At 43.0% G+C, this 144,179-nt stretch overlaps 5 protein-coding genes across 18 annotated transcripts in view; 2 read left to right on the plus strand and 3 right to left on the minus strand.

The window, feature by feature from the left end:
• LOC129829826 (calmodulin-binding transcription activator 1-like) overlaps positions 1-9,420 on the plus strand; it is a 120,566-nt gene extending 111,146 nt beyond the window's left edge. For 5 of the 9 annotated variants that reach the window (XM_055891760.1, XM_055891762.1, XM_055891764.1 and 2 more), the window contains 2 exons: positions 392-422; positions 2,875-9,420. In XM_055891760.1, coding sequence (XP_055747735.1) covers positions 392-422; positions 2,875-2,907 — 64 coding nt within the window. In that variant the 3' untranslated portion in view covers positions 2,908-9,420. Of the gene's footprint in view, positions 1-391; positions 446-2,874 lie in introns of all 9 variants that reach the window. The other 4 variants (XM_055891761.1, XM_055891763.1, XM_055891765.1 and 1 more) reach the window with 2 other exon arrangements.
• Positions 9,421-24,304: 14,884 nt separating this feature from the next.
• On the minus strand, positions 24,305-34,582 carry LOC129829922 (prepro-urotensin II-beta-like). The gene is made up of 4 exons (XM_055891939.1): positions 34,456-34,582; positions 25,045-25,170; positions 24,910-24,953; positions 24,305-24,789 (listed from the first exon to the last, which is right to left on the minus strand). The coding sequence occupies exons 1-4, from the start codon at positions 34,580-34,582 to the stop codon at positions 24,676-24,678; spliced, it is 411 nt and encodes a 136-aa protein (XP_055747914.1). The 3' UTR covers positions 24,305-24,675.
• Positions 34,583-41,390: 6,808 nt separating this feature from the next.
• LOC129829828 (coiled-coil domain-containing protein 50-like) lies at positions 41,391-82,207 on the plus strand. 2 transcript variants are annotated; one of them, XM_055891770.1, is made up of 13 exons: positions 41,391-41,853; positions 42,859-42,971; positions 59,868-59,930; positions 60,033-60,168; positions 60,442-60,535; positions 72,555-72,633; positions 73,843-75,261; positions 77,280-77,398; positions 77,643-77,726; positions 78,861-78,995; positions 79,117-79,208; positions 80,092-80,192; positions 80,284-82,207. In XM_055891770.1, the coding sequence occupies exons 2-13, from the start codon at positions 42,923-42,925 to the stop codon at positions 80,427-80,429; spliced, it is 2,517 nt and encodes an 838-aa protein (XP_055747745.1). In that variant the 5' UTR covers positions 41,391-41,853; positions 42,859-42,922; the 3' UTR covers positions 80,430-82,207. The 2 variants fall into 2 exon arrangements, with proteins under 2 accessions (XP_055747745.1, XP_055747746.1); XM_055891771.1 differs by lacking the exon at positions 73,843-75,261 and having other exon boundaries at positions 41,405-41,853.
• Positions 82,208-83,861: 1,654 nt separating this feature from the next.
• On the minus strand, positions 83,862-88,460 carry LOC129829829 (tumor necrosis factor receptor superfamily member 5-like). Its single transcript, XM_055891772.1, has 7 exons — positions 88,044-88,460; positions 87,273-87,392; positions 87,004-87,147; positions 86,747-86,819; positions 86,414-86,535; positions 86,175-86,330; positions 83,862-85,993 (listed from the first exon to the last, which is right to left on the minus strand). Exons 1-7 carry the CDS (start codon positions 88,183-88,185, stop codon positions 85,881-85,883), a joined length of 870 nt encoding a protein of 289 aa, XP_055747747.1. The 5' UTR covers positions 88,186-88,460; the 3' UTR covers positions 83,862-85,880.
• A 12,255-nt stretch (positions 88,461-100,715) lies between these two features.
• The window catches only part of LOC129829830 (segment polarity protein dishevelled homolog DVL-1-like), a 77,912-nt gene continuing 34,448 nt past the window's right edge, over positions 100,716-144,179 (minus strand). The window contains exons 5-16 of one of the 5 annotated variants that reach the window (XM_055891775.1): positions 143,639-143,777; positions 143,476-143,520; positions 143,198-143,291; positions 143,016-143,085; positions 126,499-126,638; positions 125,642-125,718; positions 125,143-125,210; positions 124,773-124,850; positions 124,486-124,620; positions 123,945-124,112; positions 123,451-123,669; positions 119,255-123,167 (exon numbers count right to left, since the gene is read on the minus strand). In XM_055891775.1, coding sequence (XP_055747750.1) covers positions 123,157-123,167; positions 123,451-123,669; positions 123,945-124,112; positions 124,486-124,620; positions 124,773-124,850; positions 125,143-125,210; positions 125,642-125,718; positions 126,499-126,638; positions 143,016-143,085; positions 143,198-143,291; positions 143,476-143,520; positions 143,639-143,777 — 1,244 coding nt within the window. In that variant the 3' untranslated portion in view covers positions 119,255-123,156. Of the gene's footprint in view, positions 102,770-119,254; positions 123,168-123,450; positions 123,670-123,944; positions 124,113-124,485; positions 124,621-124,772; positions 124,851-125,109; positions 125,211-125,641; positions 125,719-126,498; positions 126,639-143,015; positions 143,086-143,197; positions 143,292-143,475; positions 143,521-143,638; positions 143,778-144,179 lie in introns of those variants that run through there. The other 4 variants (XM_055891773.1, XM_055891778.1, XM_055891777.1 and 1 more) reach the window with 4 other exon arrangements.

A 144,179-nucleotide genomic window follows, 5' to 3' on the forward strand; every position in this document is an offset into this window, starting at 1 on the left:
TTTTCCTCGCCCCCCTACTCTCTTTTCCTTTCCCCCCTACTCTCTTTTCCTCGCCCCCCTACTCTCTTTTCCTCGCCCCCCTACTCTCTTTTCCTTTCCCCCCTACTCTCTTTTCCTCGCCCCCCTACTCTCTTTTCCTCGCCCCCCTACTCTCTTTTCCTTTCCCCCCTACTCTCTTTTCCTCGCCCCCCTACTCTCTTTTCCTCGCCCCCCTACTCTCTTTTCCTCGCCCCCCTAACCTCCTCTCCTCGCCCCCCTACTCTCTTTTCCTCGCCCCCCTAACCTCCTCTCCTCGCACCCCTACTCTCTTCTCCTCGTCCCCCCCTTCCTTTCCTCACAGTTCCTACTTGTGCTAATAGCTGTCTGGTATTGTTTTGCTGTTTATGCGAAGCCCCTTGATGGACCATAGACTGTTCAAGCGGGTGAGTGCAGCCTCAGCAACTCAGTTCGTGCTTCTCTCTCTTCCCTGTCCACACTGTATGTCTCTGCCTCTCTATCTCTCTCTCTCTAACAATAGTTTTATCTGCTGAGTCGTTGCCTTCATCCACTCTTTCTCTCTCCCTCTTTTTCCTCTATCTTTCGCTTTTTCTCCATCCATCTCTCTCTTCCTCTCTCTCTCTCGCTGTCCTCCTCCCTCTATCTTGTCCATCACTGTTGCTTGATGCCTGCTTGCATGAAGGCTGCCTACTGGAGCCACAGGTGGACTGACTGAGAAGCTCAAACTCAGATCAAATGTAACTTTACTCTTATTAAACTAACTAACCACTGCTTATGAATGACTATGTCACCGTAACACTTAACAGGCACCTCTTTCTCCCCTCTGGAAATGACTTTTATTTTCATTATTATATGTTTTGTTTTGTGTGGTTATGAAGATGCCTATTCACATCATGTTTACTATGTTGCATGACTGGTGACACCTCTATGGGCCTTGCTCTTTAAAATGTACCCCCAGGCATGCTATGGGACGGATGTTCTCTCTCAAACAGCTGCGCCCCACATGACACAGTAGAGGGGGTTATGACCCCCCTGGGTTTTGTTTACTGAAAATGTCAAAGCTCCTCTAGGCATTTCATTGGGAGCCCTCACTAGTTCAGGGCTGCTTCAAATACACATGCATCATCACTGAAAATATGATAGAAATTCCTCATGGGTACAAACTTTGTGTCTGTCTGACTACTCTTCCAGAAAGACTTTGGGCATATTGACAAAAATACCCATATGACAGTTATCATCAGCCTCATCATCTGTATGAATCACAGACACTGTAGTTAATCTTCTGAGAAAATGGTGCCTTTTGAATGTATAATTTTACATTTAAGTAATTTAGCAGACACTCATATCCATATAGTTTTTGCCTAAAGTTACCATCTGTGTTATGTAATCATACCAAATGTAACATACCATACTAAATGGAGTGTCTCAGATTTACATACATAATAATAGGAAATGCTCTGAGACCAGGTTGGGGTATGTTATACTGTAGAATATGGGTCACTGTGCTCCGAGAGCAGTTGAGGTAGATATTGTACTATAAAGATGTGATAGCATGCATGTTTGTTATGATCTGGGTTCCAGTGATGTGATAGCACATGCAGGTCATAGTCAAACTAGCAGTACAACACAAACAATGGGAAGTCCCTCTACCTCCAGGGAGTTAGAACAGCAGGAGGTGTACCAGTAATGGATTCACACCTCAGGGGAACAACATCTCAGACTGAGAGGAAGAGGAAATGGCACAGTGAAAAACACTAAACCTACATACACAGCACTGTGGGGGCTCACCACTAAGCTCAGTGATACCAGGTGAAGGCCATTGGGGTTATATACATGTATAAACTCATGTCAAATGGACTGCATTGTCCACAAATTGTCCACTCATTGTCCACTCGTCCTGTTTACCTATGAGGAAAAAAGCTCTCTCAGAAGCAGTATAGAGACCGAAGGGAGTCAGAGAATATACACCAATCTCAGTGTTGTGGTCAGTAGTACAATTACCACAGGGTGTGTCTATTGATTATGGTATGGAACAGTCATTGGCTAGTGACTTACAGTCAGATCTATTGAGTCTATTGTACATGCTGGGGTATAATGTCGTGTTTGGCTCTGGCTCAGTTTGGACATGGTTCACAAGTGGAATGCCAAGGTAATGTCACTTCCCAATACAAATGCAATACAAGTTTGGTTAGACTATTGTAGTCTTAATACATTTTCACCTCTTTCACAAATTGAATGCCTTCAATTTTCAGTTGTGTTTGTACTTCATCATTTAGTGATAGACGCAATAATACATTCCACTGATGAAATTAATTGACACACAATTCTTGAGTAATATAGTCATTTATTTGGTGCATAGCAATATTCCAAATACAAACCAATTAGTAAATCTCTGCCTACCTTGAGGGTCTCTTTCAGCCCAACAAATATTTGGTGGACTTGTCAAGGGACTCCTGTTTCCTCTCCTGAGATTAGTTTTGGAAAGTTTAATTATCAAGAGACCTTTTTCCAATCACATTATATTCTCAAGAGTTTAAAAGTAAATCCAACTGCTTTAAGAACCATTCTCAAGTTTCAAAGTTAGTTGACCTATTAGAATATCAAGTACTGAAAGAATGGGTTCAGTGAGCCATAAGACGTAGTGATTTAACAGAATCATTTAGACTAGATGAGATCCAGTTAAAATAAAGATTTATCAATGTTTTCTTTCCAAATCAGCACCAGGTCCCGTTGACAAGGGCTATGTCGATCTTCATCTCTCTGTCTCTCTCGGGAATGGTTTGAGACAGAGTACAGAATCATCCTGTGAGAGGTGATCTGTGTTGGCGGTCATAGACCCCTGTTTAAATGACTTTTGTCTCTCTGTCTGTGTTTCAGAGTGAACGAATTGAAAAGGGCCAAGGAACATGAGAACCTTCAGAAAAGCCCCCTCACAATGTGACATCACTCTCCTCCTGACTCTTCCTGTTTTCTTTGTCCCTTTATACCCAAGACATTTTACAAGAGAAGAAGAAAAAAAAACAGTTCAGTGAAAACACTGCGATTATTATTACTACTACTACGGCAGCGTGGCCGACTCTACTTCTACTTCTAACAACAGCATTTTTCACGTTTATCTTTTCCCTCTGACATTGTTTATGTTGGAGAGTGTAGAATTATAAACTAAGGGGAAGAAGCTGTGGGGGGCAGAACATTTGCTTCATGGCATTTTTTGCACTTTTTCATGGATTGTTTTGTCTTTTTGGGAGTATCGGAGTATAAGTTTAAGACGGTAAAGGAAGAGGAATGCTGGACATGTCTGAAACGGTCCCTGTGGATCAAAGGAAGAGGATAAGACGCCAAGGATGGAGGCAGATGCCGGCCAGAACATAAGGAAACATGACAGAAGCAGAAACATATTTGGGACTTGGCTCTAATTGTATTTCATATTTTTTTAAGTGACTGATTATTCCATTTGAAGAAGAAAAAAATGTAACTTAATGAACCAAAAAATCTCGGTAATACATTGATCCATTTGCACACATACACTCCCTGTCGACAGTTAGATGAATACATTCAGTATGGTAACTCAAAATAGATCAAAATTCCCCTTCCTGTTACGCTGTGCTCTACCCCGCCAGTCAGTCCAAAGGGGTGGGGTTACATATGAATGTAGGAGGGGTGTGAGCAGAAATGGGTGGGGCTTATTAAAACAATGGCTTATTTTGTAATCTAGGTTTGGAGGGGTTATGTACTGTAAGGCAAGGGATAGGGGGATTCAATGGAATTACAATTCTTCTTATTTTTTTATATTATTATTTTATTCTCTTTTCTATTCCTCTTTGCTTGAATCTGTTTTGTGCTCATGCCCATGACCGATTTACAACTGACTTGTCTCTTCAAAATTCTGTGTTGTCGATTTGATCAAATATGCATGCCTATGGGTGAAGTCTTCACCTGCGTGCTGGAAGTTAGGTCTGTATTCTCTGAATTTCAATGTTTTGCTTTTGTCTTCATGTTCAAATGTAACTGAGTGGCCCATGTACCAACCTATTCTCCCAAGAGTCATACCCTCTAGTTCCTGAGATTATACCTACATCGTCCTCATCTTTTCTTTTTCTGTTGCCTTATTTAATTTATTTTCTCAGTATTCTAAAAAGAAAGAAAACTTGCCTCTTTTGTGTTGTAATGATTACAGTCATGAAGGTTATTGTTGTTCTTTTTAAATGAACTTCAGGGCCTGTGAGGGCTTTTGAGGGGAAGATCACATACATTGCCTTGACGTCTTAGAGATTCTTTGAGGGGTCCCTAAGCTAGTCCCAAAATAGGGGTTAGACAAATCCATATTTTTGACAATTGAGCAGTTTCTGTATATAAAGAAGGCTGAAGGTAGGGAAAAACATTTACCCAAAGGGGATTGTATTTTAGAAATATATTATTTTATTCATTAAAAAGGGGTCAAAAACAGGTATGAGACAAAAACAGAATATTTGTATAGTTTTGTTTGAATGCCTAAGAAGTATGGTTGTATTGTTTGTATATAGTGTAAATACCTGGGATAAAAATGAGCTATGTGCATGAAAAACATGAACAAAGGTTTAAAAAAAACTAAACAAAAGCAGTAGTGGCTATGCTCTGTAAAATTATTAAAAGTATTTCACTATAAGAGTATTTTATTTTATTTTGATTGTTCTTGGGAAAAACATTTTGCGAAAGCATGACATTATTGCAAATGCTAAAAACTTTTAAAAAAGATCATGTATTTAGAGTTAGGAGAAATCTGCAAAATTATCTTAAGACAAGTATGTTTATGTTTACATTTTTGTTTTGGGCTACCAAGAATCTTTTGCCAATGGTGCCAAGTAATGTGAATGCTATATTGCTTAGCAAGAGAATGAAGTTAATCTTAGCAGAACAGATAATCATACAATGAAATAGACACTAGCATTAAAGACCACAAGGTCCCATCCCAACTGGCAGAGGATCACAGATAGAGGTACACATTGCAGAGGGAGAAATATTTCTACAGCAACTTTTAAGTCTCTCATTTCTCTTCTGTTATCACACGTCAGAACAACCCAAGCTTTTTTGCCATCATCACAAAATACACAGGGATCACTCGTCAGTAACATTTTAAGTGCAAAAAAGCCTACTGTATGAGAAAGAGGGATTGTGTTGTCAGTATGCATGTTTGTATGGATTGTGTTCATATAAAGATTGTAAATGGCAGCCTTGTCCATGTGAATCTCAGCCCTGTTGTTTTTATTTTTTATAATTGAGGTTGATTTAACATTTGTTTAATAGGTAGCCTAGTGGTTAGATCGTTGGGCCAGTAACCAAAAGGTTGCTAGATCGAATCCCCGAGCAGACAAGGTAAAAATCTGTCGTTCTGCCCCTGAACAAGGCAGTTAACCCACTGTTCCTAGGCCGTTATTGTAAATAATAATTTGTTCTTAACTGACTTGCCTAGTTCAATAAAAATAAAATATATATTAAATCATCATTTATTTAATAGGACAACACACAGGTGATGAAATCATCGAGCTTTGATTATTAAATCATTGAGCTTTTATTATTAAATCATTGAGCTTTGATTATTAAATCATTGAGCTTTGATTATTAAATCATTGAGCTTTGATTATTAAATCATTGAGCTTTGGACCGAGTTTGGGAAACCCTAAAATAGACTAGATCAACGTATCAAACTGCTGACACAAGACAATACTTTTTTCTAAGTTTGGGCTGGAAGTGTAACTTGACTAAGGCTGTCAGGGTCTGGACAGACCAGAATTATTCTTTGTCAAAATGTAATGTGGCCACAGTGAACGAGGTACATGTGTAGCATCTCTCAACTGGTATTCTTTGTAAAAGTAAATTGGTAATTTACTTACAGGAGGAACACTTGTTTAAACAATCTAAGGTGCTAAAAGAACACAATTAAACAGTGATGGGGTTATAGTGAAACATATAAACTATTATGGATCAGCATAGCCAAGTCAATGAGCAAAAGTGAGGAATGCTACAAGATGCACCAGTGTCATTATAGCAACTTCTGAAGAAGAATATGCCTGGCTCATAATGGCATATGTGAGGACCGTGTTTGAAAGATTATGAAATGTGAGTGGTGGGAACAGAAACATTGAACCAGTTGATTTGATCTGTGAGTCGATGATATATACTATACAACAGTCTGCTGGTTTTTGCAGTTCTGCTGAAATATATTATATTCATATCAAAACAACCAGGTGGCGTATTCTCCATTCCAGTAATGACGTTCATTATTCAAACAAGGTGTGAATGCCATTGGACAATTATGTTTTGTTGTTTCAATTGCTGAATTTCGTCTCAGACCCTGTGATCTGTTCTGTTTTTATTATTATATACTGCTGGGTTTATTTCTCTGTATGTTTGTGTTTATTTCACAGAGACTTGATATGTAAACCTATTTTCAGAGTGTTTATGTAGAAAGTGCCTAATCATATCCCGATTGATCGCACAAAGCCAATGTCAGGAAGCATGCAATGTACTGTACCTAGGGAGAAAAACATGGCTTTGGAGAGAAAAAGATCACCTGAATCCATCATTCTTTAGGACTACTGTATATCAAGTATAATACCATATATCAATCCAAAAACCATCACTAAATTCAGTCAGGTGACAGTGTTCCCTTAACCAACCCAGTATCACCACAGAATGCATTCCGTCTTGTCAACATTCTAAGCATTTTTATTTTCTATTGGAACTGCCTGTTGAAACCATGAGAATTCCATTCCATAACTTTTGTGGTTTTATTGCCTTGCATTCATCATTCAGATAGTGGTAAGAATGCCAGCTAATGCACTGCTGTGGCAATATGGGACGGTTTTATTATGCTTGCATGGGTAAAATAGTTAACTGGGTGACTGAACTGCACCCAAAGCATGCTTATTTTTCTAAAATCAGTAGTCAGATAGACTTGTAAAAGACTTACTGTTCTGTAAAGCGAAGAACGTTTGTATGACGTGTCACAGAACTCTGAAAGATGGAGGGCCGTTGATTGGAAGGCAGAGGAGAATCCTAAAAATACAAACTATGATCAATCTGCAGTATTTACTGACCATGTTTCTTGGGGTAGCATGAGGGAAAGTTTTTCTAGAAGCAAGTTTTTTAGAATTAATTTATTCATTTGGATCTAAAAAATAGTGTGCTCCCAACCCAACAGTATACCGCAAGTCTTTTACTAGGCAACAACACACACACACACGCGCAGGCGACAGTACACTGTACTGCACACATCCAGATATGTCAGGGCATAGTCAGTCTCACTTGTACACAGTTCAGCAGATGGAGCTCATCATGTGTTATTTTCCTAGCCTGCTCCTAGTCCTAGAGAACAGCTCACCTCCCTTCTGTATTTTACTCAGGGTGCCAAAATGGGGAGGAGGAAGTGGAGCAGGACATTGATGGTGATTCAGTGTAGAGAGAGGGCACACTATTGAAATAGGACACAGAGCTTTCTGGGTAAAACAGGCAAATTACTACTGATCCTGGATACATTATTGGTATCCATTTCCTCTCAAGTAAGTAAGGTGAGCTGAGGAGAGACGTAATGGCACGATATCAGAACTAGGGGATACAAGTAATTGTAGTGTAGATAATTATAATTAGGACAAGCTTATCACAATTGACCGAATGGTCAATTGTTTCTGTCTTGGCTACAGCTCTGACAAATGAATTTGTAGGCATTATGGGACACTAGGGCTTAAAGTCTTGTGTAAATGCTTACCTTTCTTTTATAGACTATGCTTAGGAGTCTAGTAACACTTTAACCTTTGACCTCCTCTGGCTTGATGGTTCTCATTAAAACAAGGATTTGCTGTGTGAATCTATGATTATGTCATAACATCACACACAGCTTCAAATAGTCTATAAAGCTATTCTCAGTTATACAACATTTCATCTCAGTTAAGATATGGATGATGACATGATGTAAAATGTGAAAGAGATCTTTCTGAGACGTACGTTGGGGTAGTTAAAGATGAGGTCTTCCTGAGACGTACGTTGGGGTAGTTGAAGATGAGGTCTTCCTGAGACGTACGTTGGGGTAGTTGAAGATGAGGTCTTCCTGAGACGTACGTTGGGGTAGTTGAAGATGAGGTCTTCCTGCGACGTACGTTGGGGTAGTTGAAGATGAGGTCTTCCTGAGACGTACGTTGGGGTAGTTGAAGATGAGGTCTTCCTGAGACGTACGTTGGGGTAGTTGAAGATGAGGTCTTCCTGAGACGTACATTGGGGTAGTTGAAGATGAGGTCTTCCTGAGACGTACGTTGGGGTAGTTGAAGATGAGGTCTTCCTGAGACGTACGTTGAGGTAGTTGAAGATGAGGTCTTCCTGAGACGTACGTTGGGGTAGTTGAAGATGAGGTCTTCCTGAGACGTACGTTGGGGTAGTTGAAGATGAGGTCTTCCTGAGACGTACGTTGAGGTAGTTGAAGATGAGGTCTTCCTGAGACGTACGTTGGGGTAGTTGAAGATGAGGTCTTCCTGAGACGTACGTTGGGGTAGTTGAAGATGAGGTCTTCCTGAGACGTACGTTGAGGTAGTTGAAGATGACCAGATCTTAGAGGGACGGTTTCAGAAAAAGCCCTTCAGGTATGGCCATCTTCTGGATGGTATGACAGGTTAGCTATAACAGGCACTTCATATGGATTTTATTACCTTCATTACACTCTACTAATTGACTTGAGGGACTGGACGGTATTTCCTCCTCTTCCTTTGTCAATGCACTCAAACTACTGAAAGGTAGGCACATCAAGACAACAGAGCAGAAACCATCTCACAACCTTTTCCACTTATGGACACAGAGCAATAAGCATTATTTTGTGGAGACCTATAGACCTAGTGAAGATAAAAATGATTGGACACATGTAGTCGACGTACTCTTATGCAAATGCCAGTATTGCAAGACAAGCATTCAGTAGTTTATGGACAGCAATTGTATGGCCCCTTTACCGAACTGCACGTTTTCATCAATTCCAAACCAAGAAGAAAAAAATGGCCCTGCTTTAATACAAAGTCGTGGGTCCTTGACACTTTGCATGTGAACTAGTGTTAGAGCTATTTTCCTCTCCTCTTTAACTGTCTTTCTCTCGGTCTTTCCCTGTTATGTGACCCTCTCTTTCTTTCCTTCCCCTATTATTTCACCCACTCCTTATTTTCGTTTCCCCTAATGTGTTTTGCTTTCTCTCCTTTTTCTTCCCCCTATTTCTTGTTTGTAAGTTTTAATTTTGTAATTGTGCATGTACAAGCGTCACTGACTCAATGGATATGTTTTCAAAAAAGCTGCTGAAGCCATGCAAAACGTTTTGAAATGCCCTTAAAATATGGAAGATGTTTTCTGAATGCTTTATATTCTTTCTGCTGTAAAATAATAAAATAATAAAAAAATGAAGAAAACTCTAACAAAGTGTGATTTTGCCTCCTTTTTCTTCTACTGTATCATCCAGTGCATCAATGCCTGTACTATAGCCACATTTTGTTATAATAACCCACAGCCAATCAGCTGCCTACCAGCTGCTCTATATTAACGCTGTATAGTTTTAGTGCTATAAGTTCAAATTGTACATGCACTGTTGTAAGTTTATAAAAATGTGATTTATTTCAACTTTATTTAACCAGGTAGGCTAGTTGAGAACAAGTTCTCACTTACAACTGCGACCTGGCCAAGATAAAGCAAAGCAGTGCGACACAAACAACAACACAGAGTTACACATGGAATATCCAAACATACAGTCAATAATACAATAGAAAAGTCTATATACAATGTGTGCAAATGCAGTAGGACAAGGGAGGTAAGGCAATAAGTAGGCCATAGTGGCAAAATAATTACAATATAGCAATTAAACACTGGAGTGATTAAATAAGATATATAACATATAACAAAGGAGCAAAATAAATAAAATATATAACAGTATGGGGATGAGGTAGTTGGATGGGCTATTTATGTCATGTTCCTGACCTATTGTTCCTTTTTCTGTTATTTATTTAGTTGGTCAGGGCGTGAGTTGGGGTGGGTTGTCTTTGTGTGTTTTGTCTAGTCTAGGGGTGTTGTATGTGTATGGGGTAGAGAAGAGTGAGGTTGTCTAGTTATGTCTATGGCTAGACGGTCGTTTGTTGTTTTGTTAGTTTATATATAGTGTTCGTTTTGTGTTTTCTCTCTCTTCTCAATAAAAGAAGATGTATTTTGCACACGCTGCGCCTTGGTCCAATCTCTCTCAAGAAGACGATCGTGACAATTTACAGATGAGCTATGTACAGGTGCAGTGAACTGTGAGCTGCTCTGACAGCTGGTGCTTAAAGCTAGTGAGGGAGATATGAGTCTCCAGCTTCAGGGATTTTTGCAGTTCGTTCCAGTCGTTTGCAGCAGAGAACTGTAAGGAAAGGCGGCCGAAGGAGGAATTGGCTTTGGCGATGACCAGCGAAATATACCTGCTGGAGCACGTGCTACGGGTGGGTGCTGTTATGGTGACTAGTGAGCTGAGGTAAGGCGAGGCTTTACCTAGCAAAGACTTATAGATGACCTGGATCCAGTGAGTTTGGCGACGAATATGAAGCGAGGGCCAGCCAACGAGAGCATACAGGTTGCAGTGGTGGGTAGTATATGGGGCTTTGGTGACAAAACGGATGGCACTGTGATAGACTGCATCCAATTCACTGAGTAGAGTGTTGGAGGCTATTTTATAGATGACATCACCGAAGTCGAGGATCGGTAGGATGGTCAGTTTTACGAGGGTATGTTTGGCAGCATGAGTGAAGGATGCTTTGTTGCGAAATAGGAAGCCGATTCTAGATTTAATTTTGGATTGGACATGCTTAATGTGAGTGTGGAAGGAGAGTTTACAGTCTAGCCAGACATCTAGGTATTTGTAGTTGTCCACATATTCTAAGTCACCATCCAGAGTTGTGATGCTGGACGGGCGGGCAAGTGTGGGCAGCGATCGGTTGAAGAGTATGCATTTAGTTTTACTTGCATTTAAGAGCAGTTGGAGGCCAAGGAAGGAGAGTTGTATGGCATTGACGCTCATCTGGAGGTTATTTAACACAGTGTCCAAAGAAGGGCCAGAAGTATACAGAATGGTGTCGTCTGCTTAGAGGTGGATCAGAGAATCAAGAGCAACATCATTGATGTAAACAGAGAAAAGAGTCGGCCCGAGGGTTGAACCCTGTGGCACCCCCATAGAGACTGCCAGAGGTCTGGACAACAGGCCCTCCGATTTTACACATTGAACTCTGTCTGAAAAGTAGTTGGTGAACCAGGCGAGGGAGTCATTTGAGAAACCAAGGCTGTTGAGTCTGCCAATAAGAATGTGGTGATTGACAGAGTCGAAAGCCTTGGCTAGGTCGACGAATACAGCTGCACAGTATTGTCTCTTATCGATGGAGGTTATGATATCGTTTAGGACCTTGAGCGTTGCTGAGGTACACCCATGACCAGCTCGGAAACCAGATTGCATACGGAGAAGTTACGGTGGGATTCAAAATGGTCGGTGATCTGTTTGTTAACTTGGCTTTCGAATACCTTAGAAAGGCAGGGTAGGATAGATATAGGTCTATAGCAGTTTTTGTCTAGAGTGTCTCCCCCTTTGAAGAGGGGGATGACCACAGCAGCTTTCTAAACTTTGGGGATCTCAGATGATACGAAAGAGAGGTTGAACAATTTTGGTGGATCATTTTAGAAAGAGAGGGTCCAGATTGTCTAGCCCGGCTGATTTGTAGGGGTCCAGATTTTGCAGTTCTTTCAGAACATCAGCTATCTGGATTTGGGTGAAGGATAAATGGGGGAGGCTTGGGCAAGTTGCTGTGGGGGGTGCAGGGCTGTTGACCGGGGTAAGGGTAGCCAGGTGGAAAGCATTGCCAGCCGTAGAAAAATGCTTATTGAAATTCTCAATTATCGCGGATAAATCGGTGGTGACAGTGTTTCCTAGCCTCAATGCAGTGGGCAGCTGGGAGGAGGTGCTCTTATTCTCCATGGACTTTAGTGTCCGAGAACTTTTTGGAGTTTGTGCTACAGGTTGCAAATTTCTGTTTGAAAAAGCTAGCCTTTGCTTTCCTAACGGCCTGTGTATATTGGTTCCTAATTTCCCTGAAAAGTTGCATATTGCAGGGGCTATTCGATGCTAATGCAGTATGCCACAGGAAGTTTTTGTGCTCGTCAAGAGCAGTCAGGTCTGGAGTGAACCAAGGGCTATGTCTGTTCCTGGCTCCCCATTTTTGGAATGGGGCATGCTTATTTAAGATGGCGAGGAAAGCACTTTTAAAGAATAACCAGGCATCCTCTACTGATGTAATGAGGTCAATATCCTTCCAGGATACCCGGGCCAGGTCGATTAGAAAGGCCTGCTCGCTGAAGTGTTTTAGGGAGCGTTTGACAGTGATGAGGGGTGGTCGTTTGACCGCAGACCCATTACGGACGCAAGCAATGAGGCAGTGATCACTGAGATCCTGGTTGAAGACAGCAGAGGTGTATTTGGAGGGCAGGCTGGTTAGGATGATATCTATGAGGGTGCCCGTGTTTACGTATTTGGGGTTGTACCTGGTAGGTTCATTGAAAATTTGTGTGAGATTGAGGGCATCAAGCTTAGATGATTGAAGGATGGCAGGGGTGTTAAGCATGTCCCAGTTTAGGTCACCTAACAGCACAAGCTCTGAAGATAGATGGCAATCAATTCACATATATTGGGTAATATCATTAATAATGCAATTCCGGCTATCTGATACTCACTTTACACCCATTAAGGGCATTATCCTATTTAGTAGAGTTGAATTTGGCAATAAAAACGCCTGTGTTATTCTAACTCAAAGGGCATCGCTGTTGACAAAGCATCCTCACAGACACGGTTACCTCAGATACTGCCCAGCCCAGGCAGTAAAGCTAGTCATTGGATCAAAGCTGAGTGGACTAACTGATCCAGAGGTCCAACTTAATGTAATTCTAAATTCTGAGCCACTGGTGTAGTACAGTCATATCATAGTCACAGTCAATGTGTCTCAGTGAGTTAGGATACACAAAGAACACATTTCCAATACACACATGAGTATTAATACACGCTAGTAATGTGTGAAATAGGATAAATATAAGCGCCCACCAAATTATTATTATAATCAATGTCACTACTGATGACTGCAGTTCTTCAGTGCGGGATGAAGAAGGAGAATAGCTGGGTCGTTCCACCAACTCGGTACCTTTTGAGATGTGTAACTTGGGGGGAAAAATGTAATTTCCACAAATTGTAACATTCTGTCGTAAAGAGCACATGTTCAACTTAATAAAAAACATGTTTTCCATCTCAAAAATACTATAGCAAGTGACTATTAAGAGCCAATAATAGTTGACCGTAACAGGGTTGACCGTAACAGGGTTGACGATTTCATCTTGTAACAGGGTTGACCGTAACAGGGTTGACCGTAACAGGGTTGACGATTTCATCTTGTAACAGGGTTGACCGTAACAGGGTTGACGATTTCATCTTGTAACAGGGGAAATGGATACTTGTCGTGTGCAACAAGGAGGGGCAATTGAATGCAAGCTTCACAAAAGAACATTGTTAAAACATTTCTAGCCTCTCTATCAATGGTTAACACTCAGTTTTCCACCACAAAACACCAGAACATTGTTAAAACTTTTCTATCCTTTCTATCAATGGTTAACATGCAGTGGCCTAGGGCACTGCATCGCAGTGCTAGCTGCGCCACCAGAGTCTCTGGGTTCGCGCCCAGGCTCTGTCGCAGCCGGCCGCAACCGGGAGGTCCGTGGGGCGACGCACAATTGGCATAGCGTCGTCCGGGTTAGGGAGGGTTTGGCCGGTAGGGATATCCTTGTCTCAGTATGTAAAAAAATGTAATAAAAATGTAAAATGTAATAATGTAATAAAATGTATGCACTCTACTGTAAGTCGCTCTGGATAAGAGCGTCTGCTAAATGACTAAAATGTAAAGGTAAATGTTAACACTCAGTTTTCCACCACAAAACACCAGAACATTGTTAAAACATTTCTAGCCTCTCTATCAATGGTTAACACTCAGTTTTCCACCACAAAACACCAGAACATTTTCAAAAAGAGTAGAACTAGCTCACCTGCTTCTACACTATGATTTGACTATTAGATGTTTATTTTGAAAAACATTTTTTAAAGGAATAGTTTCACCATATTAAAACAAGAGTTTAGTTCATGTAACAGGGGTGACCTTAAAATAAGGGACAGGTATTTTTTTAACCTTAAAATGAATCACTAATCACATGAAATAAATAATACCATTCAGAAATAACTTTGTCAAAGAAACAAAATATCTAGGGCTTTACAATGAGGGTGCACGGAGGGACATGTAAAAATCCTGAATTCAGATTTATTGAATTCTCCATGTGGTCTTTATTAAAGGGCACTTCATTGAATATAACAGGTTTTTAAAATTCTATATTGGTGCACAATTTCTACTTATAATATCAAAGGGTCGCACAAGGCACAACTTTCGTGGAATGGCCTCCTTGTGTGTGTGTGTGTGTGTTTCTTCTTTTTGTCTGCTGTAGATTCATGGGGGATGCGGCAGTGTCACATCAGCAGAGCAGTGAGGGGCTGAGAGATCACTTGCCTGGGGGTTATCAAATCAAAATGTATTCTTCATGCACACAGTTTACAGCAGTTATAAACAACGTAGTGAAATGCTTACTTGCAAGCTCCCTCAACAATGCAGTACCAATATTCAATATGATCAAAAGGTTATGATGCAGGACAGTGGTTTAGTGTGGAGACGACCCAGAAGCATCAGGGATTGGTCAGGGCAGAATCAGGGGGAGACTATAAAACAAATGTTGGTGTACCGAGGCTTCACTCAACTTCCGTGGAACGCTGTACTGCAACATAATCAGCAACACACCGGTGACTCAGAAGGTGGGACTTTATTGGGTTCTTATATCTACTGAATGTATTTGAAAGTAATGGTTTAGATTGTACTTAATTCCCAGATCTTAGGTTGGCTAGAAGGCCTATAGGGAATACCTTTTAACCTATACGTTGTAGTGAGGATTAAGGATTTGAGATGGTCCTCTGTGTGTCATAGGAGAGATGATGAAGCTGGGAATACTGACACTTTTGTTGCTGTCTCTCTGGATATGTGATTGCAAGTCGTTGCAGACCGATTCAGACACTCTGATTGAGGTGAGACTGAGCTTATCCTGACTCAAATCTTGTTAATGAACACGGATTACATTAACCATAAACTTGCTGGCTCAAGTCATGGGACAACGGTGGTTAAACTATATAAACTGCTTCATTGAATAGATTATCGTCTCTAGCTAGCTTGTGTAAACATGTTTCCTAGGCAAGGAACTTCTGACCCACAGTGTCATTTGATGTTTTCTTCCCTTCCTCGCTCTCTCCCTCCCTTCTCTACTCCCTCCTTCCCTTCTCTACTCCCTCCCTTCCTTCTCTACTCCCTCCCTCCCTTCTCTACTCTCTCCCTCCCTTCTCTACTCCCTCCCTCCCTTCTCTACTCCCTCCCTCCCTTCTCTACTCCCTCCCTCCCTTCTCTACTCCCTCCCTTCTCTACTCCCTCCCTCCCTTCTCTACTCTCTCCCTCCCTTCTCTACTCCCTCCCTCCCTCCGGTAGCTTTTGGAGCTCCTCCAGTCAGTGGGTTATCGGGTGCCAGGAGGTGAAGAGGGGCCCATGCTGGAGACAACCAGAGAGGATGCAGCATGGCCCAGTGCTGAGCTGGAGAAGAGAGATCTCCCAAGGATGGGTGCCTCTATGTACAACAGACCTTACGCTGAACAAGGCAGCAGCAGGTCAGAAAGACAAACACAACAACATTTAGAAATATTATTACTGTAGTATTATGTAATGTGCACTTCTAAGTGGTCAATATAAGGATAATTCATTTTCATACACCATGTATATTAAAATGTTCAATCTTAATTACTGTTGATGACTCTCTCTGTTTCTCTGTTCCTCTCTTTCTCACTTCCTCCTAACTCTCTCTCCTCACTCTCTCTCTCCTAACTCTCTCTCCTTCTAACTCTCTCTCTCCTAACTCTCTCTCTCCTAACTCTCTCCTTCTAACTCTCTGTCTCCTAACTCTCTGTCTCCTAACTCTCTCTCTCCTAACTCTCTCCTTCTAACTCTCTCTATCCTTCTCTCTCTCTCTCCTAACTCTCTCTCTCCTTCTAACTCTATCTCTCCTTCTAACTCTCTCTCTCTCTCCTTCAAACTCACTCTCCTAACTCTCACTCTCTCCTTCTAACTCTCTCTCTCTCGATCTCCTTCTAACTCTCTCGCTCTCTCCTTCTAACTCTCTCTCTCCTTCTAACTCTCTCCTAACTCTCTCTCTCCTAACTCTCTTTCTCTCCTTCTAACTCTCTCTCTCTCCTAACTCTCTCTCCTCACTCTCTCTCTCCTAACTCGATCTCTCCTTCTAACTCTCTCTCTCTTCTGACTCTCTCTCTCCTTCTAACTCTCTCTCCCCTAACTCTCTCCTTCTAACTCTCTCTATCCTTCTCTCTCTCCTAACTCTCTCTCTCTCCTTCTAACTCTCTCTATCCTTCTAACTCTCCCTATCTCTCCTTCTAACTCACTCTCCTAACTCTCACTCTCTCCTTCTAACTCTCTCTCTCTCTCGCTCTCCTTCTAACTCTCTCTCTCCTTCTAACTCTCCCTATCTCTCCTTCTAACTCACTCTCCTAACTCTCTCTCTCTCCTTCTAACTCTCTCTCTCTCCTAACTCGCTCTCTCCTTCTAACTCTCTCTCTCCTAACTCTCTCTCTCCTTCTACCTCTCTCTCTCTCCTAACTCTCTCTCCTCACTCTCTCTCTCCTAACTCGCTCTCTCCTTCTAACTCTCTCTCTCTCCTAAATCTCTCTCCTTCTAACTCTCTCTCTCTCTCTCTCCTAACTCTCTCTCTCCCAACTCTCTCCTTCTAACTCTCTCTCACTCTCTCCTAACTCTCTCTCCTTCTAACTTTCTCTCTCCTTGTAACTCTCTCTCTCTCCTAACTCTCTCTCCTTTTAACGCTCTCTCTTTCCTTCTAACTCTCTCTCTCTTAACTCTCTCTCCTTCTAACTCTCTCTTCTAACTCTCTCTCTTTCCTTCTAACTCTCTCTCTTCTAACTCACTCTCTCCTAACTCTCTCTCTCCTTCTAACTCTCTCTTTTCTTCTAACTCTCTCTCTTCTCTCTCTCTCCTAACTCTTTCTCTCCTTCTAACTCTCTCTTTCCTTCTAACTCTCTCCCTCTTTCTTTCTAACTCTCTCTCCCCTAACTCTCTCCTTCTAACTCTCTCTATCCTTCTCTCTCTCCTAACTCTCTCTCTCCTTCTAACTCTCTCTCTCCTTCTAACTCTCCCTATCTCTCCTTCTAACTCACTCTCCTAACTCTCACTCTCTCCTTCTAACTCTCTCTCTCTCTCGCTCTCCTTCTAACTCTCACGCTCTCTCCTTCTAACTCTCTCTCTCCTTCTAACTCTCTCCTAACTCTCTCTCTCTCCTTCTAACTCTCTCTCTCCTAACTCTCTCTCCTCACTCTCTCTCTCTCCTAACTCGCTCTCTCCTTCTAACTCTCTCTCTCCTAACTCTCTCTCTCCTTCTAACTCTCTCTCTCTCCTAACTCTCTCTCTCTCCTAATTCTCTCTCCTCACTCTCTCTCTCCTAACTCGCTCTCTCCTTCTAACTCTCTCTCTCCTTCTAACTCTCTCTCTCTCTCCTAACTCTCTCTCTCCCAACTCTCTCCTTCTAACTCTCTCTCACTCTCTCCTAACTCTCTCTCCTTCTAACTTTCTCTCTCCTTGTAACTCTCTCTCTCTCCCAACTCTCTCTCCTTCTAACGCTCTCTCTTTCCTTCTAACTCTCTCTCTCTCTCTTAACTCTCTCTCCTTCTAACTCTCTCTTCTAACTCTCTCTCTTTCCTTCTAACTCTCTCTCCTCTAACTCTCTCTCTCCTAACTCTCTCTCTCCTTCTAACTCTCTCTTTTCTTCTAACTCTCTCTCTTCTCTCTCTCCTAACTCTTTCTCTCCTTCTAACTCTCTCTTTCCTTCTAACTCTCTCTCTCTCTTAACTCTCTCTCCTTCTAATTCTCTTTCACTCCTAACTCTCTCTCTCCCCTTCTAACTCTCTCTCTCTCTCTCTCCTTCTAACTCTCTCCCTCTCTCTTTCTAACTCTCTATCTCTCCTAGCTCTTTCTCCTTCTAACTCTCTCTCTCTCTCTCTCCTTCTAACTCTCTCTCTCCTTCTAACTCTCTCCTTTTAACTCTCTCTCTCCTAACTCTCTCTCCTTCTAACTCTCTCTCTCTCCTAACTCTCTCTCTCTCTCTCCTTCTAACTCTCTCTCTCCTCCTAACTCTCTCTCTCCCCTTCTAACTCTCTCTCTCTCTGTCCTTCTAACTCTCTCTCTCTCTCTCCTTCTAACTCTCTATCTCTCCTAGCTGTCTCTCCTTCTAACTCTCTCTCTCCTTCTAACTCTCTCTCTCCTTCTAACTCTCTCCTTTTAACTCTCTCTCTCCTAACTCTCTCTCTCCTAACTCTCTCTCTCTCTCCTTCTAACTCTCTCTCTCTCCTTCTAACTCTCTCTCTCTCCTAACTATCTCTCTCTCCTTCTAACTCTCTCTCTCCTAACTCTCTCTCTCCTTCTAACTCTCTCTCTCCTAACTCTCTCTCTCCTTCTAACTCTCTCTCCGAACTCTCTCTCTCTCTCTCCTAACTCTCTCTCCTTCTAACTCTCTCTCTCCTTCTAACTCTCTCTCACTCTCTCCTAACTCTCTCTCCTTCTAACTTTCTCTCTCCTTGTAACTCTCTCTCCTAACTCTCTCTCCTTCTAACGCTCTCTCTTTCCTTCTAACTCTCTCTCTCTCTTAACTCTCCCTCCTAACTCTCTCTTCTAACTCTCTCTCTTTCCTTCTAACTCTCTCTCTTCTAACTCTCTCTCTCCTAACTCTCTCTCTCCTTCTAACTCTCTCTTTTCTTCTAACTCTCTTTCTTCTCTCTCTCTCCTAACTCTTTCTCTCCTTCTAACTCTCTCTTTCCTTCTAACTCTCTCTCTCTTAACTCTCTCTCCTTCTAATTCTCTTTCACTCCTAACTCTCTCTCTCCCCTTCTAACTCTCTCTCTCTCTCCTTCTAACTCTCTCCCTCTCTCTTTCTAACTCTCTATCTCTCCTAGCTCTCTCTCCTTCTAACTCTCTCTCTCTCTCTCTCCTTCTAACTCTCTCTCTCCTTCTAACTCTCTCCTTTTAACTCTCTCTCTCCTAACTCTCTCTCCTTCTAACTCTCTCTCTCTCCTAACTCTCTCTCTCTCTCTCCTTCTAACTCTCTCTCTCCTCCTAACTCTCTCTCTCCCCTTCTAACTCTCTCTCTCTCTGTCCTTCTAACTCTCTCTCTCTCTCTCCTTCTAACTCTCTATCTCTCCTAGCTGTCTCTCCTTCTAACTCTCTCTCTCCTTCTAACTCTCTCTCTCCTTCTAACTCTCTCCTTTTAACTCTCTCTCTCCTAACTATCTCTCCTTCTAACTCTCTCTCTCCTAACTCTCTCTCTCTCTCCTTCTAACTCTCTCTCTCTCCTTCTAACTCTCTCTCTCTCCTAACTATCTCTCTCTCCTTCTAACTCTCTCTCTCCTAACTCTCTCTCTCCTTCTAACTCTCTCTCTCCTAACTCTCTCTCTCCTTCTAACTCTCCCTATCTCTCCTTCTAACTCACTCTCCTAACTCTCTCTCTCTCCTTCTAACTCTCTCTCTCTCCTAACTCGCTCTCTCCTTCTAACTCTCTCTCTCCTAACTCTCTCTCTCCTTCTACCTCTCTCTCTCTCCTAACTCTCTCTCCTCACTCTCTCTCTCCTAACTCGCTCTCTCCTTCTAACTCTCTCTCTCTCCTAAATCTCTCTCCTTCTAACTCTCTCTCTCTCTCTCTCCTAACTCTCTCTCTCCCAACTCTCTCCTTCTAACTCTCTCTCACTCTCTCCTAACTCTCTCTCCTTCTAACTTTCTCTCTCCTTGTAACTCTCTCTCTCTCCTAACTCTCTCTCCTTTTAACGCTCTCTCTTTCCTTCTAACTCTCTCTCTCTTAACTCTCTCTCCTTCTAACTCTCTCTTCTAACTCTCTCTCTTTCCTTCTAACTCTCTCTCTTCTAACTCACTCTCTCCTAACTCTCTCTCTCCTTCTAACTCTCTCTTTTCTTCTAACTCTCTCTCTTCTCTCTCTCTCCTAACTCTTTCTCTCCTTCTAACTCTCTCTTTCCTTCTAACTCTCTCCCTCTTTCTTTCTAACTCTCTCTCCCCTAACTCTCTCCTTCTAACTCTCTCTATCCTTCTCTCTCTCCTAACTCTCTCTCTCCTTCTAACTCTCTCTCTCCTTCTAACTCTCCCTATCTCTCCTTCTAACTCACTCTCCTAACTCTCACTCTCTCCTTCTAACTCTCTCTCTCTCTCGCTCTCCTTCTAACTCTCACGCTCTCTCCTTCTAACTCTCTCTCTCCTTCTAACTCTCTCCTAACTCTCTCTCTCTCCTTCTAACTCTCTCTCTCCTAACTCTCTCTCCTCACTCTCTCTCTCTCCTAACTCGCTCTCTCCTTCTAACTCTCTCTCTCCTAACTCTCTCTCTCCTTCTAACTCTCTCTCTCTCCTAACTCTCTCTCTCTCCTAATTCTCTCTCCTCACTCTCTCTCTCCTAACTCGCTCTCTCCTTCTAACTCTCTCTCTCCTTCTAACTCTCTCTCTCTCTCCTAACTCTCTCTCTCCCAACTCTCTCCTTCTAACTCTCTCTCACTCTCTCCTAACTCTCTCTCCTTCTAACTTTCTCTCTCCTTGTAACTCTCTCTCTCTCCCAACTCTCTCTCCTTCTAACGCTCTCTCTTTCCTTCTAACTCTCTCTCTCTCTCTTAACTCTCTCTCCTTCTAACTCTCTCTTCTAACTCTCTCTCTTTCCTTCTAACTCTCTCTCCTCTAACTCTCTCTCTCCTAACTCTCTCTCTCCTTCTAACTCTCTCTTTTCTTCTAACTCTCTCTCTTCTCTCTCTCCTAACTCTTTCTCTCCTTCTAACTCTCTCTTTCCTTCTAACTCTCTCTCTCTCTTAACTCTCTCTCCTTCTAATTCTCTTTCACTCCTAACTCTCTCTCTCCCCTTCTAACTCTCTCTCTCTCTCTCTCCTTCTAACTCTCTCCCTCTCTCTTTCTAACTCTCTATCTCTCCTAGCTCTTTCTCCTTCTAACTCTCTCTCTCTCTCTCTCCTTCTAACTCTCTCTCTCCTTCTAACTCTCTCCTTTTAACTCTCTCTCTCCTAACTCTCTCTCCTTCTAACTCTCTCTCTCTCCTAACTCTCTCTCTCTCTCTCCTTCTAACTCTCTCTCTCCTCCTAACTCTCTCTCTCCCCTTCTAACTCTCTCTCTCTCTGTCCTTCTAACTCTCTCTCTCTCTCTCCTTCTAACTCTCTATCTCTCCTAGCTGTCTCTCCTTCTAACTCTCTCTCTCCTTCTAACTCTCTCTCTCCTTCTAACTCTCTCCTTTTAACTCTCTCTCTCCTAACTCTCTCTCTCCTAACTCTCTCTCTCTCTCCTTCTAACTCTCTCTCTCTCCTTCTAACTCTCTCTCTCTCCTAACTATCTCTCTCTCCTTCTAACTCTCTCTCTCCTAACTCTCTCTCTCCTTCTAACTCTCTCTCTCCTAACTCTCTCTCTCCTTCTAACTCTCTCTCCGAACTCTCTCTCTCTCTCTCCTAACTCTCTCTCCTTCTAACTCTCTCTCTCCTTCTAACTCTCTCTCACTCTCTCCTAACTCTCTCTCCTTCTAACTTTCTCTCTCCTTGTAACTCTCTCTCCTAACTCTCTCTCCTTCTAACGCTCTCTCTTTCCTTCTAACTCTCTCTCTCTCTTAACTCTCCCTCCTAACTCTCTCTTCTAACTCTCTCTCTTTCCTTCTAACTCTCTCTCTTCTAACTCTCTCTCTCCTAACTCTCTCTCTCCTTCTAACTCTCTCTTTTCTTCTAACTCTCTTTCTTCTCTCTCTCTCCTAACTCTTTCTCTCCTTCTAACTCTCTCTTTCCTTCTAACTCTCTCTCTCTTAACTCTCTCTCCTTCTAATTCTCTTTCACTCCTAACTCTCTCTCTCCCCTTCTAACTCTCTCTCTCTCTCCTTCTAACTCTCTCCCTCTCTCTTTCTAACTCTCTATCTCTCCTAGCTCTCTCTCCTTCTAACTCTCTCTCTCTCTCTCTCCTTCTAACTCTCTCTCTCCTTCTAACTCTCTCCTTTTAACTCTCTCTCTCCTAACTCTCTCTCCTTCTAACTCTCTCTCTCTCCTAACTCTCTCTCTCTCTCTCCTTCTAACTCTCTCTCTCCTCCTAACTCTCTCTCTCCCCTTCTAACTCTCTCTCTCTCTGTCCTTCTAACTCTCTCTCTCTCTCTCCTTCTAACTCTCTATCTCTCCTAGCTGTCTCTCCTTCTAACTCTCTCTCTCCTTCTAACTCTCTCTCTCCTTCTAACTCTCTCCTTTTAACTCTCTCTCTCCTAACTATCTCTCCTTCTAACTCTCTCTCTCCTAACTCTCTCTCTCTCTCCTTCTAACTCTCTCTCTCTCCTTCTAACTCTCTCTCTCTCCTAACTATCTCTCTCTCCTTCTAACTCTCTCTCTCCTAACTCTCTCTCTCCTTCTAACTCTCTCTCTCCTAACTCTCTCTCTCCTTCTAACTCTCTCTCCGAACTCTCTCTCTCTCTCTCCTAACTCTCTCTCCTTCTAACTCTCTCTCTCCTTCTAACTCTCTCTCTCCTTCTAACTCTCTCTCTCTCTCCTAACTCTCTCTCTTTCCTTCTAACTCTCTCCTTCTAACTCTCTCTATCTCCTAACTCTCTCTCCTTCTAACTCTCTCCTTCTAACTCTCTCTCTCTTCTAACTCTCTCTCCTAACCCTCTCTCTCTCTCCTTCTAACTCTCTATTTCTCTCCTTCTAACTCTCTCCCTCTTCTAACACTCTCTCTCTCCTAACTCCCTCTCTCTCCTTCTAACTCTCTCTCTCTCTCCCTAACTCTATCTCTCCTTCTAACTTTCTCCTTCTATCTCTCTCTCTCCTATCTCGCTCTCTCTCTCTCTTCTAACTCTCTCTCTCTCCTAACTCTCTCTCTCCTTCTAACTCTCTCTCTCTCTCCTTCTAACTGACTCTCTCATAACTCTCTCTCTCCTAACTCTCTCTATCTCCTTATAACTCCCTCTTCCCTTCTAACTCTCCTAACTCTCTCTCTCTCCTTCTAACTCTCTCTCTCCTAACTCTCTCACTCCCTAACTCTCTCTCTCCTTCTAACTTTCTCCTTCTATCTCTCTCTCTCTCTCCTTCTAACTCTCTCTCTCTCTATTCTAACTCTCTCTCTCCTAACTTGCTCTCTCTAATTCTAACTCTCTCTCTCCTTCTAACTCCCGCTTTCCTTCTAACTCTCCTAACTCTCTCTCTCTCCTAACTCTCTCTCTCTCCTTCTAACTCTCTTTCTCTCTCTTCTAACTCTGTTTTTCTCTCCTAACTCTCTCTCTCTCCTTCTAACTCTCTCTCCTTCTAACTCTCTCCTTTTAACTCTCGCTCTCTCTCCTAACTCTCTCTCCGTCTAACTCTCTCTTTCCTTCTAACTCTCTCTCTCCTAACTCTCTCTCTCTCCTAACTCTCTCTCTCCCTAACTCTCTCTCCTTCTAACTCTCTCCTAACTCTCTCTCTCTCTTTCTAACTCTCTCTCCTTCTAACTCTCTCTCTCCTTCTAAGTCTCTCTTTCTCTCTCTCTCTCCTAACTCTCTCCTAACTCTCTCTCTCCTAACTCTCTCCTAACTCTCACTCTCTCTCCTAACTCTCTCTCTCTCCTAACTCTCTCTCTCTCCTTCAAACTCTCATATTCTCTCTCGCTCACAATCTCTCTTTCTCACACAATCTCTCTCTCCTCTCCCTCCCTTCTTCCCTTCACCGCTCTACTTCTCGTTGTCCAGAAGGTCTAATACAAAGTATCCGCCTGCTTTTCCAATGGAGCGGATGAATCGTGTCCGGGGTTGATGGACTGTCTTACAAAACAATGAGATTATACCACAGTATCATTTTCTGACTAATCGGATCTGCCAAATGTCTGCTTCTCAGACCTACAGTGAACAGTACGACTCCTTTGCATGTCTTCTACAATGAATCACATCCCCTTATGACTCAAATAAAGACTGTGGGCATTATATTATGTTCTTCATGTGGTCTTTTTGCTTGAAGAGATGTCAATGTTTATTTTATCACAGACTGCATAAATGCATTTGGTAGTTCAATGAGTAATTTCCCAGGGACCAGACATCCAACGGAGAGCTTTTCCAAGTAGAAGATTTTATTTGTATTTAATATACAGCACAGCCATTTAGTTCTTCATGCAGGTCACGTTTGCTCAGTAACATCAAACAGTGAACATTTTAAACACACAGGTGGGACAGGGATAAAAACAAAATAGTCTGCAAACATACTGTAACATATATCAACCTGTGTGATATCCATTCAGTCCATCCCTGTCTGTGTGTAGTGTCCTTATGTGTGTGTGTTTTCCTGTGTGTGAATGTACATTATGCATGCATGTACATATGTGCGCATCTGTATGCTTTGTTGTGTGCAAGAGAGGGGTTGTGTCTCAGTACAAGCCACATCTCTTCATCATAATGCATGGTGTGAATGTATTTCTCTATGGACGGTTGACTGGGTTAGACACAGTACTTCCAGAAGCACTCTGAGGCACCTCTTCTTTTCCTAGACTGCTTCCTGATGCCAAAGAAGCGGCTGAAGGTGTTGAGGTGACTCTGTTTCTCCAGCCACTCCTGAAACAGAGAACAATTACCGCTGTAGTAGTTCATGCTTCATGAAACCGCTACTCCCAAAACAAAATGTGATAGGAGCTTAATATATGCTCCTTATCATCTTTCAGTTTAAAAACTCACATCTTTCTTCATCTGTCTTTCCAGTAGTCCAGCTACACTGAGACCTAAGAGAGACGAAGGGTGAGAGAGAATGTTGTGATACTTCTCTTGGTGTAACTGTTTAGACACAATACCAACTAGTTTGTGTGATCTCACCGTCTCTGATGAGATCTCCAGACAGTAGGGATGAGTATCTGAGTCCAGGGCCAGCTTGGGGAAGATACGTCTGCTCAGAGAAAGACAGCTCGTCTGGACTACCTGCTCCTCCATCCTCCACGGATACTGAACACAGTCAAAACACAGTCAACACTTACAATTGTGTTTATCTTAATCCAACCATGGGGATTCATGAGAAATAACTTAAGTAGCAGCTACACTTTGATGGTGTAAAGTGTATGGAACATTGTCACCATAATCAAACCGCATATTACACATTCAATATTAACACTGCTTCAGTTCTCAGACACAATCACACGTTGACAGATCAACTAGGTCTCAAAGAAATTATACCAGAACAGAAGGTCAAATCAGATTTGCCCAGGTGTTTAAAATGCCCTGCTCATCTGTGGAGGGGGACCAGGTGGAGAGACAAGGGCAGAGAATTTACTGTTAATTTGATGAATTAATTAACCTGCTACGTGACTTCACTTACATCAAATGAACCGACTGAATGCGTGACTTACAGGCTTTATGGAATAGCATTTATCTCCCTCACCTCGGCTACCCATCCAAACACATGACTCCCTGGTCACTGTACAATGTGATTTTGTTGATTTAAAAAATGCATTGAAAGCAGTTAGTTGGGCATTATATCCTGTAGCCTAATAGGTCATACACCCTACATGAGGATGGAGGTGTTTATGAATATTAGTCAGTGTTACTCCTCTGGAGCAGGTGTCATGTCTCACGTTGGATTATTTGGACTATTCGTCAGTTGCATTGGGGCTGATGTAAAAATGTATGCATACTGTTCTTATATTAAATCACATAACACATGTAACATTATCCCTGATATCAATTTTGATATTCATCCTACAATACAATGTTGGGACTGAAATGGTCAATTAATACAGCAGAAGGAAATGAGAATGGAAGTTATGGAGATCCAGGTAACTGACAAAATAAAGGATACACCAACATACATTGTCTTAATGGGGCGGTGGGCCACCATGAGCCAGAACAGCTTCAATGCATCTTGGCATAGATTCTACAAGTGTCTGGAACTCTATTGGAGAGATGTGACACTATCGTGATATGGTGACTGAGATGGCCATTACATTTGAGTCATTTAGCAGATGCTCTTATCCAGATTGACTTACAGTCAGTGCTTTCATCTACAGATATCAAGGTGGGACAACCACATATCACAGGCATAGTAAGTACACTTTTCCTCAATAAAGTAGCTATGAGCAAAATGGTTCAGGATTATTTTGATTATTTATTTTGGGGAGGGCGCATATGGTTTACATTATTTTCATGCTCATCAAACCATTCAGTGACCACTCGTGCCCTGTGGATGAGGGCATTGTCATCCTATGGGGGCAACATGGTCGCCAAAATAATGGTCAGAGTAATGGCCTTCCCAGCATTTTTATGCATGCCCCTGAGCATGATGGGATATTAATTGCCTAATTAACTCAGGAACCACACCTGTGTGGAGCACCTGCTTTCAATACACTTTGTATCCCTCATTTACCTAAGTATTTCCATTATTTTGCAGTTACCTGTCTATAAAGTATTTATTTACGGCTCCAGAAGGCCCCTTGGCCCAGATGGCATTTGAAGTCAGTTTAAGCCAGTGTAGGATTTGCCATGGGTCATTAATTGATTCTCAAACTGCTCAATGGCCAAGCTTGTTCTAGCAAGACGTTATATTTGTGAATTTCACTTTTGCCTAGCCCTGCAATAAATCCTCCTATTTCTATTTATTATGGATCCTAAATAGGCCAAGACACAGGCAGACGTAGTCATTGGCTGAGACGCTAGAGAGACAGACGGGGTGTGTTCATAGAAGGTAACATTTTGCAACAAAAGTACGTCACCATTTGCAATTGTTTATTTAATTAACAGAGGTCTCTGACGTCAGGGCCATGGCCTCTGGTATGATAATGGTATGATAATGGTATGATAATGGTATGATAATGAAGGTGGCGCAAGCGGCCGGTGACATTTACTTTTTTACAACTCATAGACTGTTTTAGTCAAGGGCCATCTGATTAATTTCATTTTTTTGGCGGTTTAAAGAGCATGTTTTAATAAAGTATTTAGTTGAAATTGAAATGATTTGTGCTAAGGACTCCAACAGAGCTGATTTAAAAGAGATTTAGAAGAGAAATATATGAATGTATAGGGTATAGCATTTATAAAGGAGCACAACTCAATAATCAGAGGTGGCTGATGGTGTGAGAGACAGCGGGAGGGAAGGATGAGAAGAAGTGTCACACCTCCAAAATAATTTTTTACAATTATTTTCGATCAGGATATGGCACATTATCTGGCAGGATTCAAATGGAGCTAAGTATTATGTTTGTTTTTATTTTTGTATCTATAAAGAATGCACATTCATGTATATTTGATGCATATAACTATCTGCTCGTTCCTAAACAGTTCACCCTAAATGTATGGGTGTAGCTGACTTTTGACCTTGTGTGTGCCACACACAACTCACGCCAGAGACAGAAGAGAAAGTGAGACACCCCACTCGCTGTTTTCTTTCTTCAAGGAAAGTTAATGAACTAAGTAGACCAGACCCAGCTGCTATTGCATTGGTGTCTACACACCCAGTGGTAAACAGCCTTGGTGAAATATCTTCATTTATCTACCATCTTCGCTCATGCCGCTGGCTTGTTGTCACCCATGTCATCCCATGGCCACAGCTTGTTGTTTTTAAATGGCACCAGCAGATGGCAGAAAATGCCTAGTAATTCAAATACCCATATAACTTAATTGTATTAAAATATAAATGTTATTTTAAACTTGTTGAAAAGTTTTTAAAATATACAATTTGAAAGTTTTTTTGACAAGTTTCAAGTATCGGATGTACTGTAGGCTACAGGATACACACACAAACACGTTTTTATTAGTCTATGTAGGATACATATGTAGCACTACTGCCTATGGGGGGTGATTCATGCCAGAATTAAGCCTTGTGATGCTACTGATACCTCTCACCAAGTCACTTAACGTCTTCCTAGCGTCATAAAATAATGCCATGAATTAACATGGACTGTCAAAGTTTGTTTCTAAGGCGTCAAACTGCCCACGCGTTCACGTCACGTGACACGTACACGTCATGTAGACTTTTTGTTCAAGTTGCGTAATGTGTCACTGTCACGTCACATAGTTATCTGAGTTTGCATGTAAGAGTATTATGAATGATCTTAAAAACGTCTACATGTGTTACGTGTTAGTTTAAGTGTCTGTTTAGTTCATCAATTTCATTTGTTGATTTAGCTAAAATAGGACTGTCACCTCAATGCAAAACTTATTAGGCTAGTTGATATTGCAGCCACCATTACTGTGTAGATATGCCTATTTCTCGCATCAATACGAACACAACGGCTTCTTGGTAGCCTAGTGTTTCGAGCGTTGGGCTAGTAACCGAAAGGTTGCTAGGTCAAAGCTACAAGATTAACTTTTTTTGTCATTTTGCCTGAGCAAGGCAGTTAACCCACTGTTCCCCGGGTGACTAATACGTGGATTTCGATTAAGGCAGCCCCTTACACCTCTCTGATTCAGAGGGGTTGGGTTAAATACGGAAGACACATTTCAGTTGAATAACTCACTAGGTATACCCCTTTCCTTTTCTTTGTTGGAGGTAGCCTAGGGCTGCGGTCCAAACACTTAAAAGACAAACCCTATCCCCTCAGCCCTCAAATTAAGTGGACGCATCATGACGTCTAACGAGTATATACTTACAGGGCAAGACGAACGAATGATTTTTAAATGGACCACCCTTGGCCTGAAATTCATCACTGGTTCATCCCATGATGATTGTGTTTTCAGCCACCAGTAGCTTGTGGGTGCTTTATATGCGCTACAGTCAATTATGAATGCATGTATACTTATATTAAATATATAATTGTTAATATACTCCTACTGTATGATAGCTAGAAAATTAATTAGCTAACCAACGTTAGCCTGCCTAGCTGGAACTTCTGAAGGAAGATGTTTATTTCTACATTATCCAGAAGATAACCAAACAAAAACATATTTACTTTTTACGTAGTAGCAAAATTTCTAACTTATTTGCATTCGTTTTTACTTACACTTGTATGTTGACTTCTCCATTGATGTTGTTTTTAAATTTACGCTGACTTTTCTTAGCGGATGTACAATCGTCACAATTTGAATTATGGGGAGTTTCAGGCCCCGGAATGAACATAATTGTACACTCGCAAAGCCGGTTAAAATGAGGTCTGAGGGGATTACGTTACAAACTTCTCTAGCTTGGCTAATCATTTGGACCACCCTCCAAGATGGCGACGGGGAATCCCCAAAAGGCATAAAACGAGGGTGTGTCTTTTAAGTGTTTGGACCGCAATCTAGGTCTCTAGCGGTGCATTCAAAACTCAGAAGTCAGCAATCTCTGACTTCCGACTTCAGTGCGTTCAAGACAACTGGGAACTCTGGGGGGAAAAATGAACCCAGACTGGGATTTTTGTTTTGAACAGTTATCCAACTCGGAATCTCTGGCATCTTTCTTTGACCTGAAAATCACTGATGTCATGATTTGACCTTGTTTTCCCCCCACTTCCCAGTTTACCGGATTAACAGACACAATCAGTCACCATGCAATCCTTCGTCTATACATTTCTGTGGAGATGTGTTGTGGTTAAAGGCAGGGTTCGAATTGAGTGGGTATGTGAGGATACAGGCCTTGTTACAGAGACTTGCAAAAAGCATATGCAACCACTTGTTTGCTTAGCCATAGGAAAAGCAACAGTCCAGATTTTATAAAGCAATCTAGGCTATAACAATAATAAACTACACGATTATTTCCGCAGTCTACTAGGCTATCGAAGGTCTTGCGCAGCCTAAACATCACAGGAAAATGTGGATGGTTTATTAAATGTTCTGCAATGTAGAGCTATGCCTAATGCAAAATACCCAAAAATTAGAATCGGTATTGTAACAATTCCAGTGGTGGAAACAAGAGTCAGGTGCAGAGAGCAGGAATCTCTTTAAAAAAAAAAAGTGGAATTTTATTTCCTTGACGTAATCACCTATAAACCGGTGACGCCCCACTAAACACTGGGCGCGTAAAGAGAAAATGTCCAAAGTCAATAGAGTAACAAAATCCACAAAATACACACCACAAACACGAAACAGAAAAACAAGCCCGCACAAAAGGGAGCGGGCAAACTGGGTTTAAATAACCCCTAATCTAAACACACAACAGGTGAAACAAATTAGACAAACTAAAAGGATAACAGAAAAGGGGATCGGTGGCAGCTAGTAGACCGGAGACGACGACCGCCGAGCGCCGCCCGAACGGGAAGAGGCACCATCCTCGGCGGGACTCGTAACAGTACCCCCCTCCCGACGCGCGGCTCCCGCAGCGCGCCGACTCCGGCCTCGAGGACGACCCGGAGGACGAGGAGCAGGGCGCTCCGGATGGAGGCGGTGAAAATCCCTCAACAGGGACGGATCCAAGATGTCCCCCACCGGTACCCAGCATCTCTCCTCCGGACCGTACCCCTCCCAGTCCACGAGGTACTGCAGGCCCCTCACCCGGCGTCTTGAGTCCAGAATGGCTCTGATCCTATACGCCGGGGACCCCTCGATGTCGAGAGGGGGAGGAGGGACCTCCGGTACCTCACCTTCCTGCAGGGGACCAGCTACCACCGGCCTGAGGAGAGACACATGAAACGAGGGGTTAATACGATAGTAAGAGGGAAGTTGTAACCTATAACACACCTCGTTTATCCTCCTCAGGACTTTAAATGGCCCCACACACTGCGGCCCCAGCTTCCGGCAGGGCAGGCGGAGGGGCAGGTTTCGGGCCGAGAGCCAGACCCTGTCCCCTGGTGCAAACACAGGGGCCTCACTGCGGTGGCGGTCAGCGCTCCTCTTCTGCCGTTCACTGGCCTGCTTAAGAGAGTCCTGGACCGCTCGCCAGGTCTCTCTAGAGCGCTGTACCCATTCCTCCACCGCAGGAGCCTCAGTCTGGCTCTGGTGCCACGGAGCCAGGACCGGCTGGTACCCCAGTACACACTCGAAGGGCGACATGTTCGTAGATGAGTGGCGGAGTGAGTTCTGGGCCAACTCCGCCCACGGGACGTACCTCGCCCATTCTCCTGGCCGGTCCTGGCAATACGACCTCAGAAACCTACCCACCTCCTGGTTCACTCTCTCCACCTGCCCATTACTTTCGGGGTGATACCCAGAGGTAAGGCTGACCGAGACCCCCAGACGCTCCATAAACGCCCTCCATACCCGGGACGTGAACTGGGGACCTCGATCAGATACGATATCCTCCGGCACCCCATAATGCCGGAAGACGTGGGTAAATAGAGCCTCCGCAGTCTGTAGGGCCGTAGGGAGACCAGGCAATGGGAGGAGACGACAGGACTTAGAGAACCGATCCACAACGACCAAAATGGTAGTGTTCCCCTGAGACGGAGGAAGATCCGTCAAAAAATCTACTGATAGATGAGACCATGGCCGTTGTGGAACCGGAAGGGGTTGTAACTTCCCCCTTGGTAGGTGCCTAGGAGCCTTACTCTGAGCGCATACCGAGCAGGAGGAGACATAGAGTCTCACGTCCTTAGCCAAGGTGGGCCACCAGTATTTCCCTCTAAGACCACGCACTGTCCTCTCCACCCCCGGATGACCCGAAGCAGGTATTGAGTGAGCCCACCGAATCAATCGATCACGAACACCAAGCGGTACGTACCTACGGCCAGTCGGACACTGGGACGGCGCAGGTTCTACCCTCAACGCCCGCTCGATGTCCGCGTCCACCTCCCATACCACCGGAGCCACCAGACATGAGGCGGGAAGGATGGGAGTCGGATCGATGGGCCGGTCATCCGTGTCATAGAGACGAGACAGCGCGTCGGCCTTTGTGTTGAGGGAACCTGGTCGGTAAGAGATCGTAAATCTAAAACGAGTAAAAAACATGGCCCACCTCGCCTGACGCGGATTCAATCTCCTCGCCTCTCGGATATACTCCAGATTGCGATGGTCAGTCCAGATGAGAAAAGGGTACTTAGCCCCCTCAAGCCAGTGTCTCCACACCTTCAGGGCTTTTACCATAGCTAGTAACTCCCTGTCCCCCACATCATAGTTCCGCTCCGCCGGACTCAACTTCTTAGAAAAGAAAGCACAGGGACGGAGCTTCGGTGGCGTGCCCGAGCGCTGTGATAGCACGGCTCCAACACCAGCCTCGGACGCATCCACCTCCACTATGAACGCTAATGAAGGGTCCGGATGTGCCAACACGGGAGCCTCAGTGAAACGTGCCTTCAACTGGTTAAAAGCTCTCTCAGCCTCGGCCGACCACTGTAGACGCACCGGCCCTCCCTTTAGCAGTGAGGTAATGGGGGCCGCCACTTGGCCAAAACCCCGGATAAACCTCCGGTAGTAATTGGCAAACCCTAAAAACCGCTGCACCTCCTTTACCGTGGTTGGAGTCGGCCAATTACGCACGGCGTTAACGCGATCACACTCCATAACCACCCCTGACATGGAAATGCGATAACCCAGGAAGGAAACGGCTTGTTTGGAAAACACACATTTCTCAGCCTTGACGTATAGGTCATGCTCCAGCAGCCTCCCAAGAACCCTGCGCACCAGGGAAACATGCGCGGCGCGTGTAGCAGAATAGATCAGGATGTCATCAATATACACTACCACACCCTGCCCGTGCATGTCCCTGAGAATCTCATCTACAAAGGATTGGAAAACGGCTGGAGCATTCTTTAACCCATACGGCATGACGAGGTACTCATAGTGGCCTGATGTGGTACTAAACGCTGTTTTCCACTCGTCTCCCTCCCGAATACGCACCAAATTATACGCGCTCCTAAGATCCAGTTTTGTGAAAAAACGTGCTCCGTGGAATGATTCCACCGCCGTAGCGATGAGAGGTAGCGGATAACTAAATCCCACTGTGATTGAATTTAGACCTCGATAATCAATGCACGGACGCAGACCTCCCTCCTTCTTTCTCACAAAAAAGAAACTCGAGGAGACGGGTGACATGGAGGGCCGAATGAACCCCTGTCTCAGAGCTTCCGTGACATATGTCTCCATAGCCAACGTCTCCTCCTGTGACAAGGGGTACACATGACTCCTGGGAAGTGCAGCGTTCACCTGGAGGTTTATCACACAATCCCACCGTCGATGAGGTGGTAATTTAGTCGCTTTCTTTTTACTAAAAGCGATAGCCAAATCGGCATATTCTGGGGGAATGCGCACAGTGGAAACCTGGTCTGGACTCTCCACCGAGGTGGCACCGATGGAAACTCCCACACACCTACCTGAACACTCCTCTGACCACCCCTGAAGAGCTCCCTGTCTCCAGGAAATGAGGGGATTGTGAATGGCTAGCCAAGGAACCCCCAACACCACTGGAAACCCAGGTGAATCAATAAGGTAGAAACTAATCTGCTCCCTATGATTCCCCTGTGTTACCATGTCCAGCGGAATCGTGGCCTCCCTGATCAGCCCTGACCCTAGTGGTCGGCTATCTAAGGAGTGCACAGGGAAAGGAGGGTCTATCTGCACCAACGGAATACCCAACTTACGGGCTAGACCGCGATCCATAAAACTCCCAGCTGCGCCTGAGTCTACGAGCGCCTTATGCTGGAGAGAAGGGAAAAACGCAGGGAAAAAAATAACCAAAAACATGTGACCGACAGGAAGCTCTGGGTGAGTCTTGTGCCTACTCACCTGGGGTGATCGAGGAGTATTCCGCCTGCCATCTCCACTCCCAGAGGCGCTCCTCCAACACCGGTCTGAAGTGTGTCCTCTCCTGCCACAATAGGTGCAAGAGAAGCCACCTCCTCTGGCCCCCCTAGATGCAGCCCCTCCCAACTCCATCGGGGTTGAAGCGGGAGGACTGGGAGGTGGAACGGACAGGACCCCCTCTGAACGCCCGCGGGCAGCTAGCAGGTTGTCCAGTCGTATAGACATGTCAATTAACTCATCGAGAGAGAGCGTAGTGTCTCGACAAGCTAGCTCCCGACGGACGTCCTCCCGAAGGCTACATCTATAATGGTCCATCAGGGCCCTGTCATTCCACCCCGCGCCAGCAGCCAAGGTCCGGAACTCCAAAGCGAAGTCTTGCGCACTCCTCGTCTCCTGTCTGAGGTGGAACAGTCTCTCACCCACCGCTCGGCCCTCCTGAGGGTGGTCAAATACGGCCCGAAAGCGGCGAGTGAACTCTGGGTAGTTGTCTCGAACCGAGTCTGGGCCGTTCCAGACCGCATTAGCCCATTCCAGGGCTCTACCCGTCAGACAGGAGATGAGGAGGCTAACACTCTCCTCTCCAGAGGGAGTCGGACGAACAGTGGCCAAGTAGAGCTCCAACTGGAGCAAAAACCCCTGGCACCCAGCCACCGCTCCATCGTACTCCCTTGGGAGCGCAAGAGGCAATGCACCCGAACCTGATGCTGACGTTGATGGGGAAGGTTGCGCCGTCTGGGAAGGAGCTGGGGTTGTAGTCGGGATACCACTCCTCTCCCATCGTTCCATCCTCTCCATCATCATGTCCATTGCCGTCCCTATCCGATGGAGAACGGCGGTGTGATGCTGGACACGCTCCTCCATCGATGGGAGAGGGGTGGTTGCTGCTTCTGCTGACTCCATTATTCTTGGTGCGGGCTTCTGTAACAATTCCAGTGGTGGAAACAAGAGTCAGGTGCAGAGAGCAGGAATCTCTTTCAAAAAAAAAAGTGGAATTTTATTTCCTTGACGTAATCACCTATAAACCGGTGACGCCCCACTAAACACTGGGCGCGTAAAGAGAAAATGTCCAAAGTCAATAGAGTAACAAAATCCACAAAATACACACCACAAACACGAAACAGAAAAACAAGCCCGCACAAAAGGGAGCGGGCAAACTGGGTTTAAATAACCCCTAATCTAAACACACAACAGGTGAAACAAATTAGACAAACTAAAAGGATAACAGAAAAGGGGATCGGTGGCAGCTAGTAGACCGGAGACGATGACCGCCGAGCGCCGCCCGAACGGGAAGAGGCACCATCCTCGGCGGGACTCGTAACAGGTATGAGTCTATGCATCAACCAAACATTTTAACAGATAAAAACATGTATTATTCAGGAGAATCCCATTGAATCAGGCTATTCATTTCAGTGCAGTTGCGTTCTTACGCATATCCTTAGACTAAACGGAACCTGATGAAGCCTGAACATTTAAGCTGTTAGTCATTGATTTAGTCCACAATTGCCTACAGATTTGATACACATGAAGACCTATATTTAATCTGGAATTGACAAACAAAAGCCTGACTAGGATCACGACTTTCCCCCACGTCATATTTATTACCAATTAGGCTAAATATATTCCTACTAATTTGCATGGGCTAACTATTGTGATTAATGTTATTTACCATCTTCTGCTTTTTATGAATAAACAGGCATCAGGGTAAACATAATATCATTTCAATGCCCCCCCACACACATATTAATGTTACTTACCTTACAGATCACAAAGTGAACTAATTTCCACCCCATTCATATGCAAATACATTTGATTCATACACTGGCTTGTCTGGCTGGCATGTTTTCATTTTAAACAGGCATTCCCTTATCGACACTGAAAACATTTTCATCCTCAATTATGATTTAAAAACAAATCTCATTAGTACCCCCTTGTGGTTGAATATATATCTATTGTTGTGGTTGAATATATATCTATTGTTGTGGTTGAATATATATCTATTGTTGTGGTTGAATATATATCTATTGTATGTCTTATGATACAATTAATAATGTTGTACTAACAAATACCATCAAGGGATGTGTTACAATTTACAATAACAAACACCTTGTGAAACAGCTGTGAAAACCAATTTGGCAATATTTTAGATTTAAATACATAACCATTGATATTCTTTTGCTATATGTGTGTCAATTTTTTCAGATTTATTGTACACTCACATGGCAATCATAGACTGAAATACAGAATTCTGGTGTCTAGAATAGAGAGGAGGTGGGTCTTGTGTGGATGGGAGGTTCTGCAATGTCCAGGCGCTGCTGCCCTCTTTGTTCTGAGTGTTTGCTGTGCTCGTGTTTTTAGCTAATCTGTGTATCTCACATGATGTGCCCAGTATGATAGTTGTCTTGCTCTTTCTTAGCAGATAATGACAACTTGACAATAACAGTAGCTGTAGATGATGTAATGAAAAGTTGGAGGGTGGTTGGTAATGGAGGACATCAGGTGGATCCATGTCTGGGTGTTGGGCAGAACCCCTAGGTCCTGGAGAACAGGAGCACAGTAAAGGGAACAGGGTAGGAGACGTAAACAAGCAAACACACAGGTTAAATGATTATCAGGTAGGGAAAAATACAGTTATTGAATTATTTAATTAAAATGTTTGATTAGACATGGATTAATGTTAATGGAAGACAGAAAATAAAGGATACCTATCTAATGTTTGATGTCAGTGGGGTTGGTAAGGGATGGTCCTTGGGAAAGGTAGAGGTGAGTTGTGAGAAACTCCAGGGTGGTGTCATGACCACTGGAGTCATACACCTTAGCAGTACCTACCTGGAAGTGGCGGTTACTTAACGTGACCCAGTGGTTAGCCTTGAGATTGACTATTTGGAGAAACCCCTGGGCCAGTGTTGGTACTGCTGACAGCATGGCGATGCCATCCACCACGAGGCAGCAACTGCAAATAGTTATCTGAGATTTTTTATATTCCCCTTAACGGATGTTGACCCCAGCTAGGAGTGAAAGAGCACCAAGCTTTCCCGGGTCTCGCCTTCCGTTCGTCCTTCTTCCAAGCCAAGTCATTCGCCTAGATGTCGAAGTACTTTGTCCCCTTGATTCTTCTCAGGTGGCTCCCCTTTTTCTCATGCGCTCTGTCCATGTTCAGTCTCACCTTTACTGATAATGGAAATAAATGCAATTATATTTAATATTATTACATATGCATATCTTATATCTCTTGGAAGGCCAGAAAATAAATTAACAGCAGACAATTTTTACCTGGTCAAAAACTTCCACATCCTTCTCAGTCCGTGCCTGAAGGGGGTCTTTGAAGGAGTTCTAATCTGGTTTGACAACTTCCACCACATCAGGTGGAGCATCAGTGACCTCAAAGTACGTTATACAAAAACAGCAAAAGAAAAACACTAAGTCAATCAAAAAAAGTATACTACAGTATATGCAATAATGTTATATACAATTGTATTGTTTACATCAGTTAACTGCTGCAGCTCCCCTCCATATAGCAGGTGATAGAGTGAATATTCTGGAGGCCTGGACACTGCTGTGTTGTGTGCAAAGATAATTACCTTCAGATTGTCTTTCCACCATTCTTGGAACCCGTCCAGGTACTTGCCCATGGCAGTCCCTTTGGTCCGTTCCTCCAAACGTGGAGTCACCATACAGTACATCTACACATTATATATATATATATTAGATAGGTATCCTTTATTTTCTGTCTTCCATTAACATTAATCCATGTCTAATCAAACATTTTAATTAAATAATTATATATATACCTTTCCCAAGGACCATCCCTTGTCCTATCAGTGTCCATTTCGAAAAAAAACTAAATTACTGGATGCCTATGTGAAACAATGCTACAACCATTACATTAAGCTGACGTTGACTAAAACCAACTAGGCTAGAGATAACTACTATAGCGCTTAGCCAAGCAAACTTTGGTTAGCATCAAGCTAGCAAACTGTTAAACGCTAATTTCATACAAATATTAACACTAACACATTTTTTCGTAACATCACATATTTACATATATTCCCTAAAGTAAACTGTGCCTTTGTTCATAGAAAATAAAACAAATTGGCTCTAAAACTTTGAAAAAAAGCACAGAAAGTTTGGACGCCATGTTAAAAAATACAATTTAAAATAATAAAAAGTAACACAATAACATAACAATAACGAGGCTATATACAGGGGGCATTCAAGATAACATGCAACATAGCACCACCACCTTTGAAGGTTTTCAACCTCTGCTCAGACTTAAATCACAGTGTTCCAAGAACCTCCACCAGGGGTGACTGTAGTATCCTCAAACGGACAAAAAGGAGACACAAGAGGCCCCCCACTCATTTTAGATCCCAAGTGGTTTTTATTTTCATATTGTATGGTCTCACTCTCATCACTATCTCCTTTGCCATCTTCTCAAGTCTTTACTTGGAACTCCATCCATACACACATACTATAGCATCTCGCTAACATTTCTCACATTTTATGCATCCAGCTGAGGCCTTGGATGGATCATGTTACACTGAGATGGGCACAGGGGTAAATGTACAGTCATTTCTAGTGTGGTGGCAAAGTAGTTGAACAGGAGAAGAGGATGTGGTTACTTGTGGAGGGAGAACAGTGAGGGTGGTGGGTTGAGCACCTGCAGTGAAGCTGATTGGTTGCTCTGGCTCATCACATCTTGACTAAAAGAAAGAGATTTCAAAATTATTTTGACATTACCATAGTGCAACAGCTGAAAAGCTGTCATTAACATAGAGATAGCAACATATTCAGAATTCACTGAATGAAGTAGCCTACCCATCCCCATTTACAATTGTATTCATCAATTAAATAAATTATACTATAACACATTCAATTACATTATTATTGTAGACTATAGACTACTCCTGTATCTACCTTGTACAATAATGTAATCATTGAATGAAATAGCGTACCTATCCACATTTACAATTTAATTGATCAATTAGATAGATAATACTAGCACATACAGTTACATTGTTGTAGAATAGGCTACTACTGTATCCACACCATGTTAGGATACCGTTTTGTCAGGCATGATTTTACAGTTGAAGTCGGAAGTTTACATACACTTAGGTTGGAGTCATTAAAACTAGTTTTTCAACCACTCCACAAATTTCTTGTAAACAATCTATAGTTTTGGCAAGTCGGATAGGACATCTACTTTGTGCATGACACAAGCAATTTTTCCAACAATTGTTTACAGACAGATTACTTCACTTATAATTCACTGTATCACAATTCCAGTGGGTCAGAAGTTTACATACACTAAGATGACTGTGCCTTTAAACAGCTTGGAAAATTCCAGAAAATGATGTCATGGCTTTAGAAGCTTCTGACAGGCTAATTGGCATCATTTGAGTCAATTGGAGGTTTACCTGTGGATGTATTTCAAGGCCTACCTTCACACTCAGTGCCTCTTTGCTTGACATCATGAGGAAATAAAAAAATATCAGTTAAGACCTCAGAATTTTTTTTGTACACCTCCACAAGTCTGGTTCATCCTTGGGAGCAATTTCCAAACGCCTGAAGGTACCACGTTCATCTGTACAAACAATATTACGCAAGTATAAACACCATGGGACCGTGAAGGAAACAGGTATGAAAGTATCTATATCCACAGTAAAACAAGTCCTATATCGACATAACCTGAAAGGCCGCTCAGCAAGGAAGAAGCCACTGCTCCAAAACTGCCATAAAAAAGACAGACTACGGTTTGCAACTGCACATGGGCACAAAGATCATACTTTTTAAATAAATGTCCTCTGGTCTGATGAAACAAAAATAGAACTGTTTGGCCATAATGACCATTGTTATGTTTGGAGGAAAAAGGGGGAAGCTTGCAAGCCCAAGAACACCATCCCAACCATGAAGCATGGGGGTGGCAGCATCATGTTGTGGGGGTGCTTTGCTGCAGGAGGGACTGGTGCACTTCACAAAATAGATGGCTTTATGAGGAAGGAAAATTATGTAGATATATTGAAGCAACATCTCAAGACATCAGTCAGGAAGTTAAAGCTTGGTTGCAAATGGGTTTTGGATGGACAATGACCCCAAGCATACTTCCAAAGTTGTGGCAAAATGGCTTAAGGACAACAAAGTCAAGGTATAGGGTGGCTTCACAAAGCCCTGACCTCAATCCTATAGAACATTTGTGGGCAGAACTGAAAAAGTGTGTGCGAGCAAGGAGGCCTACAAACCTGACTCAGTTACACCAGCTCTGTCGGGAAGAATGGGCCAAAAGTCACCCAACTTATTGTGGGAAGCTTGTGAAAGGCTACCCGAAACCTTTGACCCAAGTTAAACAATTTAAAGCCAATGCTACCAAATACTAATTGAGTGTATGTAAACTTCTGACCCACTGGGAATGTGATGAAAGAAATAACAGCTGAAATAAATAATTCTCTCTACTATTATTCTGACATTTCACATTCTTAAAATAATGTGGTGATCCTAACTGACCTAAAACAGGGAATTTTTACTTGGATTAAATGTCAGGAATTGTGAAACACTTTAGCCAAATACATTTAAACTCAGTTTATGTAAACTTCCGACTTCAACTGTAGGTCTTCCATCGAAGTTGCATGTTGAATCTCGTTTCTCTTAAGTGAAAAGTAGTTATTTCATTTATAATTGAATTAATCCATTAAATAAATACTAATAATAAATGCCCCCCCCCCAAATTTTTTTTTTTTTCAAATAAACCAAATTTGCCTAAACACAGAACTAAATATTTCCTAACGATATCACAACTTAAATATAGCCTACTTACTACTCAATTGGATCAAGTACATCTTGGCAATTATTTTATTGTCTAATGAAACTATCTGGGGCAGACACTCAAAAATCCCTTCCCCCGCTTGTAAAAAAAAAATAATAATGTCTGTGTTGCCGCCAAGCTCTCAAATACCGGTGCCAGTCTCTCACTCTACGAACTGTCACTGCAATCTGGATTCCTTGGGACATCCTTACCCTAAACCCTAAACTAACACTAAACTTAACCAATTTACATGTATACTTGATAGAGGTATGGACATCCCAAAGATCCCGAATAGCAACTTTGAACTCCTCTGAAAGTGGTGAACACAACTCTTATTGGTTGTCTGATGTGGAACTTGTAATAACACAGTTTGTGATTGGCTGAAAACATTTAGCTCTGTATACAGTGAGGTAAGATAACATACCATGCCATGAGGTGTTGAGGGAAAGACAGAATATCTATAGATTAGCCATAACAGGAAATACACAAGGCATAGGCTACATTATAGTTCAAGGTGGTTAGTCCCAATGTCTGCTTGCACAGAAAAAGTGTATGTTTCTATCATTTATGGTTGAGATTTAATTAATATAAATATAAACTATGCACATTATGACTTTCATTAACACGCGATGCAGGCATCACACAGACGTTAGTAAGGCGTTGGTGTCATGTAAATCAGAAAACGAAACGCAGACTTAGTAAGGCTTGTGTCATGTCAGGTGGAACGGTTGTCTAGGCTTATATATGTCCCTTATCACCCCCCATAACTGCCAGTGTTCAGTATCTCCAGCCAAGCAACTTCACAGTGAGTGAGAAGTTTTTCCTGGGCCACAGGGAGTGAGCTAAGTTTTTCCTGGGCCTTGATAATGACTCTCGGTTCCATTGCACCTAAGAGTCATTGGACGAAGGCGTCTTCTCTGTATAGGGAAGTTTTGTTAAGAGCCTTAGCTTGCGCTTGGTCTGAACATTAAAACGCGTCACTTGCGTTATGGTTTTGGAAGCATAATGACCTCGGCGAATTTTTATTTATTTTTTAAACACACCTTTATAGGGTTAGTACTCCCACACGGCCATATAACCATGTTACAGCGCGTTTACGGAAAACAGACGGAAGACAGTCGACTACCTGCACTAATTAGCGATCTGAATCTCACCTGTGTGTAAATAGAAGATGGACGCCACAAACGGGTGTCACTGAAAAATACTGTCAGCTGCAACTGTGTTTTTTTTTTAAACGGTTAAAACAGTGTACAGTAAGTATGTATTTTGAATTCGTGAAATAGTTGTTGATGTGATATGAAAGTAGAGGGATTTATGTTTCTAGAACCGTACCGCAAATAAGAATCAATCGAATTATCGTTTAGATGGCGTATTGGACTGTTTTGGCTTACAGAACATGTAAGGTCCTTGGAGTATAAAGCAGGCTCATTTAGTCCATTATTTGTCCGTAATGGCGTGCCATCAAACTATCAGCTTTGTTTCATTGATAAACTAAAAAGATAGTTGTGTCAGATCTAAATATACGCCTGGAATAGGTTTATCGGATGTATCGGAGACTATGGCGAACGTGAAACGATAACTGCGGATAAAGTGTCTGGAAAATAGACAACCGCAACAAAATAATCGAACGTTTATACCCAACTACCATGTTTACTTGTTGAATGTTATTTTGTGTGCACGAAGGCTACAAACTATATTCAGGGTAGTGCTGCGGTTACAGCTGTAGGTTTTGTTTAATTTTGTTAGTTTGGGCATGTTTTTAGCGATTGATTGAGCTTGACAGACACGCATTAAACCATTGTTGATCTTTATATTAATTTGACAAAGAGCACGTTGTCTGTATCGCCATTATCATACAAAAAATACGTAATTGCAATGTTGTGCAATGCTTTTGTAATGGAATTCTGTACGTGTTGTAGCTTACTGCTGTGGAAATTCGTTCGCGTTTCTCGAACTGTATGTAACCGCCATGCAAGTGTTACATGGGGGTTACATTTGTAGCTATTGTCATAATAGTTTTAGAATGTTTAACATAAGTTTAGTAGAGTTCATAGGAATTATGTCATTATAGTGTGTGCTTCAACGGTTTGCCTGCAGTAGACTTCTGTCATACATAGACACATTTGGACAAAGGATTCAGAAAGTCAAATGCTGAATGTGCCCTCCTTGCTATAACAAAGAGTAACTACTGCAATTCAATGTTGAACATTACTGTTCTATGCTACTGGACTTGTCTTTATGTACCCTTCCTTCCCCAGGGTCTGTCTGTACTCTGGCCGGCCCTGAGGGCAATGAGGCCGTGACTGCCCTTCTGCAGCAGCCATGACAGAGCTGGAGATTGATCAGTCCCACCTGCCAAGGGTCCAGGAAGGTACGTAGAGAACCAGACTCACTGGCCAGACCGACATGTGTGTGTGTGTGTTTGGAAACATAGGTGTAACACTTCATTTGATTTGAAAGGCCAGGCCACAGATGCCCTGACAGACCTCCACCCTCACTAAGATTTAAAAGAATGTGCCCAAGTGTGTGACTTCAAATTGCTGTGGAAAATAAAAAAGCCAGACCCTCATTACATAGACCCTTGAGGGATTTGGTTAAGGAAGGCTGGCATTAGTTAGCTACCCAGCATCCTTGTTATGTGTTTCAGCAGAGGCTTACGTGTTGTTGCCGTGGCCCTCTCCACCAGCGCTTTGTTTTCATCTGGGATAAGAGGTGCTCATGCGATGTCTTAGCATGGCAGGCAGGACTGTACACTGTCAAAGCCCAGACTTGTCTGTAGTGTGTGGCAGCAGATAAGAGCCTGTAGTGTGATGGCCATTCCAGATACATTCCCTCTCTGATTGCAGCTGAGGGTAGAAGTTGGTCCCACTGGAAAGGTTCTCTGTGTGCGTGTGTGTTAAGGAAACGTGGCCTCTTTAACTTGCTACTTTTTTGTTGTCACTTATTGCAGTACTTTGTTATAAATTACTGATTTCTACCTATGGGTTCTAATGTTCTTACATTATGAAATTAGTAGGTTGTGGCTTGGGTGGGTTAGCTTTCTTTGGCATTTCTGCATACATGCTAACTCCTGAGCAGGACAGCAATAGATTTCTGGATAATCATTTCCCTTTCTGCTCTTGTTTCCATAGACAATGAGCAGTGTGTAAGAGCATTTTCACGCTTCATTAAGCAGCGAGCAGTGGACTAACAGAGCCAGCTGTAGACTCTGTTGGACCCCTATACTATTCACTAAAACAATAGCAGCACTCAAAGATGTCTGATCATGCTAAACTTTCCCTTAGAAATGTATTTTTACTGAAATGTTTTGACAGTGTCCTCATTGTTTTACACGGAACAAAAACAAACGCAACATGTAAACTGTTGATCCCAATTTTCATGAGCTGAAATAAATAATCCCACAAATTTTATATACTCACAAAAAGCTTGTTTCTCTCAGTTTGTGCACAAATTTGTTAACATCCCTGTTTGTGAGTTTTTCTCCTTTGCCAAGATAATCCATCCACCTGAGAGGTGTGGAATATCAAGAAGCTGATTAAACTGCATAATCAATACACCTTGTGCTGGGGACAATAAAAGGCCACTCTAAAATGTGCAGTTTTGTCACACAACACAATGCCACAGATGTCTCAAGTTGAGGGAGCGTGCAATTGGCATGCTGACTGCAGGAATGTCCACCAGAGCTGTTGCGAGATAATTTAATGTTGATTTCTCTACCACAAGCTGCCTCCAACATCGTTTTAGAGAATTTGGCAGTACCATGTGTAACCAAGCCAGCCCAGGACCTCCACATCCGGCTTCTTCACCAGCGGGATTGTCTAAACCTGCCACCCGAACAGTTAATGAAACAGATACTGACTGGTTTTCTGATCCACGCCCCTACTTAAAAAAAAGAAGGTATCTGTGACAAACAGATGCATGTCTGTATTCCTAGTCATGTGAGATCCATAGCCTAATGAAGGCATGCGCGTTCGTCCGCATGCTCATGTTGATTTTGTCCAACCACACCAGACGCGCTCAAGACACGCAGGTTGAAATATCAAAATTAAATCTGAACCAACTATATTAGTTTAGGAACAGGTCAAATCACATGAAACATTCATGGCCATTTAGCTAGCTAGCTTTCTGTGCTAGCTAATTTGTCCTGGGATATAAAGATTGGGTTGTTGTTTTACCTGAAATGCACAAGGTCCTTTTTCTGTCTCTTTGTAGAATTGAGTCACACAAAATCGTGTGTTCTCTATGACAATTAATGCACAGATAAAAGGGGAAACCTAGTTAGTTTCTAGTAAACTCTCCTTCGGTCTTCTTACTCTTATGTGGACTTTATGGCAGTTGGCAACCAACTTTAAGGTGCATGCCACCACCTATTGGACTGGAGTGTGGACCTCAGTTCATCTTTCAATCAGCCACATGGGTATATGCTCCTAAGAAACACAATTGGGTGAGGAAGGGACATGCAGCGCGTCAAGTGTAAAAATAATAATAATATATACATAAGGTCTATTTTAGCACCTGGCTATGCATACGCTCGTTGACGCACGTGAGCAGTTTGGATGAAAGGATTGTATGTGCACATTTATTTTGTAGCGCACGTAATGCGAGCGGTGTGGGCAGCATGTTATATGAACTGTAACTCAGTAAAATCTTTGAAATTGCATGTTCCGTTTAAAAAATAATAATCTTCAATGTAGTTAACTTAACTCTTTTGAGTAAACCTAACATCCTGTGGGTTGTATTTATGCATTAATTTCCTGAAGTGTGGTGTTCTCAGTGTCCCACTTCTCCTTCCTCATCCTAGAATCTCAGCCAAGTCAACTTGCTTTGTTTTCACTCCCCTCTTATCTGTTCCTGTTTTAATTTTTTTCTACGCCTCCGGCTGCGTTCCTGATATAGCCTCCCTCACAGGGGGAATGTAGCTCCCTAAGGAATGCCAATCCCCATCCCAGTTACTCTTTCTCCCAGTGACTCTCTCCCAGTCCACACAGCCCCCTCCTCTCTGTGACCACTCTATCAGTGTCTTAGCACACAGGAGCTGATGGTCCCAACTCTTGTTAAAACAGTCCAACACAGAAAGAGAGGGACTGAGCTGAGTGCGATTTAAGGTTTACAGAACAGGGAATAGCAGTAAAAACAGACTAGTGGGAAGGAGGAAGGGAAGCAGTGAGGGGGTGCGTGGGTGATGGGGATTTGGCTTAAAATAGAACCCCTCGTCACTTTCTCCCACTCTCCCTCCTCCACTTCTTTTGTCTGACAACCACTTTATATCATCCACTGTCCAAGTGGCTGGGTAGATAAAAGCAAAATGGCTATGTTCCTTTTGGAACACCAGTCGCTTCCTCTCACTGGAGGTTGGTTGGTTGGATAGATTTGCATTCTACTAACATTGTTTAAGCACTAGTCATTTTCCTAATGCATGATTGACATCCTCAGTGGAGGAAGATTAATGATAGGGGAATGTGTTTTTACCCACAGGTCGCAAAGGTCATTGCTGCTTGCTTCTGGCTCTGCACTAACTTGAACCTTTTACAGTCCCTTTCCCTGGAGAGGCGACTGTCTGGAACCCTTATTAGCCTCTTTCTGTATCGCTTTCAACCTTTCGGTCTATCAGAAACCCTGGCTGTCCTCCCCCTGACTCCCTCACCTTGACAATCTGATACCCTTGTAACCCCTACCCACCAAATCTTCCTTCATTTGCCACTACCAATTCCACTTGATATTTTACTCCCTATCCTCTTACGAAACAAGTCGATGCCTTTGTAAAGAAGCTTAAGGTCCCCTCCCCACTAAACTCACATAAAGATCCCCCTGGGTCGTTCCATGTCATTTCAACAAGCCATGACACCTACCATCTGAGATTGTTCTGAAATCATTTCTGTAGTTAGACGCAGATAAGATAAGCATTCCTGCAACATTTATTTGGTTGAGAGACTATTTGAACCTTGAAATTAAGCTAGTTGATTTGCACCCAAATGGACCATTTTAGTTTTATAGGATTCAATGCAAAGAAATTGTCAAATTGCCACCCACGGATCCCCCACACCAATCCCATCCTAACAACGAGTATATAGTATCAATTCTCTGTCTGACGAGTAGTATGGCGCTGTTGCTTGCAGTATTGTTTCTTCATCTTACGTAATGTATTCTCAGTAAATTACATCACCAAATCCATCTGTACAGAAAGAAATTAAGAAATTGAAGTTGTTAGGTTTATGTCCCATCCTACATCCTGATATTACCAGTTTCTGACCACTAGAACCTGGTAATTTAAAAAAAAATCACATGGGGATAGTTCACCCAAATGACAAAATGGCATATTGGTTTCCTTACCCTGTAAGCCAGGTGTTCCCAAACTTTTTTTTGTTGTCCCTCAACCTCATGTTTATATAAATAAAATCGAGACCCTACCATGTAAAAACAAAAAAACAGACCAAGTTCACTAAGAATACGTTACATAGGATGAAGAAATAATACTCAGAGCCGCAGATCCATACTACTTGTCAGACACAGAGAACTGATACTATATACTCATTGTTGAGATGTGGCGGGTCCAAATCGGATGTTAGGTACTATATTTATATGAATCCTATAAATTGAGATTAATTATTTTAATTACTCAGTCCAAATTATATTTCAACAAAATAATGTTGGGGGAATGCTAATGTTTCTAACAAACAATTCAGAACAATCTTGAGGTGGTGGGTGTCAATTCTCTTTCTTGAGCTTTTTGAGTTGGCCACATAATTGTTCTGATTCTATTCTCCCCACACTGAAAATGTTTTATTTTTGTTGTGGCCACTGACTACTTCCTCCCCGCCCTGTCATGTAATACCGGTCTCTCTGTCCTTCCCGTCCACACCTAACTTGAGCTTAGTTTTTAAAGGGCTGACTGAGTTCCAGAAAACGAGTTAACCCACATGGCGTACACACCTACAAAGCCTGTCAGTCACTTCCACTGCTCTAGGGCCTGAGTGAGTTGAGCAGTCTTTGTTTAACATCATTTTTTTATTTCAAGAAGAATGTAGGCATACTTTATTTTTTATTTTTTTCTGGAGTTCGTCCCGTCCATTTAATTTCTCTTGAGTATGTTGAGGCTGGAGAAAGACTTAAACTCTTGAACTGTTCTGGTTCAAAGCCCTACAGTCACATAATCTGTGAAGACTGGACACAAGGGCAGCTGGCTGAGCCATTTTGTTGCATAATCTCTTTAGCCACACGGCAGGTAACTGTAATTGAATGGCGTGTGTCTGGATGAGGGTTAATGCTGGGGTTAAACCCTGAATGCTGGTTAGTCTCAGACTAACATTCATCCACAGTGATAGTGGAATTTAATATATCTGGGTTTAGTGGTCAGGAAGAGTGGTTACCTTTTGACTTGCGGTGTTGTCGAACACGTTTGCATGTTGTTGACCTCTAAATTACCAAATTGACCAAAAAGAAACGCCCTTCCCTGTTTTACAGAACAAGACAAAGGGGGGACATTCTCAATTTCACTGGTTCTGTGAACTCCGGTTGCTTGCGTGAACCCAAGATGGAACATGGCATTGTAAGAGCAGGGTGTAGTAGTGTAGCTACTAAGGCCAACAGTTCCCTGTTAGCTATTTCGTCTCATCAGAGGAACCCACACAGAGGCTTAAGTCTACTGGAACAATTTAGAACAGCGAGATGGAGTGGAAAGGAAGAGGAGGATAGAGACAGACAGTGAGAGGGAGAGCGACAGAGTGGTCATTCACTGTTAACATAGGCTCTGCTCTGCCAGTCCATGCTGAGAATCTTGTTTACACAGACATGGTCTAGTCTTGTTTATAGGTTAAGCAGTGGGATTATGTGTGTTTAATTGTAATTGACATCTCATGGCTTAGTGGCTTTCCCTGCAAGAGATGACCGCTGCCACAAACCATCCTGCTAGTGATATCACTTCTTGTTTACATGGGAGTTTCACTAAATCTTGAGCAAATCTGCTCAGAACATACATGCATACATACAGTTGAAGTCGGAAGTTTACATACGCTTAGGTTGGAGTCATTGAAACTCGTTTTTCAACCACTCCACAAATTTCTTGTTAACGAACTATAGTTTTGGCAAGTCGGTTAGGACATCTACTTTGTGCATGACAAGTCATTTTTCCAACAATTCTTTACAGACAGATTATTTTACTTATAATTCAATGTATCACAATTCCATTGGGTCAGAAGTTTACATACACTAAGTTGACTGTGCCTTTAAACAGCTTGGAAAATTCCAGAAAATTATGTCATGGCTTTAGAAGCTTCTGATAGGCTAATTGACATAATTTGAATCAATTGGAGGTGTACATGTGGATGTATTTCAAGGCCTACCTTCAAACTCAGTGCCTCTTTGCTTGACATCATGGGAAAATCAAAAGAAATCAGTCAAGACCTCAGAAAAGAATTGTAGAACACCACAAGTCTGGCTCATCCTTGGGAGCAATTTCCAAACGCCTGAAGGTGCCACGTTCATCTGTACAAACAATAGTATGCAAGTATAAACACCATGGGACCATGCAGCCGTCATACCACTCAGGAATGAGATGCATTCTGTCTCCTAGAGATGAACGTACTTTGGTGCGAAAAGTGCAAATCAATCCCAGAACAACAGCAAAGGACCTTGTGAAGATGCTGGAGGATACCGGTACAAAAGTATCTATATCCACAGTAAAACGAGTCCTATATTGACATAACCTGAAAAGCCGCTCAGCAAGGAAGAAGCCACTGCTCCAAAACCGCCATAAAAAGCCAGAATATGGTTTGCAACTGCACATGGGTACAGATCATACTTTTTGTAGAAATGTCCTCTGGTCTGATGAAACAAAAATAGAACTGTTTGGTCTTAATGACCATTGTTATGTTTGGAGGAAAAAGGGGGAGGCTTGCAAACCAAAGAACACCATCCCAACTGTGAAGTACGGCAGTGGAAGCACCATGCTGTGGGGGTGCTTTGCGGCAGGAGGGACTGGTGTACTACACAAAATAGATGGCATCATTACGGAGGAAATTGTGGATATATTGAAGCAACATCTCAAGACAAAGTTGTGCCAAAATGGCTTAAGGACAACAAAGTCAAGGTATAGGGTGGCCATCACAAAGCCCTAACCTCAATCCTATAGAACATTTGTGGGCAGAACTGAAAAAGTGTGTGCGAGCAAGGAGGCCTACAAACTTTTATTTGTTTTTTCATTTGTTTTTATTTAACCAGGTAGGCTAGTTGAGAACACGTTCCCATTTACATCTGCGACCTGGCCAAGATAAAGCAAAGCAGTGCAACACAAAAAACAGTTACACATGGAATAAACAAACACAATCAATAACACAATAGAAAAAGTTGATGTGCAGTGTGTGCAAATGAGGTAAGATAAGGGCAATAAATAGGCCATAGTGGCAAAATAATTACAATTTAGCAATTAAACACAGGAGTGATAGATGTGCAGAAGATTAATGTGCAAGTATAGATACTGGGGTACGAAGGAGCAAAACAAATAGTTGGATGGGCTTTTTACAGATGGGTTATTTTACAGGTTCAGTGATCTGTGAGCTGCTCTGACAGCTGGTGCCTAAAGTTATTGAGGGAGATATGAGTCTCCAGCTTCAGTGATTTCTTTTTGCAATTTGTTCCAGTCATTGGCAGCAGAGAACTGGAAGGAAAGGTGGTCAAAGGAGGAATTGGCTTTGGGGGTGACCAGTGAAATGTACCTGCTGGAGCGTGTGGTACTGGTGGATGCTGCTATGGTGACCAGTGAGCTGAGGTAAGGTGGGACTTTACCTAGCAAAGACTTTTATAGATGACCTGGACACGGTGGGTTTGGCGATGAATATGAAGCGAGGGCCAGCCATCAAGAGCATACAGGTTGCAGTGGTGGGTAGTATATGGGGCTTTGGTGGCAAAACGGATGGCACTGTGATAGACTGCATGCAATTCGCTGAGTAGATTGTTGGAGGCTATTTTGTAATTGACATCGCCGAAGTCAATGATCGCCAAGATAGTCAGTTTTACGAGGGTATGTTTGGCAGCATGAGTGAAGGATACTTTGTTGCGAAATAGGAAGCCAAATCTAGATTTAATTTTGGATTGGACATGCTTAATGTTAGTCTGGAAGGAGAGTTTACAGTCTAGCCAGACATCTAGGTATTTGTAGTTGTCCACATATTCTATATCCGAACCGTCCAGAGTAGTGATGCTGGACGGGCGGGCAAGTGTGGTCAGCGATCGGTTGAAGAGCATGCATTTTAGTTTTACTTGCATTTAATAACAGTTGGAGGCCACGGAATGAGAGTTGTATGGCATTGAAGCTCGTCTGGAGGTTAGTTAACAGTGTCCAAAGAAGGGCCAGAAGTATACAGAATGGTGTCGTCTGCTTAGAGGTGGATCAGAGAATCACCAGCAGCAAGAGCGACATCATTGATATATACAGAGAAAAGTCGGCCCGAGAATTGAACCCTGTGGCACCCCCATAGAGACTGCCAGAGGTCCGGACAACAGGTCCTCCGATTTGACACATTGAACTCTGTCTGAGAAGTAGTTGGCGAACCAGGCGAGGCAGTCATTTGAGAAACCAAGGCTGTTGAGTCTGCCAATAAGAATATGGTGATTGACAGTTGAAAGCCTTGGCCAGGTCGATGAATACAGCTGCACAGTATTGTCTCTTATCGATGGCGGTTATGATATCGTTTAGGACCCTTGACCAGCTCGGAAACCAGATTGCATAGTGGAGAAGGTACAGTGGGATTCGAAATGGTCGGTGATCTGTTTGTTAACTTGGCCTTCGAAGACCTTAGAAAGGCAGGGTAGGATAGATATAGGTCTATAGCAGTTTTGGTCTAGAGTGTCTCTTCCTTTGAAGAGGGGGATGACTGCGGCAGCTTTCCCATCTTTGGGGATCACAGACGATACGAAAGAGGTTGAACAGGCTAGTAATAGGGGTTGCAACAATTCCGGCGCAAAATTTTAGAAAGAGATGGTCGAGATTGTCTAGCCCAGCTGATTTGTAGGGAAAAATGCTTTTTGAAATACTCTATATTCTAAATTATCGTGGATTTATCGGTGGTGACAGTGTTTCCTAGCCTCAGTGCAGTGGGCAGCTGGGAGGAGGTGCTCTTATTCTCCATGGACTTTAGTGTCCGAGAACTTTTTGGAGTTTGTGCTACAGGATGCAAATTTCTGTTTGAAAAAGCTAGCCTTTGCTTTCCTAACTGGCTGTGTATATTGGTTCCTAACTTCCCTGAAGTTGCAATTTGGGGAGTTTCTCCCATTCTTCTCTGCAAACCCTCTCAAGCTCTGTCAGGTTGGATGGGGAGTGTCGCTGCACAGCTATTTTCAGGTCTCTCCATAGATGTTTGATTACATTCAAACATCTCTGGCTGGACAACTCAAGGACATTCAGAGACGTGTCCCAAAGCCACTTCTGCATTGTCTTGGCTGTGTGCTTAGGGTCGTTGTCCTGTTGGAAGGTCAACCTTTGCCCAGTTTTAGGTCCTGAGTGGTCTTTGGCAGGTTTTCATCAAGGATCTCTCTGTACTTTGGCCCGTTCATCTTTCCCTCGATCCTGCCTAGTCTCCCTGCCACAGCATGATGCTGCCACCACCGTGCTTCACTCTAGGGGTGCCAGGTTTTTTCCAGACGTGATGCTTGGCATTCAGGCCAAAGAGTTCAATCTTGGTTTCATCAGACCAGAGAAATATGATTCTCATGGTCTGAGTCCTTTAGGTGCCTTTTGGCAAACTCCAAGTGGCTGTCATGTTCCTTTTACTGAGGAGTGGCTTCCGTCTGGCCACTCTACCGTAAAGGCCTGATTGGTGGAGTGCTGCAGAGCTGTTTGTCCTTCTGGAAGGTTCTCCCATCTCCTCAGAGGAACTCTGGAGCTCTGTCAGAATGACCATCAGGTTCTTGGTCACCTCCCTTCTCCCCCGATTGCTCAGTTTGTTCAGGCGGCCAGCTCTAGGAATAGTCTTGGTGGTTCCAAACTTCCATTTGAGAATGATGGAGGCCACTGTGTTCTTGGGGATCTTCAATGCTGCTGACATTTTTTGGTACCCTTCCCCAGATCTGTGCCTCAACACAATCCTGTCTCGGAGCTCTACAAACAATTCCTTCGACTTCAGGGCTTGGTTTTTACTCTGACATGCACTGTCAACTGTGGGACCTTACCTATCTATCTGAGCACATGTGACAGACGTGACAGAGTCTGGAGACGCCGTGGAGAACGTTCTGCTGCCTACAACATCCTCCAGCATGACCGGTTTGGCGGTGGGTCAGTCATGGTGTGGGGTGGCATTTCTTTGGGGGGCCGCACAGCCCTCCATGTGCTCGCCAGAGGTAGCCTGACTGCCATTAGGTACCGAGATGAGATCCTCAGACCCCTTGTGAGACCATATGCTGGTGCGGTTGGCCCTTGGTTCCTCCTAATGCAAGACAATGCTAGACCTCATGTGGCTGGAGTGTGTCAGCAGTTCCTGCAAGAGGAAGGCATTGATGTTATGGACTGGCCCGCCCGTTCCCCTGACCTGAATCCAATTGAGCACATCTGGGACACCATGTCTCGCTCCATCCACCAACGCCACGTTGCACCACAGACTGTCCAGGAGTTGGCGGATGCTTTAGTCCAGGTCTGGGAGGAGATCCCTCAGGAGACCATCCGCCACCTCATCAGGAGCATGCCCAGGCGTTGTAGGGAGGTCATACAGGCACGTGGAGGCCACACACACTACTGAGTCTCATTTTGACTTGTTTTAAGGACATTACATCAAAGTTGGATCAGCCTGTAGTGTGGTGTTCCACTTTAATTTTGAGTGTGACTCCAAATTCAGACCTCCATGGGTTGATACATTTGATTTCCATTGATAATTTTTGTGTGATTTTGTTGTCAGCACATTCAACTATGTAAAGAAAAAAGTATTTAATAAGATTATTTAATTCATTCAGATCTAGGATGAGTTATTTTAGTGTTCCCTTTATTTTTTTGAGCAGTATATATATATATATATATATATATATATATATATATATATATATATATATATATATATATATATATAAAAAAAAAATAAAGGGAACACCAAAATAACTCATCCTAGATCTGAATGAATTAAATACTTTTATATATATATATATATGAGAGGTATGTGTCTTTTCCAAATCATGTCCAATCAATTGTATTTACCATAGTTAGACTCCAAGTTGTAGAAACATCTCAAGGATGATCAGTGGAAACTGGATGCCCTGGAGTTCAATTTCAAGTCTCATATGAAAGGGTCTGAACACTTACAAAAATAAGGTATTTCTGAACAAATATATATTTTAGCTTTTTTATTGTGGGGTGTTGTGTGTAGATTTGTTAAATGCTTTATTTAATACAGTTTAGAATAAGGCTGTAACTTAACAAAATGTGGGAAAAGGTAAGGGGTCTGAATACTTTCCAAATGCACTGTAAAATACATGCATACACATGTTGGAAAAGCACTGGAAAAACTGAAATGCTCTGACTATGTTTAATGTGTATTCAGTCTGAGTGTGTTCTCTGAACTGAGGAAAAGAAGAATGTGCCTTTTGTCGATCAAGCATGTGGTGTATATTTAGTTTATTTACCATGTCAGCCCCAGAGTGAGTTTTTGTTAAATCCACACTGCAGGCAGAGATGTTTAGACCCTCTCAGGCTGCTGTAAACAACTTAGACAAAACAACCCACCCACTGTTCTCTTAACCTTTTGAGGACAGAGGGCGCTGTTTTCACTTTGGGGGAAAATCGTGCCCAATTTAAACGGCCCGTACTCAATTCTTGCTCGTACAATATGCATATTATTATTACTATTGGATGGAAAACACTCTCTAGTTTCTAAAACCGTTTGAATTATATCTGTGAGTAAAACAGAACTCATTTGGCACAAACTTCCTGACCAGGAAGTGGAAAGTCTGAAATCGAGGCTCTGTTCTAGGTCCTGCCTATAAATGGGCATGATACGTATTAGTATACCTGCACGTCACACACCTTCCCCTGGATGTCAAGAGGCGGTGAGAGAAGAAATGGAGTGTTTATCTTGGTCTGAAGTGGAATAATGCCTCTTGGAATGACGTTTCACCCATTTCCTGTTTTCAGGAAGGCGCGAGAAGGAACCGGGGATTGCCTTATGAAAAGCTTTCGTTATAGGTGACTACTATCTCCCGGCTTTGATTTTATTTGATACATGTGACCATATCATCGTAAAGTATGTTTTTTTCAATATAGCTTCATCAGATTATTGAAATTTTTTCGGGAGTTTTGCCGTGTTCCGTTTGTTGACATGGAGAGATTCGTGCCACTTGGCTAGTGTGCTTGCTAAATCGAGAGGGAGGTTCTAAATCCAAACAACGATTGTTCTTGACAAAGGACCCCTTGTCCAACATTCTGATGAAAGATCAGCAAAAGTAGGAAACATTTTATGATGCTATTTCATACACTGCACATGAGCAGTGTATATCTGTCGTACATGTGAACTAGTCGTTGGCGCCCAGCTTTTGGGTACTCTCTAGCTATACCGAAGCTGTATGTCGTAATGAAGTTATTTTTAGAATTCTAACACGGCGATTTCATTAAGAACTAATGGATCTATCATTTCCTATACAACATGTATTTTTTAGTTATGTTTATGAATAGCTATTTGGTCAGAAAAAGTGTCAGAAAAATATCCGGACGTTGTGGGAAAAAGTAGCTACGTTAGCACAATGTATAACCACTGATTTCAGCTCTAAATATGCACATTTTCAAACAAAACATAAGTGTATGTATAACCTGATGTTATAGGACTGTCATCTGATGAAGTATATCAAGGTTAGTCAAAAATTATATATCTTTTGCTTGTTTGTTACGATCGCTAACTTTTGCTACTGGGAAATGGCTTGTGTTTCTGGCTATTGTGGTAAGCTAATATAACGCTATATTGTGTTTTCGCTGTAAAACACTTAATAAATCGGAAATATTGTCTGGAATCACAAGATGCCTGTCTTTCATTTGCTGTACACTATGTATTTTTCAGAAATGTTTTATGATGAGTAATTAGGTATTTGACGTTGGTGTCTAATTATTATGGCTGCTTTCTGTGCAATTTCTGATTGTAGCTGCAATGTAAACTATGATTTATACCTGAAATATGCACATTTTTCAAACAAAACATAGATTTATTGTATAACATGATATAAGACTGTCATCTGATGAAGTTGTTTCTTGGTTAGTTAGGTTGGCTTTGCATGCTACCTGTGCTGTGAAAAATGTCTGTCCTTTTTTGTATTTATATTTATCTAACATAAATATACGTGCTGTTTTCGCTGTAAAATATTTTAAAAATCGGACATGTTTGGCTGGATTCACAAGATGTGTACCTTTCATTTGCTGTATTGGACTTGTTAATGTGTGAAAGTTAAATATTTCTAAAAAATATATTTTGAATTACGCGCTCTGCCTTTTCAGTGGAATGTGGGAGGAGTTCCGCTGGCGGAACGCCAGAGCAGTAGGTTAACTAGCTATTAAAACAAGATCAGAGGACGGGAACAATACAGTGGTCATTGTTCTACCTGAAGTTTCAAGTGTTTTGCTCCACTTAAACCTTTAACAACCAGCCTCCTCATTGGCCAGTTAATATCCTGTTACTAACCATGAAGTGCTCCTCTCTCTACACATCAGGCATCACTTTGTCTCTGTGACCTACTCTCTTAATATCTCTTTCTATGTCCCTCTATTTGACTTTCTGGTGGCTTAAGAACTGGGGGGAGTGGTTAATGGTAGTGATGCACCGATATTACATTTTTGGCCGATACTGATAACGGATATTTAACATTTTTTGCAGCCTTTTAAGCATTCAAGTACAGTTAAATAGTTAAAACACAGGTGTCTAAGGCACTGCATTTCATTGCAAGAGGCGTCACTACAGTCCCTGGTTCGAATCCAGGCTGTATCACATCCAACCGTGATTGGGAGTCCCATAGGACGGCGCACAATTGGCCCAGCGTCATCCTGGTTTGGTCGGGGTGGCCGTCATTGTAAATAGGAATTTGTTCTTAACTGACTTGCCTAGTTAAATAAAGGTTACACACAACACACCACACTGACCAAAAAGTTATTTTGTTGGTATTTACGCATGTCCCCATTACCAGTAAAACATAATCAAAACCTATTTCTTTCACTCACTTGTTTCGTTGTTTATTTGTTCAGTCATTTCATTCTCAACCAGGATTTCTATGGAACGCCGTTTGGGTCTTTGCGTGTCAAATAACACTTTGACCAATCAGGACCTGAAAATGACTGCACGTCACACAATTTAAAAAGTTCATACATTTTTTTACATAGTTATTACACATTGATTACACTATCACTCGTATTTCATATGTAACAACAATTCATCAATACCTATGCTATGATGCTGGGAAAGTGGTCTCGCGCAGCTGCAATGCTGGTCATTTATTAAAAAAAAAAAAAAAAAAAAAAAAAAGCTAGCTCATGGATGCAAACAATGTTCTTCCCCAAAAACATAGCAAAACAACATCTGTTTCAGTAGCTATATAGTTAGCTTGCTAACCGTGTTTGGGAGTCCCAACCGTGGGACTCCCAATCTTATTTGATTAATGGTGGTCGGACCCATTTATGTGAAGCTAGCCACAATAGTGGACTTTGCGGTTAGCCTTCAAAATAAAATTATGGCATAATTCTACTATTTGTATTCGTTTGTCACTGCCAATGACTTTCTTTTATTTTGATGGTAGACCGCAAATTCCACTTGTGCCTAATCCTTATTGTGGCTAGCGTCACAACACAACCCGGTCAGGTCGAGCCTCACTAGCCAGATGAAGCTAGATGGCTGCTTATAACGTTAGCTTTGGGCAACAGGGTTAAGTAGCTGGCTAGCTATTTATTTTCATGAACTGAAGTTCAATTTCAATAGGCGAACAACAAGTGGCAACCTAGCTTATACTTACTCATAAGGATTCCTAAATCATTGCTAAGAATAGTGAAAGTGACTGCAGTTTCTACTGGTCATTGTTTTCAGGCTTGTTGTATTGGTGCTAACTAGGTACCAAACTAAAGCTAGCTACCCCAGAAGTTACGGTCAAATAAATTATGCTTTATTACCAACGCGGCATTGTAAACACATCGGGCATGGCCGGTGTTTGCTTGTTTGCAGACTTTTTTGTACAGCTTTGACAGTGCTACTGTATCTTTATTGACATTCAAAAGACCCAAACGGCGTTCCATAATATGACAGTTTAGCGTGAAGCTAATAGCAGTGATGCTATCACTGTGTAACTCCGGTAGGGCACCATCAGAAAAATAGTGCACTTGGTTGTGTTAACCGGTGCTCGACCGTTCGGCGAAAGCCAAACATCACCCACGAAAGAGAACGGTTGATTGTCAAGGGCAATGAATTCCATTATCTTGGCTTTAATGGATTTCGCCTTTGAGTTCTCTCTCTGAAATTTCCTTACTCTTTCAAATGATTGCTCGTCTTGACTGCTCGATCCACACAGCAGACATTGTGGGCTAGTTTAGGAATGCTGTGTTGCACGTAAGCGTAACATTTTACATGGCTTCATTACATCATGTACCTTCATTATATAGGTATGCACGTCAGCTTGGACATTGGTTTTGCACATCGGGCGTTAAATTCGACATTGGCCGATACCGATGTTGGCATTTTTAGCTAATATCGGCCGATTCCTATATGTTCACCAATATATCGTGCATCCCTAATTTAATGTTGTAGTAAGCTGATCTGCGGTATTGCCATGTTCGGCAGGTGGCCAGGCCTGTGTTATCTCGGTCACTGATGGGGGAGCTGTGGCTGTGTAACACAGTCGGACCATAATGCAGCAGGGTGATTGATTTGGGGGTCAGAGGTCAGGAGTCTTTAGATGCTGCTGTGGAATGTCTTGGGGCCCCTGCCGGCACCCACAGGGGCCCGGGCAAGGGAGTAGGTACTAAAGATATTTTCTGCACCAACTGCTCTGTCCCCTGCAGGAAAGAGTCTGATGGTCTGTTTACAGATCTTTTTAATGCTTCTCCCACATAAAGACAAATATACCACAGAGTTCAAACATTACACTTTTTATGTGACAAAAAATAAAGAAATTGAAATTCATTGAATTAATTGACAATCTACACTAAATTCTCCCCTGTGTAATGCATAGGAGGCTGGTGGGAAGTGCAAAAGGAGGATGGGCTCATTGGAATGAATGGAATAGAGTCAAGTATGTGTTTTCCTGATGTTTGACGTGTTTAATACTGTTCCATCAATTCCATTCCAGTCTTTTACAATGAGCCCGTCCTATAGCTCCTCACATCAGCCTTTGTTGCAATATAGTCTGTGGCTGTAGAGAGGAGTGACAGTAGAGGCACTGAAAGAGAGACCTTGGTGGGGCCCAGGCCCGGCCCAGCACCTGGTTAATAACCACGTCTGGTTTGGTGCACTGTTACACTGCAGCTGCTGACAATTCCAGGCTGGGTGTTCCTCTGAGACTCACTGGGCTGCCCTCCAGCTCCAGCCACTTTGGTCATCAAACTACAATAATAGATCTACCTGTCCCAAACATGCAGAGATGGCTTGTGTTGTGTGAATAGCTGCCTGTTTAGATGTAGGCTGTTTAATGAACTATATACCTTTCCATTGGCCTCTAGTGTGATTGGGACATCATGCAATGGGTAACTTTTGTTGTGCTCTGAGGGGACACCGAGAGCTGTGCCAAAAACATCAACTGCCCACTACATTGTGTCCATGCAGCTCCATTCAGCACCAGTCAGATGTTTTGTCACTGTACCACACTGCCAGTTGCTGTTTTCAGTTCATTATTGTGCTCCTGTAGATCTAAACATCTCCTAGAAATATTTTGTGGCCGCAAGTGTGTCTCTCTCTATTGATTGTCATAAAAGACAAGCGGTCATTTCTTTCCCAAGATATGGCCACATTTTATGACATTGAAATATGAGTTTAAAATGTGTTGCTAATGTGCATTTATGTCTATAAATAAAGCCCTTTTTGTAAAAAACAACGAAATAAACTAGTTCTGATTGGCTGGGCCTGGCTCCCTAGTAGGCCCACCATGGCTGCACCCCTGCCCAGTCATGTGAAATCCATAGATTAGGGCCTAATTCGTTAATTTCAATTGACTGATTTCCTTATGAACTGTAACTAACTAAACATTTTGAGATTGTTGCATGTTGCGTTTTTTATATTTCTGTTCAGTATAGATTGCTAAAATTCCTCTTGACTAACGGTCATGTCTTCTCCTTCAGTGTGCCATGTTTTTGCTGTCCTGGAGGATGGAGCATTGGCACAAAACCTACAGGAACAGGAAAGTAAGTCCAACATCCCACACACCCCTCAGTAGTCTGTCAGAGTTACTGTAGTAGGTGGTCCATGGCTGTGTTTGTGTAACCCTGAGTTCCCCTCTGTCCCAGTTGAGCAGTACTACACCACCAACATTCAGAAGAACCAGCTGGTGCAGAATGACATCCGCATCGCCAAGAGGCTGCAGGATGAGGAGGAGGAACAGAGAGCTCAGCACAGAGCCCTGAGCCAGGCGTCTAGACAACTGTAAGGACACTGTTCATTTAAATAAACACTTCTTGCACGCAGGCACACACACATTTTTCACCTCACTCTCCATGTACCCTCTGTTTATTTTACTGTACACTGTGTCACTATTTTTTTTAAACTATCTAGACTGTCTCCATAAACAATTCCTACATAATCTAAACGATCGGTTTACTTGTGGACCCCTGTCAATATTGTACTTACTGTATATGAAACACAGGGTGGTTTGGTCTCTGACAGTAATCCATGCCCCTGTCCCTTCTGTGTACCCAGTGAGGAACAGGATTCGAAGTATGCCCGGATGATCCAGGAGGAGATCCAGAGATGTGCTGATGAGGAGGCTCAGAGGAGGGAGCAGGAGGATGAGGTGAGCTGCAGATGTCTTCTAATTTGATTTGAGGAGAAACTTGAGGTTCCAAGTGGTTCTTTACAATACTGATATTGTACTCACTAATCAAGTGGATTTCCACTAGCTTCCTGTAGATAATGGAATGTCATCATTTGAGTTTCCCCAGGGACCAAATGGCTCGAAATACAGTATAATGTGGCTCTGTAATGAATGAGGTCACATTGGAGCTGAATGCTGCACTCTCTGGGCCAGGGTTTACCCACTCAGATATATCTACTCAACCAGAATACTGGGAGACGTCAATCTGAGCAGGCTCAAAGGCCACAGAGACAACCTGTGATCTATTATTAATCTGAATGACAAGTTTAATCTGAATGAGCAGTTTCCCTGATAATTTACTCTAGGTTATGCTCCATCCCTCCTGCTCTGTCTCACTGAAGATTAGTGTGAGGAGAAACATGCTAGGTAGATGCAGAGGCTTGATCTGTACCACTTTGTACAATATCATGTCTAAAATGAGTGCATGTAAGTTTCTACTTTCATGTATTATCTAGTTGGTCAACTGTAGAAAAGTAGCAGGAATTTTCAATCTACTGTGTTAGAAAGGAGCTATTTGACAAAGTGATCAGGGAGTTTCATGAAAAGGAGCTTCCTTTTATAGATGTAGCTTCTCTCCAGTAAGTTGTAGATAAACTGACCTCTAACCCAGACATAAGGAGAACATCCCATCCATTACCTCTCTGCTTCTGCCATAGTAGTAAGGCCAGACCAGTCCCTACTATGCACACAGGAGCCAGGCCTAACAATATACACAAGCTAGAGTAGACACAGAAGGATTTGTGCATGTTTTTTTATTTTTTATTTTTTTTTATCCCATTTTGTCCCCAATTTTCGTGGTATCCAATCACTAGTAATTACTACCTTGTCTCATCGCTTACAACTCCCGTACGGGCTCGGGAGAGACGAAGGTCGAAAGCCATGCGTCCTCCGAAGCACAACCCAACCAGCCGTACTGCTTCTTAACACAGCGCGCCTCCAACCCGGAAGCCAACCGCACCAATGTGTCGGAGGAAACACCGTGTACCTTGCCCCCCTGGCTGGCGCGCACTGCGCCCGGCCCGCCACAGGAGTCGCTGGAGCGCGATGAGACAAGGATATCCCTACCGGCCAAACCCTCCCTACCCCGGGACGACGCTATGCCAATTGTGCGTCGCCCCACGGACCTCCCGGTCGCGGCCCGCTGCGACAGAGCCTGGGCCCGAACCCAGAGGCTCTGGTGGCGCAGTTAGCACTGCGATGCAGTGCCCTAGACCACTGCGCCACCCGGGAGGCGATTTGTGCATGTTTGAGCAAACATTCAGTGCACCAGTATAGGACTGTTTAAAGCTAGACTCTTTAGTTGCTACATCAATTTTTGGACTTCTAAATTAATTATATATATACCTGATTCTTGAAGAATAGGACTTATCCAGTGCTTTCAGGAAGTAGTCATACCCCTTGACTTATTCCACAAATTGGTGTTACAGCCTGAATTCAAAATGGATTCAATTGTTTTTTTTCTCACCAATCTACATACAATAACCCATAATGACAAAGTGAAAACATGTTTGAAGCTGTATTGAAAGTGAAATACGCCAATACTAATTTACATATGTAAGTATTCAAACCCCTGAGTCATTAATTTGTAGAAGCACATTTGGTGGCGACTATAGCTTGGAGTCGTCTTGGGTATGTCTATCAGCTTTGCAAATCTGTTGTATGGATTTTTCTTCCTTGCAGATTTTCTCAAGCTCTGCTGATCACCGCCACTCCCCATCTAATTTAACAATCTTCCAAGTCTTTCCACAGATTTTCAATGAGATTCAAGTCTGGGCTTTGGCTGGGCCATCAAGGGCTTTCACATTCTTGTTTCGATCCATTCCAGCGTTACTTTGGCTGTATGCTTGGGGTCATTGTCCTGTTGGAATGTAAATCTTTGCCCCCAGACTAAGGTCGTTTGGACTCTGAAGCAGGTTCTCATTAAGGATTTGCCTGTATTTGGCTCAATTCATTGTTCCCTTTATCCTGACCAGTCAGTCCCTGCCGCTGAAAAGCATTCCCAGAGCATGATGCTGCCACCATCATACTTCACGGTAGAGATGGTGTTATACCGGTGATGAGCTGTGCCTGGTTTTCTCCAGAGATAGCACTTTGCATTCAGGCCAAATAGTTTAATTTTTCACATCAGACCACATAATCTTTTGCCTAATGCTCCGAGTCTTTCACGTGCCTTTTTGAAAACCGCAGGCATGCTGTCATGTGCCTTGTTTTTAGGAGTGACTTCCGTTTGGCCGCACTCCCATAAAGCCCAGATTGGTGCAGAGTCTGGGTAGTTTCATATATTTTTTTCTATTTCTCAGTGATGTAGACCACAGTGCTCTTGGAAACTTTCAACACTAGAAATGGATTTATACACTTCCTCAGATATCCAGTGCATTTGGAAAGTATTCAGACCCATTATCTTTTTCCACATTTTGTTACTTTACAGCTTTATTTAAAAATGGATTAAAATGTTTTCCCCTCGTCAATCTACAAACAATAACACATAATGACAAAGCAAAAACAGGTTTTAGAAATTTTAGCAAATGTATTTAAAAGAAACAACGGAAATGTCACATTTACATAAGTATTCAGACGCTTTACTCAGTACTTTGTTGAAGCACCTTTGGTAGTGATTGGTAGTGATTACAGCCTTGAGTCTTCTTGGGTATGATGCTTGAGTCTTCTTGGGTATGGTGCTTGCCTACGTAGCTGTGAGGGGAACGGCACCTCAGTACCTTCAGGCTCTGATCAGGCCCTACACCCAAACAAGGGCACTGCGTTCATCCACCTCTGGCCTGCTCGCCTCCCTACCACTGAGGAAGTACAGTTCCCGCTCAGCCCAGTCAAAACTGTTCGCTGCGTTGGCACCCCAATGGTGGAACAAACTCCCTCACGACGCCAGGACAGCGGAGTCAATCACCACCTTCCGGAGACACCTGAAACCCCACCTCTAAGGTATACCTAGGATAGGATAGAGTAATCCTTCTGACCCCCCACCCCCCCCCTTAAAAGATTTAGATGCACTATTGTAAAGTGGCTGTTCCACTGGATGTCATAAGGTGAATGCACCAATCTGTAAGTCGCTCTGGATAAGAGCGTCTGCTAAATGACTTAAATGTAATGTAAATGTATGACACTACAAGCTAGGCACACCTGTATTTGGGGATTTTCTCCCAATTGTTCTCTGCAGATCCCCTCAAGCTCTGTCAGGTTACACAGCTATTTTCAGGTCTCCAGAGATGTTCGATCGGTTTCAAGTCCGGGCTCTGACTGGGCCATTCAAGGACGTTGATACTTGTCCCGAAGCCACTCCTGTGTTTTCTTAGCTGTGTGCTTATGGTTGTTGTCCTGTTGGAAGATTAACTTTCGCCCCAGTCTGAGGTCCAGAGTGCTCTGGAGCAGGTTTTCATCAAGGATTTCCCTGTACTTTGCTCCGTTCATCTTTCCCTTGATCTTGACTACTCTCCCAGTCCCTGCCGCTGAAAATCATCCCCAAAGCATGATGCTGCCACCACCATGCTTCACTGTAGGGATGGTGCCAGGTTTCCTCCAGATGTGATGCTTGGCATTCAGGCCAAAGAGTTAATTCTTGGTTTCATCAGACCGAGAATCTTGTTTCTCATGGTCTGAGTCTTTAGGTGCCTTTCGGCTTGCCCCACCACCACAGAAAGCACTGAGCTAGGCTGAAACACATTTTGGAGCTGACTCACTCAAGAAAACCAAATAGACCTTGTTTGTGGCTTTTAACTCAATTTATTATATATATTTATATATATGCATGCATGTAGTTGAAGTAGGAAGTTTGCATACACCTTAGTCAAATACATTTAAACTCAGTGTTTCACAATTCCTGACATTTAATCCTAGTAAGAATTCCCTATCTTAGGTCAGTTAGGATCACCACATTATTTTAAGAATGTGAAATGTCAGAATAATACTAGAGAGAATTATTTATTTCAGCTGTTATTTCTTTCATCGCATTCCCAGTGGGTCAGAAGTTTACATACACTCAATTAGTATTTGGTAGCATTGCCTTTAAATTGCTTAACTTGGGTCAAATGTTTTGGGTAGCCTTCCACAAGCTTCCCACAATAAGTTGGGTGAATTTTGTCCCATTCCTCCTGACAGAGCTGGTGTAACTGAGTCGGGTTTGTGGACCTCCTCCTTGCTCGCACATGATTTTTTAGGTCTGCCCACAAATTTTCTATGGGATTGAGGTCAGGGCTTTGTGATGGCCAATACCTTGACTTTGTTGTTCTTAAGCCATTTTGCCACAACTTTGGAAGTATGCTTGGGGTCATTGTCCATTTGAAAGACCTATTTGCGACAAAGAGTTATCTTCCAGAGTGTCTTGATGTTGCTTCGATATATCCACGTAATTTTCCTACCTCATAATGCCATCTATTTTGTGAAGTGCACCAGTCCCTCCTGCAGCAAAGCTTGCCAAAACCATAGTTTGTTAACAAGAAATTTGTGGAGTGGTTTAAAAACGAGTTTTAATTATTCCAACTTAAGTGTATGTAAACTTTTTACTTCAACTGTATATTACATTGTTTGCAAACTGATATGTGACTCGTATTAATGCCAAAATAACATGCAAACATGCAAGCTCCCCAAAATGTTGTGTGTGTATATTAATATACATCTCTTTTATAGTTATAAAACTTTTTAATAGTTGTGGGGCTCAAATCGCTGCCACACTTGCCGTGAATGACGGGTCACCCCTGCTTGACGTTGCTTTACAGTGGCTTGCAAAAGTATTCCACCCCCCTTGTCATGTTTCCTATTTTGTTGCCTTACCACCTGTAATTAAAATAGATTTTTATCATTTGATTTACACAACATGCCTACCACTTAGAAGATGCTAAATATTTTTAGTGAAATAAGATTAAAAAACAGAACTTGAGCGTGCATAACTTTTCACGCCCCAAAAGTCAATACTTTGTAGAGCCACATTTTGCAGCAATTATAGCTGCATGTTTTCCCTCAAGAATGTCCCTGTATTTAGCTCCATCCTTCAATTCTGTTCAGTTTCCCAGTGCCTGCCGATGGGAAAAACATAATGTTCTCGGGGTGATGAGAGGGGTTGGGTTTGTGCCAGACATAGTATTTTCCTTGATGGCCAAAAAGCTAAATTTTAGTCATCTGACCAGAGTACCTCCTTCCATATGTTTGGGGGGTCTCCCACATGCCTTTTGGCGAACACCAAACGTGTTTGCTTATTTTTATCTTTAATGAAAGGCTTTTTTCTGGCCACTCTTCTGTAAAGCCCAGCTCTGTGGAGTGTACGGCTTAAAGTGGCTCTATGGACAGATACTCCAATCTCCACAGCAGAGATTGTTCAGCTCCTTCAGGGTTATCTTTGGTCTCTTCGTTTCCTCTGACTAATGCCTTCCTTGCCTGGTCTGTAAATTTTGGTGGGCGGCCCTCTCTTGGCAGGTTTGTTGTGGGGCCATATTCATTAAAAAAAATTATAAGGGATTTAATGGTGCCCTGTGGGATGTTCAAAGTTTCTGATATTTTTTATAACCCAACCCTGCTCTGCACTTCTTCACAACTTTGTCCCTGACCTGTTTGGAGAGCTCCTTGGTCTTCATAGTGCCGCTTGCTTGGTTGTGCCCCTTGCTTAGTGGTGTTGCAGACTCTGGGGTCTTTCAGAACAGGTGTGTATGTGTATGTATATATGTATGTGTGTGTATGTGTGTGTGTGTGTGTGTATATATATATATATATATATATATATACTGAGAATATGCGACACTTAGATTGCACCCAGGTGGACTTTAACTAATTATGTGACTTCTGAAGGTAATTGGTTGCACCAGATCTTATTTAGGGGCTTCATAGCAAAGGGGGTGAATACATATGCACGCACCACTTTTTTGAAACAAGTCACTTTTTTTCACTTCACCAATTTGGACTATTTTGTGTATGTCCATTACTTGAAATCTAAATAAAAAACCATTTAAATTACAGCTTGTAATGCAACAAAATAGGAAAAACGCCAAGGGGGTGATTACTTTGCAAGGCACTGTAAGTCAAAACTTTAACTCGGCAACTCGGGGAACCTTCATTGTCGTCTTGGAAGGCAACTCCAGTGTAGATTTGGCCTTGTTTAAGTTATTGTCCAGCTGAAAGGTGTCTGGTGGAAAGCTGACTGAACCATGTTTTCCTCCCAAATGGTGCCTGTGCTTAGCTCAATTCCATTTATTTTTAATGCTGAAAACTCCCTAGTCCTTGCTGATGACAAATATACCCATAAAATGATACTGCCACCACTATGCTTAAAAACGTATGGATTTGTACTCAGTAATGTTTTGTATTGGATTTGCCCTAAACAAAACACATTCGGGACTAAGAGTGAATTGCTTTGCCACATTTTTTTGCAGTATTACTTTAGTGCCTTGTTGTAAACGGGATGCATGTTTTAGAATATTTTTATTCTGTACAAGCTTCCTTTTTTTCACTCTTGTAAATTAGGTTAGTATTGTGGAGTAAGTACAATGTTGTTTATCCATCCTCAGTTTTCTCCCATCACAGCCATTTCACTAAAGTCACCATTGGCCTCATGGTGAAATCTGAGCGGTTTCCTTCCTCTCCGGCAACAGAGTTAGGAAGGAAGCCTGTATCTTTATAGTGACTAGGTGTATTGATTCACCATCCAAAGTGTAATTAACAACAAAATGATACTTATTTCAACATTTAATGTTTTATTCATTGGTCAATCATACGCAAACAATTGAATTGACCACAGGTGGACTCAAATGAAGTTGTAGTCTGCCAGCATTTATAAAAACATGCTTTCACTTTGTCATTATGGGGTGTTGTGTGTAGATGGGTGAGATCTTTTATTTATTTTAATCCATTTAGAATTCAGGCTTGAACAAAGTGTGGAATACGTCAAGGGGTCGGAATACTTTCTGGAGGCACTGTATATGCGTCATGAGTTTAGTCCAACTATCATACCCCCATCAGAACCCAAAATATAATCCTTTTTTACTCCTATGTTTGTAAACAATGTAAATGTAAACACTCTATAGCCTCAAAATATGGTTAAAATATAATTTTGATATCATTGATGGTCAGTCCATCCATAGCTCTGTCTGAATGTCAATGTTTTACATTTAGTTTTTAATTTGTAAAAAAATCTGAAAACATAATTGCACTTTGACATTATGGGATGTGTGTAAAACGGTGACACACAATCTCAATTTAATCCATTTTAAATTCAGGCTGTACACAACAAAATGTCAATACTTTCTGAAGGTAGTATATAATTAATTAGAAGAGTGAGAAAGGGGTCTTGTGGAGAAATGGTCAGCAAATGGCTCCAGAGACCAGGCCAGGTTATCCAGACTCACAAAGACAGCTTTCTCCTTCCTTTACTCTTCAGATTTCCTTATTGAAGTTAGCTGCCTCAGAATCTCTCATAAAGGATCCTTGTTCAGAGTGAGTGAAGTCAGAGCAGACTGTAGGTGTAGATCATTTAGTAGCTTGGCCCCCGAACAGTAGTGTTGCTGAAAGTGGTGGTCTCGACACTGAACAAAAATCGAAACGCAACATGTAAAGTGTTGGTCCCATGTTTCATGAGCTGAAAAAAAAGATGCCAGAAATATTCCAAACGCACAAAAAGCGCATTTCTCTAATATTTTGTACACACATTTGTTCACATCCCTGTTAGTGAGCATTTCTCCTTTGTCAAGATAATCCATCCACCTGAGAGGTGTGGAATATCAAGAAGCTGATTAAACAGCATGATCATAACACTGTTGCACCTTGTCCTGGGGACAATAAAAGGCCAACCTAAAATGTGCAGTTTTGTCACACAACACAATGCCACAGATGTCTCAAGTTGAGGGAGTGTGTAATTGGTATGCTGACTGCAGGAATGGCACACATACACAATCCGTCTCTCAATTCTTAAAAAAACTTTAACTTGTCTTCTCACCTTCATCTACACTGTTTGAAGTGGATTGTTGTGTTAAAGCCTGAATTTAAAATTGAATAAATTGAGATTTTGTGTCACTGGCCTACACACAATACCACAATGTTAAAATTAAAAGCTGAAATATAAGAAACTCTTAAATTCATAGACAGTGCTGTGGATGCAAGGACTGATCATCCATGATATCAAAATGATATTTTAACTATGTTTTGAGGATATAGTGTGTTTATTTACATTGTTTTCTGCATGCTTATTTTGGGTTCTGATGTAGTACGACAGTTGGACTAAACTCATGACGCTCAGTGCCTTTCAGAAAGTATTCATACCCCATTTTTTTGTTTGTTACAGCCTGAATTCAAAATAAAAACATTACTACACACAATACCACATAATATCAAAGTGAAAACAAGTTTTTATAAATGTTGGCAAATTTTATTTCAAATGAAAAGCCTAATAAGTGCTCACACCCCTTTGCTATGACACTCCAAATTAAACTCAGGTTCATCAAATTTACTTTGATATTCCTTGAGTTATTTTGTTAAATCCACTTCAATCAGTGTAGATGAAGGGGCGACGACGGGCTAAAAAATGATTTGAGAGATTTGAGACATGGCTTGTTTATGTGTGCCATTCAGAGGGTGAATGGGCAAGACAACAGATTTAAGTGCCTTTGAGCGGGGTATGGTATTAGGTGCCAGACGCACCAGTTTGAGTGAAGAACTGCAATGCTGCTGGTTTTTTTATGGTCAACATATTCCCGTGTGTATCAAGAATGGTCCACCACCCAAAGGACATCCAGCCAACTTGATGAGATGCAAGGTTAACTTTTTAAGCAAAATATTAGAATGTAGCCAGCTACATTTCCTATGATAAACATTACAAAATATGAAGACATGCATAATTTTTGCAAAAAAAACAACGTTGCTTTTTCATTGTAAGCTCATTTACTTGTGTTGCTGCCTGCGAAAGAGAATTGCACTTCTTTTGAAATTTGATGAAAATGAAGCTGTTTTCTGCTGAATGTGTTGCCCGAATGTATTTTCTGTGAAGGAAAACTATAGTCGCACGTTCCTGATCACTATTGAAGCAAAAAAACACTTAACTGTCAATATAAAACGCGACCCCTGTCAATACACAGCTGGACTCACCTGCTCCCGTTTTCTCCTGTTGTGCTACTTACAAACACACGTGACTGGCTCAACTGTTCTGGGGAACTACGGTAAGCTTCATAATGTCAAATAATGTGACAGGTCAAATGAAGAACATGATCTGCTTTATGTCCTAACTTTTTGCACAAGTTGACTGCAGGTATTAACTTAAGTAGCTAAAAATATATTGAAAAACTTAAGTTTCAATGTTGATGATATTGAAAAACCATCCCGTGGCTATTTCCAAATAACACCCAAGCCTGATAGTCATATTCTACTTCCAAGGTCATTGTGAATGCCTAAAAGACAGTCCGAGCAAATTCACATTTATGTAACGTTGACTGATGTAGTGTGTTGATTAAATATTAGCATCCCTGCTGACCGTGTGTTTAATTGTGCAGCAGAACAGAAGGCACCAGGCAGTGCAGTCAGTCTGAATGCCAGTTCCCCATGGCACTCCCTGGGCTAACCTGCCATGTCAAGCTGCTAACTGTCTGCTGAGGCTGGCAAGGCTAAGCTGGCTAAGCACTGGGATTTAGCCAACCAAGAGGCTCTTAACACTTGTCATTGAAGGGTTTTTTTGTACCGAAAGGGCCCACCCCTCAACATGCACTATTTGATCTAGTTGTCTTGGGTCTCTCTCTTTATGGAGGGTTGTGGTGCCTCTTGTTGGGATGTGTGTTGTCCTATATTTTATTTTGAATCCCCCGTCCCCGCTGGAGGCCTTTTGCCTTCTTATAGGCCGTCATGGTAAATAACAATTTGTTCTTAACTGACTTGCCTATTTACATAAAGGTTCAATAAATAAAACAAATCTACAGGTGGCATCAAGGGAGTACTGATATGGTTTGTTGTCACCTTCACAGACCCCCCCCCCCCCCCCCCTGCATGTATCAATGGTACCGCACATTTCCGTTGTGTATAATTTGTAGCACAGGGCTTCAATTCTGTCTCAGAGGAGGCAGAGCACAAGTCTTTTTTGAGGTCAAAGTTATAAGGGTGGCAGTGGCATGCCCAGTTGACGAGGTGTTAATGAAAGTAAAGCAGCCTACTCTCTCAGCAATTTTTCCAGACCAGAGCCCAGCCGCCGAGCCAGGCAGAGGGAGATGAAAGGTTGGCCTTCTCTGTTTCTCTGGTCTGCCTGCCTGGCCTCTTATTTTCCATTGAGTCAGCCCCCAGGCCTTCCTGAAATTACCAGCCTGGCCTGGCCATCTGGAGCTACCCTGTTCCTAGATCTGTTTGTGCCATTTTGCCACAATAACCATAGGAGTTGGTAAGACCGCACAAACCGATCTGGGACCAGGCTAACCCGTAGCAGGTTTTGTGATGAGCAGCCACTGTGGTCATGCTATATCTCCCTCATAATGGAGACATAGTGGCTCTGCATTCAGCAACACTTCCACTGTCTTTCTAGTGCAGGCCACCCAGACTGTCTATACAATTACAGAGACTAGTTGTCAGTCTTTGTCATGTTGCAAGTTTCCACACGTCATTAAATACTATTTAGTTGTAGTGCTATTATTTCCACAGAGCAAAGCAAAGATACATTTGTGTCGTGTTCTGAAGAGTCTTTGATGTTTTGTTTGTCCTTACTGATTGAGTTAACCCACTAAACCACCTGACAGTGATTGAGCAATTGGATCCTTGCAGTGGTGTAAAGTACTTAAGTAAGAAAATTAACTACTACTTAAACAGTTTTCAGGTATTTGTACTTTACTATTTACATTTTTGCAAAATTTTACTTCTACATTCCTATAGAAAATAATGTACTTTTTACTCCATACATTTTCCCTGACACCCAAAAGTAGTCGTTACATTTTTACAGGAAAATGTTCCAATTCTCAAGAAAACATACCTGGTCATCTCTTCTAAACACAAATGTTTAGTTTGTAAATGATGTCTGCGTGTTGGCGTGTGCCCCTGGCTATCTGTAAATAAAACAAGACAATTATGCCATCTTGTTTGCTATAAGGATTTTGAAATGATTTAGACTTACTGTTGATACTTAAGTATATTTGAGTAATTACTTTGGATACTTATATTTGAAACCAAATACTTTTAGACTTTTACTGAAGTAGTATCCTACTGGGTGACTTTCACTTTTCTATTAAGGTATCTTTACTTTTACTCAAGTATGACAATTGAGTACCTTATTTTTTCCACCACTGGATCCTTATTTGAATTGTGATTTAAGAACCACGAGCCAATCATTTCTAAGACTAATGCCATGTCACTCGTACTCCTTAACATGTAGCAATAATATATCTGTGGCTTGATTTGATGCTTTGCATCACTCACTAGTCATTCATGACCAAGAAGTAAGAACCCTGACCCTATTTCTCTGAAGATTCTCTATGGTTGATTTGAACATTTTTATTTTAGGGTAACAGGGCTTGGGTCTTTACTGTTTATTTTGTAATGTTGGGCCATGTTATACTGACACCTTGTGGTACTAATCTGTAATGTACAGAATTATCTCTTTTTCAAAGGTTCTCTGAATGTAGATGGGTGGAGGCTGAATAGAAAACCACAGTGATTGATGCCAGCGTCTGCCCACACATTGGCACAATCCTAGTTAACCTCAGCCATATGCTTGGCAAGCATTTGGAGGTTGACATATTATGCATTTTCTGACTGACTCAGTACTGCAACTGAGCACAAACTGAGTGTGTGAAGGATACAATTAACATATTTCTTCTCCTGTTCTGGGCTCTGAGTCAATCCTAAATTACTAGTACTCAGTGATATGATACTGAAGACAACCATTTCTATAATGATTTTATTTACATCTGCTGACTGAGTGTATTGTTACAGCTCTGGTTCCATGGATGAAACAATAATAGACCTAACCTTGTTTCCACAGGAAATGGCTAAACACATCCAGGAAGAGGAGGAGCTGAGGGTCAGACAGAGGAGCAGTGGGCAGGAAAGCCTCCATGATGGTACAGTCACACTTAGTATCTGTTGCTTCACTATAGAAGAAAATAAACTGTCACTATTGTTTTGTTTGGGCCTCAAACAAGATTTCCAATTATTCCTAGGCATGACAATACTTTATAATCTAACAGTGTACTTTCAGGGTCATTTGCTTTAGGGTTATTTTTTATCATCTCCTATCTGGTTTCTTCTCTTTTATTCTTGAAATAATATCTAATGGTGACAAAGGTTGGTTGAATGATTGCTTTGGTGTAAATCATACTTTGGGTGGTACTTGCTATTCTGACCTGTCCTCTTGATTTTATGTTACTTCTCAATGCTTTTTCACCATGGTTGGTGTGCATACTGTTTCTTTTATGATCATAACAAGGACAAAATATGGCACAGAAGGACTTGAAATCCTAATCAACTCTGGACTCTTAAAGTCTGATGAACCCTGATGATCAAGCCCTCCACACCTGGGTCATTGTAGCCGGGTTGTAGCTGTGGGCAAACGGGGATACCTAGCCAGTTGCACAACTGAATGCATTCAACCAAAATGTGTCTTCCGCATTTAACCCAACCCCTCTGGATCAGAGAGGTGCGGGGGGCTGCTTTATTCAACGCCCACGTCATCAGCGCCCAGGGAACAGGTGTTGTGAGTTAACTGTCTTGCTCAAGGGCAGAAGGGCAATTTTTTTCTACCTTGCCAGCTCAGGGATTCAAACTACTGACCTTTCGGTTAGTGGCCCAGTGCTCTTAACCACTAGGCTACCTGCGTAGTAGGTGTAGAGCTGAAGTTACTTGGAGACTGAGCTCTAATTGAATCCTGCTTTGCTCTGCATGCTTGACAGCCTGTCCTCCTCCTCAGCTGGACATTCCAATCTGCATCCACTTGACTCCACAGGTTTCCTGGCAGCCTTATCACTCTGGAAATCACTTGGCTCTAGCGATCTTGTTAATAACATGGACCATGGCACTGTGTGCGTTGTTTTGTCTGTGAAGCTTTTATTTAAATGTTCACTTGTAGATAAATAATCTAGGATAATTTAATGACATGCCTCTGAGCCAAATATTTTTTTTTAAATATTACAAAATGGCATGTCTAGCATGGTCCCTTGTATATTGACATGAACCCTGTGTTAGCCTGGCACCATTCACTGTGCCTGTCTAATATAAACCATTAACACCCACACTCACCTGCTTTTGTGTTTGCATGTTTGGCTTGATTAAAGACTGTACCAGCGTCCGTGGCTCTCCCTTGTCATGCCCACGCCAGCCTGCTCTCAGCACCAGCCCTAGCCAGGGAGAAGGGCTGCACCATCAGCATGCTACCAGCAGGTGGCAATGTTCCACCTCTAACACACAGCCACAGTCACACTCTACTGCTGAGCCTCTGTATGAGACCCACAGGTCAGCAGGACAGAATAACAGAACACAATCATCACATAATGGACACTCTAATCCGCCTAGACTCATCAGAAACTACCTCCAATGCCCTCCACCTGACTATTTGAGTGATGAAGGCTCAGAGGACACAGACACTGTTTTCCCTGAACACCTCCCTCCATCCCGGCCCTGTAGACTGGAGAAATGGCTCAATACTGCCCCTAGTGGTTGCCAGGCTTCTGTGTACCAACCACCGGAGAGGAGTTACAGGAGTCTCGGCAGTCCCATCAGCTCCAGAGAAGAGCGCAGCAGGATGTGGGAGAGGGGAAGTGGAACAAGGGAGGAAAGGCATAGGGGGAGTTGTCAGGACAGGGATAGGGGGGTTAAGGAGAAGAGGGCTAGGATTTGGGATAAGAATCCCAGGGCAAAGCATGACTGGGGTTATGACAGGGACCCCAGGTCAGAGGGGAGAGGGTGGCGCTACATCAGTAGTACTAATGACTCTGCCAGAGGGCTGCAGGATAGAGACCGAGACAGGGTTAGGAGGAGGTGCACCTACAGAGAAACCAGCGACAACAAACAAGTCCGCTTCCAGGACGATGCCAGCAGGCATTGTTCTAGTTACCATGACGACAGCAGGCGCGCAGTGAATGTATGGGAGCTGATTGCCCATGACTTAAGAGAGAGGGGTGTGGCCGTGAGGCAGAGCTTCCACGGGGGGTCAAGGTCACGGGGGGTCAGAGACGGCCAAGTGCATGATGGGGAAAATGCCGTTGCCCACAGTGACTCTCAACATCAACAGAGAGCTTTTCTAAGAGCTGTCCCCACCAGGCGTAGTTACCATGGAGATGTCGGGGAAAGAAAGAGAGCCTCACAAAGAGAAGGCTACAGTAACCAAGGCCATGGAGGAGAGGGAGAAAGAATCCTTGAAAACCTGACCATAGTGGAGGGTAGTGGGACTGAGGTCAATGTTGAACACAGCAGAGGGAGAGGAGGGAGGAGGAGTAGTGGAGACCCTAGGAACAGGGTCAGCTCAGGTGGGGACCAGGAGAGGGAGGGCAGGGATGATAGGCACCACCATAGTGAGCGCAGGGTGAGGAGTGCAAGTGATCGCCAGCATGGGCATAAGCAGGAGGAGCAGAACAGCTCAGAGGAGGAGGAGAGGAGGGAGGAGAGACCCCTGCGGCGAGTCCACCATCTCAGCCAAAGCTTCTGCAGCAGAGGGGCCTCCATCAGGACCACATCTAGGCACACCTCCAGAGCAGGTAACACCCTGAGCTGCTGGTACCTCAGCACTCTGAACACAGACCTGCAGGGGAGGCGGCTACTGTACTCTTTACCCAAAGCTTCCCAACACCCTCTCTGTGTGTACATCTACTCCTCTTCACGTCCTCCCTCCTTCAACAATCAAATCTGGAAAAATCTACTCATCTTGGTTTCCTTGTGTTTAAGGGAGGGGCCTCAATCTTTTTATTTCTCTCAGAAATCAGATTTTTCTTTTGTAGTGTTCATTCTGATGGTCTGGGAAATACCTTAATCTGGATTTCCCTCATTTTATATAGACTAGCTGCTCTTCAACCCCTCTCCATCCTTCATCTTTGTCCTCTCTTGAAATGATCCAAGAGATGATTGTTGTTCTTCTTGATGAACCTATTTTATTCTTAAATAAAGATTTTGTCACATACACGGGATAGGTGAAGTGAGATGTTGTTCTGTAGGGTCAGCCATAGTAGTGTGACGCACCTGGAGCAAAATAGGATTAAGGCCTTGCTCACTTTTCACCTTGACAGCACGGGTATTTGAACCAGCAACCTTTCAGTTCCTCGCCCAACGCTATCTGCTAGGCTTACCTGCTACCCCAGACCTGTCTTCCAGCACATGTGCTGTATGATTTGCAGTATGTTTATTTTCTTTAAATACACTGAACAAAAATATAAACGCAGCATGTAAAGTGTTGGTCCCATGTTTCATAAGATGAAATAAAAGATCCCAGATATTGTACATGCGCACAATAAGCATATTTCTCTAAAACGTCTCTGTTAGTGAGCATTTCTCCTTTGCCAAGATAATCCATCCACCTGACAGGTGTGGCATGAAACAGCATGATCCTTACACAGGTGCACCTTGTCCTGGGAACAATAAAAGGCCAGTCTAAAATGTGCAGTTTTGTCACACAACAAAATGCCACATATGTCTCAAGTTTTAAGGGAGAGTGCAATTGGCAGGCTGACTGCAGGAATGTCCACCAGAGCTGTTGCCAGAGAATTGAATGTTCATTTCTCTACCATAAGCCGCCTCCAACGTCGTATTACAGGGAGTATGTCCAACCGGCCTCACAACCACAGACCACGTGTAACCACGCCAGCCCAGGACCTCCACATCTGGCTTCTTCACCTGCGGATCGTCTGAGACCAGCCACCCGGACAGCTGATGAAACTGTGGGTTTGCACAACCAAATAGTTAATGACAGTTCGTGCAGAAATTCTCAGGGAAGCTCATCTGCGTACTCGTTGTCCACACCAGGTTTTTGACCTGACTGCAGTTTGGCGTCAGAACCGACTTCTGTGGGCAAATGGTATGGGCAGGCATGAGCTAGGGACAACGAACCCGATTTGTATTTAATCAATGGCAATTTGAATGCACAGAGATACCGTGATGAGATCCTGACGCCCATTGTCGTGCCATTCATCTGCCGCCATCACCTCATGTTTCAGCATGATAATGCACTGCCTCATGTCGCAAGGATCTGTACACAATTCCTGGAAGCTAAAAATGTCCCAGTTCTTTCTTGACCTGCATACTCACAATTTGAGAATGTTTGGCATGCTCTGGATTGACGTGTTCCAGTTCCGCCAATATCCAGGAACTTCGCACAGCCATGGAAGAGGAGTATGACTGCATTCCACAGGCCACAGTCAACAGCCTGATCACCTCTATGTGAAGGAGATGTCACAATGAGTCACACCAGATACTGACTGGTTTTCTGATCCACTCCCCTACTTCATTATTATTATTTTTTTAAGGCATCTGTGACCAACCGCTGCATATCTGTATTCCCAGTCATGTGAAAGCCACAGATTAGGGCCTAATGAATTGATTTCAATTGACTGATTTCCTTATATGAACCGTAACTCAGTCAAATTTTTGAAATTGTTGCATGTTGCGTTTCTATATTTGTTCAGTGTACTTATCTTCACAAGATGTAATTTCATAGACCTTTTAATCATGCCACATCACAGCCTTTATCTCTAAACCTTCCTAACCCAAGTCTTTCCTTCTACAGGAGCCGCGCTGCAGCCGGAGGAGGAGGTGTGTCTGGACCTGGGGGAACTGCACCAGGTGTTGCTGGATGAGGAGCTGGCCAGGAGGCTGCAGAAGGAGGAGGAGAAGCTGTTGACTAGGGTAAGGGAGGATCATCCTACTGGCTGTACTGTGTCGGCTCACATCCAACTATGTTAATAAATGTCGCTGTCTGATAGTCTGTTTTGAAAATTTGAGGTTTTCAGGCAATTGATTTTATTTTTTACACATTAACAAACATAAAATTAGGAAACTTCAGAAGCTATTTTGAATATGTTCTTGGTCCTAGAGTCATGACATGTTCAGAGTAGATTGAGGGGAGTTACTTATCCTCTTGTCATTGCAGAGCCCTCCAGCCCCTTCTTCCCTCTCTCAACATGACTCCTACCCAGAGGGAGACTTCAGAGTTGCGCAAGTGGCTCAGGATGAGGTAAGATACAGGTGTAAAAGGAAATATCATGATTTTGGTAATATCTCCCAACAGAACTGACTGCAAGTGAGGCTATGATTTAGGTCAGAGGTCTTCAACCTTTTCTTGCCCAGGCACCCGCTCCCAGGAAAACCGAAGACCCAGGGACCCCATCATACGTTAACAAAACTAATAATGGCGAGGAGAAGTAATCAACATTTTAAAATGAATAGATCTGCTAGACATTTTTTTTCCGTTATTTTGATCTCCCCACATTATAATTGGAGGAAGTGTAAACTCTAACATACAGCAGCCTATTTGCTAGAAAGGTAACTCCAAACACATTTTTGCTTAGAGCAGCTATTTATCTGGTTAAACAAAGGTTAGCAAAAGTTTATGTCCAAGTCAATAAAACTTACCAGCAGCCAGTGGCACTTGTAGCCTGTTCGCGGGTGCTTTTTCAAAGTCTATGTTCGATAGATACTCCAGTGAGTGTAATTGGCTCTTATTTTGCTCAATATTAGGAGTTAAGAAATAAAGTTGACATCATTAGAAATAATATATTCTACTCTTTTCTACTGTAGGTATGTAATTCAAAAGTCATTAATTTTTAGCGTCTATATTTTTTGCAGACCCCCTGCGAAAAGGGCTCGCGAGTGGCACGGTGGTCTAAGGCACTGCATCTCAGTGCTAGAGGCATCACTACAGACCCTGGTTCGATTCCAGGCTGTATCACAACCAGCCGTGATTGGGAGTCCCATAGGGCGGCGCACAATTGACCCAGCGTCGTCCGGGTTAGAGTTTGGCCAGGGTAGGCCGTCATTGTAAATATGAATTTGTTCTTATCTGACTTGCCTAGTTAAATCAAATAAAACATTTTTATAAAAAAGCACCTTTGGGGGCTGTGGACCCCCAGTTGAATACCCCTGATTTAAGGAGAGGTATATTACCTTTAACTAGGGGATGTGCTTCCAAAGTTAATTTGACCTTTTTATCAACCATTCTCAAAATTCATCAGATAAATCATAGGCTCAGCGAAAACCAGCAGACAATGCGTCCCTCAAAGCCTTGGGTTCAGCTAGAGTCCACCTGTCCAATGTGTAACAACATGCCTATTGTGTATTGAGCCTTCATGGTCACTGTGTCCTCTGTCAGGAAATCGCCCGCTTCATGCAGAAACAGGAAATACAGTCGAAGCGCCAGTCACGTGACCTTAATGGCCCGGGGTCACGACGTGAACAGCATGACCTGGCTGACCCCCACAACAGGAGAACAGTCAGAGAGAGACCGGTAGCTGCTGCTGGTTTTATGAGCCATTGTCTACATATAATGTTAACTATTGACACTATACATTGACTTAACAGTCTTATTTCAAAACAATATTATAATAATAATGTGTTCTGTGTGTCAGATTCAGCGGGAGAGACTGGACTCCGAGGGCCTTCCATCTCCTACTGAGGAGTGTTCTCCAGACTATCAGGCCCCTAGCCCCACCTCAACACTGTGAGTCAGGCTTGGGCGGTATCCACATTTCCATAACTTCAAACCAACCATCCTGCAGTATGCGGTATTAACAAGTACATGTAAAATCCCATTGCGGATGCTAGCTAAATGCAAATGAGCGTATACAAACATTTTATATGGTCTCAAACTATTTGCAGGACAGACATCCCAGCTCATAAAGTTATACAAGAAACTCAAAAATGCTACTCACATTTTTCCTCACGCACAAAACAAATATTAGACCGCAAGGATCTTGATCCAGGATGGGATTCTCTGCAGTTACCAAGATAAGCTTGATTTTTGTAGGAAGCTAGCCACTTGGATAACTAGTTAGTAAGTTAGCAAATAAAATTCACAGTATTTCGCACATTTTAGACGGTTGTAACACATCTAACTGGAAAATATTTAGTGTTACTAGATCACCTTGTGTCTCATTGTTGTGCGTTTCTAAACATGTGACCAGCTCAGCTATTTTAAGGGGACTAGGCCTACTGGTAAGCTTCATTAAGAAAAATAATGTAAAATGAAGAAAGCAATCTGCTTTATCTCGTAAACTAGTGCACAAGTTGACTGCAGGTATTTAAATTCAAAATAAATACTTAAATGTACTAAACTTTATTGAAAATCATACCATGGGTATTTCAAAATACCCCAGTATACCGCCCAACCCTACTGTGCCACTCTAATGTAATGATTAATGCTGGGAAACCCCCGTCTGGAAATGCCCTCCTTAGCACCTGACTGATCTTATAATTTGCTGCAAATTTTTTAGAAGTCTTTGCTAGAGATTTGTTACCTGTTGAATGGACTGCAATCATATGTTTTGTAATAGATTAGGCTATGAAAAGTTCTATATTTTAACCTGCTACTTATATCCTTACAGATCACAACAGCCAATCAGAAACATTGCAGAGGAACTGGACCCAACTTTCAAGACCAAGAGACCAGGCAAGGGGAGCATCAGAGCGGGACAGACTATTTCTGGTAGGAATAACAACGTAACACCTGACCATAACATGTAGCTTCAGATAGAGGTAATGTACAGTTATACGACCTTCTCTTGTCTTCTTTATAGGCCCATCCTCCTGTCAGTCTCATCCAATCCCCCACTCTGGCTTACATGACTTCATGGAGGAGCCTACCTTCATCCCGCCCACCAAGAGGCAAAGTGCCAAATCAAAACGCGACAAATCCAAAAAGGAGAACTGTAAGCAGCAGTGATGTCACAGTTAGAGATACTGGGCCTGTGTGTACAGGGAACAACCCCTCACCCCCCCCCCCCCATATCCACTTATACCCCCCACACTACTTAACCTGGTCCCAAGAGGACTATCTCCAGATACTTGTATTATTATTTAGTTGTCCCAACTAGCACTTTAACCAGTTAAGAAATACAGTTGGAGATGTTGTTTTTGTTTAAATTACTGGTGTAGATAAGACAACAATTTGGGTTAGTATAACCTAATATAATTAACAAAGGGAAGAATTATAGTTGACCTGACAATTATTGTATTTTGTGTTGATGAGAGAAGGTTAATATCAATCACTATATGTTTGATTGTTACTTTTATTTGTGTTTTATTATTTATTATTATTAAAGGGATACTTCAAGATTTTGGCAGTGAGGTCCTTTATCTACTTCCCCAGAGTCAGATGAACTTGGATACTGTGTTTGTCCAGTATGGAAGAAGTTAGAGGTAAATTTGTGAGCCAATACTAACTAGCGGTAGCGCAATTACTAGGAGTCTATGGGTATCTACTAGCATGCTAGCAGATACCAATAGACTTCCAGTCATTGTGCTAACGCTAGTTAGCATTGGCTCACAAATTTACCTCTAACTTTCATACTGGACACTGAGGCACAAACATGGTATCTGAGTTCATCTGACTCTGGGGAAGTAAATAGAGAGCCTCACTGCCAAAATCCTGAAGTATCCCTTTAATGGGAGATCTTAGTAACACTCCAATTCAAACGGCTTTAACCATATCTGACAGGGATTGCATCCAATCCCTCCTCTTGTCAATATCTGTTTGAAAAATACCTGAGGAGCTCTCTATCAATACTATATCAATACTATATCATGTCATTCACACCCTGCTAAAGTGACAAGTTTCCCAATTACTGGGAAATAGACTTGTCACTTTATGTTAATACTGTATTTCCCCAGTAAGCCAAGTCTATGGTAGGATATTGACTCATATGTTTAATCCCTGGGATCCCCATGCTGTACATACTGTACTGTAGCCATCCTACAGCTAACTCTACATCTTTAGTGTATCACAGGAGGACACTGCAAACCCAGTCAACGGAGCATACTGCTGACATGAGTTAACTAAACCTTCTACCGGCAACCTTAACTGGACATTGATTGGTTATGTAAGTTCAACTACTAAAATGCATCCTCAATGTAGTTTTCCCACCAACTCTCTGCTTCCCATCCTTTTGCAGCACTCCAACTGTCATTCGAGTGCATTCAACAGACAATCATCGCTCCGTACTGTACATTTCTGTTCCTTTTATTTAAACAACATTCTTTTGCACACATCATACAGTAAGTGCACATTAGACAGGCACTGCTGGGCTTGTAGTTTGCTACAACTGTTATCTTTATTGCATGACTTTTGTTTAAGCACACAATTGTTGTTTACTTATATTTTGTGACCTTTTATTGCCAGTTATTTTGTATGGAACAGTTGATTCAAACAATCGCATTTATTCTGTATTGATAAATCGTTTTAGTTTTGTGTTTATAGTGTCTTATGAACACAATCTGCTTCATTGTTTAAATTTAATCTTGTACATTACTTTTATATTAACATTATGGTCCAAATATTTTTTGCCTGTTTGAACATGAACATTCTTCATTCTGTTCTTCTATTTAAATAGAAATGTTCATATTACTATTGAGAGACGTATATTAGATACACACACTGGCATTAGTGCTCTCGTAGGTTTCTGAGAAGTTTTTCTGAATAAAATTAACAGCAATGAAACCTCAGCAGTAATATTGTCTTTTTCCTCTCTCTTAGGGAAACTTGCAGTGCCTTCGGAAAGTATTCAGATCCCTTGACTTTTCCCTCATCTTGTTACGTTACAGCCTTATTCTAAAATTGATTCAATAATTTTTTCCCCGTTAGCAATCTACACACAATACCGCATAATGACAAAGCAAAGTTATTTTTTAGCAAATGTATAAAAAAAACATACCTTATTTACATAAATATTCTGCCCCTTTGATGTGAGACTCGAAATTGAGCTCGGGTGCATCCTGTTTCTATTGATCATCTTTGAAATGTTTCTACAACTCAATTGCAGTCCATCTGTGGTAAATTCAATTGATTGGACATGATTTGAAAAGGAACACACCTGTCTATATAAGGTCCCACAGTTGACAGTGCATGTCCATGGGGTCAAAGGAATTGTCCGTAGAACTCCGAGACAGGATTGTGTCGAGGCGCAAATCTGGGGAAGGGTACCAAAACATTTCTGCAGCATTGAAGGTCCCCAAAAACAGTGGTCTCCATCTTTCTTAAATGGAAGATGTTTGGAACCAATAAGACTCTTCCTAGAGCTGGCCGCCCGGCCAAACTGAGCAATCGGGGGAGAAGGGCCTTGGTCAAGGAGGTGATCAAGAATCTGATGGTCATTCCTACAGAGTTCCTCTGTGGAGATGGGAGAACCTTCCAGAGGGACAACCATCACTGCAACACTCCACCAATCAGGCCTTTATGGTAGTGGCCAGACGGAAGCCACTCAGTAAAAGGCACATGACAGCCCGCTTGTGGTTTGCCAGAATGCACCTAAAGGACTCTCCGACCATAAGAAACACGATTCTCTGGTCCGATGAAACCAAACTTGTGATGCTTGGCATTCAGGCCAAAGAGTTCGTCTGGAGGATACCTGGCACCATCCCTATAGTGGTGACAGCATCATGCTGTGGGGATGTTTTTCAGAGGCAGGGACTGGGAGACTGGTCCGAATTGAGGGAAAGATGAATGGAGCAAAGAACAGAGATCCTTGATGAAAACCTGCTACAGAGCGCTCAGGACCTCAAACTGGGCAAAGGTTCGCCTTCCATCAGGACAACAACCCTAAGCACACAGCCAAGACAACACAGGAGTGGCTTTGGGACAAGTCTCTGAATGTCCTTGAGTTGTTCAGCCAGAGTCTGGACTTGAACCCGATCGAACGTCTCTGGAGAGACCTGAAAATAGCTGTACAGCAATGCTCCCCATCCAACCTGACAGAGCTTGTGAGGATCTGCAGAGAAGAATGGGAGAAATTTCCCAAATACAGGTGTGCCAAGCTTGTAGTGTCATACCCAAGACTTGATGCTGTAATCAATACTAAGTACTTTGTCGAAGCACCTTTTGGCAAAAGGCCTGCATACTTAAGTGACATTTCAGTTTATTTTTTAATAAATTAGCAACAATTTCAAAAAAGTTTTGCTTTGTCATTATGGGGTATTGCATGTAGATTGAGGGTGAAAAAACTATTTCATCAATTTTAGAATAAGGCTATAACATAACAAATGTGAAAAAAGTCAAGGGGTCTGAATACTTTCCGAAGGCACTGTATGCCGACGAGAAATGTGCTGTAGTAAATGTAGCTGATTATGACAAAGTTGGTTGGAATACAATAAGACAACCCAGTGGTATTTACTAGTTCTTTAATATCAAAACGTCAACAATATTACAGTACTTATTCAATCAGTACCATTTTATCATGGACCATAACATATTGTATACAAGGCATAGAAAGTCCTAGGAGCCTGCCAGTCCAAGTACATATTCGCATGAATGCAACTCAATAATCCATCAGTGTAACTGGCTCTTTAAAAACCCTGTCCTCGGATGACTGACAGTCTGTGGCGGTGATGACTCATTAACACCACTACTGTTAAGCCCACTCCATGGGTGTGGGTTAACATTTTACACCATGTAGGCAATTATGGCCCCTATTGTGAAAGTGAGATGTTCCATCTGTGGGCTATGCCTGTCACACTAGCTAAATACAGATACAGTTCAGACACCCATCCGTAGTTACTGTAACTCCACTATGATACGCTATTCCTCTGTATACTCATGACAAGTCAAGGTTACATGAGTACAGATCTGACCAATGTTTCTACACGTGTTCTTTTTAACAGTCACGGGTCTTCCCTCCACTGTAATTCAGCATTCCAACAGGAACCCGTGAGCTTTAGTCAGACAGTTTCATTCTGTGTTCATTGTGTACATTCCCAGCAGTGATAGTACTACATGATTAATATGACACATCAGAATCCCTCGGCTTTCCCAGCTCTGCCTAGTGGAGAGCCCACAGGGAAGTATCGCGTGTCAGACACTATCACGGATTTGTCATCCCATTGTACAGCACGTAGGATACCTTGTGAAAGCTATTATTTACAACAAGGGCAAAACGGCTTGAGTTAACATGCATGTATAAGCAAGTCAAAGGAACACCCACAAACAATGCTTGTGATTCCAAAGCTAGAGTGGTGAAAGGATTTAATCAAACTGGGTTAAAGGTAGCCCTTTGGAATCACTTGCAATGCCTATTACCTACATTAGATTGTGTGTCAAGTGCAATTTACATTTGTATTAGTTAATTTATGGTTCCAATGACCTTAGATAAGCTTCTGTGTAAAGGGCTTGGGAAAGCCCCACGTGAGAGGATTCCCTGACCTTTAGCATTCCCTACTACATTTATAAGGAAAGTCCAGACCCCTCACTTCCTGGCAGTGTATCATAGAGAAGAATATGACATAGTTTCCCACACATGTCCTTCACTCTTATCCCATTCAATACAAGCAGTACTTTCACACAAAGCTGCTCCAAGTCCCGTATCACATTGGCACATTCCTTAAAGTGCTGAGAAAAATACCTTATGTCCTTGCTGTAATTAATCTCCTGTGCAATTAAACGTCACATTTTGGGTTACAGTAATGTTAAATAGGGGTATTTACTTCTGCTCAGTAACTGTGGGCAGCGGAGTTTAGCCTTACAGGAAATACGTGAATATATAAGCCAGTGGGAGGCATGTGGGCAGTCACATCTAGCTGTCTGTGGTTTACACTGCTGTTGCAACCCCTCATGCGCTGTATTATACTAAAACGTCATGACTCTGCTCACACCCTCGCACATACAAATGTCAAGTGTAGTATTTCATCACGTTTAGGTCATCTAAACTATATTAACAGGAAACTATGCTAATAAAACCAGGAAATGTACAAGTATGTACATAATTGAACTAATCCAGCAGCAGACACTTGATACAGTAACTGCTGGGGAGTCAACTAATGAATAGGTCAAATAATGACAATGTTTTTCCCCCTGAACTTCCCCACCACTAGTGACATTTGAATATCAGTTTACTGGCTAACATAAATTGTATACTTTCACAGAAAGTTATTGTTACATAGAGATCTCAATATTCACATCTTTGAATGTGCATGTAAGATACAAACAAATACTGGGGTATTAAAGAGATCACAAATGCTCAAAAGTATCTGAACCTCTCAATTCCTTAGTTGACAATGTGTGGTATGAACAATCAGAGTCTAATAGTACCGGAACGATGTGTTGGCCAATCTCTGGAAAGGCATCAGAGAGCCAGTGTGTGAGGTAGTGGCCTGTAGATCAGACCTAGTATAACCCCGCCACTCCGAATCACACAGGCAGGAGCTTGGTCTCAGAGTCCTGGGAGTGCAGTGTTTCAGAACTGCTGCCCTGTTCCTGCTGAGGGTGGTGGAAACTGACATCTATCAGGCTCCTCGGCTCATCTGAGATGGAGAGGGGGGGATATAGGGGAGCGAGGGAGGAGCAGGGAGAGAAGATTGAGTTTATATTTGAATCTGAGGTTAAGACAAAGCTGTTTCTACATTTCAGGATAACAGTTTGAAAGCTTACAGAATATTGATCCAGTATGCATGAGTTGTCCCTGATAATGAGGAACATGATTACCTGTAGGAGGAGTTGGCACAATAAGGTTTGGCCCATTGCGGGTTGTCTTCTCTGGTTTCTTTTTGATGTTGTTGATGATGATGACCAGAAACAAGATGATAAGGATGATAAAGACTCCACACGAGGCCGTTATAGCCCAAACCAGCCCTGTGCCATCTGGGAGTAAGAGGTTGGCATCTTTCAAACAAGGTGATATGACAACATCAATTTTGCCATAGTGTTAGATTCACAGGTCTTACCTTCAGAGCCCCGTTTCGTAGGTAAGGTAATCACTTGGGGGATTGAATTGTTGGTAATGCCGCACTTGCTGTCACTAACTGCATCTCCCAAGGCCACAATGTGTTCATTGGGATGGGGACAGCTGGGACAGAGATGGAGAAATAAAGATTCAAGATTGGCTTTCTCCAATACCAGATTACATTAAGTAGCCATGGCGCAGGATTTTTGTTCCGGGTTGCCGTGATTTCCTGCATACGGTAATAATTTGTTGGCAGATTAATGCCATGGCATTAGTACTATCAGTACGCCAATATTGAATCAAACTCAGAGTTTAGGGGGAAATGAAATCTAACCTTGTTCTCCAAGGCTTACACTTCTCATGGATTTGGTCACTGAAGGTCCCAACTGGACAATTCTGGCAGGAGCCTATGAAGACAGACAGGCAGAGGTTTGAGACTTGGTGAATAAGTGTCCTGAGATTGTGCGTCTTATTAGGCATGCCAGATAACTTGTATGACTTTAGTGTTTGCAGGTACAGATATGTGTCTTATTAGGCATGCCAGATAACTTGTATGACTTTAGTGTTTGCAGGTACTGATGTGTGTCTTACGTGCAGCGGGAAGAGGTTCCTGGCCCTTTCCACACTCTTGGACACAGAAGGAGCAGTGGCCATCACCACATCTGAGTCCTGCCTTACAGTCACACTCTGTGTCCTTGCTTCTTGTACAGGCCTTCTTAAGGGTCTGGGCCCCACCTACACACAAGCATGTGAAAGTGGAGTAAAATGAATAATTGTTAAGTCTAATTTATCAAACAATAGACATTTAAGTTCAGGGGTTAATAAATAATGTTAAAAGCTTAAATATCCTGGTGACATACCTACGCACTGAGTACACCTGCGACAGGAAAGTGATGTTGTGCCAGTTGTGTAGGTCTCATTCCTACAGGGAACACACAGCTTTTTCGGGTCTGGACCACAGGGAGTCACCAGACGGTTCCCTACACAAATACACACACAGACAACATTGAAAGTACTATAGTGAAATCAAATCTGCATCCATAATAACTCAGTCAGGTGATTAACATCACATTTGCTGCATCAGTAGCAATTGCAGTGGACATGAATATATAAGGTAAATGTTTTTGATAGGAAACTATTTCCATTCCCCTCCCACATAGAGCTGAGTTTATCATTGAGCTGATCCCGGGTGATCATTATCCATACCCTTTAATGTGGTCCTAATGGAAACCACTGAAAATCAACTGGGTCACTGTGGTATAACCACTAAAGAGGAAATAATATTTAATTCACAACCTGGGATACACTAGATTATCCATCCCCATGAAAGACATTGGCTCTATTCAATCTGCCTCCCAGAAGTTAATTTGTACAGCTTTGTTGACATTTAAAGGCAATGTTCCAGCTTTAGCAGAGACAGCATTCACGGTTAACGCTGCATATGTCATGTCAATCAGAAATTAACTTTACATTTCTATCGCGGAATCTGTAACGCTTAAATTTTACAGATTGAATAGACCCCATAATTTAACCAGATAAACCCTCTAGAATTGAAATCTCAAAATCCAAGCATTATTTACTTAGTACAGTTAAAGTTAAACCATATACAGTTGCCTAGTTTAAAAGCTTACCTGGATGGCAGCTTTCACAGCAGATATCCGGAGAACCAGCAGAGGTTCTCCATTGCGCACAGCCTATCGCTATCTCACCAGTGCTACTCAGACAGCCCGGTATGAGCAGGGAGAAACACAGTACTTTGAGGACCAGATGCATCGTCTTTCACAGCCCTCCCGACCAAATATATAGCTAAGGGACACAGCAGGGCTATGGATTCCAGATGACAGCAGTGCAGGTGTTAGAAAACAATAATAATCCAAATAGAATTGACATTAACAATGGTATTTCATCTACTTGAAAGCACCAGTAAACCCAGATATTACTAACTGTCCTTGCCTTAATGTACCCTACCATTGTATTGAGGGCGTGGCTAAATATGTATTGACGTTATTAAAACCAATGATTTCTAAGTGTTGAAACCAGAGCGCCCAAAAAAAAAAACTGCCTGCCTCCATCTTGGCACTCCTCCCACGATTGTAAAAAAAAAAAAAGCTGTAGAAATGCATTTGGATTTATTAAATTATCGACATTCGTTTTTGACACATTTACTGGTTTACAGACACCTTAATGCATACTTCTAAAATATATTATGTGAGCTAAACATACAAATATCTATTTTTTAAATATATTAAAACATTTTTGATAAAGTATACTTTTTTGAGATTACTCATGTTACTGCCCCATCTACAACAACAAAATACTTATTTAAGCAATAAGGCTTGAGGGGGTGTGATATATGGCCAATTTACCGAGGCTAAGGGCTGTTCTTATGCACAACGTAGAGTGCCTAGCTACAGCCCTTAGATTGGTCATGTACCACAAACCCCCGGGGTGCCAAACCTCCGGGGTGCCTTACAGCAGCATACCACCCTGCATACCACTGCTGGCTTGCTTCTGAAGCTAAGCAGGGTTGGTCCTGGTCAGTCCCTGGATGGGAGACCAGATGCTGCTGGAAGTGGTGTTGGAGGGCCAGTAGGAGGCACTCTTTCCTCTGGTCTAAAAAATATCCCAATGCCCCAGGGCAGTGATTGGGGACACTGCCCTGTGTAGGGTGCTGTCTTTCGGATGGGACGTTAAACGGGTGTCCTGACTCTCTGAGGTCATTAAAGATCCCATGGCACTTATCGTAAGAGTAGGGGTGTTAACCCCGGTGTCCTGGCTAAATTCCCAATCTGGCCCTCAAACCATCATGGTCACCTAATAATCCCCAGTTTACAATTGGCTCATTCATCCCCCTCCTCTTCCCTGTAACTATTCCCCAGGTCGTTGCTGCAAATGAGAATGTGTTCTCAGTCAACTTACCTGGTAAAATAACGGTAAAATAAAATAAAAAATTTGCTATTATAAACTGGTTACCAACATAATTAGAGAAATACAAATAAACGTTTTGTCATATCCGTGCTATACAGTCTGATATACCACGACTGTCAGCCAATTTCTACTGCCAAATTAACACATTTCTAGTGGCAAATGTGTGAAATTATAGCCATGGTATAAAAGGGATAATCAACTCGGGGCTCTATACGTTCTCTGGAAAATAATGCAACTCCGTGGGAGGTTACCTTACTGGATTATCCCTTACTTAAATTCATTTTAATCGTGATGGTGCAAATCATACTTATCCAATTGTTTTTCCAAGTTGCGTTTCCAACATTAAAGAAACAGTGCAGTCGAAAACATGATATTCTTGTGTTTAATATATATTTCCACACTGAGGTTGGAATAATAATGTGAAATTGTGAAAATGATAATGCCCTTTTAGTGTAAGAGCTGTTTGAAAAGACTGCATGAAATTTCAGCTAGTTTTGCATTGGTGGGGTTTCGATTGCCTGGCAATATCACCAGGCGGTAAAAGTTCATTGATCAATAACAAAGAGAGTTTGCCCTCCTCTCTGCCAATAACAGCTCATTTTCAGGTTACATATCCCTCCCATTAGGCTCCTCCAATTAGGCCCTTCACTCAGACCACTCCAGCTAAATTCTTGCTTGAGAAATAGCTTTTTGCTAAGAAGCCATTTTTGACCATTTTAATTGAAAACAGTCACAGTAAGGTCCTAAATTGTTACCCAGAAAGGATTTGATATTGAGTTAAAGACGTCTGCAGGAGAATTTACCTGCCCAAGTCCAATTCTCCATGGAGACACAGCACTTTGAATTTACATCATGATATATTGGACTTGGTTCAATCAATCAATCACATTTATTTTATAAAGACCTTTTTATCAGCAGTTGTCACAAATGGCTTATACAGATAACCAGCCTAAAACCCCAAAGAGCAGGCAATGCAGAGGCAGAAGCACAGTGGCTAAGAAAAACTCCCTAGAAAGGCAGGAACCTAGCAAGAATACAAGAGAGAACCCAGACTCCGAGCGGTGGCCAGTCATCTTCTGGCTATGCCAGGTGAAGATTATAAAGCCGTGTTCACATTGGCAGTTTCAAATTACTCAAATCCTATTTAGTTGCGTATCCGAATCGAATCTGTTCTTTTTCCTGCAGTCTGAACAGCCATAAAGCACATGGAATTGGATATTTCAAGCCATATTTCAAATCTGATTCCTGGCCATGTGACTTGTGTCTGACCGGTCAAATCTGATTTATTTAAACTCAAGTGATTTTTAGACTATTATTTTGCATATCTTGTTGCTTGCTAGCTACTCTGTCGACAGTTTGACAAGAACATGTGGTAGCTAACTAGCTTGGTAATAGTTTACAAACAATTACCAAGGTCACTTGTAACTTGGTCACTTGTAACTTGCTGTTTGGACAGTCCACAGTGCAAAACGGATTTGAGCATTAAGGCCTACAGTGTGAACACGGCTTAAGAGTCCATGGCCCTAAACTATATGGAAATGTTTTTACAATGTCATACCAAGGATCATTTTGCTATTTGATTTTGAATCGCAAGCCCGCTTGAAGCTTTACAGCTATTAGCCCAGACAAATGTATTGAATAACAGATTCATTACATGGAACAACAGATAGCCCCCCCCCCCCAAAGAAATCTAAAGGAAGTTTGTTCTGAAGTGTGTGTCCAATATCTGGGAGATATAAGAAAGATCAGGAAACATTTACTTTTGGTACTTAACAGTACCAGGGGACCGTCAGACGAGTCTTGTGAGGCCTGGGGGCGTCCTAGAGCAAAACAAACGACATGGAGTGTGTAGCTCAAACTGTTCGGACGCTAGCAGATCGGCTGAACCAACTTCAGACGAGTCCCAAGATCCTTGTGGGGGTCGTAGAGCAAAACGGAGAACACCATGGTGTTCGTGAGCGTCTAATTTTTCCATGTTGGCCCAAATCGGTTGCACGCTACTGATGATTTTGTGAGAAGACCGATTTTTGGATGTCTCATGGTCTGACAAACATCGCTCTAGCTCTGTCACCTTTCACCGAAGATGCAGAAGTGTGACATAGGCGGATGCGGTGGATTGAGACGCATCCAATGGAAAAATCTCTAGTTTAAATGTTTATTTAGATTTCCTCGGTGGCGTGGACATCAACGTTAGGGGTTTTAAGATCAGTTTGTTCTTCAAGATGACCAGCAGGGTCAAATAATAACAACTGGGTTGTATATATTGCATTGTCAACATGGGAGGATATGCCTTGTCACGCCCTGACTTTAGTTATATTTGCTTTCTTTATTATTTGGTTAGGTCAGGGTGTGACAAGGGGTGGTTTGTTTAGTTTTTGTATTGTCTAGGGTTTTTGTCTTGTCTAGGGTTTTTTGTTATCTATGGGGATTTTGTATTGTCTAGGGGTTGTAGGTTTATGGTGGGTTCTGAGTGGGTTCCCAATCAGAGACAGCTGTTTATCGTTGTCTCTGATTGGGGAGCCTATTTAGGTTGCCATTTTCCATGTTGGTTTGGTGGGTAGTTGTCCATGTTTAGTTGCCTGTGAGCAGTATGTTGCTTCATGTGTTCGTTTTATTGTTTTATTGTTTTGGTGGTGAATTCTTATATTAAACAAGTATGTATGCTCAAAACTCCTACACATGGGAGGAGATCCTGGCTGGAAGGGATCGCCTCCCATGGGAACAGGTGGAGGCAACCAGGAGAGCGGAGGCAGCAGGAAAGGGGAACCAGCGGTATGAGGGAACACGGCTGGCAAGGAAGCCCGAGAGGCAGACCCAAAAAATGTTTTTGGGGGGGTACACGGGGAGTGTGGCAGAGTCAGGTTGGAGACCTGAGCCAACTCCCCGTGCTTACCGTGGCGAGCATGGGACTGGTCAGGCCCCGTGCTATGGGGTGATGCTTGAAGGTGGGGGACTTTCCAGCAATGACTTCTCCCCTGTCAAAGGAGCTCATGATAAAATGAAAAATTGGTCTCTAGACCAGAGCTATTCATGTGTTCAGCCCTTCATATACATTACCATTATGACATATCCTCATGGGGTTTTCTCTGTGTTACAATAGTAGTATTGTACTGAACGAACAAAAGAAGAGACAAAATATGTTATGATCTCACACAATGGAAGAATGGGAATGTCCTCTTAGGACAGGGAGGAAGCATTTCTAGGGTGAGAACAAGGCCATGCTGAGGGAGAGAGAAAGTAGCATCAAGGGAGGAAAGATAATATTGTGCAGAGCAACACATGGTTTGGGAGAAGGCATTACAAAACCTTTCAACTTTCTTTGTCATTCCCTTGTGCTCATCCACTGTTGTTTGACTGAGTCAACCTGACTGGAGAGACTGCTACTATTCATATTTCACAACAGAGGAAATAGTAGCCTCACCACAAAAGGAGAAGCAACATTGCTGAACTGATGAAGCTTGGAAATGGAAAGTGAAACAAAAAGCAAGTTTTGTCATGAAAGTACCAATGACTCCTTCCAAAACTTTGCCATGCATGCGAAACACAATAGATCACCACATTAGATAACATTTGGCTGCATAAAATTCCAAGCAAACTGATCAAGCCCTCTTTAAATAGTTTAATTGAAATAGGGACAGCTGTGACACACTCGTTTGGAAAGGAGGTTGTTTGTTACTGCAACATGTGCTCAGAAGTTGTGCAACTGGTTTGATTAGTTCTCGCAAATGTACATTTTTTACTCGGGGGTTGAGACCTCTCATTGTCTGGATATGATAATCCAACCGTTGTAATGGAGAGGGGCTGCGCTCGGGGGCTGTGTGTGTCTGAGCGTGTGGGTGTTTGAGTGAGAAGGTCACAGAGGAGAACCAAGCAGAAAAAACACAGCCCCTTCATTATCGACGCACCTTGCCGCCAACATCAAAGAGCCATTCCAATCTCTGAAGCCAGGAGGACTTTGAGAGTTCGGTTGTTAGCCAGATGGGCAGTCCATCCAGGGGAACATACACTACATGGCCAAAAGTATGTGGACACGTTCTCGTCAAACATCTCATTCCAAAATAATTGGCATTAATATGGAGTTGGTCCCCCCCTTTTCTGCTATAACAGCCTTCTCTCTTCTGGGAAGGCTTTCCACTAGATGTTGTAACATTGCTGGGTTCAGCCACAAGACCATTGATGAGGTCAGGCACTGATGTTGGCAATTAGGCCTGGCTCGCAGTCAGCGTTCCAATTCATTCCAAAGGCATTCGATGTGGTTGAGGTCAGGGCTCTGTGCAGGCCAGTCAAGTTATTCCACACCGATCTCGACAAACCATTTCTGTATGGACCTCGCTTTGTGCACGGGCATTGTCATGCTGAAACAGGAAAAGGCCTTCCCCAAACTGTTGCCACAAAGTTGGAAGCACAGCATCATCTAGAATGTCATTGTATGCTGTAGCGTTAAGATTTCCCTTCACTGGAACTAAGGGGCCTAGTCCAAACCATGAAAAACAGGCCCAGAACAAACTTTACAGTTGGCTCTATGCATCCGAGCAGGTAGCATTCTCCTTGCATCCGCCAAGCCCACATTCGTCTGTCGGACTGCCAGATCGTGAAGTGTCATTCATCACTCCAGAGAATGCTTCCACTGCTCCTGAGTCGAGCTTTACACCACTCTAGCTCAGCTTCCAGGAGTTGCTAAGGATTGAGGTTTGGAGTTTAGTTGCTACTCCCAATAAGTTATTCCTTAAGGGACGTCCAGTGAAAAAAGGTGTCTATCCTGTGGTTAGAGACTCCAGCATCGCTTGGGTTAGACATAGGAGGGGGGAGTTAAGACGTGGGAGAGGGGACTTAGCCCTACCCCAATGTTCGGGGTAGTGCTAGATTAGGGGCGGGTTAGGATGTACCTAAGTACTTTTCGTTGATTCCATTGGGGTATTTTGTATTCGTATCTTAATCCAAGCATTTTCACTGCTCTTGCTTTGTTGATCCGACCAACAACGATGTTCCAGGCCCATGATTTCCAACACCATTCATCCGTGGTATTTAACCTGGGGTTAAGGTTATGGTTGAGACTAGGGTTTTTTAGTTAAGTCAACTTATTTTTTGTAAGATTTAAACAGAAATGCTGTTAGATCCCATCCCTCGGGAGTAGGTACCGTTGAAGGATGGGATCTAAAATTAATTAGGCCTATGTTGTTAGACCCATCCCTTGTGTAAGGTCTGCTTCCAACTCACACTCTCAAACACGTAGATCCCCTGAACGCAGCTCACTCTCCAGATCCCAATCACCTGAATACTGATCACCTGTTCACACACCTGTTTGTCATTATCACACACTATTTAGTTCAGTTCTTCACACCCCATCATTGTGAGGTAATGTTTGTTTTGTGACACACTTCTATTTGAAGCGCTGGGTTTCCTGTAGTTAATCCTCCTGTGTATGATAGTTTGGGCCTGCCTCACTAATGTTGCCTATTACCTGCCTGTAATTATTAGTCGTTGTTAATTGTTTTTAATAACCTGCCCAGGGACTGCGGTTGAAAATTAGCCGGCTGGCTAAAACCGTCACTTTTACTGAAATGTTGATTAATCTGCACTGTCCCTGTAAAATAAACTCAAACTCAATTTAGCCTATCGGATTTCCTGTTATCAACCTATTGTCTGATCTCCCAGACAACTTTACTAGCCTTTTCCCTGCCTGTACTGTTGCCTTGTTTGGACCCCCTGTGTATGACCTTCTGCCTGTCCCTGGACACAGCTACCTGCCTCCTCCTGTGGTCCTTTGCAAATAAACACCTGCTGCGCCCTGCGCTTGAAACCAGCTCTCTGTCTCCCATCGTGTTCATTACACCTTGGAAGTATCAATCAAGTTCAAGTTTATTTTATATAGCCCTTCGTACATCAGCTAATATCTCGAAGTGCTGTACAGAAACCCAGCCTAAAACCCCAAACAGCAAGCAATGCAGGTGTAGAAGCACGGTGGCTAGGAAAAACTCCCTAGAAAGGCCAAAACCTAGGAAGAAACCTAGAGAGGAACCAGGCTATGAGGGGTGGCCAGTCCTCTTCTGGCTGTGCCGGGTGGAGATTATAACAGAACTATGCCAAGATGTTCAAAATGTTCATAAGTGACAAGCATGGTCAAATAATAATCATGAATAATTTTCAGTTGGCTTTTCATAGCCGATCATTAAGAGTTGAAAACAGCAGGTCTGGGACAGGTGGCGGTTCCATAACCGCAGGCAGAACAGTTGAAACTGGAATAGCAGCAAGGCCAGGTGGACTGGGGACAGCAAGGAGTCATCATGCCCGGTAGTCCTGACGTATGGTCCTAGGGCTCAGGTCCTCCGAGAGAGAGAAATAAAGAGAGAAGGAGAGAATTAGAGAGAGCCAAGATTTTCAAAATGTTCATAAATGACAAGCATGGTCAAATAATAATCAGGAATAAATGTCAGTTTGCTTTCATAGCCGATCATTAAGAGTTGAAAGCTGCAGGTCTGGGACAGGTAGGGGTTCCATAACCGCAGGCAGAGCAGTTGAAAGACACTAGAAGTGACGTATGTAGTATGTATTATTGTATTATTATTGAAGTTGGGTAATCTCCACTAAATAATATTTCGAATTGGGTAACCTGGTTAAACTGTTGGGGTAAATTATTTGCACCTTTGTGTTGCTGTCTCTGATCTTCTTTCAACCTTTCACACACCCCACTTTGTCCAACACACACGGGTGTAGGATTTAAGGTCATCAGGACATGAAACGTCAAAAACTTAATCTGCCTACACATGTTACATCAATAGCACACCCCCACTTCTCCCACTCTAAACAATACTTGCGTACACACACACAGCATGTTGAAGTGTAGGCCCCTACCACTACAGCCTGTCATAATAACACTGTCTAGTAAAAGAGCTGCTCAGTCAGTTTGTCAAAGTGAGGGCTGAGGTGGTTTTGAGTAAAGTTATTGACACATAACAGAACCTTTTTATATAGTGGGCTTAGATATTTGCATCGAACAGGGCCATACTGAAACTACGTCACTCCACATTTCACGCAAACCTTTCCACCAGCTGTGCAACACAGCCATTCTAGTCACCACATGTTCTGGGCTGTAGCTCTGAAGAGGCTTGCTCTAGTGTCTACAGTAAAAGTGCCACCTCTGCAGCTGGGGTCACCTCCTCTGCCTCTCCTGGGCCACAGCAGAAGCGTCACTTCCTGTTAGAAGCACCACATCCTCCCACTCGTGTGACTGACGGTTAGCATGTCAGTAGGGTCTCATGACGTCCCAGCGGGGTCTGCTCTGGCCTGGTGTGATCCTCACTCAGGCTCAGACTGTCAGCCCACAGGGAAAGTACAGCAGTGTTTGTACCAGTAAGTTCCACTCGGAGGCGGGTAGATTTACCAGCAAAGCAGATACCTTCATCAAGAAAAAAGATAAGACACTACAGAATGTATTGCCTTGCCAGAAATAACACCACATTTGCAAACCACGGTGTATAGTGTACACTTATTCATTGTGCACTGGCACACATCAATTCATACATTATCCACCAGTGATATACTCCTGAGACCTAGCAATTCATTTTTGTCCTCCAATAAACATGAGTATTTGGTCTGTATCTCTAAGGCCATACATGCCACTGTGCTAGGTCTTGTACATTTGAGAGAACATTCAGGCTTTTCAATGATACTACGTGTGGGGGTGTCACCTTGATAATATCTTCTTTCTGGTTCTTGCTACAACCACAATTACCATCACGATTACCATCACAATTAGCACATTTTATGGTAGGTGTGTGTAATTGTCTAATTGATTTTGAACTTTGACCTTTGTACAAATGGTCTTCTGTAGAGTAAAGACCCATGATGATCACAAGGAAATACACTGAACAAAAATATAAACGCAACATGTAAAGTGTTGGTTCCATGAGCTGAAATAAAAGATCCCAGAAATGTTTCATATGCACAAGAAGCTTATTTCCTAAAATGTTAGTGAGCATTTCTCCTTTGCCAAGATAATCCATCCACCTGACAGGTGTGGCATATCAAGAAGCTGATTAAACAGCATGATCATTACACAGTTGCACCTTGTCCTGGGGACAATAAAAGGCCAATCTAAAATGTGCAGTTTTGTCACACAACACAATGCCACAGATGTCTCAAGTTTTGAGTGAGCGCGCAAAGGGCATGCTGACTGTAGGAATGCCACCAACGCCGTTTTAGAGAATTTGGCAGTACATCCAACCGGCTTCACATCCGCATATCGTGTATGGCGTTGTGTGTGCGAGCGGTTTGCCGATGTCAATGTTGTGAACTGAGTGCCCCATGGTGGCGGTTGGGTTATGGTATGGGCAGGCATAAGCTACGGACAATGAACACAATTGCATTTTATCGATGGCAATTTGAATGCACAGAAATACCATGAAATACCGTGTTGAGATCCTGAGGCCCATTGTGAGGCCCATTTTCTTTAAGATATCTGTGACAGATAGATGAATATCTGCATTCCCAGTCATGTGAAATCCAGATTAGAGCCTAATGAATTTATTTACATTGACTGATTTCCTCATATGAACTTTAACTCAGTAAAATCAATGAAATTGTTGCATGTTGCGTTTATATTTTTGGTCATCATAAGTATGTGTCACGACTTCTGCCGAAGTGGTTGCCTCTCCTTGTTCGGGCGGTGTTCGGCAGTCGACGTCACCGGTCTTCTAGCCATCATCGATCCATTTTTCATTTTCCATTGGTTTTGTCTTGTCTTCCCACACACCTGTTTTCAATCCCATCCATTACCTCTTGTGTATTTAACCCTCTGTTTCCCCTCATGTCTTTGTCAGAGATTGTTTTATGTCAAGTGTTGTTTCTTGGTGTATAGGTGCGCGACGGGTCCTCGTACCCATGTTTATTTTATGTATGTACATTTTCGTGTTTGGAGCATGTTAAGTGGACATTTATTAAAAGTCTCCATTTACACTCCGTTTAACTCTCCTGCGCCTGACTTCCCAGCCACCTATACACACGACTCTGACAGTATGTTTTCCATGTGATTTTCAGAGGCCGAGGGACAGTGATCTGAAGTTTGGCCAAAGAAATTAATGATAATGTCTTAAATGTCATAATTTTATGATTTACAACTTTGGTTTAGTAATCCAACATTTGGCTCTAAATTTTGACCAGTTCGATCTATCAACTCAGAGGGATGAGCATATGAACGAGAACATGCTCAACTACTGGAAAATGCGTTTTGGGAGGTTGAAATCATATATTTATTATCTTGATGTACTATCTGTACTTACTGTATGGGTTAAATTTACCCGGGACACAAACGGTGAAGGCCGAATCGAACATAAAGGGTTAAATAAGAGCTAGCTAATAAATGTCCTCTGCTAACTAGGTTTTTACCTCCTGTCCCCATTTACTCTAATGTCAAATGTTGAATATTTACTATCAACCCTAATGGCCACTACAGTTTACATACAATACAAATTTACAAATATTTTATACAAATATTTTTTCGCATTATTTTCTTTGTAACATGTTTTTTCCACCCAAAATATAAACTCAGCAAAAAAAATACATCCTCTTACTGTCAATTGCATTTATTTTCAGAAACTTAACATGTGTAAATATTTGTATGAACATAAGATTCAACAACTGAGACATAAACTGAACAAGTTCCGCAGACATGTGACTAACAGAAATGGAATAATGTGTCCCTGAACAAAGGGTGGGTCAAAATCAAAAGTAACAGTCAGTATCTGGTGTGGCGACCAGTTTCATTAAATACTGCAGTGCATCTCCTCCTCATGGACTGCACCAGATTTGCCAGTTCTTGCTGTGAGATGTTACCCCACTCTTCCACCAAAGCACCTGCAAGTTCCCAGACATTTCTGGGGGGAATGGCCCTAGCCCTCACCCTCTGATCCAACAGGTTCCAGACTTGCTCAATGGGATTGAGATCCGGGCTCTTCGCTCGCCATGGCAGAACACTGACGTTGCTGTCTTGCAGGAAATCACGCACAGAACGAGCAGTATGGCTGGTGGCATTGTCATGCTGGAGGATCATGTCAAGATAAACCTGCAGGAAGGGTACCACATGAGGGAGGAGGATGTCCTCCCTGTAATGCACAGCGTTGAGATTGCCTGCAATGACAACAAGCTCAGTCCAATGATGCTGTGACACACCGCCCCAGACCGTGTTGGACCCTCCAGCTCCAAATCGATCCCGCTCCAGAGTACAGACCTCGGTGTAACGCTCATTCCTTCGACGATAAACACGAATCCGACCATCACCCCCCCGAATCCAACCGGGACTCGTCAGTGAAGATGTCTGGTGAGGACCTGCCTTACAACAGGCTTACAAGCCCTCAGTCCAGCCTCTCTCAGCCTATTGCGGACAGTCTGAGCACTGATGGAGGGATTGTGCATTCCTGGTGTAACTCGGGCAGTCGTTGTTGCCATCATGTACCTGTTCCGCAGGTGTGATGTTCGGATGTACCAATCCTGTGCAGGTGTTGTTACATGTGGTCTGCCACTTCGAGGACGATCAGCTGTCCGTCCTGTCTCCCTGTAGCGCTGTCTTAGACATCTCACAGTATGGACATTGCAATTTATTGCCACATCAGCAGTCTTCATGCCTCTTTGCAGCATGCCTAAGGCACGTTCACGCAGATGAGCAGGGACCCTTGGCATCGTTCTTTTGGTGTTTTTCAGTCAGTAGAAAGGCCTCTTTAGTGTCCTAAGTTTTCATAACTGTGACCTTAATTGCCTACTGTCTGTATGCTGTTAGTGTTTTTTCAACGACTGTTCCACAGGTGCATGTTCATTAATTGTTTATGGTTCATTGAACAAGCATGGGAAATAGTGTTTAATAAACCCTTTACAATGAAGATCTGTGAAGTTATTTGGATTTTTACGAATCATCTTTGAAAGACAGGGTCCTGAAAAAGGGAAGTTTCTTTTTTTGCTGAGTTTATATAATAATTCCAAAATCTTTTTTTTGCTTGATCTCAGAAGGATACTCATCTGGCCTAGTCTTTTTGAACAGATTTCATTTTGATCTGAAAACACTAATTTATATCACTTCTGCTATTTCTAAATGTATTCTACAAATTCAACCTTTCACAAATTGTTTACTTGAATGGGTGAATACGGAATAGGACAAATATAACAATAAATACCTCACATGGCTGGATGTCTCCTACTGCTGGTTAAATATAGTAAATGCAATTCTGACTATTGGCTACCATTGAGCTATATAACACTTAGCATCATCTAATACAGTTAAAAGTTGTCTAACCAACCTTTTCTTCTGGTTTCTGTATGTACAACTAAAAAGCACATCAATTGCATAGTTCACAATGTTGTTTTTTAGAAGAGAAAAACAGACAAAATCTTTGTACATATATATTTTTTTATTCTTATATATAATACATTTCTATGTACAATTTATTCCTCTTTTTGTAAAGAAACAAAATGACGGACGAAGCTTTGATTGCAAACAGTGTTTCATACTAAAGGGCCAGAGAGAGAGCGAGACAATGAAAAAGTGCTCAAATAATTAGGAGAGTGCCGTGATAGAAAGGTCTTATGCACCACACCGTTTCTGTGTTGTCGGTAAACTCAAACACAGCTTTATTCATTTGTTTCACAAGAAGAATTTTTCATCAGAAATCATCTGGTGATATCACAGAACAATACCTACACTGTACAGAACTACACACCTCACTGTGTGAAGCTTTGGTTATCTCTGTTTCAGTCAACACTGATGACTGGAGAGGGACATCCATCCACTTTCAGCGACCCTGTTGGCTTTAACTGGTGATGATCAGCTTAGTTCTGTTTCAGGTAGTAGACCTCTGTTGTGGAGGTCACGGGTCAATTGACTGCATTATTAATGAGACATTGGACAAAGCACATCTAGGACAGTGGCCATAACCTGGCCACTGAGTCACAGAGAGGGAAACTATGTGTGATTGTCTATGTGTCATAGAGAGGTATGACACTGACCTTCAATGCAACATCATGATCACATAAATATCACAAAAATTCTCCAGTGTATGGATTCTCCATTTAGACCATTGGCAAGAGGCACTACCCCCCAAATTTAAACTAACAACTGGCTACAGTGTCTCCCTTATGAAGTTGGACAAATACAAGGGCTGTCAAATGGGCTGAGGCTAGCTTTGACTAGTTAGATTACTGATATGCTATCTTATCTGGTATGCAGGGAGACCATGACATATTATGTAGGGGGACCAGCTGCATACGGGATAAGATAGCAGGTCAGTCAGTTAGAGCAGGAGTTTTGGTATTATGGGCTAAACAGTGGAAGTTTGTGTAAAGGGTGACATGCTAGGAGGCTGGCTGGGAATCCAGAGCCTCTGGCGGGCTTTCCTTTTCCAGAGCTCTGGGTGGGTCTGGGGGATTGAGATCCAGACCCAGTAAGTTGGCCTGGATGTCTGGTTCTACAAACTGCAGGTAGTCGTACTCCACATAGAGTAAGTACATGCTCTCAGGACTGGACTGTCTGTGTGGCAGCTCACAAGGATCACCACATTGAACACCACTCACATCGATTTTACAAACTGTACACGTCACGTCAATACAAAGGAGCTGGCAGGGGTTCAGATCAGACACTGAGGCTCTGTGTGTTTGTGTGATAGCAGGACTCTCATCTGTTCTGTTGTGCTCTAGTCTGCTGTCTTCCCCTGCTCCGACATCAGAGGGAGGGAGGGGAGAGGACCAGCGTCTACATTCTCAACTCAGGGATAGTCAGTAGCAGAGAGGTAAAGAAGAAAAGGAGAGGCGGGACGGAGAGGTGTCAGGCAGTTGGACGGGGGAGTTGTTTGTGCTCAGCGAGTTTTTAAAAGGCACTGTCCTGTCTGTCACATGATGTCAACAAAGAACTCACAGGGATTGCCCATAGCGTGCTGAAAGGACTGGCGGCTGGCCGTGAGTTCAGGGGGGACGGCTCCTAGCTCCCGTACCGGGGGGGCCCCGGGAGGGGTGCTGTTGCTGACGGAGGTCTTAGGGGCCAGCCGGGCCAGGCAGTATGGGGGGGGCAGGCCGGGGGGGCCGTAGGAGGAGGCGTGGCTTCGCTCACTGTGGCCACATGAGCCAAGCCCAGGCTGGGTGAAAGGGGCGTGTTTGTAGGTGAAGGAGGCGTGGCTGTGGGCGTGGCTATTCTGTGAGTGACAGTGGCTCCTGTGAGACTGGGCATGGCTGAAACCCGAGCGGGCATGGCTGTTGCTGGAGTGGGCATGGCTGCTGTGATGACTCAACTGGCTGGCGGACCTATCGCCAGGGCGCCTTGCCCCTAGGATGCCCGGTGGCTCGGATTCACTGCATGTGGATCTGTGACCCTTCTCTTGTGGGGAGGAGCGTCGGCTAGGGCCCTTCCCTGTCCCAGTACCCACACTGGGGTTGGATCCACTGCTTCTGCTTCCTAGGAGAGGACAGAGACACACACACGTCAGCTGGGCAGTCTCTCACCTGGTTAAACAACACCAGACACACATCAGCAGCTACTTATTACTGATTTTGAACAGTTGGCTGAATTGGCTACCATTGCTGTGATAATCATGGTGGTTTAACATTCATTATAATTCCCATCCACTATACAGACCTAGTTGTTAACAATCAAAGATAAACACATAATAATTCCCTGGCTTTTTCTCCCCCAAATCTCAGACCGACTTCCCACTGGGCACAGACGTCAGTCCAACGTCTAGTTTTGATTTACATTTGGTTAGTTGTCAACTAACCTGAATTCAAAGTGAAATCAACAAAACAATTCATATAATTGGATTTAGGTTCAAGTTGAGTGAAATAATGGAATTCCCTTACGTTAATGATTTTTTTTCAAATCAATCAGTTTTCCATGTTGATTCGACGTCATCACATTGAACTTTTTGTTGTTGAAATGATGTGAAAACAACATCGATTCAACCAGTTTTTGCCCAGCAGGTTGAGATGCCACTCTGCCACCTATCAATGCTGACTATGGACTCCCCTCTGGATTTTATTGATACAAATGTAACGATACACCTGCATCAAAGACACATTTTAACATTGGAGCACTGCATTGGTAACAGCCCAACAAATGGTGCTTTTATGATCTGTTCTCGGAGAAAGAAATCCATTCCGCATCACAATGTTTCATTGTACAGAGAAAGATGAAAACGATCGTACTGATACAGGTGTACAACATTATCACCATGATCAAACATTTCCCCACCTTTCAATAAGCAATGAGCCCAACAGTACTGGGTAAAGTGGTGAAGGATCGCCCCCTAGCAGTGAGAATGATAGTGCAAGGCTTGGCCTAAACGGATCCTCCTGAGTCATGCACATCTCTGACTGAGACTACAGCAGCACAGTACCAACCAACACATGCCCACAAGTGCAGAGAGGGAGTACAGACGGTCAGGAGAGGAGAGTCAAACAGACACAGCCACAGGAGCAGAAACAGTATGGACACACACCAACACACACGCATACACTCACACACCCAGAGGGAGAAGCACAGGAAACAATAACCTTAAACGCTATGGTATGAGGGGAACGAGGTGTATATATATATATATTCACCTAGTATATATATATCTAAAGAGAGACAAAAATATTTAGAAATGTAGAGAGAGGAGAGGGCAAAGAGCAAGAGAGGAGGCAAGATAAAAAGTTGCGATGGATTGAGAGAGAGAGAGAGAGAGAGAGAGAGAGAGAGAGAGAGAGAGAGAGAGAGAGAGAGAGAGAGAGAGAGAGAGAGAGAGAGAGAGAGAGAGAGAGAGAGAGAGAGAAAGAGAGAGGTACAGGTAGCAGAGAAATAGAGGTAGTAGCGAGTGGGCTAGCTGTTAGCTTACCGGATCCCCAGAGTCCTGGGACTACCTGGTCCATCAGTCTACCGTTGCCCAGCAGAAACAGAGGGAACAACAGAGTTACACACACCTCCCAGCCCAGCCTAACCTGTCTACTGCTGTCACCTCCCAGCCCAGCCTAACCTGTCTACTGCTGTCACCTCCCAGCCCAGCCTAACCTGTCTACTGCTGTCACCTCCCAGCCCAGCCTAACCTGTCTACTGCTGTCACCTCCCAGGCCAGCCTAACCTGTCTACTGCTGTCACCTCCCAGCCCAGCCTAACCTGTCTACTGCTGTCACCTCCCAGCCCAGCCTAACCTGTCTACTGCTGTTACCTCCCAGCCTAGCCTAACCTGTCTACTGCTGTCACCTCCCAGCCCAGCCTAACCTGTCTAACCCAGTCTACTTACTGTCACCTCCCAGCCCAGCATAACCTGTCTATTGCTGTCACCTCCCAACCCAGCCTAGCCTGTCTACTGCTGTCACCTCCCAGCCCAGCCTAACCTGTCTACTGCTGTCACCTCCCAGCCCAGCCTAACCTGTCTAACCCGTCAACTGCTGTCACCTCCCAGCCCAGCCTAACCTGTCTACTGCTGTCACCTCCCAGCCTAGCCTAACCTGTCTAACCCAGTCTACTTACTGTCACCTCCCAGCCCAGCCTAACCTGTCTAACCCAGTCTACTTACTGTCTTCTCCCAGCCCAGCCTAACCTGTCTACTGCTGTCACCTCCCAGCCCAGCCTAACCTGTCTAACCTGTCTACTGCTGTCACCTCCCAACATAGCCTAACCTGTCTACTGCTGTCACCTCCCAACCCAGCCTAACCGGTCTACTGCTGTCACCTCCCAACCCAGCATAACCTTTCTACTGCTGTCACCTCCGAACCCAGCATAACCGGTCTACTGCTGTCACCTCCGAACCCAGCATAACCTGTCTACTGCTGTCACCTCCCAACCCAGCATAACATGTCTACTGCTGTCACCTCCCAACCCAGCATAACCTGTCTACTGCTGTCACCTCCGAACCCAGCATAACATGTCTACTGCTGTCATCTCCGAACCCAGCATAACCTGTCTATTGCTGTCACCTCCCAGCCCAGCCTAACCTGTCTACAGCTATCACCTCCCAGCCCAGCCTAACCTGTCTAACCTATCTACAGCTATCACCTCCCAGCCCAGCCTAACCTGTCTAACCTATCTACAGCTATCACCTCCCAGCCTAGCCTAACCTGTCTACAGCTATCACCTCACAGCCCAGTCTAACCTGTCTAACCTGTCTACAGCTGTCACCTCCCAACCCAGCATAACCTGTCTACTGCTGTCACCTCCCAACCCAGCATAACCTGTCTACTGCTGTCACCTCCAAACCCAGCATAACCTGTCTACTGCTGTCACCTCCCAACCCAGCATAACCTGTCTACTGCTGTCACCTCCCAACCCAGCATAACCTGTCTATTGCTGTCACCTCCCAACCCAGCATAACCTGTCTACTGCTGTCACCTCCGAACCCAGCATAACATGTCTACTGCTGTCACCTCCCAACCCAGCATAACCTGTCTATTGCTGTCACCTCCCAACCCAGCATAACCTGTCTACTGCTGTCCCTTCCCAACCCAGCATAACCTGTCTACTGCTGTCACCTCCCAACCCAGTATAACCTGTCTACTGCTGTCACCTCCCAACCCAGCATAACCTGTCTATTGCTGTCACCTCCCAACCCAGCATAACCTGTCTACTGCTGTCACCTCCCAACCCAGCATAACCTGTCTACTGCTGTCACCTCCCAACCCAGCATAACCTGTCTACTGCTGTCACCTCCCAGCCCAGCCTAACCTGTCTACTGCTGTCACCTCCTAACCCAACCTGTCTACTGCTGTCACCTCCTAACCCAACCTGTCTACTGCTGTCATCTCCTAACCCAACGTGTCTACTGCTGTCACCTCCCAACCCAGCCTGTCTACTGCTGTCACCTCCCAACCCAACCTGTCTACTGCTGTCAACTTCTAACCCAACCTGTCTACTGCTGACACCTCCTAACCCAACCTGTCTACTGCTGTCACCTCCTAACCCAACCTGTCTACTGCTGTCACCTCCCAACCCAGCCTGTCTACTGCTGTCACCTCCTAACCAACCTGTCTACTGCTGTCACCTCCCAACCCAACCTGTCTACGGCTGTCACCTTCCAACACAACCTGTCTACTGCTGTCACCTCCTAACCCAACCTGTCTACTGCTGTCACCTCCTAACCCAACCTGTCTACTGCTGTCACCTCCCAACCCAACCTGTCTACTGCTGTCACCTTCCAACACAACCTGTCTACTGCTGTCACCTCCTAACCCAACCTGTCTACTGCTGTCACCTCCCAACCCAGCCTGTCTACTGCTGTCACCTCCCAACCCAGCATAACCTGTCTACAGCTGTCACCTCACAGCCCAGCCTAAAATGTCTACTGCTGTCACCTCCCAACCCAGCATAACATGTCTACTGCTGTCACCTCCCAACCCAGCATAGCCTGTCTACTGCTGTCACCTCCCAACCCAGCATAACCTGTCTATTGCTGTCACCTCCCAACCCAGCATAACCTGTCTACTGCTGTCACCTTCCAACCCAGCATAACCTGTCTACTGCTGTCACCTCCCAGCCCAGCCTAACCTGTCTACTGCTGTCACCTCCTAACCCAACCTGTCTACTGCTGTCTCCTCCTAACCCAACCTGTCTACTGCTGTCATCTCCTAACCCAACGTGTCTACTGCTGTCACCTTCCAACCCAGCCTGTCTACTGCTGTCACCTTCCAACACAACCTGTCTACTGCTGTCAACTTCTAACCCAACCTGTCTACTGCTGTCACCTCCTAACCCAACCTGTCTACTGCTGTCACCTCCCAACCCAACCTGTCTACTGCTGTCACCTTCCAACACAACCTGTCTACTGCTGTCACCTCCTAACAAAACCTGTCTACTGCTGTCACCTCCTAACCCAACCTGTCTACTGCTGTCACCTCCTAACCAAACCTGTCTACTGCTGTCACCTCCTAACCCAAATAGGTCTACTGCTGTCACCTCCTAACCCAACCTGTCTACTGCTGTCACCTTCCAACCCAACCTGTCTAATGCTGTCACCTTCCAACCCAAATAGGTCTACTGCTGTCACCTCCTAACCCAACCTGTCTACTGCTGTCACCTCCCAACCCAACCTGTCTACTGCTGTCACCTCCTAACCCAACCTGTCTACTGCTGTCACCTCCTAACCCAACCTGTCTACGGCTGTCACCTCCTAACCCAACCTGTCTACTGCTGTCACCTCCCAACGCAACCTGTCTACTGCTGTCACCTCCTAACCCAACCTGTCTACTGCTGTCACCTCCTAACCCAACCTGTCTACTGCTGTCACCTTCCAACCCAACCTGTCTACTGCTGTCACCTTCCAACCCAACCTGTCTACTGCTGTCATCTCCTAAACCAACCTGTCTACTGCTGTCACCTCCCAACCCAGCCTGTCTACTGCTGTCACCTCCTAACCCAACCTGTCTACTGCTGTCACCTCCAAACCCAACCTGTCTACTGCTGTCACCTCCTAACCCAACCTGTCTACTGCTGTCACCTCCTAACCCAACCTGTCTACTGCTGTCACCTCCCAACCCAACCTGTCTACTGCTGTCACCTCCTAACCAAACCTGTCTACTGCTGTCACCTCCTAACCCAACCTGTCTACTGCTGTCACCTCCTAACCCAACCTGTCTACTGCTGTCACCTCCTAAATAAACATGTCTACTGCTGTCACCTCCTAACCCAACCTGTCTACTGCTGTCACCTCCTAACCCAACCTGTCTACTGCTGTCACATCCTAACCCAACCTGTCTACTGCTGTCACCTCCTAACCCAACCTGTCTACTGCTGTCACCTCCTAACCCAACCTGTCTACTGCTGTCACCTCCCAACCCAACCTGTCTACTGCTGTCACCTCCTAACCAACCTGTCTACTGCTGTCATCTCCCAACCCAACCTGTCTATTGCTGTTACCTCCGAACCCAACCTGTCTACTGCTGTCACCTCCCAACACAACCTGTCTACTGCTGTCACCTCCTAACCCAACCTGTCTACTGCTGTCACCTCCCAACCCAACCTGTCTATTGCTGTTATCTCCGAACCCAACCTGTCTACTGCTGTCACCTCCCAACACAACCTGTCTACTGCTGTCATCTCCTAACCCAACCTGTCTACTGCTGTCACCTCCCAACCCAGCCTGTCTACTGCTGTCACCTTCCAACCCAACCTGTCTACTGCTGTCACCTTCCAATCCAACCTGTCTACTGCTGTCACCTTCCAACCCAACCTGTCTACTGCTGTCACCTCCTAACCAAACCTGTCTACTGCTGTCACCTCCCAACCCAACCTGTCTACTGCTGTCACCTCCTAACCCAACCTGTCTACTGCTGTCACCTCCTAACCCAACTTGTCTACTGCTGTCATCTCCTAACCCAACCTGTCTACTGCTGTCACCTCCCAACCCAACCTGTCTACTGCTGTCACCTCCTAACCCAACCTGTCTACTGCTGTCACCTCCTAACCCAACCTGTCTACTGCTGTCATCTCCTAACCAACCTGTCTACTGCTGTCACCTCCTAACCCAACCTGTCTACTGCTGTCACCTCCTAAACCAACCTGTCTACTGCTGTCACCTCCGAAACCAACCTGTCTACTGCTGTCACCTCCCAACACAACCTGTCTACTGCTGTCACCTCCTAACCAACCTGTCTACTACTGTCACCTCCTAACCAACCTGTCTACTGCTGTCACCTCCTAACCCAACCTGTCTACTGCTGTCACCTCCCAACCCAACCTGTCTACTGCTGTCACCTCCCAACCCAGCCTGTCTACTGCTGTCACCTCCTAACCCAACCTGTCTACTACTGTCACCTCCTAACCAACCTGTCTACTGCTGTCACCTCCTAACCCAACCTGTCTACTGCTGCCACCTCCCAACCCAACCTGTCTACTGCTGTCACCTCCCAACCCAACCTGTCTACTGCTGTCACCTCCTAACCAACCTGTCTACTGCTGTCACCTCCTAACCAACCTGTCTACTGCTGTCACCTCCCAACCCAACCTGTCTACTGCTGTCACCTCCTAACCCAACCTGTCTACTGCTGTCACCTCCTAACCCAACCTGTCTACTGCTGTCACCTCCCAACCCAGCCTGTCTACGGCTCTCACCTCCCGAACAAACCTGTCTACTGCTGTCACCTCCTAACCCAGCCTGTCTACTGCTGTCACCTCCCAACCCAACCTGTCTACTGCTGTCACCTCCTAACCCAACCTGTCTACTGCTGTCACCTCCCAACCCAGCATAGCCTGTCTACTGCTGTCACCTCCCAACCCAGCATAACCTGTCTATTGCTGTCACCTCCCAACCCAGCATAACCTGTCTACTGCTGTCACCTTCCAACCCAGCATAACCTGTCTACTGCTGTCACCTCCCAGCCCAGCCTAACCTGTCTACTGCTGTCACCTTCCAACCCAGCCTGTCTACTGCTGTCACCTCCCAACCCAACCTGTCTACTGCTGTCAACTTCTAACCCAACCTGTCTACTGCTGTCACCTCCTAACCCAACCTGTCTACTGCTGTCACCTCCTAACCCAACCTGTCTACTGCTGTCACCTCCCAACCCAACCTGTCTACTGCTGTCACCTCCCAACCCAGCCTGTCTACGGCTCTCACCTCCCGAACAAACCTGTCTACTGCAGTCACCTCCTAACCCAACCTGTCTACTGCTGTCACCTCCCAACCCAACCTGTCTACTGCTGTCACCTCCTAACCCAACCTGTCTACTGCTGTCACCTCCCAACCCAACCTGTCTACTGCTGTCACCTCCTAACCAACCTGTCTACTGCTGTCACCTCCTAACCAAACCTGTCTACTGCTGTCACCTCCCAACCCAACCTGTCTACTGCTGTCACCTCCCAACCCAACCTGTCTACTGCTGTCACCTCCTAACCAACCTGTCTACTGCTGTCACCTCCTAACCAACCTGTCTACTGCTGTCACCTCCCAACCCAACCTGTCTACTGCTGTCACCTCCCAACCCAACCTGTCTACTGCTGTCACCTCCTAACCAAACATGTCTACTGCTGTCACCTCCCAACCCAGCATAACCTGTCTACTGCTGTCACCTCCCAACCCAGCATAACCTGTCTACTGCTGTCACCTCCCAACCCAGCATAACCTGTCTACTGCTGTCACCTCCCAGCCCAGCCTAACCTGTCTACTGCTGTCACCTCCTAACCCAACCTGTCTACTGCTGTCACCTCCTAACCCAACCTGTCTACTGCTGTCATCTCCTAACCCAACGTGTCTACTGCTGTCACCTCCCAACCCAGCCTGTCTACTGCTGTCACCTCCCAACCCAACCTGTCTACTGCTGTCAACTTCTAACCCAACCTGTCTACTGCTGTCACCTCCTAACCCAACCTGTCTACTGCTGTCACCTCCTAACCCAACCTGTCTACTGCTGTCACCTCCCAACCCAGCCTGTCTACTGCTGTCACCTCCTAACCAACCTGTCTACTGCTGTCACCTCCCAACCCAACCTGTCTACGGCTGTCACCTTCCAACACAACCTGTCTACTGCTGTCACCTCCTAACCCAACCTGTCTACTGCTGTCACCTCCTAACCCAACCTGTCTACTGCTGTCACCTCCCAACCCAACCTGTCTACTGCTGTCACCTTCCAACACAACCTGTCTACTGCTGTCACCTCCTAACCCAACCTGTCTACTGCTGTCACCTCCCAACCCAGCCTGTCTACTGCTGTCACCTCCCAACCCAGCATAACCTGTCTACAGCTGTCACCTCACAGCCCAGCCTAACCTGTCTACTGCTGTCACCTCCCAACCCAGCATAACATGTCTACTGCTGTCACCTCCCAACCCAGCCTAACCTGTCTACTGCTGTCACCTCCCAACCCAGCATAACATGTCTACTGCTGTCACCTCCGAACCCAGCATAACCTGTCTACTGCTGTCACCTCCCAACCCAGCATAGCCTGTCTACTGCTGTCACCTCCCAACCCAGCATAACCTGTCTATTGCTGTCACCTCCCAACCCAGCATAACCTGTCTACTGCTGTCACCTTCCAACCCAGCATAACCTGTCTACTGCTGTCACCTCCCAGCCCAGCCTAACTTGTCTACTGCTGTCACCTCCTAACCCAACCTGTCTACTGCTGTCACCTCCTAACCCAACCTGTCTACTGCTGTCATCTCCTAACCCAACGTATCTACTGCTGTCACCTTCCAACCCAGCCTGTCTACTGCTGTCACCTCCCAACCCAACCTGTCTACTGCTGTCAACTTCTAACCCAACCTGTCTACTGCTGTCACCTCCTAACCCAACCTGTCTACTGCTGTCACCTCCTAACCCAACCTGTCTACTGCTGTCACCTCCCAACCCAGCCTGTCTACTGCTGTCACCTCCTAACCAACCTGTCTACTGCTGTCACCTCCCAACCCAACCTGTCTACAGCTGTCACCTTCCAACACAACCTGTCTACTGCTGTCACCTCCTAACCCAACCTGTCTACTGCTGTCACCTCCTAACCCAACCTGTCTACTGCTGTCACCTCCCAACCCAACCTGTCTACTGCTGTCACCTCCTAACCCAACCTGTCTACGGCTGTCACCTCCTAACCCAACCTGTCTACTGCTGTCACCTCCCAACGCAACCTGTCTACTGCTGTCACCTCCTAACCCAACCTGTCTACTGCTGTCACCTCCTAACCCAACCTGTCTACTGCTGTCACCTTCCAACCCAACCTGTCTACTGCTGTCACCTTCCAACCCAACCTGTCTACTGCTGTCATCTCCTAACCCAACCTGTCTACTGCTGTCACCTCCCAACCCAGCCTGTCTACTGCTGTCACCTTCCAACCCAACCTGTCTACTGCTGTCACCTTCCAACCCAACCTGTCTACTGCTGTCACCTTCCAACCCAACCTGTCTACTGCTGTCACCTCCTAACCAAACCTGTCTACTGCTGTCACCTCCCAACCAAACCTGTCTACTGCTGTCACCTCCCAACCCAACCTGTCTACTGCTGTCACCTCCTAACCCAACCTGTCTACTGCTGTCACCTCCTAACCCAACTTGTCTACTGCTGTCATCTCCTAACCCAACCTGTCTACTGCTGTCACCTCCCAACCCAACCTGTCTACTGCTGTCACCTCCTAACCCAACCTGTCTACTGCTGTTACCTCCCAACCCAACCTGTCTACTGCTGTCACCTCCTAACCCAACCTGTCTACTGCTGTCACCTCCTAACCCAACCTGTCTACTGCTGTCACCTCCTAACCCAACCTGTCTACTGCTGTCACCTCCTAACCCAACCTGTCTACTGCTGTCACCTCCTAACCCAATCTGTCTACTGCTGTCACCTCCTAACCCAATCTGTCTACTGCTGTCACCTCCTAACCAACCTGTCTACTGCTGTCACCTCCTAACCAACCTGTCTACTGCTGTCACCTCCCAACCCAACCTGTCTACTGCTGTCACCTCCTAACCAACCTGTCTACTGCTGTCACCTCCTAACCAACCTGTCTACTGCTGTCACCTCCTAACCAACCTGTCTACTGCTGTCACCTCCTAACGAACCTGTCTACTGCTGTCATCTCCTAACCAACCTGTCTACTGCTGTCACCTCCTAACCCAACCTGTCTACTGCTGTCACCTCCTAAACCAACCTGTCTACTGCTGTCACCTCCGAAACCAACCTGTCTACTGCTGTCACCTCCCAACACAACCTGTTTACTGCTGTCACCTCCTAACCAACCTGTCTACTGCTGTCACCTCCTAACCCAACCTGTCTACTGCTGTCACCTCCCAACCCAACCTGTCTACTGCTGTCACCTCCCAACCCAGCCTGTCTACTGCTGTCACCTCCTAACCCAACCTGTCTACTACTGTCACCTCCTAACCAACCTGTCTACTGCTGTCACCTCCTAACCCAACCTGTCTACTGCTGCCACCTCCCAACCCAACCTGTCTACTGCTGTCACCTCCCAACCCAGCCTGTCTACTGCTGTCACCTCCTAACCCAACCTGTCTACTGCTGTCACCTCCTAACCAACCTGTCTACTGCTGTCACCTCCTAACCAACCTCTCTACTGCTGTCACCTCCCAACCCAACCTGTCTACTGCTGTCACCTCCTAACCCAACCTGTCTACTGCTGTCACCTCCTAACCCAACCTGTCTACTGCTGTCACCTTCCAACCCAAATAGGTCTACTGCTGTCACCTCCTAACCCAACCTGTCTACTGCTGTCACCTCCCAACCCAACCTGTCTACTGCTGTCACCTCCTAACCCAACCTGTCTACTGCTGTCACCTCCTAACCCAACCTGTCTACGGCTGTCACCTCCTAACCCAACCTGTCTACTGCTGTCACCTCCCAACGCAACCTGTCTACTGCTGTCACCTCCTAACCCAACCTGTCTACTGCTGTCACCTCCTAACCCAACCTGTCTACTGCTGTCACCTTCCAACCCAACCTGTCTACTGCTGTCACCTTCCAACCCAACCTGTCTACTGCTGTCATCTCCTAACCCAACCTGTCTACTGCTGTCACCTCCCAACCCAGCCTGTCTACTGCTGTCACCTCCTAACCCAACCTGTCTACTGCTGTCACCTCCAAACCCAACCTGTCTACTGCTGTCACCTCCTAACCCAACCTGTCTACTGCTGTCACCTCCTAACCCAACCTGTCTACTGCTGTCACCTCCCAACCCAACCTGTCTACTGCTGTCACCTCCTAACCAAACCTGTCTACTGCTGTCACCTCCTAACCCAACCTGTCTATTGCTGTTACCTCCGAACCCAACCTGTCTACTGCTGTCACCTCCCAACACAACCTGTCTACTGCTGTCACCTCCTAACCCAACCTGTCTACTGCTGTCACCTCCCAACCCAACCTGTCTATTGCTGTTATCTCCGAACCCAACCTGTCTACTGCTGTCACCTCCCAACACAACCTGTCTACTGCTGTCATCTCCTAACCCAACCTGTCTACTGCTGTCACCTCCCAACCCAGCCTGTCTACTGCTGTCACCTTCCAACCCAACCTGTCTACTGCTGTCACCTTCCAACCCAACCTGTCTACTGCTGTCACCTTCCAACCCAACCTGTCTACTGCTGTCACCTCCTAACCCAACCTGTCTACTGCTGTCACCTCCCAACCCAACCTGTCTACTGCTGTCACCTCCTAACCCAACCTGTCTACTGCTGTCACCTCCTAACCCAACTTGTCTACTGCTGTCATCTCCTAACCCAACCTGTCTACTGCTGTCACCTCCCAACCCAACCTGTCTACTGCTGTCACCTCCTAACCCAACCTGTCTACTGCTGTCACCTCCTAACCCAACCTGTCTACTGCTGTCATCTCCTAACCAACCTGTCTACTGCTGTCACCTCCTAACCCAACCTGTCTACTGCTGTCACCTCCTAAACCAACCTGTCTACTGCTGTCACCTCCGAAACCAACCTGTCTACTGCTGTCACCTCCCAACACAACCTGTCTACTGCTGTCACCTCCTAACCAACCTGTCTACTACTGTCACCTCCTAACCAACCTGTCTACTGCTGTCACCTCCTAACCCAACCTGTCTACTGCTGTCACCTCCCAACCCAACCTGTCTACTGCTGTCACCTCCCAACCCAGCCTGTCTACTGCTGTCACCTCCTAACCCAACCTGTCTACTACTGTCACCTCCTAACCAACCTGTCTACTGCTGTCACCTCCTAACCCAACCTGTCTACTGCTGCCACCTCCCAACCCAACCTGTCTACTGCTGTCACCTCCCAACCCAGCCTGTCTACTGCTGTCACCTCCTAACCCAACCTGTCTACTGCTGTCACCTCCTAACCAACCTGTCTACTGCTGTCACCTCCTAACCAACCTGTCTACTGCTGTCACCTCCCAACCCAACCTGTCTACTGCTGTCACCTCCTAACCCAACCTGTCTACTGCTGTCACCTCCTAACCCAACCTGTCTACTGCTGTCACCTCCTAACCAATCAGTCTACTGCTGTCACCTCCCAACACAACCTGTCTACTGCTGTCACCTCCCAACCCAACCTGTCTACTGCTGTCACCTCCCAACCCAGCCTGTCTACGGCTCTCACCTCCCGAACAAACCTGTCTACTGCTGTCACCTCCTAACCCAACCTGTCTACTGCTGTCACATCCCAACCCAACCTGTCTACTGCTGTCACCTCCTAACCCAACCTGTCTACTGCTGTCACCTCCCAACCCAGCATAGCCTGTCTACTGCTGTCACCTCCCAACCCAGCATAACCTGTCTATTGCTGTCACCTCCCAACCCAGCATAACCTGTCTACTGCTGTCACCTTCCAACCCAGCATAACCTGTCTACTGCTGTCACCTCCCAGCCCAGCCTAACCTGTCTACTGCTGTCACCTTCCAACCCAGCCTGTCTACTGCTGTCACCTCCCAACCCAACCTGTCTACTGCTGTCACCTCCTAACCCAACCTGTCTACTGCTGTCACCTCCCAACCCAACCTGTCTACTGCTGTCACCTCCCAACCCAGCCTGTCTACGGCTCTCACCTCCCGAACAAACCTGTCTACTGCAGTCACCTCCTAACCCAACCTGTCTACTGCTGTCACCTCCCAACCCAACCTGTCTACTGCTGTCACCTCCTAACCCAACCTGTCTACTGCTGTCACCTCCCAACCCAACCTGTCTACTGCTGTCACCTCCTAACCAACCTGTCTACTGCTGTCACCTCCTAACCAAACCTGTCTACTGCTGTCACCTCCCAACCCAACCTGTCTACTGCTGTCACCTCCCAACCCAACCTGTCTACTGCTGTCACCTCCTAACCAACCTGTCTACTGCTGTCACCTCCTAACCAACCTGTCTACTGCTGTCACCTCCCAACCCAACCTGTCTACTGCTGTCACCTCCCAACCCAACCTGTCTACTGCTGTCACCTCCTAACCAAACATGTCTACTGCTGTCACCTCCCAACCCAGCATAACCTGTCTACTGCTGTCACCTCCCAACCCAGCATAACCTGTCTACTGCTGTCACCTCCCAACCCAGCATAACCTGTCTACTGCTGTCACCTCCCAGCCCAGCCTAACCTGTCTACTGCTGTCACCTCCTAACCCAACCTGTCTACTGCTGTCACCTCCTAACCCAACCTGTCTACTGCTGTCATCTCCTAACCCAACGTGTCTACTGCTGTCACCTCCCAACCCAGCCTGTCTACTGCTGTCACCTCCCAACCCAACCTGTCTACTGCTGTCAACTTCTAACCCAACCTGTCTACTGCTGTCACCTCCTAACCCAACCTGTCTACTGCTGTCACCTCCTAACCCAACCTGTCTACTGCTGTCACCTCCCAACCCAGCCTGTCTACTGCTGTCACCTCCTAACCAACCTGTCTACTGCTGTCACCTCCCAACCCAACCTGTCTACGGCTGTCACCTTCCAACACAACCTGTCTACTGCTGTCACCTCCTAACCCAACCTGTCTACTGCTGTCACCTCCTAACCCAACCTGTCTACTGCTGTCACCTCCCAACCCAACCTGTCTACTGCTGTCACCTTCCAACACAACCTGTCTACTGCTGTCACCTCCTAACCCAACCTGTCTACTGCTGTCACCTCCCAACCCAGCCTGTCTACTGCTGTCACCTCCCAACCCAGCATAACCTGTCTACAGCTGTCACCTCACAGCCCAGCCTAACCTGTCTACTGCTGTCACCTCCCAACCCAGCATAACATGTCTACTGCTGTCACCTCCCAACCCAGCCTAACCTGTCTACTGCTGTCACCTCCCAACCCAGCATAACATGTCTACTGCTGTCACCTCCGAACCCAGCATAACCTGTCTACTGCTGTCACCTCCCAACCCAGCATAGCCTGTCTACTGCTGTCACCTCCCAACCCAGCATAACCTGTCTATTGCTGTCACCTCCCAACCCAGCATAACCTGTCTACTGCTGTCACCTTCCAACCCAGCATAACCTGTCTACTGCTGTCACCTCCCAGCCCAGCCTAACTTGTCTACTGCTGTCACCTCCTAACCCAACCTGTCTACTGCTGTCACCTCCTAACCCAACCTGTCTACTGCTGTCATCTCCTAACCCAACGTATCTACTGCTGTCACCTTCCAACCCAGCCTGTCTACTGCTGTCACCTCCCAACCCAACCTGTCTACTGCTGTCAACTTCTAACCCAACCTGTCTACTGCTGTCACCTCCTAACCCAACCTGTCTACTGCTGTCACCTCCTAACCCAACCTGTCTACTGCTGTCACCTCCCAACCCAGCCTGTCTACTGCTGTCACCTCCTAACCAACCTGTCTACTGCTGTCACCTCCCAACCCAACCTGTCTACAGCTGTCACCTTCCAACACAACCTGTCTACTGCTGTCACCTCCTAACCCAACCTGTCTACTGCTGTCACCTCCTAACCCAACCTGTCTACTGCTGTCACCTCCCAACCCAACCTGTCTACTGCTGTCACCTCCTAACCCAACCTGTCTACGGCTGTCACCTCCTAACCCAACCTGTCTACTGCTGTCACCTCCCAACGCAACCTGTCTACTGCTGTCACCTCCTAACCCAACCTGTCTACTGCTGTCACCTCCTAACCCAACCTGTCTACTGCTGTCACCTTCCAACCCAACCTGTCTACTGCTGTCACCTTCCAACCCAACCTGTCTACTGCTGTCATCTCCTAACCCAACCTGTCTACTGCTGTCACCTCCCAACCCAGCCTGTCTACTGCTGTCACCTTCCAACCCAACCTGTCTACTGCTGTCACCTTCCAACCCAACCTGTCTACTGCTGTCACCTTCCAACCCAACCTGTCTACTGCTGTCACCTCCTAACCAAACCTGTCTACTGCTGTCACCTCCCAACCCAACCTGTCTACTGCTGTCACCTCCCAACCAACCTGTCTACTGCTGTCACCTCCTAACCCAATCTGTCTACTGCTGTCACCTCCTAACCAACCTGTCTACTGCTGTCACCTCCTAACCAACCTGTCTACTGCTGTCAACTCCTAACCAACCTGTCTACTGCTGTCACCTCCCAACCCAACCTGTCTACTGCTGTCACCTCCTAACCAACCTGTCTACTGCTGTCACCTCCTAACCAACCTGTCTACTGCTGTCACCTCCTAACCAACCTGTCTACTGCTGTCACCTCCTAACCAACCTGTCTACTGCTGTCATCTCCTAACCAACCTGTCTACTGCTGTCACCTCCTAACCCAACCTGTCTACTGCTGTCACCTCCTAAACCAACCTGTCTACTGCTGTCACCTCCGAAACCAACCTGTCTACTGCTGTCACCTCCCAACACAACCTGTTTACTGCTGTCACCTCCTAACCAACCTGTCTACTACTGTCACCTCCTAACCAACCTGTCTACTGCTGTCACCTCCTAACCCAACCTGTCTACTGCTGTCACCTCCCAACCCAACCTGTCTACTGCTGTCACCTCCCAACCCAGCCTGTCTACTGCTGTCACCTCCTAACCCAACCTGTCTACTACTGTCACCTCCTAACCAACCTGTCTACTGCTGTCCTCTCCTAACCCAACCTGTCTACTGCTGCCACCTCCCAACCCAACCTGTCTACTGCTGTCACCTCCCAACCCAGCCTGTCTACTGCTGTCACCTCCTAACCCAACCTGTCTACTGCTGTCACCTCCTAACCAACCTGTCTACTGCTGTCACCTCCTAACCAACCTGTCTACTGCTGTCACCTCCCAACCCAACCTGTCTACTGCTGTCACCTCCTAACCCAACCTGTCTACTGCTGTCACCTCCTAACCCAACCTGTCTACTGCTGTCACCTCCTAACCAACCTGTCTACTGCTGTCACCTCCCAACACAACCTGTCTACTGCTGTCACCTCCCAACCCAACCTGTCTACTGCTGTCACCTCCCAACCCAGCCTGTCTACGGCTCTCACCTCCCGAACAAACCTGTCTACTGCTGTCACCTCCTAACCCAACCTGTCTACTGCTGTCACCTCCCAACCCAACCTGTCTACTGCTGTCACCTCCTAACCAACCTGTCTACTGCTGTCACCTCCCAACCCAACCTGTCTACTGCTGTCACCTCCTAACCCAACCTGTCTACTGCTGTCACCTCCTAACCCAACCTGTCTACTGCTGTCACCTCCTAACCAACCTGTCTACTGCTGTCACCTCCTAACCAAACCTGTCTACTGCTGTCACCTCCCAACCCAACCTGTCTACTGCTGTCACCTCCCAACCCAACCTGTCTACTGCTGTCACCTCCCAACCCAACCTGTCTACTGCTGTCACCTCCTAACCAACCTGTCTACTGCTGTCACCTCCTAACCAACCTGTCTACTGCTGTCACCTCCCAACCCAACCTGTCTACTGCTGTCACCTCCTAACCCAACCTGTCTACTGCTGTCACCTCCTAACCCAACCTGTCTACTGCTGTCACCTCCTAACCCAACCTGTCTACTGCTGTCACCTCCTAACCCAACCTGTCTACTGCTGTCACCTCCTAACCCAACCTGTCTACTGCTGTCACCTCCTAACCAACCTGTCTACTGCTGTCACCTCCTAACCCAACCTGTCTACTGCTGTCACCTCCTAACCAACCTGTCTACTGCTGTCACCTCCTAACCAACCTGTCTACTGCTGTCACCTCCTAACCAACCTGTCTACTGCTGTCACCTCCTAACCCAACCTGTCTACTGCTGTCACCTCCTAACCAACCTGTCTACTGCTGTCACCTCCTAACCAACCTGTCTACTGATGTCACCTCCTAACCAAACCTGTCTACTGCTGTCACCTCCCAACCCAACCTGTCTACTGCTGTCACCTCCCAACCCAACCTGTCTACTGCTGTCACCTCCTAACCAACCTGTCTACTGCTGTCACCTCCTAACCAACCTGTCTACTGCTGTCACCTCCCAACCCAACCTGTCTACTGCTGTCACCTCCTAACCCAACCTGTCTACTGCTGTCACCTCCTAACCCAACCTGTCTACTGCTGTCACCTCCTAACCCAACCTGTCTACTGCTGTCACCTCCTAACCCAACCTGTCTACTGCTGTCACCTCCTAACCCAACCTGTCTACTGCTGTCACCTCCTAACCAACCTGTCTACTGCTGTCACCTCCTAACCAACCTGTCTACTGCTGTCACCTCCTAACCAACCTGTCTACTGCTGTCACCTCCTAACCCAACCTGTCTACTGCTGTCACCTCCTAACCAACCTGTCTACTGCTGTCACCTCCTAACCCAACCTGTCTACTGCTGTCACCTCCTAACCAACCTGTCTACTGCTGTCACCTCCTAACCAACCTGTCTACTGCTGTCACCTCCTAACCCAACCTGTCTACTGCTGTCACCTCCTAACCAACCTGTCTACTGCTGTCACCTCCTAACCAACCTGTCTACTGCTGTCACCTCCTAACCAACCTGTCTACTGCTGTCACCTCCCAACCCAACCTGTCTACTGCTGTCACCTCCTAACCAACCTGTCTACTGCTGTCACCTCCTAACCAACCTGTCTACTGCTGTCACCTCCTAACCAACCTGTCTAATGCTGTCACCTCCTAACCAACCTGTCTACTGCTGTCACCTCCTAACCCAACCTGTCTACTGCTGTCACCTCCTAACCAACCTGTCTACTGCTGTCACCTCCTAACCCAACCTGTCTACTGCTGTCACCTCCTAAACCAACATGTCTACTGCTGTCACCTTCTAACCAACCTGTCTACTGCTGTCACCTCCTAAACCAACCTGTCTACTGCTGTCACCTCCTAACCAACCTGTCTACTGCTGTCACCTCCTAACCAACCTGTCTACTACTGTCACCTCCTAACCAACCTGTCTACTGCTGTCACCTCCTAACCCAACCTGTCTACTGCTGTCACCTCCCAACCCAACCTGTCTACTGCTGTCACCTCCCAACCCAGCCTGTCTACTGCTGTCACCTCCTAACCCAACCTGTCTACTGCTGTCACCTCCTAACCAACCTGTCTACTGCTGTCACCTCCTAACCAGCCTGTCTACTGCTGTCACCTCCCAACCCAACCTGTCTACTGCTGTCACCTCCTAACCCAACCTGTCTACTGCTGTCACCTCCTAACCCAACCTGTCTACTGCTGTCACCTCCTAACCAACCTGTCTACTGCTGTCACCTCCCAACACAACCTGTCTACTGCTGTCACCTCCCAACCCAACCTGTCTACTGCTGTCACCTCCCAACCCAACCTGTCTACTGCTGTCACCTCCCAACCCAACCTGTCTACTGCTGTCACCTCCCAACCCAACCTGTCTACTGCTGTCACCTCCCAACCAAACCTGTCTACTGCTGTCACCTCCTAACCCAACCTGTCTACTGCTGTCACCTCCCAACCCAACCTGTCTACTGCTGTCACCTCCTAACCCAAGCTGTCTACTGCTGTCACCTCCCAACCCAACCTGTCTACTGCTGTCACCTCCTAACCAACCTGTCTACTGCTGTCACCTCCTAACCCAACCTGTCTACTGCTGTCACCTCCCAACCCAACCTGTCTACTGCTGTCACCTCCCAACCCAACCTGTCTACTGCTGTCACCTCCTAACCAACCTGTCTACTGCTGTCACCTCCTAACCAACCTGTCTACTGCTGTCACCTCCCAACCAAACCTGTCTACTGCTGTCACCTCCTAACCCAACCTGTCTACTGCTGTCACCTCCTAACCCAACCTGTCTACTGCTGTCACCTCCTAACCCAACCTGTCTACTGCTGTCACCTCCCAACCCAACCTGTCTACTGCTGTCACCTCCTAACCCAACCTGTCTACTGCTGTCACCTCCTAACCCAACCCGTCTACTGCTGTCACCTCCTAACCCAACCTGTCTACTGCTGTCACCTCCCAACCAACCTGTCTACTGCTGTCACCTCCCAACCCAACCTGTCTACTGCTGTCACCTCCTAACCCAACCTGTCTACTGCTGTCACCTCCCAACCAACCTGTCTACTGCTGTCACCTCCCAACCCAGCCTAACCTTTTCAAACCCATCAAGCCGAGCCCCATCTAACCCAGAGCGGCTCCCTCTATTTAATTCTAGTCTATCCCCTATCCTGTTCTGGTCCAACTGCAGCCTAACTTACTTTACAGCAAACCTACTGAATGATGAGTTAGAGCAATGAAATGTCCTCAGATACTCGCCAACAAATGTCCTGTTACTCTCTCTCTCTCTCTCTCACACACCCGCACACTCACATTTTCATGATGAACATCCACAAATGCTCACCTGGAAGTGCCAAATGAAAAAAAACCTGAAGATGTCAATCAAGACATGCAGCAAAAGATCAAACGGAATAAAACAACTTATATAAAATATAAAGTTGAGATGTGAACATACCCTCAGTCCTACAACTGTCCTACTGATGATTCATCCTCATCACTCTTCTGCCCTAAGAAACTGTCTCATTACCGTATCACACCTCTCTACCATTCAGCACAGTCCAGGACAATGACGTCTGAATGCAATGGGAATCCTTTTGAAATAATGGGAGATGACTAAAACCATGTGATGACAACGTCTGGATGAGTGACTTCATAGTGATTTGAACAGAAGCTGGAAATCAGACAGAAGAGCAATATGATGACAAATGTGAAACAAAAGACCAAAAATCTCCATACAGGCTAGTTATTACCACCCCACCCTGATGCCACTCTCCCTCAGTGCAGTACGATGTCGGAACGATTACAAACCGTGCAGCAGCAACAGAGCAATGTATTGTGTAGTGTCATGTTGAAATCAAACAAAATATAGTTCAAGAATTGATGGGAGGGTGGGACCTCATTTGATCATTTCGTGCAAGCAATAATCAGCCAAAAGCGGATACGGTACTTAGTGTACACACCCAGTACTGAAGAGCTGTCCTCTGCATGAACCATGTTGAATCATGATCGACCTTGACAATATAAGACCATTTTAGAACACCCTCTATTAAATAAATATGTATCTCTGTGCGTGTGACATCTTATGTCAACTTAATTTCCAAGCAGGCCAAACAGGCTAACCTGAACAGCCATATGCCTTATGGAATGTAAATACAATACTTTGTTAACAGTTGACATTATCTGTCATGAAAAGTAACGTGGTGACATACAGTATATGGTCAAATGAGTCATCCACTCTGACCCATTCATATTGATGAGGAAGTTAGAGTTAGCAGCCCTGACCTGCAGACTCACCCTCACTGTTGTGGCTGCCAGCACTCCCACTGTGGAAACTGTGGCAGGGGTCTGAGTAGCCCGGGGGGAAGCCTGCAGGTGCGGAGGGGAAGGGGGGGTAGGGGAATGGCTGACCCCCCAGGGGCCACGGGTTGGTGGCAGGGGGAGGGAGGGGGGCCAGGGTGTCCTGCTCAGAGCCCCCACCACTGGAACCCTCATTCAGGTTGAGAGACGCCATGTCTGAAAGAGAGAGCAAAAGATAATAAAGAGAGAGAGAGATAGACAGACATACAGACAGAGAGAGCGAGTTAACCATAACAGGTAAAAAACACACTACCATTGGACTCTACAGTACACTTAACACATTGGACTCTACAGTACACTTAACACATTGGACTCTACAGTACACTTAACACATTGGACTCTACAGTACAAATAACACAAGTAAAAATACACTTCTAACGATACAATCCAGTAGATAATATATGACTGTCAATGTGGCTCAGTGTCAGTACTTTGGCAGAGGTCTCCGAAGGTGTAGTAGCATTGCTCTGAGAAGGTGATCTTGTTGACGGTGTGTCTCAGGTAGCCATGTTTCAGCAGACTGCTGGCATACTTCCTGGCATCTCTCCTGTCCTTGAAGCCCTCCACCCTGGAGTAGAGCCAGTCCACCACGTCAGCACCTGGCACAGTGACACACACAGCAACACACTGTTTAAGACTGTAGTCTGAATCACAACCTCACAATGTCGAGTAGAGCCAGTCCACCACGTGACATAGCAGCACACACAGGATAAGAAGACTGTAGTCTGCACTACAACAGCACACACTCATACAGGATTATATTACCCTATAATACTGGTATCATACACTAACTACACCACATCAAGCAAGTAGATGTTATGTTGACACTATCAAGGAAATGTCTTGCAAAAGACATCACAGTTTAACAGTAAGGGAAGTGATTGCTGTTTCAAGTCCAACTTTAAACCCTTAATTTACTCAATTTAAATGGTACATTATTAGTAGTAGTCAGTGTCCCCCAGTCCCTCTCACCGATGACAGCGTTGCCAATGGTGATCTTCAACCACATCCTGTCCCGGATCTCCAGACCAGAGTCAGGCAGCTGCATCACCTTGACGATGGTTGATATGTCCGTCTTACTCGCAGATAGCGGCAAGTCGTCAAATTCTGAAGGGGAGAGGAGGTTGAGACACAGCACAATCACAAACAGTGACTGACAACATGTTATGTATGTGGCCTTTCTAGGACTGTGAGAGTGCAGCGATGTCTAGTGATTGCAGTAGTTTGTGTGTGTGACTGTGGTCATAGTGTGGTCATACCGTAGTGTGGATAGGGTCCGGTCAGGGCAGTTGTGTGGGAGATCCAGGCAGCAGGGTCGATGGGCCTCACTGGTTCAGCTGCACAAACATAACACACACACACACATGCACGCACGCACGCACGCACGCACACACACACACACACACACACACACACACAGCCAGTTAGAACACATAACCTCCATCATATACTGTGAGTTAGCCAGTATTTGTGGTGAAACTTCTACTCTAAATGAATTTATAAGCACAAACACTTAGATTTTCAAAAAGTATTTAAAAAGTTTCTAAAGTGAGTTTCCAGCAGAGTTTGAGAACCCTGTTTGTAAGTGGTAATAACCTGTTGTTGGTGGAACATCGGTGAGTGTCTTACCCCGGGGGATGGTGAAGTAGCTTCGCGGAGACGGGTCCCAACACTTGGCCACAGTAAGACTAATAGGACTGGAGAACACATGTGGAGACCATCAGTTACAATACATATAAACATTCTACTCACTTCTACAGCTCCTGCACAGTTAAAGGAACAAGAGGAAACAGTAGAGAGGAAAGGAAATGATTGGTTGAACTACAAGATTTATGGAGAGAAATATTAGTCTGTATTATACAATAGTCAATCATGCAGGAGCTGTTTAAAATACAAACCCACTGTTATCCAATCAGAGGTCAGCATCAACCAATACCTCTAATAAAACACTAATATACTCCAGTCTTACCATCGCTCAGCTTTAAATCCTGTAAATACCCAACAGCCATGTTCTTTGACTGTCTGTCCTGACCTGTGACTATGTTCACACGCAACATTTTAACATCTCTTGAAATGTTTTCTGGGTTATCGTTAACAATCCTGCATTCTAACACAGTACTGCTCTTACCCTGTTTTGGAGACAATCTCTCTCAGGATCCTCACAGCGTCATCGTTGCTCATGTTCTCAAAGTTCACATCGTTCACCTAGGGAACACAAGCAGACAGTTAACGTCCATGTTCACAGATCATGTCTTTAAAATGTGGTGGTTGGACAAAAGTAACAAGTGAATAAAGAAACACAAAATAAACATGTGCTTTAGGACTCTGCAGTATACAAGTTAATTCTCCAGGGCGCTATTGTCACACACACAAATACACACGCACGCACGCACGCACACACACACACACACAAGTGGGCTTTCAGACGCATATAAAAGCTAGTAAATCCTAAGCAGCTTTATACTGCATGTATGTATGTATGGGTGTAAAAACACACTGGCTCCACAATAAATTAGGTTAATATATGCTGAATCCACAATAACTAGTGATCAGCCACCATGTATGTTGTGTACAAGAGGAGGCGTGGCCAGAGAAGTTAGTCTGAGTCCAGCCATACAGACGTCAAAGAGAACTAACACCAGGAAGGAAAAGGAAAGGCAGAAAAACAACTCGTAGAAAAGAGGTTTATGGGGAGGGAGGTGATGAGGACCATTACAGATGGTTGTCAATAGGTCACAACAAAGCTAGGCAGAAACACAGGACCTGTTTCCCCTTTCCCTCATTGTGTCAAACACACTGTATCCAAACATCATTGGGAATGCTATGGAAATCACAAAGCAAGTTTTTCCAGTTGCAAGCACTGGCTCATTCCCTCAACAAACCATACAAATATGGTCAAAAAATCTCACGCAGAATGCAACATACAGAATAACCTTAGAACATTACATAGAGAATAAACATTAGGTCCATTAATAGTGGGTGTACCTGTAGGAGCATGTCCCCAGGTTCTATCCTGCCGTCTGCAGCCACAGCTCCTCCCTTCATGATGGAGCCGATGTAGATCCCCCCGTCCCCCCGGTCGTTACTCTGCCCCACGATACTGATACCCAGGAAGTTATACTTCTCTGGAGGAGATAGGGGAGAGACAGAAATAAGTCTGTTTACAGTCAATGAACTCTGATGATATCTGTAGCAAACACTATGAACTCTGATGATTTCTATATCAAAAACTATGAATGATGATATCTCTATCAAAAACTATGAACTCTGATGATATCTGTATCAAAAACTATGAACTCTGATGATTTCTGTATCAAACACTATAAGTCTGATGATATCTGTATAAAATATTATGAACTCTGATGATATCTGTATCAAACTCTATGGACTCTGGTGATATCTGTATCAAACACTATGAACTCTGATGATATCTGTATCAAACACTATGAACTCTGATGATATCTCTATCAAAAACTATGAACTCTGATTATATCTGTATCAAACACTATGAACTCTGATGATATCTGTAGCAAACACTATGAACTCTGATGATATCTCTATCAAAAACTATGAACTCTGATTATATCTGTATCAAACACTATGAACTCTGATGATATCTCTATCAAAAACTATGAACTCTGATATCTGTATCAAAAACTATGAACTCTGATGATATCTGTATCAAACACTATGAACTCTGATGATTTCTATATCAAAAACTATGAATGATGATATCTCTATCAAAAACTATGAACTCTGATGATATCTGTATCAAACACTATGAACTCTGATGATATCTGTATCAAACACTATGAACTCTGATGATTTCTATATCAAAAACTATGAATGATGATATCTCTATCAAACACTATGAACTCTGATGATATCTGTATCAAACACTATGAACTCTGATGATATCTGTATCACACACTATGAACTCTGATGATATCTGTATCAAACACTATGAACTCTGATGATATCTGTATCAAACACTATGAACTCTGATGATATCTGTATCAAACACTATAAGTCTGATGATATCTGTATCAAACACTATGGACTCTGGTGATATCTGTATCAAACACTATGGACTCTGGTGATATTTATATCAAACACTATGGACTCTGGTGATATTTATATCAAAAACTATGAACTCTGATATCTGTATCAAACACTATGAACTCTGATGATATCTGTATCAAACACTATGAACTCTGATGATTTCTCTATCAAAAACTATGAACTCTGATGATTTCTGTATCAAACACTATAAGTCTGATGATATCTGTATAAAATATTATGAACTCTGATGATATCTGTATCAAACTCTATGGACTCTGGTGATATCTGTATCAAACACTATGAACTCTGATGATATCTGTATCAAACACTATGAACTCTGATGATATCTCTATCAAAAACTATGAACTCTGACTATATCTGTATCAAACACTATGAACTCTGATGATATCTGTATCAAACACTATGAACTCTGATGATTTCTCTATCAAAAACTATGAACTCTGATGATATCTCTATCAAAAACTATGAACTCTGATGATATCTGTATCAAACACTATGAACTCTGATGATATCTGTATCAAACACTATGAACTCTGATGATTTCTATATCAAAAACTATGAATGATGATATCTCTATCAAACACTATGAACTCTGATGATATCTGTATCAAACACTATGAACTCTGATGATATCTGTATCACACACTATGAACTCTGATGATATCTGTATCAAACACTATGAACTCTGATGATATCTGTAGCAAACACTATGAACTCTGATGATTTCTATATCAAAAACTATGAATGATGATATCTCTATCAAAAACTATGAAATCTGATGATATCTGTATCAAACACTATGAACTCTGATGATATCTGTATCAAACACTATAAGTCTGATGATATCTGTATCAAACACTATGGACTCTGGTGATATCTGTATCAAACACTATGGACTCTGGTGATATTTATATCAAACACTATGGACTCTGGTGATATTTATATCAAACTCTATGGACTCTGATGATATCTGTATCAAACACTATGAACTCTGATGATATCTGTATCAAACACTATGAACTCTGATGATATCTGTATCAAACACAATGAACTCTGATGATATCTGTATCAAACACTATGAACTCTGATGATATCTGTATCAAACACTATGAACTCTGATGATATCTGTATCAAACACAATGAACTCTGATGATATCTGTATCAAACACTATGAACTCTGATGATATCTGTATCAAACACTATGAACTCTGATGATATCTGTATCAAACACTATGAACTCTGATGATATCTGTATCACACACTATGAACTCTGATGATATCTGTATCAAACACTATGAACTCTGATGATATCTGTATCAAACACTATGAACTCTGATGATATCTGTATCAAACACTATGAACTCTGATGATATCTGTATCAAAAACTATGAACTCTGATGATATCTGTATAAAATATTATGAACTCTGATGATATCTGTATCAAACACTATGGACTCTGATGATATCTGTATCAAACACTATGAACTCTGATGATATCTGTATCACACACTATGAACTCTGATGATATCTGTATCAAACACTATGAACTCTGATGATATCTGTATCAAACACAATGAACTCTGATGATATCTGTATCAAACACTATGAACTCTGATGATATCTGTATCAAACACTATGAACTCTGATGATATCTGTATCAAACACTATGAACTCTGATGATATCTGTAGCAAACACTATGGACTCTGATGATTTCTCTATCAAAAACTATGGATGATGATATCTCTATCAAAAACTATGAACTCTGATGATATCTGTATCAAACACTATGAACTCTGATGATATCTCTATCAAAAACTATGAACTCTGATGATATCTGTATCAAAAACTATGAACTCTGATGATTTCTGTATCAAACACTATAAGTCTGATGATATCTGTATAAAATATTATGAACTCTGATGATATCTGTATCAAACTCTATGGACTCTGGTGATATCTGTATCAAACACTATGAACTCTGATGATATCTGTATCAAACACTATGAACTCTGATGATATCTCTATCAAAAACTATGAACTCTGATTATATCTGTATCAAACACTATGAACTCTGATGATATCTGTAGCAAACACTATGAACTCTGATGATATCTCTATCAAAAACTATGAACTCTGATTATATCTGTATCAAACACTATGAACTCTGATGATATCTCTATCAAAAACTATGAACTCTGATATCTGTATCAAAAACTATGAACTCTGATGATATCTGTATCAAACACTATGAACTCTGATGATATCTGTATCAAACACTATGAACTCTGATGATTTCTATATCAAAAACTATGAATGATGATATCTCTATCAAAAACTATGAACTCTGATGACATCTGTATCAAACACTATGAACTCTGATGATATCTGTATCAAACACTATGAACTCTGATGATTTCTATATCAAAAACTATGAATGATGATATCTCTATCAAACACTATGAACTCTGATGATATCTGTATCAAACACTATGAACTCTGATGATATCTGTATCACACACTATGAACTCTGATGATATCTGTATCAAACACTATGAACTCTGATGATATCTGTAGCAAACACTATGAACTCTGATGATTTCTCTATCAAAAACTATGAATGATGATATCTCTATCAAAAACTATGAACTCTGATGATATCTGTATCAAAAACTATGAACTCTGATGATATCTGTATAAAATATTATGAACTCTGATGATATCTGTATCAAACACTATGGACTCTGGTGATATTTATATCAAACTCTATGGACTCTGGTGATATTTATATCAAACTCTATGGACTCTGATGATATCTGTATCAAACACTATGGACTCTGGTGATATTTATATCAAACTCTATGGACTCTGGTGATATTTATATCAAACTCTATGGACTCTGATGATATCTGTATCAAACACTATGAACTCTGATGATATCTGTATCAAACACTATGGACTCTGGTGATATTTATATCAAACTCTATGGACTCTGGTGATATTGATATCAAACTCTATGGACTCTGATGATATCTGTATCAAACACTATGAACTCTGATGATATCTGTATCAAACACTATGAACTCTGATGATATCTGTATCAAACACTATGAACTCTGATGATATCTGTATCAAACTCTATGGACTCTGATGATATCTGTATCAAACACTATGAACTCTGATGATATCTGTATCAAACACTATGAACTCTGATGATATCTGTATCAAACACTATGAACTCTGATGATATCTGTATCAAACACTATGAACTCTGATGATATCTGTATCAAACACTATGAACTCTGATGATATCTGTATCAAACACTATGAACTCTGATGATATCTGTATCAAACACTATGAACTCTGATGATATCTGTAGCAAACACTATGAACTCTGATGATTTCTATTTCAAAAACTATGAATGATGATATCTCTATCAAAAACTATGAACTCTGATGATATCTGTATCAAACACTATGAACTCTGATGATATCTGTATCAAACACTATGAACTCTGATGATATCTGTCAAACACTATGAACTCTGATGATATCTGTAGCAAACACTATGAACTCTGATGATATCTCTATCAAAAACTATGAACTCTGATGATATCTGTATCACACACTATGGACTCTGGTGATATCTGTATCACACACTATGGACTCTGGTGATTTCTGTATCAAACACTATAAGTCTGATGATATTTATATCAAACTCTGTGGACTCTGATGATATCTGTATGAAACTCTATGGACCCTGATGATATCTGTATCTGTATTAAACACTATGGACCCTGATGATATCTGCATCAAACACTATGAACTCTGATGATATCTGTATCAAACACTATGGACTCTGGTGATTTCTGTATCAAACACTATAAGTCTGATGATATTTATATCAAACTCTGTGGACTCTGATGATATCTGCATCAAACACTATGAACTCTGATGATATCTGTATCTGTATCAAACTCTATGGACCCTGATGATATCTGCATCAAACACTATGAACTCTGATGATATCTCTATCAAAAACTATGAACTCTGATGATATCTGTATAAAATATTATGAACTCTGATGATATCTGTATGAAACACTATGGACTCTGGTGATATTTATATCAAACTCTATGGACTCTGGTGATATTTATATCAAACTCTATGGACTCTGATGATATCTGTATCAAACACTATGAACTCTGATGATATCTGTATCAAACACTATGAACTCTGATGATATCTGTATCAAACACTATGGACTTTGGTGATATTTATATCAAACTCTATGGACTCTGGTGATATTGATATCAAACTCTATGGACTCTGATGATATCTGTATCAAACACTATGAACTCTGATGATATCTGTATCAAACACTATGAACTCTGATGATATCTGTATCAAACACTATGAACTCTGATGATATCTGTATCAAACACTATGAACTCTGATGATATCTGTATCAAACACTATGAACTCTGATGATATCTGTATCAAACACTATGAACTCTGATGATATCTGTAGCAAACACTATGAACTCTGATGATTTCTATTTCAAAAACTATGAATGATGATATCTCTATCAAAAACTATGAACTCTGATGATATCTGTATCAAAAACTATGAACTCTGATGATATCTGTATCAAACACTATGAACTCTGATGATATCTGTATCAAACACTATGAACTCTGATGATATCTGTAGCAAACACTATGAACTCTGATGATATCTCTATCAAAAACTATGAACTCTGATGATATCTGTATCACACACTATGGACTCTGGTGATATCTGTATCACACACTATGGACTCTGGTGATTTCTGTATCAAACACTATAAGTCTGATGATATTTATATCAAACTCTGTGGACTCTGATGATATCTGTATGAAACTCTATGGACCCTGATGATATCTGTATCTGTATTAAACACTATGGACCCTGATGATATCTGCATCAAACACTATGAACTCTGATGATATCTGTATCAAACACTATGGACTCTGATGATATCTGTATCAAACACTATGAACTCTGATGATATCTGTATCAAACACTATGAACTCTGATGATATCTGTATCAAACACTATGAACTCTGATGATATCTGTATCAAACACTATGAACTCTGATGATATCTGTAGCAAACACTATGAACTCTGATGATTTCTATTTCAAAAACTATGAATGATGATATCTCTATCAAAAACTATGAACTCTGATGATATCTGTATCAAACACTATGAACTCTGATGATATCTGTATCAAACACTATGAACTCTGATGATATCTGTATCAAACACTATGAACTCTGATGATATCTGTAGCAAACACTATGAACTCTGATGATATCTCTATCAAAAACTATGAACTCTGATGATATCTGTATCACACACTATGGACTCTGGTGATATCTGTATCACACACTATGGACTCTGGTGATTTCTGTATCAAACACTATAAGTCTGATGATATTTATATCAAACTCTGTGGACTCTGATGATATCTGTATGAAACTCTATGGACCCTGATGATATCTGTATCTGTATTAAACACTATGGACCCTGATGATATCTGCATCAAACACTATGAACTCTGATGATATCTGTATCAAACACTATGGACTCTGGTGATTTCTGTATCAAACACTATAAGTCTGATGATATTTATATCAAACTCTGTGGACTCTGATGATATCTGCATCAAACACTATGAACTCTGATGATATCTGTATCTGTATCAAACTCTATGGACCCTGATGATATCTGCATCAAACACTATGAACTCTGATGATATCTCTATCAAAAACTATGAACTCTGATGATATCTGTATAAAATATTATGAACTCTGATGATATCTGTATCAAACACTATGGACTCTGGTGATATTTATATCAAACTCTATGGACTCTGGTGATATTTATATCAAACTCTATGGACTCTGATGATATCTGTATCAAACACTATGAACTCTGATGATATCTGTATCAAACACTATGAACTCTGATGATATCTGTATCAAACACTATGGACTTTGGTGATATTTATATCAAACTCTATGGACTCTGGTGATATTGATATCAAACTCTATGGACTCTGATGATATCTGTATCAAACACTATGAACTCTGATGATATCTGTATCAAACACTATGAACTCTGATGATATCTGTATCAAACACTATGAACTCTGATGATATCTGTATCAAACACTATGAACTCTGATGATATCTGTATCAAACACTATGAACTCTGATGATATCTGTATCAAACACTATGAACTGTGATGATATCTGTATCAAACACTATGAACTCTGATGATATCTGTAGCAAACACTATGAACTCTGATGATTTCTATTTCAAAAACTATGAATGATGATATCTCTATCAAAAACTATGAACTCTGATGATATCTGTATCAAACACTATGAACTCTGATGATATCTGTATCAAACACTATGAACTCTGATGATATCTGTATCAAACACTATGAACTCTGATGATATCTGTAGCAAACACTATGAACTCTGATGATATCTCTATCAAAAACTATGAACTCTGATGATATCTGTATCACACACTATGGACTCTGGTGATATCTGTATCACACACTATGGACTCTGGTGATTTCTGTATCAAACACTATAAGTCTGATGATATTTATATCAAACTCTGTGGACTCTGATGATATCTGTATGAAACTCTATGGACCCTGATGATATCTGTATCTGTATTAAACACTATGGACCCTGATGATATCTGCATCAAACACTATGAACTCTGATGATATCTGTATCAAACACTATGGACTCTGGTGATTTCTGTATCAAACACTATAAGTCTGATGATATTTATATCAAACTCTGTGGACTCTGATGATATCTGCATCAAACACTATGGACTCTGATGATATCTGTATCTGTATCAAACACTATGGACCCTGATGATATCTGCATCAAACACTATGAACTCTGATGATATCTGTATAAAATATTATGAACTCTGATGATATCTGTATCAAACACTATGGACTCTGGTGATATTTATATCAAACTCTATGGACTCTGGTGATATTTATATCAAACTCTATGGACTCTGATGATATCTGTATCAAACACTATGGACTCTGGTGATATTTATATCAAACTCAATGGACTCTGGTTATATTTATATCAAACTCTATGGACTCTGATGATATCTGTATCAAACACTATGAACTCTGATGATATCTCTATCAAACACTATGGACTCTGGTGATATTTATATCAAACTCTATGGACTCTGGTGATATTGATATCAAACTCTATGGACTCTGATGATATCTGTATCAAACACTATGAACTCTGATGATATCTGTATCAAACACTATGAACTCTGATGATATCTGTATCAAACACTATGAACTCTGATGATATCTGTATCAAACACCATGAACTCTGATGATATCTGTATCAAACACTATGGACTTTGGTGATATTTATATCAAACTCTATGGACTCTGGTGATATTGATATCAAACTCTATGGACTCTGATGATATCTGTATCAAACACTATGAACTCTGATGATATCTGTATCAAACACTATGAATTCTGATGATATCTGTATCAAACACTATGAACTCTGATGATATCTGTATCAAACACTATGAACTCTGATGATATCTGTATCAAACACTATGAACTCTGATGATATCTGTATCAAACACTATGAACTCTGATGATATCTGTATCAAACACTATGAACTCTGATGATATCTGTAGCAAACACTATGAACTCTGATGATTTCTATTTCAAAAACTATGAATGATGATATCTCTATCAAAAACGATGAACTCTGATGATATCTGTATCAAACACTATGAACTCTGATGATATCTGTAGCAAACACTATGAACTCTGATGATATCTCTATCAAAAACTATGAACTCTGATGATATCTGTATCACACACTATGGACTCTGGTGATATCTGTATCACACACTATGGACTCTGGTGATTTCTGTATCAAACACCATAAGTCTGATGATATTTATATCAAACTCTGTGGACTCTGATGATATCTGTATGAAACTCTATGGACCCTGATGATATCTGTATCTGTATTAAACACTATGGACCCTGATGATATCTGCATCAAACACTATGAACTCTGATGATATCTGTATCAAACACTATGGACTCTGGTGATTTCTGTATCAAACACTATAAGTCTGATGATATTTATATCAAACTCTGTGGACTCTGATGATATCTGCATCAAACACTATGAACTCTGATGATATCTGTATCTGTATCAAACACTATGGACCCTGATGATATCTGTATCAAACACTATGAACTCTGATGATATCTGTATCAAACACTATGAACTCTGATGATATCTGTAGCAAACACTATGAACTCTGAAGATTTCTATTTCAAAAACTATGAATGATGATATCTCTATCAAAAACTATGAACTCTGATGATATCTGTATCAAACACTATGAACTCTGATGATATCTGTATCAAACACTATGAACTCTGATGATATCTGTATCAAACACTATGAACTCTGATGATATCTGTAGCAAACACTATGAACTCTGATGATATCTCTATCAAAAACTATGAACTCTGATGATATCTGTATCACACACTATGGACTCTGGTGATTTCTGTATCAAACACTATAAGTCTGATGATATTTATATCAAACTCTGTGGACTCTGATGATATCTGTATGAAACTCTATGGACCCTGATGATATCTGTATCTGTATTAAACACTATGGACCCTGATGATATCTGCATCAAACACTATGAACTCTGATGATATCTGTATCAAACACTATGGACTCTGGTGATTTCTGTATCAAACACTATAAGTCTGATGATATTTATATCAAACTCTGTGGACTCTGATGATATCTGCATCAAACACTATGAACTCTGATGATATCTGTATCTGTATAAAACTCTATGGACCCTGATGATATCTGCATCAAACACTATGAACTCTGATGATATCTGTATAAAATATTATGAACTCTGATGATATCTGTATCAAACACTATGGACTCTGGTGATATTTATATCAAACTCTATGGACTCTGGTGATATTTATATCAAACTCTATGGACTCTGGTGATATCTGTATCAAACACTATGAACTCTGATGATATCTGTATCAAACACTATGAACTCTGATGATATCTGTATCAAACACTATGGACTTTGGTGATATTTATATCAAACTCTATGGACTCTGGTGATATTGATATCAAACTCTATGGACTCTGATGATATCTGTATCAAACACTATGAACTCTGATGATATCTGTATCAAACACTATGAACTCTGATGATATCTGTATCAAACACTATGAACTCTGATGATATCTGTATCAAACACTATGAACTCTGATGATATCTGTATCAAACACTATGAACTCTGATGATATCTGTATCAAACACTATGAACTCTGATGATATCTGTATCAAACACTATGAACTCTGATGATATCTGTAGCAAACACTATGAACTCTGATGATTTCTATTTCAAAAACTATGAATGATGATATCTCTATCAAAAACTATGAACTCTGATGATATCTGTATCAAACACTATGAACTCTGATGATATCTGTATCAAACACTATGAACTCTGATGATATCTGTATCAAACACTATGAACTCTGATGATATCTGTAGCAAACACTATGAACTCTGATGATATCTCTATCAAAAACTATGAACTCTGATGATATCTGTATCAAACACTATGAACTCTGATGATATCTGTATCAAACACTATGAACTCTGATGATATCTGTATCAAACACTATGAACTCTGATGATATCTGTATCAAACAGTATGAACTCTGATGATATCTGTAGCAAACACTATGAACTCTGATGATTTCTATTTCAAAAACTATGAATGATGATATCTCTATCAAAAACTATGAACTCTGATGATATCTGTATCAAACACTATGAACTCTGATGATATCTGTATCAAACACTATGAACTCTGATGATATCTGTATCAAACACTATGAACTCTGATGATATCTGTAGCAAACACTATGAACTCTGATGATATCTCTATCAAAAACTATGAACTCTGATGATATCTGTATCACACACTATGGACTCTGGTGATATCTGTATCACACACTATGGACTCTGGTGATTTCTGTATCAAACACCATAAGTCTGATGATATTTATATCAAACTCTGTGGACTCTGATGATATCTGTATGAAACTCTATGGACCCTGATGATATCTGTATCTGTATTAAACACTATGGACCCTGATGATATCTGCATCAAACACTATGAACTCTGATGATATCTGTATCAAACACTATGGACTCTGGTGATTTCTGTATCAAACACTATAAGTCTGATGATATTTATATCAAACTCTGTGGACTCTGATGATATCTGCATCAAACACTATGAACTCTGATGATATCTGTATCTGTATCAAACACTATGGACCCTGATGATATCTGTATCAAACACTATGAACTCTGATGATATCTGTATCAAACACTATGAACTCTGATGATATCTGTATCAAACACTATGAACTCTGATGATATCTGTAGCAAACACTATGAACTCTGATGATTTCTATTTCAAAAACTATGAATGATGATATCTCTATCAAAAACTATGAACTCTGATGATATCTGTATCAAACACTATGAACTCTGATGATATCTGTATCAAACACTATGAACTCTGATGATATCTGTATCAAACACTATGAACTCTGATGATATCTGTAGCAAACACTATGAACTCTGATGATATCTCTATCAAAAACTATGAACTCTGATGATATCTGTATCACACACTATGGACTCTGGTGATATCTGTATCACACACTATGGACTCTGGTGATTTCTGTATCAAACACCATAAGTCTGATGATATTTATATCAAACTCTGTGGACTCTGATGATATCTGTATGAAACTCTATGGACCCTGATGATATCTGTATCTGTATTAAACACTATGGACCCTGATGATATCTGCATCAAACACTATGAACTCTGATGATATCTGTATCAAACACTATGGACTCTGGTGATTTCTGTATCAAACACTATAAGTCTGATGATATTTATATCAAACTCTGTGGACTCTGATGATATCTGCATCAAACACTATGAACTCTGATGATATCTGTATCTGTATCAAACACTATGGACCCTGATGATATCTGTATCAAACACTATGAACTCTGATGATATCTGTATCAAACACTATGAACTCTGATGATATCTGTAGCAAACACTATGAACTCTGAAGATTTCTATTTCAAAAACTATGAATGATGATATCTCTATCAAAAACTATGAACTCTGATGATATCTGTATCAAACACTATGAACTCTGATGATATCTGTATCAAACACTATGAACTCTGATGATATCTGTATCAAACACTATGAACTCTGATGATATCTGTAGCAAACACTATGAACTCTGATGATATCTCTATCAAAAACTATGAACTCTGATGATATCTGTATCACACACTATGGACTCTGGTGATTTCTGTATCAAACACTATAAGTCTGATGATATTTATATCAAACTCTGTGGACTCTGATGATATCTGTATGAAACTCTATGGACCCTGATGATATCTGTATCTGTATTAAACACTATGGACCCTGATGATATCTGCATCAAACACTATGAACTCTGATGATATCTGTATCAAACACTATGGACTCTGGTGATTTCTGTATCAAACACTATAAGTCTGATGATATTTATATCAAACTCTGTGGACTCTGATGATATCTGCATCAAACACTATGAACTCTGATGATATCTGTATCTGTATAAAACTCTATGGACCCTGATGATATCTGCATCAAACACTATGAACTCTGATGATATCTGTATCAAACACTATGGACTCTGGTGATTTCTGTATCAAACACTATAAGTCTGATGATATTTATATCAAACTCTGTGGACTCTGATGATATCTGCATCAAACACTATGAACTCTGATGATATCTGTATCTGTATCAAACACTATGGACCCTGATGATATCTGTATAAAATATTATGAACTCTGATGATATCTGTATCAAACACTATGGACTCTGGTGATATTTATATCAAACTCTATGGACTCTGGTGATATTTATATCAAACTCTATGGACTCTGATGATATCTGTATCAAACACTATGAACTCTGATGATATCTGTATCAAACACTATGAACTCTGATGATATCTGTATCAAACACTATGGACTTTGGTGATATTTATATCAAACTCTATGGACTCTGGTGATATTGATATCAAACTCTATGGACTCTGATGATATCTGTATCAAACACTATGAACTCTGATGATATCTGTATCAAACACTATGAACTCTGATGATATCTGTATCAAACACTATGAACTCTGATGATATCTGTATCAAACACTATGAACTCTGATGATATCTGTATCAAACACTATGAACTCTGATGATATCTGTATCAAACACTATGAACTCTGATGATATCTGTATCAAACACTATGAACTCTGATGATATCTGTAGCAAACACTATGAACTCTGATGATTTCTATTTCAAAAACTATGAATGATGATATCTCTATCAAAAACTATGAACTCTGATGATATCTGTATCAAACACTATGAACTCTGATGATATCTGTATCAAACACTATGAACTCTGATGATATCTGTATCAAACACTATGAACTCTGATGATATCTGTAGCAAACACTATGAACTCTGATGATATCTCTATCAAAAACTATGAACTCTGATGATATCTGTATCAAACACTATGAACTCTGATGATATCTGTATCAAACACTATGAACTCTGATGATATCTGTATCAAACACTATGAACTCTGATGATATCTGTATCAAACACTATGAACTCTGATGATATCTGTAGCAAACACTATGAACTCTGATGATTTCTATTTCAAAAACTATGAATGATGATATCTCTATCAAAAACTATGAACTCTGATGATATCTGTATCAAACACTATGAACTCTGATGATATCTGTATCAAACACTATGAACTCTGATGATATCTGTATCAAACACTATGAACTCTGATGATATCTGTAGCAAACACTATGAACTCTGATGATATCTCTATCAAAAACTATGAACTCTGATGATATCTGTATCACACACTATGGACTCTGGTGATATCTGTATCACACACTATGGACTCTGGTGATTTCTGTATCAAACACTATAAGTCTGATGATATTTATATCAAACTCTGTGGACTCTGATGATATCTGTATGAAACTCTATGGACCCTGATGATATCTGTATCTGTATTAAACACTATGGACCCTGATGATATCTGCATCAAACACTATGAACTCTGATGATATCTGTATCAAACACTATGGACTCTGGTGATTTCTGTATCAAACACTATAAGTCTGATGATATTTATATCAAACTCTGTGGACTCTGATGATATCTGCATCAAACACTATGGACTCTGATGATATCTGTATCTGTATCAAACACTATGGACCCTGATGATATCTGCATCAAACACTATGAACTCTGATGATATCTGTATAAAATATTATGAACTCTGATGATATCTGTATCAAACACTATGGACTCTGGTGATATTTATATCAAACTCTATGGACTCTGGTGATATTTATATCAAACTCTATGGACTCTGATGATATCTGTATCAAACACTATGGACTCTGGTGATATTTATATCAAACTCAATGGACTCTGGTTATATTTATATCAAACTCTATGGACTCTGATGATATCTGTATCAAACACTATGAACTCTGATGATATCTCTATCAAACACTATGGACTCTGGTGATATTTATATCAAACTCTATGGACTCTGGTGATATTGATATCAAACTCTATGGACTCTGATGATATCTGTATCAAACACTATGAACTCTGATGATATCTGTATCAAACACTATAAACTCTGATGATATCTGTATCAAACACTATGAACTCTGATGATATCTGTATCAAACACTATGAACTCTGATGATATCTGTATCAAACACTATGGACTTTGGTGATATTTATATCAAACTCTATGGACTCTGGTGATATTGATATCAAACTCTATGGACTCTGATGATATCTGTATCAAACACTATGAACTCTGATGATATCTGTATCAAACACTATGAATTCTGATGATATCTGTATCAAACACTATGAACTCTGATGATATCTGTATCAAACACTATGAACTCTGATGATATCTGTATCAAACACTATGAACTCTGATGATATCTGTATCAAACACTATGAACTCTGATGATATCTGTATCAAACACTATGAACTCTGATGATATCTGTAGCAAACACTATTAACTCTGATGATTTCTATTTCAAAAACTATGAATGATGATATCTCTATCAAAAACGATGAACTCTGATGATATCTGTATCAAACACTATGAACTCTGATGATATCTGTAGCAAACACTATGAACTCTGATGATATCTCTATCAAAAACTATGAACTCTGATGATATCTGTATCACACACTATGGACTCTGGTGATATCTGTATCACACACTATGGACTCTGGTGATTTCTGTATCAAACACTATAAGTCTGATGATATTTATATCAAACTCTGTGGACTCTGATGATATCTGTATGAAACTCTATGGACCCTGATGATATCTGTATCTGTATTAAACACTATGGACCCTGATGATATCTGCATCAAACACTATGAACTCTGATGATATCTGTATCAAACACTATGGACTCTGGTGATTTCTGTATCAAACACTTTAAGTCTGATGATATTTATATCAAACTCTGTGGACTCTGATGATATCTGCATCAAACACTATGAACTCTGATGATATCTGTATCTGTATCAAACTCTATGGACCCTGATGATATCTGCATCAAACACTATGAACTCTGATGATATCTGCATCAAACACTATGAACTCTGATGATATCTGTATCTGTATTAAACAATATGGACCCTGATGATATCTGTATCTGTATTAAACACTATGGACCCTGTTGATATCTGTATCTGTATTAAATACTATGGACCCTGTTGATATCTGCATCAAACACTATGAACTCTGATGATATCTGTATCAAACATTATGGACCCTGTTAATATCTGTATCAAACACTATGAACTCTGATAATATCTGTATCAAATACTATGAACTCTGATGATATCTGTATCAAACACTATGAACTCTGATAATATCTGTATCAAACACTATGAACTCTGATAATAATTGTATCAAACACTATGGACCCTGATAATAATTGTATCAAACACTATGGACCCTGATGATATTTAGTAGAAAAAAGAGTCAGAGAGAAAAGAGATACATTAAAAGGGGAAAGCCGTACCCATGTTGAGTGTGACAGTGATGATGTTGAGACTCATTGTGGAATCGGTGATGCTGCTGAAAGACGAAGACTGGAAAGGAAGGAGGCAAATAAAACAGTCACAAAGATATTCACATAACCATTGTGGTTATTTCTTTTTCACAGGCACATGGGATGTAGGAAAACCTGTGAGGGGAACTCACCCTGTCTATTTTGGCCACTTTGTGCCTCCGTCTGCGGCGTTTGTGTCTGCGCATCAGCTGAGAGGACGAGCTCTGCTCTGTGGAGCTGCTGAGTCTGAGACACAATTCATCTCAATGCAATATACATTGGTCCATGATACAGAAACAAGGGAAACCCTGAAGAAGGCACTGTGTGCTAAAACACTGGTGTTTAAACATTCAATAACTGAGAGCATATATAGAGTGTGCCACTATCTTTCTCTTTAGATAACAGTACCCAGCCCCACCACACAACATACACTGCAGGTTGAGAGCAGCACAGGGTCAGCCGCAGGGCAGCACCCCTGGAGCAGGAAAAGGGAAGAGGTCAGAGGGGATATGGTGATTTTATTTAGTAAAGAACCACCGATGAAAAGAGAGGAAGATGACATAAAGAGAGCGAGAGAAAGAGGAAGCATCTACCTGCTAGCGTCCTCATCTTCCTCACTGTCGACGAAGGAACTGGACTCTAGCTCACTGCTCATTACTGAGGCACTGTCGTAGCCCATGGCGGAGTCCCTTGCTGTGCGCTCCGACTTAGAGTGGCCGTTGATTCGAGGGACTGTTGATACGAGGGACAAAACAACAACAGGTCAGATATCAACAGTCAGATACCAACAATCAAACAACTAATGTTAACACTTGGATAGAAGGTCACATGTCCATCTTTGACCCATGTGTCACTCCACGGTGGTCTTCTGTAGCTCAGTTAGAAGAGCATGGCTCTTGCAACACCATGATATTGGGTTCTAATCCCAGGACCACCCATACGTGAAAAATGTATGCTCGCAAGACTGTTAGACGCTTTGGATAAAAGTGTCAGCTGAATGGCATACTTTACATCATAACACAAAAGTGACACAGTGAAAGACAACTCAGAGCTGAATGAGCTGATATCAGAGACCAACTGGGCCAAGGAAGCATTTACTAGTAATTCACTATTACAGAAGGAAGCCCAGTGACA

The sequence above is a fragment of the Salvelinus fontinalis genome, chromosome 31 (genome assembly GCF_029448725.1).
Source record: "Salvelinus fontinalis isolate EN_2023a chromosome 31, ASM2944872v1, whole genome shotgun sequence".
Lineage (NCBI taxonomy): Eukaryota > Metazoa > Chordata > Actinopteri > Salmoniformes > Salmonidae > Salvelinus > Salvelinus fontinalis.

Bases quoted from the DNA above. Each gene is read 5' to 3' on its own strand.
- LOC129829829 (XM_055891772.1), bottom strand. From the start codon at position 88,185: ATGCATCTGGTCCTCAAAGTACTGTGTTTCTCCCTGCTCATACCGGGC. The intron at 86,820-87,003 runs GTAAGACACACA...CTGTCTTCATAG, and splicing joins GGAACCTCTTCCCGCTGCAC to GCTCCTGCCAGAATTGTCCA. The intron at 86,536-86,746 runs GTTAGATTTCAT...TCTCTGTCCCAG, and splicing joins TGTAAGCCTTGGAGAACAAG to CTGTCCCCATCCCAATGAAC.
- LOC129829922 (XM_055891939.1), bottom strand. From the start codon at position 34,582: ATGGGAGAGGAGTGGTATCCCGACTACAACCCCAGCTCCTTCCCAGAC. The intron at 25,171-34,455 runs GTGGCTGGGTGC...GACTGTGTTCAG, and splicing joins CAAGGGAGTACGATGGAGCG to TATCCGTGGAGGATGGAGGA. The intron at 24,790-24,909 runs GTGAGTTTTTAA...TCTCTGTTTCAG, and splicing joins AAAGACAGATGAAGAAAGAT to GAGTGGCTGGAGAAACAGAG.
- LOC129829828 (XM_055891770.1), top strand. From the start codon at position 42,923: ATGACAGAGCTGGAGATTGATCAGTCCCACCTGCCAAGGGTCCAGGAA. The intron at 77,727-78,860 runs GTAAGATACAGG...GTCCTCTGTCAG, and splicing joins CGCAAGTGGCTCAGGATGAG to GAAATCGCCCGCTTCATGCA. The intron at 79,209-80,091 runs GTGAGTCAGGCT...ATATCCTTACAG, and splicing joins CCTAGCCCCACCTCAACACT to ATCACAACAGCCAATCAGAA.